Source organism: Medicago truncatula, chromosome 1, assembly GCF_003473485.1.
Source record: "Medicago truncatula cultivar Jemalong A17 chromosome 1, MtrunA17r5.0-ANR, whole genome shotgun sequence".
In the NCBI taxonomy this organism is placed as follows: domain Eukaryota; kingdom Viridiplantae; phylum Streptophyta; class Magnoliopsida; order Fabales; family Fabaceae; genus Medicago; species Medicago truncatula.
This window is the reverse complement of record NC_053042.1, coordinates 35,153,576-35,280,144: the sequence shown is the minus strand read 5'-3', so window position 1 is coordinate 35,280,144 and position 126,569 is coordinate 35,153,576. Positions and strand designations below refer to the sequence as shown.

At 32.5% G+C, this 126,569-nt stretch overlaps 11 protein-coding genes and 3 non-coding genes across 15 annotated transcripts; 4 read left to right on the top strand and 10 right to left on the bottom strand.

Moving 5' to 3' along the window:
* Positions 1-7,398: 7,398 nt before the first annotated feature.
* LOC112418608 (protein FAR-RED IMPAIRED RESPONSE 1-like) lies at positions 7,399-8,930 on the bottom strand. Its single transcript, XM_039830982.1, has 2 exons — positions 7,568-8,930; positions 7,399-7,412 (listed from the first exon to the last, which is right to left on the bottom strand). The coding sequence occupies exons 1-2, from the start codon at positions 8,928-8,930 to the stop codon at positions 7,399-7,401; spliced, it is 1,377 nt and encodes a 458-aa protein (XP_039686916.1).
* Positions 8,931-22,165: 13,235 nt separating this feature from the next.
* LOC25484348 (auxin-induced protein AUX28) lies at positions 22,166-25,993 on the top strand. Its single transcript, XM_013613129.3, has 5 exons — positions 22,166-22,570; positions 23,481-23,719; positions 24,461-24,599; positions 24,826-24,887; positions 25,616-25,993. The coding sequence occupies exons 1-5, from the start codon at positions 22,311-22,313 to the stop codon at positions 25,651-25,653; spliced, it is 738 nt and encodes a 245-aa protein (XP_013468583.1). The 5' UTR covers positions 22,166-22,310; the 3' UTR covers positions 25,654-25,993.
* A 3,473-nt stretch (positions 25,994-29,466) lies between these two features.
* Positions 29,467-34,238, bottom strand: LOC25484347 (F-box/LRR-repeat protein 17). The gene is made up of 11 exons (XM_013613128.3): positions 33,532-34,238; positions 33,053-33,154; positions 32,403-32,547; positions 32,102-32,286; positions 31,445-31,549; positions 31,131-31,228; positions 30,822-31,039; positions 30,663-30,729; positions 30,467-30,552; positions 30,139-30,237; positions 29,467-29,817 (listed from the first exon to the last, which is right to left on the bottom strand). The coding sequence occupies exons 1-11, from the start codon at positions 34,188-34,190 to the stop codon at positions 29,752-29,754; spliced, it is 1,830 nt and encodes a 609-aa protein (XP_013468582.1). The 5' UTR covers positions 34,191-34,238; the 3' UTR covers positions 29,467-29,751.
* A 17,655-nt stretch (positions 34,239-51,893) lies between these two features.
* Positions 51,894-59,124, bottom strand: LOC25484346 (glutathione reductase, chloroplastic/mitochondrial). Its single transcript, XM_013613126.3, has 11 exons — positions 58,683-59,124; positions 56,625-56,850; positions 56,238-56,516; positions 55,974-56,150; positions 55,377-55,430; positions 55,147-55,295; positions 54,234-54,297; positions 53,958-54,128; positions 53,726-53,863; positions 53,158-53,252; positions 51,894-52,133 (listed from the first exon to the last, which is right to left on the bottom strand). The coding sequence occupies exons 1-10, from the start codon at positions 59,042-59,044 to the stop codon at positions 53,211-53,213; spliced, it is 1,662 nt and encodes a 553-aa protein (XP_013468580.1). The 5' UTR covers positions 59,045-59,124; the 3' UTR covers positions 51,894-52,133; positions 53,158-53,210.
* Positions 59,125-60,794: 1,670 nt separating this feature from the next.
* LOC25484344 (photosystem II reaction center W protein, chloroplastic) lies at positions 60,795-62,048 on the bottom strand. Its single transcript, XM_013613124.3, has 2 exons — positions 61,866-62,048; positions 60,795-61,229 (listed from the first exon to the last, which is right to left on the bottom strand). Exons 1-2 carry the CDS (start codon positions 61,960-61,962, stop codon positions 60,913-60,915), a joined length of 414 nt encoding a protein of 137 aa, XP_013468578.1. The 5' UTR covers positions 61,963-62,048; the 3' UTR covers positions 60,795-60,912.
* A 940-nt stretch (positions 62,049-62,988) lies between these two features.
* On the bottom strand, positions 62,989-69,758 carry LOC25484343 (probable galacturonosyltransferase 6). Its single transcript, XM_024779963.2, has 8 exons — positions 69,426-69,758; positions 69,310-69,344; positions 68,218-68,259; positions 67,960-68,095; positions 67,490-67,841; positions 66,645-66,999; positions 64,506-65,021; positions 62,989-64,049 (listed from the first exon to the last, which is right to left on the bottom strand). The coding sequence occupies exons 1-8, from the start codon at positions 69,505-69,507 to the stop codon at positions 63,768-63,770; spliced, it is 1,800 nt and encodes a 599-aa protein (XP_024635731.1). The 5' UTR covers positions 69,508-69,758; the 3' UTR covers positions 62,989-63,767.
* A 9,674-nt stretch (positions 69,759-79,432) lies between these two features.
* Positions 79,433-80,347, bottom strand: LOC25484342 (PRA1 family protein F2). The gene has a single exon (XM_013613122.3). It carries the CDS (start codon positions 80,180-80,182, stop codon positions 79,601-79,603), a length of 582 nt encoding a protein of 193 aa, XP_013468576.1. The 5' UTR covers positions 80,183-80,347; the 3' UTR covers positions 79,433-79,600.
* A 934-nt stretch (positions 80,348-81,281) lies between these two features.
* Positions 81,282-85,593, bottom strand: LOC25484340 (GABA transporter 1). Its single transcript, XM_013613121.3, has 7 exons — positions 85,377-85,593; positions 83,773-83,895; positions 83,410-83,504; positions 83,121-83,307; positions 82,860-82,990; positions 82,078-82,293; positions 81,282-81,772 (listed from the first exon to the last, which is right to left on the bottom strand). Exons 1-7 carry the CDS (start codon positions 85,549-85,551, stop codon positions 81,377-81,379), a joined length of 1,323 nt encoding a protein of 440 aa, XP_013468575.1. The 5' UTR covers positions 85,552-85,593; the 3' UTR covers positions 81,282-81,376.
* Positions 83,658-83,729, top strand: TRNAM-CAU (transfer RNA methionine (anticodon CAU)). Its single transcript has one exon. It is a non-coding gene; the product is annotated as a tRNA-Met (tRNA).
* Positions 85,594-87,761: 2,168 nt separating the features above from the next.
* LOC25484339 (signal recognition particle 9 kDa protein) lies at positions 87,762-93,462 on the top strand. The gene is made up of 4 exons (XM_013613120.3): positions 87,762-87,961; positions 88,170-88,238; positions 92,664-92,757; positions 93,180-93,462. The coding sequence occupies exons 1-4, from the start codon at positions 87,890-87,892 to the stop codon at positions 93,254-93,256; spliced, it is 312 nt and encodes a 103-aa protein (XP_013468574.1). The 5' UTR covers positions 87,762-87,889; the 3' UTR covers positions 93,257-93,462.
* Positions 93,463-108,187: 14,725 nt separating this feature from the next.
* Positions 108,188-110,974, top strand: LOC25484338 (probable WRKY transcription factor 21). 2 transcript variants are annotated; one of them, XM_013613119.3, is made up of 4 exons: positions 108,188-108,434; positions 108,861-109,688; positions 109,790-109,915; positions 110,549-110,974. In XM_013613119.3, the coding sequence occupies exons 2-4, from the start codon at positions 108,877-108,879 to the stop codon at positions 110,691-110,693; spliced, it is 1,083 nt and encodes a 360-aa protein (XP_013468573.1). In that variant the 5' UTR covers positions 108,188-108,434; positions 108,861-108,876; the 3' UTR covers positions 110,694-110,974. The 2 variants fall into 2 exon arrangements, with proteins under 2 accessions (XP_013468573.1, XP_024635718.1); XM_024779950.2 differs by having other exon boundaries at positions 108,189-108,434; positions 108,857-109,688.
* A 3,787-nt stretch (positions 110,975-114,761) lies between these two features.
* On the bottom strand, positions 114,762-116,873 carry LOC25484337 (40S ribosomal protein S15-4). Its single transcript, XM_013613118.3, has 4 exons — positions 116,744-116,873; positions 116,486-116,634; positions 115,979-116,036; positions 114,762-115,224 (listed from the first exon to the last, which is right to left on the bottom strand). The coding sequence occupies exons 1-4, from the start codon at positions 116,744-116,746 to the stop codon at positions 114,976-114,978; spliced, it is 459 nt and encodes a 152-aa protein (XP_013468572.1). The 5' UTR covers positions 116,747-116,873; the 3' UTR covers positions 114,762-114,975.
* LOC112418815 (small nucleolar RNA U30) lies at positions 115,645-115,727 on the bottom strand. Its single transcript, XR_003008895.1, has one exon. It is a non-coding gene; the product is annotated as a small nucleolar RNA U30 (small nucleolar RNA).
* On the bottom strand, positions 116,331-116,413 carry LOC112418817 (small nucleolar RNA U30). Its single transcript, XR_003008897.1, has one exon. It is a non-coding gene; the product is annotated as a small nucleolar RNA U30 (small nucleolar RNA).
* Positions 116,874-126,569: the final 9,696 nt, after the last annotated feature.

Here is a 126,569-nt window from a genome sequence, read left to right as displayed (position 1 = left end):
CGTCAAGCAAACGGAAGCGTTTGTGCTTTTGCAAAGGACAACTATATCCCATGCACCGCGGTTATTTTGATATTATTCCTAGTTGTATTTCTATTATTATTATGATTGAAATACCATGAGTTTGCTTGTGTCCAAAAATCATTATTATACTTCTTTTATTCTAAATACTCTAGTGGCAAAAATCACACACACTTAGTGTATGATTTGCGTGAGAAAAATCAGTTCCGAGTGAATTGATTTTATAAAATTAATTATGATAAAATTGAGATGAAGGTAAAATGATTTATGTTTGGATAATTTCATGTAAAATTGTTGAACATTACATTTTAGTGTAAAAATCAATTCTAAAATCAGAAGCTGCAATTTTTCTAATTTCAAGTATATCAATTATGGATGCCAAATGTTATATACATTAATAAATTACACATGTTAAGCAATTCTAGAAAAATCAAACATGTTAAATCAATTCTACATCTCGCCAAAAGATTCTTGAGGTGTACTTCCTTCTGTCACTGTTATAAAAAATAAATAGATTCATTGAATAATTGATGTATATGGTCCATATTATAGACAAGATACATCAGTTAATCAATAAAGCTAAAACGTTGTTTTTTTGCTTATTATAGTGAACGAAGAGACTATAATTGGTTCTGACATGTTTAGTGTATGCTTGGTTCTACTTCTAGAAGGGTCAAACTTGATTCTAGATGTGTAGAATCGACTCTAACATGTTTGGTTGCTTTCATGTAGAATTGATTTTGCCTCCATAATTGATTCTGAAGTTAGAATTTGTAGCTTTTGATTCTAGAATTGATTTTTATAAATAAATGTATCAAACCAAAAATCATGTTACCTTCAATTCACTTTCAGTCATAATCAATTCATTTAAAATCAATTATTGTCACGGAATAACCAAACATATGCTAAGTACTGATAAGCGAGGAAATTGTTTGCCAAAAAGCTTTAGGCATCAACTCAATTCATATTTTTGGCATCCAAAATCAAATCAAAGAGTTTTTGATATCACATATTACTTTACCTTCAACTCAATTCTTATTTTTGGCATCCACAAATGAACGAGTTTACCCAAAAAATTATCTACTATTTTGTGAGGTTTTTTCGGCCACTACATATATGAGATCCTTTCTGATTTGTTAATTGTGAAGGTTTTTTTGTTGACCACAAACCATTTTGAATTTGACCACAAAATAATGTCATTCTTGTAGTGAAGTTCTTCCATAGCTTGGATTTGATTAATCCAAAAGGAGATTGAGACCAACTTAATTAGGTGGAGATTTGTGGCATATTGGTCCGGTCAACAAAATGTTAACTAACTTCCTATTAATTAGTTAGTTTATTGCTAACAGTTTCTCGTTGGAAGAGTTAGTTATAACGTCAATTACTCACTCTACATTATTCAATTGTTATTCATTTATAATATGTTTAATGAAAAGTGAATTGAAAGCAATAAATTTGATTAGTGTGGATGAAAAACTACCTTGCTCTAAGCTCAAAAACCAAAGTTCCTGGTGTTCTTCTTTGCTCTTATTTCTTGTCAATATATTTTTTGTAAACCGGCAATGTTAATATGTTAGCTGTTAAAATTTTAGTATTTGCTGGTCGTCAAACCCGTGATTATCCTAATCATGGACAAAGTTAAAAGGAAGATCAAACCCGAGATCATCCTAATCTAAGACAGAGTTAAAAGAGAGATCAATAGAAGCTACAATCAATTTTTTATTTTACTTTTTCCTATAGTAGTATGCTATATTTTTTATTTTTTTTAGGGATAGTATGCTATATTTTTTCTAGTCTCTATATTTATTTTTTTATGAAATTTAAAAGATATTGTAGTACTCAACCTTTTTTTCTAAATATATTGAGTGTCTTAAACACTTAATTTTCTCTATCTTTTTTTTTTTTTTTTTTTTTTTGTGTGTGAACAAATTTTCAAAGCAAATTAGAAACCTTTAGAGAAAGAAATACAAGTTTAATTAATCCTCTAAGATGAGCAAAGACAGAAGATTCAAAACTAAATTAAACATTTTTAAAGGAACAAACTGACTAATGTCATACGTAGGGCCAACCACTTGATTAAATTAACGAGAAACATGTTGACAACGAAAACCAGGCGACATAGAACATAACACCTTAATATGAAACAACAAATTATGTAAAACACGTAAACCACCCGCACCATCTTCAATCGATTTTAATGGCAAATAGATAATCCCTTTATACAATGACCTAATGAAATCTATGTTGTTTGCCTATTGAAGACCATGGTAAATGCCTTACAAAACAAGCATAACAAGCATGAATATTAAATTATTAGAAAAATGGTTAACAAAATATAAAACAAGCATCAATATTAATTTACTAAAAGTTCTTTCTATATTTGTTTGACTATATTAATTTCGGATATGTTTTATAATTTATTATTTTTTCTTTTAAGTTGTGTATTTGAAAATTTATTTTTTCTTCGTCTAATTACATTTTTAAGTTTGGTCCTCTTTATTTCCTAACTCCGTCCCTGAACCTAATTACTCCACTCCTTAATTATTCCACCCTTGCCACCAAAACAACCTTATAAGTATAACTGCCTAAATATTTTGTTCAATCATATCAATAATAAAATTGCTTAAATAGTAGTATAATTGATGGTAGAATAGATTTTCCCAACTTCAATAAGAGGTCCCCTTAGATCTCCCTAACGTCCTTTTAAAGCCTTTGATCATGCAAAAGAATATATCAACATGCTTGATCATATGGTTCATGTATCGCCAAATATGTGAGTTATGCATGTGAAATAATGAGCCTAGATAAAATGATGTACAACAGTATTCAATTAAATTTCTTGCAGCAGTGCCTATATTCCGTAATGGTCTAATGGATTGATTTCGCAAATTAAAATCGACCTAGGTGGCTAGTACCAGAACCATTTTTGCATGTGCTACTGACACGAAATTGAATCTGAAATATTGACAAAAATGTATCCATTTGGTGGATGGTATAATGAAAGGAGGGGGAAATTTATTATTGTGTGTACACTTTTGGTATCCAAGGAATTGAATTTGAACTTTGTCATTGAGCTCAAAGCAAGATATTGTAATCATTGACAATCCGATAAAAAATATTTAGTTATAAAATGTTGAGATTAGTAATTTAAACTAAGATTGTTTCGTGTAAGTAGAGTTAACTAGTCAGTTGTGTTTGCAACCAATTTATATGTGTTTTCTATTGTTATTAGGTAGTTACAGAAAGAGATTACTTGTTGCACAAGTAACTTCATTATGTTGGAACAAAATGAGTTTAACAATGCCTCTTTGAATTTTGATGATAACAAGGTATTAAAAAGTTCAATTGAATATGTTAATATTTGTTCACGTGTGCAGGACCATAGACTATAATTTATAAGTCTTAAAACATATTATTGGTTATGGAAGAACGAATGAGAGCAAAAGATTTTTCAAGAGAAACTTAGTTGCAAGTCAGAGTCTGAAGACCATTAGAAGCTGACTGTCAGAGTCTGAAGATCACCCAGAGTCTGAAGTTCATTAGAGTCTGAAGTGAAGAACCTGAAGTTAGTTATTCTTAAAGACACAAATATGCAGAAGGAATAGAAGACTGATGCAACAAATATTTCTGAAGAATTAGAAGGCTTTGGATGCTTATCCATAGAGAAATGACAGTGAAGGACAATAGTACAATTGTACAACTGCTACTCCAACATTTCATGCACATAGTACGAGCTACAACTGTGTCTCTACCGGTTAATTCTTCATACAAGGAATGATTTTCAAATTATTCTCTCCTAAGAGATTAACCATATCAAGCAACAAATCAATGATGATTGATCAAGCTTCTACAATGACTCTTTGATGTGCTGGCACCTCTACAACGTCTCTTTCATACATCTATATAAATGAATGAAGACTTGAAGATTAGTAGAGACTCTACAACATTTTAAACAATGGCAAAACTCTACTGAAATTATTATTAATCAATCACTTAGAATTTCTTAACAACTTTCATATCTTAGAAATTTTAGAGTCTTAGAGTCTCAATTGTTTTGTATTGTGAACACCACTGATTGTATATCAAGTGTTCAACCAAACTTATTTCTTTGTAATTTGTTTGTTTAGAAGTCTCTTGCTTTTGCGCTTGAGCATAGGAAATCTCTTGCTTGTGTGCTTGAGAATTTGAAGTTTTTTGCTTGTGTGCTTGAGCATTTGTAATCAGATTGGATTATAGTGAAAATCTCCTTGGAAGTGCAGGGGGGATTGGACTACTTCTAGATTGTGGAAGGAACCAGGATAATTGCTTTGCGTCTTTATCTCCTCACACTCTCTCTCTCTCTCTCTCTCTCTCTCTCTCTCTCTCATCTTTTATATCCGCTGCATTAGACTCTGAACATTGCTCCAGACTCTGAACTCTATCAGACTCTGGACTCTGAACTTAGTTTAAAAAGAAGAAAAAGTTAACACAATTCAATATCCTCTTTCTTGTGTTTTTCTCTGATTTGGATCCTCAGCTGCAGTATCTTCTGCTGCAATGTCTACGGCTAAATCTGAGCCATTGGATTAAATAAATAATTAATTAAAATAAATAATAATAAAAATATGAAAACTGCCCAATTACATCATGTCGTGCGCGCGTTATTTTGTTTTCGAATGGCAAACAAGAACACACAACTCAGTGAGTGAGAATGACAAAATCTTCAAAAATCAGATACACCGTCTCTTTCAACAATCACCTATTCAAACCCCTAAATTTCTTTTGGGTGCGGTATGTGCCGATTCAAGTTGCGAAACGCGATTTGAAGAACCAGGGATCAAAATTTTCATCGTTGAGTGATCAGTGGTCCTCTATTCAATTCTCATCATCTCACTTCTCATCTTTCTTGCGGTTCAAAATCTGGCATATACATGTTATTGGGTTCTGTGAATTGGGTTAAACCGGGAGATAAGTTTTTCAGGTTTTAACATTGATAAAACTAAAAAGAAATTTTGTTAGAAATCACTGCTTAGTGCTTCCTATAAAATGGATAAGTTATTGAGTGTGGCTCTGTGTGTTTTGCTATGTGCTTTGAGGTGGATGGTGAATTGGTGAGTAATTTTACTAAGGAGTCACAAGTGATTTTAACTAATATTTCTTCTGCAATTTTCTGGTATTGGTGGCTTAGCTTTAAAATTGACTCAGTCTCAAATTCGGACAATTATTAGAATTGTTTTTGGAGGATGATCGCATTTTTCATTGAGTTCGAGTTGGACATCCACATCTCAAGCCATGCTCTTGTCATAGGATTATGTTTGTATTTTGCCATGTGAGTTGTTGGGTTGCAATTAGATTTATTGGCTTTACTGGATTTTGTACTGCATTTAGGAGGTTTTTTTAGTAAAAGTTAGTTCTCCTTAAATAGAAATATGGTCATTGGGTAATGGAGCAAGTTGTGTGGACTTATTATGCATGCCTTGTGGCTTGGTAGAGTTTGGTTTGGTTAGTGCATACTAGTTTGTAGGATTTGAAAGTGCAAAAGAGATTGTACAAAACTGTTATTAAGCCTTTATTTTTTTGAACATGTACTGGTTTGGAGTATTATATCATGTTGCTTGGATTTTAAATTAAAAAACTTATTTTAATGACGGTACAAACTCATTTTAGAGAAGTTAAAACAATATAACTTTTGATTATTTAAAAAAAAAAAACATTATTAAATTCATTTCTTTTTTACTTTTGGAAGTCACGGAATATGCAAATTTGGCAAAATGTGTCGGAAACCTGTCAAGTTATTTTTGAATGTGCGCGTAAGTTGTTACAAGGATGGAAGGAAGCATATATGTGTAAAGCTAGGCTGGGGGAGGGCGAACAACACCGTATCAGCCGACAGGAGCAGCAGTTCAGTGCTGGGAGAGGGCGAACAGCAACCTGCTATGCGTGCTGTCAGCACCATATCAGCTGGCGGCAGCAATTCCACACAGCAGCAGCACATCAGGTGGCAGAAACCAGGCACGGGAAGGCTTAAGTGTAATGTTGACGTGGAATTCACGAGATCCTTGAATGTTATTGGTGTTGATATGTTTATAAGGGACGAAGCTGGACAGTTTGTGGCAGCCAAGACGCTACGGTCTGGTCCTATATGTGAATCGGGTATAGGTGAAGCTTTGGGCCTCTCATACGCTATCCAATGGGTACATGAGCTGAAACTCACTAATGTCGACTTTGAGATGGATGCCAAAAGGGTTGTAGATTATTACAATAAGGTAAGCAATGATATATCTGAATTCAGCGCAACCATTGATGATTGTAGACGTCGATGTTGTTATTGGTTTGAAAACTCTAAGACAAAAAGAGCTGCGTAAGGGCCACCTATATGTTAATTATACAAAAACAGCTGCTCCCGTATAACAAAAGAACGCATACCCCTTCCTCATAATTCACATAGAAAAAACTTAGACAAAAAACTCCAGCAAGGCTGCCACCCCCCAATACCATACCATTACCTACACTACTGTTTGAAAGAAAAACAAACCAAAAGCCATAGCAGCCAACATCCGTGCATGACCAGCCCTTGAAGCATGAACTGGAAAAAAACCACCCCACAAACAAAACCAAAGACAGCTACTGCACCTTCAATTTGTGTGAGTGTGTCCAAATGTTTTACATTTGTGGTTTCCACACAAGTATTCATCCTCATTTTATACTTTGGTTCTAATTATAACAATATAGAATTCATTTACTTTTGTAAACAAGAAAAGCAAATGGATGTTTTACTTGCATTGACATTTGACAGCACCTAATCAAACAACAAAGAAATAGTACAATAATTGTAAAAGGGGCTTATGTAAAGCAACACCTAATTAAAAATTCATGATAACACTTAAATAACTAATCAAAAATAGCAGCTAATAAAAAAAAAAAACTCATGTCAACACTGAATTTGTATCATAAGCTCTTCAACATCTCGATACAACTATGGGCCTCAATTCAAGTCTCTGGTACCATCATCAAGTTGCTCCTATAATTTAAAAAATGCAAATTAATATTATATATATAGATTTGAAAGTGAATCGTATAATTTGAAATTTACCATCAATAAGCTAGTAAAACTAGCAACACCGAATTGACTAGAAGTTCCATCGTCTCCCTACATAAAACCCAAAATAATTTAAACACTAAACATAGTTAAGGTCATTCACAAATTCAAATTGTTATTAGCTAACCATAGATGGTTGATTGTATGCATTATTAAGCCATATAGGTGCACTTGTAATTGACGATGCAAATGGTTGTTGACGTTGTAAATCACTAGTGTTGGACACAACATATTGCTTTTGACTTTGTGGAGCACTTATGTTTGACACTTCATCCCGCCTCTTTATATTTTTGGAACCCTGCTTACCTTTGTTCTTCTACACGAAAAAAAAGGAATATAAAGGTAAGCTTATGTAGTCAACAAAAACAAAAAATAAAACTAAATATATTAATAATACCATAGGTTCTTGAATTTGTGAAGCAATGGACTTCGCACGTTTCTTTCTCTTGGCCAGTTTTGTTTCTACCCAACCTTTCCAACGTTTTGAACCCTTTGGACCTTCGTTGTTCTTAAACCCCTTTACTTGTGTTGCACAATCATTAGTAATTGATATCTCTTTAATATTGTTAGAGGTTCCATTCACTTGTTCACTACTTATTTGCATATTTTGAAACTTTAGCATTTGCTCGTCCAATTCATCAGCAACTTCCTTAAGAAACTCAACAGCTTCTGGACTTCTACATCCTTCTGTGACTATCCTAATAAAGCGGGGACAAATTTCCTTATAACATTGTGCTGGAGATAAATCCAAGTCTTCTACCACATGACTAACACCAATAGTTTGTGAAGCTCTACTTCTTGCTATCTTTGTCCACCTCTTTAAAATATAAGGCTCAGGCACTGATGTAACGTCCATATGAATGAAGACTTTTAAGCAATGACAACAAAGTATGCCAAAGCTTTCAAATTTACGACAAGAGCAACAAATTGTATTCTTTTCCAAATCGAAGGTCACTTGCCATTCTCCCATATTCCTTTTCTTGGCAATAACATAAGTAGATGATGATGTTTGTATGTCCATGCTTTTCACAAAGCATGCTTCAAACAACTCATACTCACGTTGGAATAAGTCGAAAATAGTAGGAGTATAAAGCTTGGACACTTGTTGCAAAATATCAGAATATGAGTTCTTCAGTCTTGGAATTTTTTGGCGTGCTTCAAATTCACACTTCAATTCTTTATACCGCTTTTCTTCTACAACATCTTCAAAACGCTCAAAAAATTTAATTAAATCCAAGTTCTTACTCATAAAATTTTTAATATCTGCATTCACACTTTCACTAAGTTGAGTGCTTCGCATCCCTAATGTCAAAGTCTTCTTCATGTAACAAGATGCCCATTTCTCCTTTATATTGTACATTCTTTGCAACCAATCATTTTTCTGAACACCATACTTTATAAGGAGGGATGTCCAACCATCTTCAAATTGTTCTACATCTTCATAACCATACATGCATTTCTTAAAGTCACTAAGAAAATAAGATTCCCCCTTCATTAAATTTCCTAAGTGTTTAATTCCATTTTGCATCAAGTGCCACGTACATAAACCATGGTAAGCTTCAGGCATAACCTCGGCTAATGCTTTTGCCATTGATTTGGCTTGATCAGTAAAAACTGTTTGAGGCATTTTCTGCTTATGTGCTTCTAGAAATGTCTCAAATAGCCACTCGTATGACTCAGCAGTTTCGTCATATAATAATGCAGCTCCAAAAATTACGGCTCCTCGATGGTGGTTAAATCCCGAGATGATTGCTAGTGGTCTGTGCGAACTATTTGTGCAATATGTTGAATCAAGAGAAACAACATCACCAAAATAACTGTAATCAACCAGCATCCTAGCATCTGCCCAAAACACATTGGTGATTTGATCTTCAATATCTAGCTGATAAGCATGGTAGAAAGTTGGATTTTCTACCGTCTTTCTTTGAAAGTATTGCAATAAATAGCCGGCCTCCCTTGTACCAAACTTCTTTCTCTTTTTTTCCGAAGATAATTCTTTTGATCAAGACGTATAAAACCCAAGTTAGTTCTGCCTCCTACTTCTTTACTCAATAAATCAAACGATTTCTTTTGTTGTACACCGACACTATCAGCTAGTTCAATCAATATGAGTTGTTTCTGGCAAAAGTAACTCGTGGTTGTGGTCCTCCACAAAATCATGCACCATCAATTTTCCATCCACATTCTTAAGTCCTAACCTTGCTTCACAATTTGTTCTGGTCTCTAGTCTTGGATTCTTTGTTTTATAATCTCGCTTGTCTGGCTTTCGCATGCCTTCTTTGCAGCAAACAAACCTACAAGAAGAAACTGAACCATCCTTTTTCCTGTGTGTATAATCTTTCCTCACTCCGAATCCAACCTTACCACCGTAAGTGTTCCAGAACTCCCAAGCATCTTCAAAGCTACAGAAAACCATATCTACTTTTGGCTTCCAATCTTCATTCATCTTGTATCAAAAGTCTTAAAAATTCCTAAAAACAAAAAATGTATATCTTATTTGCGGTAGCCAAATGTATACCTTATTTAATTATAAATGAGTATAAACAATCTAAATTATCATCGTAAAAGAGTATATATAACTCACAAAAGAAACAATTATACATGAATATAAACAATCTAAATTAACGTAAAAGAGTATATATAACTCACAAAAGAAACATATATATAATATTTAATGTATCACATTTTAAAATCAATTCTCAACTCTGTTGGTTAGTTTTTTGTAATCATAAAAGTGAATGAGGACAAACATGTGAAATAATTTGTTTCTTATATAAGTAATGAGGACAAGTAAGTGAAAAATATTACAAGTAAAAGTAATGGATCAGCATATGAAATTAGTTATGACCAATGGAGAAAAAACAATAGACGTACCTGAGATTTGAGACAATCGAAAAAGTAAATAAGGGCAATTGAATATTAGTGTTCTTTGTGTTTTGGCACAAGCTAGTTAGTTTTTGCAGCAACGATGAATAACTTCCCTGGTAGAAACAAAATAACGCGCGCACGACATGATGTAATTGGGCAGTTTTCATATTTTTATTATTATTTATTTTAATTAATTATTTATTTAATCCAATGGCTCAGATTTAGCAGTAGACATTGCAGCAGAAGATACTGCAGCTGAGGATCCAAATCCGTTTTTCTCACCTTCACACTAGGAGTATAAATGCATCATTTTGAAGTAAAATTTAATATAATCTTTCACATTTAATTCTCTTATCTAAATTACAATACTTTCCCTCTCAACCAATCATATTCATCCCTAACATATTGGTATCATAGAGATTACACTATTCGGGCAATTGATGAGCAATTAGCCATGAGTGGTAATAGTAATTTCTGAGCAAATCAACCATGAGTGGTAACAGTAATTTCTGAGCAAATCAACAAGTTCTTTAGAACTGGGATAGATGGATAAAAAAAAAAAGAAGGCGAGATCTTCGGCTTGCAAGAGGTTCTTGAAGTTGTCCACTGTTGAAGCGCTCCCTGTAAAGCTGACAAAAGCTCTAAGAAATTCGCATAAAGATGCAAATAAGAAAGACTTCAAGACCTTATTATATATTCATCAATGTGTAGATAACAAGGTGTTCGAGAAAACTGTTGATGCATATAGCTCAAAGGCTATGTGGGACACACTTATGAATTTTGGTGGTGATGCAAAGGTGAAGAGGGTTCGATTATAGTCATTGAGAATGCAATATGAATTATTCTAAATGCTTCAATGCAACAATTCAAGAAAAAAGATGTAGAATAATTGGTTCACTCTTGTCTTCCAATTTATTTCTCTTAGCATCTGGTATGTTCTCATAGCATAAAGAATCAAATACTCTAAAATATGAGTGACATCATGCTTTCCTTCTAACCACCCTTTCTCATGAACCATTGTCTTCAACTTCTTATTAGGACATTTTTTCAAGATTTAAGTTGCAGTGATCACTGCTTCTCCCTATAATTCACGTGGCAACTTCTTCTGCTTTAACATACTTGTTTCCATGTCTAGCTCACTTCTATTTCTCCTCTAAACAAGACCATGTGTTGAGCGTGTAGTAAGTTTGACTTCACGTATTATTCTCAGTCTTGCACAATATGCTTCAAACTTTTTTGAAGTGCATTAATGAAGATAATAATGAAGACCTCACTAACACTGAAGTTGTGAGTGGATAGTCAAACTCATATGAGGATCACGATGTGAATGTTAGACTACATAGAAACAAACAACTTCCTGAGAGACCAGCAAATTTTGAACTAGTTCATGATTATCAAGTAGACAATTTTGGTGAGTTAATACATTTTGTAATGCTTGTAGATGTTGAGCCATTAGATGGCAAAACATCTTTGAAAAACCAAGCTTCAATAAGGAGGAAACAAACTTGGAAGCTGAATAAGTTACCAAGTAATAAGGAGGAAATTGATGTAAAATAAGTATTTAAGCTAAAAATAAATCTTGAAGTCAATGTAGTAAACCCCAAGTCAAAGCTTGTGGACAAAGGGTTCTTGGAAAAACAAGGCTATGATTACTCTAAAGTATTCTCACCAGTTTGAAGGCATGAAACTATCAGATTAGTCATTGCAGTTGCATGTAGAAAAGCTTGGCCCCTATACCATTTAGATGCCAAATCAACCTTTTTAAATGGTCCCTTAGAGGAAATTGGGTCTGTTACACAACCGTCTGACTTTTTTATAAAACGGAAAGAAGATAGAGAATATAGGTTGCATAAGAAAGTGTATGGCCTAAAACAAGCACCAAGGGTTTGGAACAAAAGAACAAACTTTTTTTGGAACTAAGTTTCAAAAACTGCAATGCAAAACATGGTGTGTACGTGAAAGGGAAAAAAAGCAAGTCTACTGATGATATACTTATATTCATATGCCCTTATGGTGACTGGTTGAATTGCACAAGAATTAGATGACTTCAAAGCAAGAATGAAGTTAGAATTTGAAATGATAGAACTTGTTAAGCTTGCATATTTTCTTGGTATGAAAATTCTTAGCACCACAAAAGTCCTGATACTCCAAGAAATTTTACTGAGATATTATTATTACAAGAAATCCTTGAATTAGTAGCAAGGCTTTACGGTGGCCTGCATTCCGACACAAATTTGCGGTAGATTATAGCATTTGCGGCAGACAAAATACCATAAGTGGTGGAATTTTGTTACTTGTGGCGAGAAAACTGTCACAGACATTTGCGGCAAAAGCGCTGCAAATATTTGCGGCGAAAATAAGGCTCACACAAGGTCTGGCTTGATAAAAATGAAATTTGAGGCGGAACAATTCCGCCACAAAGGCAGAGAAATTTTTTTAAATTTTGAATTTACGTCAAAGTGAAAGTTGACGCAAATTTCAACATGATAAAATAGACTTTGCGGCAGAAAAATCTGTCGCAAATACTGGGTTGATGAATTTTGGAATTGACTTTGCGTCAAGTTGAAGGCCGACGCAAATGTCCAAATTTGCGGCATTTCCACCACAAATTTTGAGCGGGAGAAAATTTTTAATTTTATATTTGTGTCGCCCTTGAAAGACGCAAATGTCCAACTAGCAGTTTTTTTTTTGCTATAAATAGCCTCACTCAACACTCATTTTTAAAAAATCTCTTCTCTCTACTTCATTCTCTATCACCAAAATGTTATAAAGGATTATTTATTAAGAGGATGCAAAGGTTGTACAAATTCATGTGTTTCATTATAACCAAAATGTTAGATACCCACCCAAAGAACCAAAAACTAATACACAAGCATACCATATAAAATTTCTCTTTGCCGTTAAAATAAATAAAAAAAACAAGTGGAAACACAAGAGGAAATATCTTTGGTAAATAGAATGTGAAGAATTATTTTCCTAAGATCTTACGTTCCTTCTACTCAAGTAACAACATTTATCTCACACTAACACTTGAGAAAATTAGGGCTCATTAGTTCATGAGTTCATCCGTGGAGGAAGAAGAATAACTTCTTGTTGCTTTGATTTGTCTACTTTTAGCAAATAAAAATCCTCACTCATCATATTATCTTATATATATTGAACACTATTAAAGATAAGGAAGACATCGTTGAACAGGATGAAAACATCACTATATTGAAGAAAATGTTACCATTGAAGAGCAAAATTTGTTTTCAATTTCTTTCATCCATCAAGCAAATTAGTCTTTATTAATTACGTGGCATTGATTTTGCTTAGTGGCACTCTTGTTACATAAACAATTAAAATTAACATCACGCCCTTAACGACACAAGTTAACAGAAGAACCGTGTGATCGACGTCATTTAAAATTAGAATTTTCTTTATCTATTAGCAAATTCAAAGTGTTAAAATATATATCCATCCTTTACGATTTTACAGGACAAATTGAAAATTTAGTCGAATTATATTACGAAATTTATAAACATATAAATGTTTTATGATTGACTTATGGAATCATTTTAGAAATGTAGACAAAACTTTTAATATTGAAATTCTCTATTTTCTTATTCTCTCTTAAAAAATGGAGAGAATATTTTTTTTCAGCATCACTAAGTTTAATGTAACTAACTAACCACCTTTTGATTTTCGGTTTTTAATTTCTGCTATATTCTAGACCATAATACAAAATCCCACTAAGGTCATAGTATAGTCTAACACTCTGACCTCTATTTTTATATAGATCTCTTGTTGTGTTTTTAAACCACCGACCTGCGAATAAATTGACAATATCCAAGATCAATAATCATTGAACAATTATTTTCAACATCAACAAAATGTAAAATACGTCTGTTTTTTGTCTACATTCTTATGTTATAGCATTTCCCTCTCCAACCACCAAAGTCTTTGTGCTGAAGACTATATATGAAGATGCTTGTGGTCATTAGAGCATCTATGAGAAGTTCCATAATGCATTCTATCGTATCTTTTAAAATTTAATCATTAAAGATGCTCTTCAGTAATGATTTTTTTTATAAAATAAACTAACTCAAAGTAGTTTATGAGTTTTAGTTTATATAAATCATCAATTGAGTTCTCAAAAGAATATTATTTTTCTTTAATTTAGTCTCCAAATTATATAATTATAATTATATGAATTATTATTTTTTCTCTAATTTAGTCCCTAAATTATATAATTATATGAAATCCGTCAATTTAATCTTGAAAGTATATAAATATCTGATTTGATCTCTAACATCTTAATAGCATGGACTAAACAGAAAGATTTAATAGTTTAGAGACAACTTATTATGTTTATATTTTAGAGATAAATTGAAGTGAGAGTTATAATTTAATGACTAAATTGATTGTTTATTTATTTTAATTAAAATGAAAGATCATTGAAAAATATACTATATAGAAGAAGACTTGATATATCATGACAAATTAATAAATTATTGGAGAAACAAAGAAAATGGAGGATGTCAAATGAGAAACTGTGAGTCATTTTCAAAATAATGGAATCATTTTAGATTTATTGAAAAAACCCAAGACCAATTACATGATGTAAAAACACAATGAAATGATCAAAACACAGTGTTGCACGTTAGAGAATTAAGTTCGGACGATGATTCTCTGTTTATGGACGCTAAGGACTGGAGCTAAGCTCTCATACAAGCGCTAGGCAGAGCTGAGCGTCGACGATGAAAGCGCCAGGTGTGTTTCTGTGCAATCTGAAAACATGTGTTTTCTGCGATTTTTCTTGTATTTTGGGTTCCAATGGTTGTAACTGTTCATAAATTTGATTGAAATGTATTGTTTCATTGCTATTACATAAATGTAAGTGAGCTAATACATTTCTTGGTTCTGATTTCAAAGAATTGCAACTCTGGGTGAAAGGTTGCTTTCTCATATGTGAAGTGGTGTATCATGTGTTATAAATACATTATTGGTATCCATCAAAATGCATAAGACGAACTAGCAAGTTTCATAGCCTTATTCTCTTCCATTTTCTTACTCTAAATCATTCTACTCGTCTCTAATGCATGAGTGAAGTGTAGGAAACATTCTTCAGTAAATTATTATCGAAAGATACACTATTTATTCTTGTGCAAATAACATTAAAACATCCAAAGTAACCTGAAAGGGATTCCCTTATCATGCCATTTGCACTCAATATATTTTATTGGTGGAGCGAATCGAACCTAAAAGTTAGTGTGAAAATACAAGCTTTGGTGTTCAACATGCATCCTCATTGTTCTCTTCAATGTTTTAAGTGTTGCAGCATTTTCTACAAAACAGATTTTTAACAAAAACAATTGACGTAAAGAGTCAAAATTAGACTAAGAAAAGAATAAAATAAATGAAATTGTAGAAAGCCTTGTTAAACCATGAAGAGTGAAAGAGAAAAGAAAATAGGATTAATTAGATTAAAAAATTAAATCATGCTAATAAGTGTTCTAAATACATATTTTAAAAAATCCATATGAAAAAAATTATGTTTTGGAAATATAAATCAAACATGTGTAGTCGTAAATGTACTTAGTAAAAGATTTCAGTCTAGTAGAGAAATAGTATAGGATAATGTTTTCAAAAGGTACCATATAATTTTTCTATATTTGTCGAAATTATAGAACCTATCACTCCTTTTAGAATATGAATTATAAACATTTAGAATTTGAATTATAAATAAAAATGATACTTCAAAAATTGTTATATGTTGATTAAATTTGTGAGCATATACAATTTTTTTTTTTTTAAATTAACCTAACCTAATTTGATATTAGAGATAATCTAAGATGAGACTTTGATTTATTTTTTCTACTATTTTGATCCTTAAATTAAAGAAAGAAAAGGAGGGAGTATGATAGTAAGTGGGAGAGGAAAAAGGAGGAGGTCAGTTTAGTGGGGTGTCCTGCAGCGGCGCACATGGGATAGGGTTTGACCCCTTAAGCCTACATAAGTTCAGCACACTCACATGCCTTCTTTTATGGGTCCCACAGCTCTAGTTAGCCAATGAATCCTACCACATGGTGCTGGGTCCCTCTTACTTCAACCCTTCCATGCCAATACCAAATTAGGGGGAAATAAAGGGAGAAAAGTGCAGCAGAGAAATCAATTGTCACACCATTTTTGGTATCCACTTTGCATGCTTAATCCTTATTAGTATACTTCTCTCATTCCCCTCCACATGAAACTTCTTATTTGAGATGACATATTTCTACAATTTATCAAACCAAAACAAGTTCACATTATTTATTAGGTTTGAATATGTTTTTTAACTTTATAAATAATTTTTCGTTTAAATCTCTAAAGTTTTTTTTATCACAACTTGTGGTCATTGTTTTTAAGTAAATTTATGTGTATCATTTGAAATCTGAAATTTTTTCATAGTCATGTTTATAATATTATAAGAATTTAAAAAAAGTATTAATTTTTTTTAACAAAACATGAATTAAAAATGAACTTTTATGTATTTTTTGCTTTAAAATTAATATTTAATTAATGGTTTGTTAAAAAATCCACTTTGCGTAGAGATATTGCCATAATATTATAAACATTAATGCAAATACTTATTAAATTTTTGAAAAGTACACATGACCTAATTTTAATGTTTTGCTTTCACAGTTTAAATTTTCTACATGTCATGTATGAGGCTAGCCAAGTTGTCAATTACTCACGCAAACATGATCTTTATAATTCATATTGCATGTGAATTAAATAGACTCAGCCTTATATTTATGAAGTCTTGACCTTTTATTTATTGTCAGACTTTCGTTAATAAAATTATATTTGACGTGAAATAAATATATTATGGTGTAATTTTATTAAATGAATGTGTAAAATTTTGTACAACATAAATGCATAAAAAAATAATCTAGCTAAAAATAAAGTGTCTCCATTGTGTCTCTAAACAATGAGCTACAAAGTGTAGATTTTTTAACCATAATTATTTTTCTAATAAAAAGTTCAGATGAGTTGGGTTCGGAGAGTTCATCAGTGCTAAAACATGCATCAAGTGTCAAATAGCATTTTATGTTTGGTCATAAGATGTTTTTCATAATCTACCTTAACGAACCAATGAATAATACATAAAAGTTGATTCATTTGTATAAGCTTAAAAATAAGCAAATCCAAACTAACCCTAAATCAATTTTGTTTAGACTTATGACTAAACAAGAGTACTCATCATTGTGCAACTTTGTTTGCGGTTAGCAATAGTGTTTAAGGGGACATAGAGCATTTTGGACTCAACATGTGTTCATGCAATTCAGAAGCAGCAAACATATCATCTACCTATATATATGCAGAGTGTCACAACAAATAGTAAAGCGTGCTCCTTTCAAATAATTGCACGTCTATATTTCCTTTTACTCCCATAATAATATTTTATCATCCCTCACATCCCATCATTAACTTTTTAACTTTCTAAATAAGCATAAAGTACGTACGTAGTTCTAAAATTAGAAGTTTGTAGATTGAATCAAACGCATAATTGATAATGTGGGAAGCATGCAGTAATTAGTAATTACTACAATAGTGTTAAAATCATAATTTGATTTTGTGCCACAGAACATGAATCTACTAACTCCATGGTTCTTAATAGGCGACGTGTCCAATTTCAGAAATAAATAACGCATTAACTTTGACAATTACTCATACCCATGAAAATAAATAAATAAATTTATAGATGATTCTTAAAGACATGTCAAGATACTCATTACTCAATACACACATATAATAGTCGGCAGAACAAAAATTCTCTTGTCATGGAAGATCAACAATAGTCTTTTTCAGTAATTATACCGATTTAATATGATGTTATATTTCTTTCATGGACATTGCTGCTTAATTTTATTTCATCGAAGTTCTACATGAATTTACTACAGAATCACATAGCATAAAACTGATGGCGTGCATTGTTTTCTATATCTTAATTTGTAGTTCATATGTATAATGGGGAAGTGAATGTCTAGTTAATAATCTCACATATATTGATAGATCCTAGGATTTACATGGATCCAAGACGGATCGACAATAGCATGTTGCTCAATCCAAAGCTCAATATAGAATACAGTGGTACCACTACTCCTCAGGATTAGATGGGTGCTAGTTATAAGTTGAAGGATTAAGAGGCACGAGCTTGGTATTGGTACTTAGCAGGGTAGGATGATAATATGGGTTGAGAACTTTCAGTTTGATCTTTTTAGTTTAGTTATGAGTGAGTGAATTGTATCTAATTAAAGACATAGTTTAGATGAGCTGTGATATGGGATGATAATCATTGGTGAAATGTGTGTTTGATAGATAAACATAAGACGTTAATGTGAAGGGGGTTTTATCCAAAGCGGTCACCTTCAGGTAATTTTCGAGGACGAAAATCCTTTAAGTGGAGGAGAGTTGTAACATCCCGAATTTCTATTTGATTAAATTAATAAGGTTAAATAGAAGAAGTTTTATTTATTATCATAGTTGATAGGTGGTGAGGATTAATATGATTAGAAAATAGAAGTGGGAGGTGCAGAGTAGAAGTAATAAAGTAAGTGGGGGATGAAGAAGTAAAATTATAATAGGTGAATAGCCCAATTCTCTATTATAAATAGAGAGATAGAAAATCAGAATAAACACTCTCGTGGAACCGGAGAAAAGGAAAGATGAGAAGAAAGAAGAGAAGGAAACCCTAGCTAAGGAGAAGAGAGTCAAGCTCCGCATTTTCGGAGAATTTGAGGTAAGCGTGAGATTCCTTTCACTTTAGGGTACCTATTCTATGATGGGGGTTGTTTGAACTCTATAGATGTTAATGTTGATATTATGTGAATTTCGATGAGAAAATAACGATGTAGGTACATGATGATGATGTTGAAAGATTAGAATTGAGAAAATCTAGTTTAGGGTTTTGAATTTAGTCTATAGCCTTAAAAATATTAGATAATCGGATAGGTTAATGGAGAATTAGTGTTGGAATGATAGGGTAACCTTAGGGTGATGATTTGGGGCGAGTTTGGCGAGTTTAGGGTCGAAAAACAGAGTTTGGGAAGGTCCCCTAAGACGAAATCATAGAAAACTGCGATTTTTGCATGCCCTAGCTGAAACACACGACCGTGCATTTTAGACGCATGGACCGTGCGTTTTTCTCTGCCAAATTTCCATTTTTGTGTGTTCAAAAACGCACGGTCGTGCACTTTGAGACGCACGACCGTGCACTTTTCCGAACCATAAGAAAATCACTTTTTTGACCACTTTCTGCTCTGAATCAAGCTTAGGTGTCTTCATGAAAGTTATAGATATGGATGTTATCTTACCAATGGCTCTGGTATGGATGTTATCTTACCAATGGCTCTGGGTCAACACAATCGTGCACTCTTCCCAAGCATAGGCAAAACCAACTTTTCCACAACTTTCTGTTCCGAATTGAATTTAGGTGTCTTCATGAAAGTTGTAGATATTGATGTCATCTTTCAAGTGGATTTGGAGGGACTCCTTTTAGACTTCTAAAACTTGAGTTATGATCGAATTAACGCACGTGGGTCATGCTGCTTTATTAATGAAATTTTAGCACAATCCCTCTAGTGGACTCTTCCACATCTATAAAAGCAATAGTGAGTTTAATAAAGCTATTAGTGTGTAAATTAAAAGTAAGGATCCCTAAAATATATATCTAAATGAGGAAGTACGTTTAGGCATAAATAGAAGTGATTACCTCAAGGTAATGGCGAGTCTAAAACATGAACTGGTGATAGTGGCGTAAAACAATAGAAGATAGTAATGATGAAACTATATAAGAAGATAGGATCTTAAGCTTAAAACGAGCCTAATAGAATAGGGGGGAAACATTTTGAGGAGGGAAATAATTAACCTAGAATCACCAATTGAGAAACCTCTGACCACATTTAAAGACTCTACCTGATGAATCAACCCACTCAGACTTTCAACCACAAGGAGAAAAATAGAAGGAGCATTGGGTCTCTCTGTTTAATACCTAATAGATTACTATCAACTAACCTAATGATGGTTTTTTTGAAAAACAGAAACAACACTCAATAGATTACTATCAACTAACCTAATGTTGTAAAGTAAATCCAATAAAATACATTGAAATTCTACCACATAACAACATGCATTTAAGAGTAAGGGAAATAACAAACTAACTTAATTGAATGCCCGACAATGGTGATACTAAGATCATTTCCACATTAAGACAATGGAAAATATTTACTTGCTTGTAAGATTATGAAAATAGACAATGGATGCAAAATTGACACCAACATATCCAAACCCGCGGTTAAACAACTACTAAGAAACACAATCAGATGTGATTTTGTAAGCGATGTCAGTAATTGGATACGATTCTCGAATCAAGGTGATCTAGTATGAAAATCTAAATTGCATAAACAAAAATTAATGATAAATCAGAGGGAAATAACAAAAACGGAAAAGACATATAATAACATGACACCTGAATCAGATATTGAAGATATGAAATTGGAATGAAGGAGATACCTTTTGATTGGCATCGATGGTAATTGCAAGAAGAAAGTGATAATTGATCTAGAGAAATTGGAATAAAAGGGGTGGGGTGTGTTTCAAGTCACGATGATGGAGATGGTAATTGATTTGGATAAAATATGAAGAAACTTTGAATTGAAATTTTAATTGACATAAACCATGGGTAGCACTTTGATGATATAGAGTTGGGTGACATTGTGATTGGCCAATGTCATCGGTGTCACCCAACTCTATGTCACCCAAGTGTTATCCCATAAATCATATAGTGAAATTTACCCTAGAATTAAAATTGATTCATATATTTGACATTTATCTTTTTTTGAAATGATATATTTAACTTTTAATGCTGCCTACATATACCCTTTTGATATATTTGATGAAAATAATAGGAGTAACCTTTTTATGGTTACTCATTTATTGTTATATCACTCCTAAAAATAAATGAGTTGACTGTTGTATTTTCTCCTATAAAATGAACTCATTTTCTTCATAATAATATTATCACATATAACCAATATTATTTTATACATGGCATCAAAGCCCCCAACTTTGGGGGTCTTGCTTCTGCCTAAACCCTAACTGCCGTCATTACGATTTTTTGTCTGTTTTTTTCTTCAGCGAGAGCCGTTCACCTCGTTGGTACTGTTCAAAGGCACGCACTGTTCATCGTGAATTGTACACATATATAAACAAGGGTCAAATGAATAAGATAACAAATATAGATATATTTCCTTAAAAAAAATATACATATTCAAAACATAACAAGTAATTTCTTGATATAAACGCAAGAACATTGAAAGCTAGTCAATCAAATGAATTCAAAAAACAAAAAGAGTGACCTTAATTCATATAGCAAATCAATTAAGATATACAATTTGAACATACTTACTAGAAAAAAGTTTATTCCAACTAAAATTTTAAGAGATATAACTTTGTGTAGACTCATTAAGCTAACATCAATGCAATTTCTTACTTGACATTGGTGTCAGCAGTGGAAATTGATCATCATTCATGATAGCTTATAGACCTTTTTGTCCCTTAACCTCAATTGCGGGGTTATTACTCTGATATACCTAAAAAATATTACATTGTTTGAAAATTGAGACAATGATAGTTATAAACCACATCGATCCATATTGATTTCTAAACCCAATTCAACACATTTTATAAAGACAAAATCGTGAAGATTCATACAAGACACACATCAAACAATGCCTTAAAAAACAGTTATGTGAATTTGACGTTGGAAAATTAAATTAAACAATAAAATAAAATACACATCCATGTACTTTGAAAGTGGAGACAAGAGAATGCATACACACGATTGCTTTCTTTGATAAACTTTGAGGAATAAGAAAATTTACCAAATTGGTGAAACGTGGAAACCCTAGGTAGGTAGGTCGAAATAATAGAAAAGTAGATAATTAGGAGGCAGCAGTGGCAGTGGGTGCCCACTTCCACTTGTTGTATTGAACAATCATAGGAAAGATAACATGACCATGTCGTTACCTATCCCAGCAAGGTTGGAAAAACAAGTCTTGTTCACACATTCCTCCACGTGTCACAATCCTATTTGTCATTAAACCCTTTTTATTTTATTGAATATACTAAAATGACAAAAATGCCCTATCCCATCCTTTTATTAATGGCCACCCCGCCCAAACGTAAAAGACTTCCCCCCACTTCAACGTGCTCTTGCCTTTCTTTCTATATACCCCTTCCTCTATTATTGTCACAAACCAATCAAATCACACTGAATGCTTAGAGAGAGAAAGAAAAATTTAGAGAGAGAAAAAACTTGATAATGGAAGTTGTTGCAGGGATGAAAAAGGAGGAAAAGATGGTGTTTGATGAAACTGAACTGAGGTTAGGACTTGGATTGCCAGGGAAAACAACAGAAGTAGTAAGGAAGAGAGGTTTTTCTGAAACTGAGAGTGAAAGTGAAACAAACACTGTGGATTTGAAGCTTAATCTTTCTACTAAGGAAGGAGCAACAGATCCACAATTTAAGCCAAAGGAGAAGGCTCTTCTGCTCTCTGATTCTGGTGCCAAGCCTCCTGCTAAGTAAGTTGTTATTTAACCTTATAAATATTTAAGCATGCATAAAAATCTTAGAATTAATTCTGGTTAATTCTTCATTTCTTGTTGTGAATTTTCATTCTATGTATGATATCTTTTCCGATCCATAAAATTAATTAGAATTCAACTAACATTTACATTAAAAGAAATTCCTTCAAAAAAAAATTACATTAAAAGAAATATAATTTCCTGTGTTCCATTCCTTTGTAATTAATAATTTATATATTGAATGAAATATATATAAATCCTTCAAAAAAATATGTATATACAAACAAAAATATTTTCATTGTTTGTCATAATGAATTATTTATTGAAAAATTTCCAATTAGTCTTGATGTGTACTCACCTCATAACAATATAGTAAATTTTGAGTCATCTACTTATAACAAATTTATATTTTCTAATTGTCCTTGTCCCTTACTTTTTTCTATAATCCTTACTATTTTTATTTTTTTTGGTCATGTCCTTATTATATATACTCTCTTTTTTAAGAGAGTCCTTATTATACACTATTGTTATCATAAGACAGAGAAAACAAATATAAATTTTTTAATTGTGAATTAAATATGGATATTTTTATAAATAAATTGTTAATCCATATAAATATTAAAAATAGTTTTATATCAAAGGACAAGGAAATCTCAAAAGTTATCAACTTTATAATATGGAACAAATACCTACTATATGTTTTTATTGTGTAATCATCAACTGTTTTTTTCTTTTTTGAAAAGACAAAATTAATTTCATTGCTAAAATAAATGGTACTACAAGCTGTACCAAAGAAATACAATCATGAACTGGTCCTTCAAAAACTTGAGAATTTTCTCTTTAATTTTTAGTAATTTAAAATATTCATATATACTCAAGCACTTCACTAATTGAACTGTACGTATAGGGCACAAGTGGTAGGGTGGCCACCAGTGCGGTCATTCCGTAAGAACATGTTTGCTGCCCAAAAGAGCAATGAAGGATCAGAAGAAAGTGAAAAGAAGAATAGCAATAATAATCCAATAAGCTTTGTGAAAGTTAGCATGGATGGAGCACCTTACCTCCGTAAAGTAGACCTCAAGATGTACAAGAGTTACCCAGAGCTCTCTGATGCCTTGGCCAAAATGTTTAACTCCTTTACCACAGGTAAAAAAAAAAATAACTACAGTAAATTTTAGTATTATTAATATGTTAGATGAGGGATCGAACATTTGAACTCCTTATCATTTCGCTCTTTCACTTCAATTACGAGACAACTAAATACTCCGTCTCTAATTATAAGATTTTTTTGAAAATTTTTGTCCTTTTTTATAGAACTATTATGTTATTTTCAACTTCATTAATTATTTCTTTACCTCAACCTTTATTTATTATAAATTTTTTTCTTTAATCAACAAGAAATAGCATGTTGAAAACAGAAACAAACTCTCTCTTTTAAAGGATGAAATTGTAAAAACAATAATACAATTACAAACAAATTTAATACAAATATTAATTTTTTTTTTAATTCTCGTGATTTTACCAAAAGTTTTTTTTTTGTGGTCAGGGTTTGAACCTCGGACCTTATATAAGGATTGTCCTACGAACTGAATTAAGCTCACGAGAACTACCAAAAGAGTTTTATAAATAGGGATCGAAGTAGTGCTTGTTTAACCACAAATTTTATTGTATGTATGTATATTTATAATTTATAATATGCATGCTATAATTTTGTCCTAATATTGCATGGCTCATTCATCTATCTACCATGAAAGAATAAATTGAATTTCATAGAAATGGGAACTTGAGTTGAGTATATTAATTGGTGCATGTGAATATACACATGGACGATCGATATCAAGTATTAATGGTGTGTTGTTTCTTTTTTTATATTGAAATTGATTGAAGGAAATTGTGAATCCCAAGGCATTAAGGATTTCATGAATGAGAGTAATAAGTTGATGGATCTATTGAACAGCTCCGACTATGTCCCAACTTATGAAGACAAAGATGGCGACTGGATGCTTGTCGGTGATGTACCATGGGAGTAAGTTTTCAATTCATTCTTCCACTCAATTAATTGGTACTGACCCTATTTTATTTATTTTAGTACTAATTTCAATCATAATTATTAAAAAAATATTATATTTTTTGGTACAAAAGAACACATTTATTGTTAATTTATAGAATAATATCGATCCATGATGAGACAGAGAAACCACAACCACAATATATAGCTAACGAAAACATTTTTATTTTCTCTGTGTCGACAGGATGTTTATTGATTCATGCAAGCGTCTACGTATCATGAAAGGAAAGGAAGCCATTGGACTCGGTTAGTATGATCTTTATTTAATTTATTTTATTTGTGGTGGTCGGAGTTTGAATCCCGCACCTTGTATATATTATGCATTATTCATGCCAACTGAGTTAAGCTCACGAGGACATTTTATTTTTTTTATTTTTTTTACTGCAAATAAAGTTTGTATTGAAGTGGAAATAATAAGTGCAATTAATAGTATGCTCATATATTGGTATTGAGTACAAGGGGTACTCTACCATTCAAAAAACACCACTTAATCACCAAAACTAAGAGATCCCAAAAATACTTTTTTTTCAATAAGAGATTCCTAAATTTCTTTTACTTTAGGATACAATAGATGGGGTTAGTAAACCATAGAATATTGTATGATCTTAATTAATCAGTTTTATTATCTTTTTACTTTTCAAAATAGAAACCTATATAACTTCATGCATGGACCCATATACATCCATTTAATTAGTCACCCAAACATAATATCTATATTTATATTTTATTTGGTTCAAACGTTTTAATTAGTCTAGTCGTGAATCTCACACTTGGAATTTGGGGTTCGATCATGAGTCTCACAGAATGTCTTCACATCTTTTAACCATTTGAATCGTACTTACAAGACGTACAGTTCTGGATATTCCCTTTACTTATAAAAATATCTTTTACTTGTTAAAAAATGTCTACCTTTATATTGATGATTTTATTAACATTCTAAGCAAAATAACGGCAATTTTTATCATATATGTCAGCACCAAGAGCCATGGAAAAATGCAAGAACAGGAGCTAGCTAGACTAGTCTTTACAGTCCATAACCTGCTCCATGTGATGCCCAGTTGACTTGGCAACTGAAGCAACGTTAAGCTGCAGCAGAAACATATGGACTCATGAGCTAGCTGTTAAAAATATATAGATATAATTTGTGTATGTGTAACATTATTATATGGTTTGTTATATATTATTTTAAAAAAAATTAATTAAGCATTGAGATGTCCAAGTATAAATTATGACCAGAAACGATAATGACTCTAAATTATGTGTTTCTGTTGCAAAACTCTATTTATATTTACTTGTTGTGTGCTTGCATAAGAATAAGTATAATAATGCGCTTGTATGTTGTTGTAACTTCATTTTTTTTTCGTTTTCTTCTCTTCCAAGTTGTCTTTAAATTTTCCTCTGTTATTATAATTCATTTGCGATTCCTTGTATTAAATTAACGATTTTTTCAATTATTTGTACAATTATAATTGTGATAAAAATATGTATTTAATTTGCATAGAAATTGGTTTTTGATCTTTTATTGTTAGTTAGGTCAAGAACGTAGCTAGTCCCTAAACATGTTGGAGGTGGATTGATTGGGTGGGGGACAATGCCATGTGCATTTTCAAATAGCATTTATGCATACTCATGGGTATTAGTTTGATTTATTATTTTATTTTCTGAAATAAATGAATAAATAAACAAATAAAAAAAATAAATAGAGTTTAATTTAAATTCCTTGTTTGTTTACACTGAATTATGCTTATCTAAGTAATGCTTGTGAAATTATAGTCAAACTTGTTTAGTGATAGTATAAAGACAAGTGGAGAGTTAAATTATACTGATGTTTGTCTTTTGTTACTTTTAATATACTAATAACTTTTTATTATAAAATTTAATATTGTTGGATTAAAGTGATAGTAGTTTATATATTCGTCTCAGTTATATTATGTTATTTCACACATATTAAGAGAAACTATATTTAAAAGAAAAACAAATAATAATAATAATTTTATAATTTAACTTTATAAGTGTAGTCGTCATAATCATAAATATAATATAAAGTGGCGGATAATTGATTAATTGGAATTATGCATGCATGTAGTATTCATTAAAGAAAATACAACGCTAATAAAACAATTAATGTTGCATTAAAAAAGATAAATGATATTTTTTCAAAAATATATAACTCATATAGTAGTTGCAAAGATATTTAATATGATGATGCCTGAAGCAAAATCTACAATTTTTCACTTATCAGCATTTAGTATGTGAGTTTGGCTGCTAGAATCTTTCTGATAAAAAACATGCAGTAAGTCATAGTAACACTTATTTTGGGACTTACATTTATTTATTTTTGAATATAAAACATTTATTATGAGATAGATAGAGAAGATAATATCTATAATTTCTACACAATTCTAAAATAATTTGATATATAACAGATACAACTAATTCATGAGTCAAATAAGTGGAATTATGAATAACACAGTTTCAGATCCTATATTTAACAAGCTCAATTTTTAGCTCAAATTCAACTTACTTGATTCATGAAGCAATTGAATTAGTTTAACCAAGTCAAATGTGAACTTAATAGGAAAAACATGTTCCTGATCAAGTTGGAAGATGCATAAATATGGTATGTTTTAATCTTCAAGTCATTTGCATGGTTCGAGTAGGGGCGAATGTTAGATCATTTTTCAATATTTTTTTATGGTCTGTGCAAATAATAGGTTGAAACTAAATAAAAGATGGTTTTATTGTTCAGTCGTTATTTTTGTCTAATGGTAATTAAAATCAATTAAAGGAAAACATAATTTATATTTAAAATAAAATCCCTTTTGAATGGAGTGCTAAATAAAAAGGTATCTACCAAAAGATGCAATTGTGAAGAAAACATGCGTACACTTCATTTTAAAAGTTTATAGCAAAAATCCCACCATCAAGTATTACAAGGGGAAGGACCCATGAATCCATTTAAAAGTTCTTTGAGACTTTGATCACTTTGTAGAAGTTCATTGCATTTTGAGAATTTTAATATCCTATAATCCTAAAATGGTTAATTATAATTATCTGCATTGTTTTTTTTAGTGACCCATTATCTACATTTTATGGTTACAGAACATGTTTTGGCAACCCATAATCTCAAACTATAGAGTAGGTAGGAAGTGGAGAAAGATGTTGAAGTTCCACGTTCCATCTCCATGACAAAGTGCAACCCTACTTTTGCGCAAGTCATAAGACATTTGGCACATAGAAGCATGCATTGGTAATCTACTTCACTAAATTGCAAACTGATTAGCCTACAATATTCAAGTGAAAAATGTATATAAAAAAACGGTATTTATAAAGTTGATGTGATTTGAAATTTAGGCATCATAAATCAACTTTTTAAATTGCTAGGGGGCATTTGTTTCTTGGATGAGAAATTTATAACCAGGAATAATGTTCCCGGGAATTAAGAAGTGGAATCTTAATCCGGGTATTTAAAAAAAAATATATTGGTTAATTAATACATTCCTATGATTATTTGTAAAGATGGGGAATATGGGTAGTTACTAGGTGGTTACTTAAGTTTTATCCCCACCTTCATGGAATATTTTATTCTCACCCATTTTCTTGAGAATAAAAACATGAAAAAATCTATTCCTGAAAATGCTTTATATCCGGGAATTAATTTCCTAACTTTCTAACAAACATCATATTCCTGAGAATGATTTTTATAACCAAGAAACAAACATCCCAAGTCGTAGTATCTTCTGAGGTCCAATTCAAAGAGCACAGCTCTAATTTTGCAGTCTAGATTGGACCATTGAATGATATTCAAAAATTCCCTAGAAGGCAAAGAAAGCAATCATGCAGGGGTCACTCTTCAAGGGCCCCTAGGGTCCCTTGGGTGTATGCAAGTCCTCAGAAAGGGATTGGGATCTGTTTCAATGTTTTGAGATCCGTGATTAAGTCTCCAACCTCATTTGGAAGAACTTGGCTGTCAGTAGTTGCAAATTGCAATTCAAGTAGACATACAAATCACTATCATTCGTGCAAAGATCAAATTGCTCTTGTTAAAGAATAAGGATTTCAACTTATTTGAGCTCTTACTCGAACGAGAGAGTAAATATTAATTTAACACCTAATGACTATGATGCCTTTTGATCACTCTTGAGATCAAAGTAGGAAGTGCTTCGATCTCCAAATATGATCCAATGTTGTTTCACTGGTACCATAATAAGTCATTCTTGTATAGAATAGCCTTACAATATCTCCACAATTTATGAAATTCTCCAAATTGTGGTTAATCATCCATTTTCCGGTCAATTCCTTTCAACCTAGCTAGCAATATCTTGTGAAAGATAATGCAAAATCCACTTGAGTTGCATTCATCGACTGTATCCTGAAACTCGTTGAATACTTGAGTTCAAGTATGAGCTACATTTCACGACTCGAAAGGAAAGGTACAGGTCCCAAATAGCCATCATCAAAAGGCCTAGCCTACCCTTGATTATGGTTCAAACATTATATCGAGTAAGAGTCTATGGTTCAAATCCATGGAAATTAAACAGATGGATCAACCCCAACATTCTCAAACACAATTCACCCTTGGTTGTTTCCCAACCCTCAATCTGCTCTTTCCTTCGTAAGGATGCATATTGAAATCTCCTAATGTAAACCAGGAAACTCCAAACTTCTCTTAAACACCTCTGTCCAAGTGTCTGGATACTTTGTCTCAACATCAAGATTATGTGTAATGATCGAAGAATGGCACATATATGAAGCATTAACAATTCTATGGGCATTCGCCCTATATCAGTACCCAATTAAATGACTTGGTAGTCTAGTAGGGGAATTTTCATAAAATACTTTATTTCATTAAAAATGAGGCATTCATCCATAGACCATAGTTCATACAAGAGTATTTGTAAACATAAACATTTGTTTAAGATGAGATACAGTTTCATCTAGGGAACCAGTTTGAGAGCCTAAATTGAAAAATTATTACCTGTTTGGTAGCTAAGGGATAATACATTTAATATAACATACAAGATATTGCACATTCTTATGTATAAAATAAAACAAGTTCCAGCCCACCTTCATCACCATACAGAAAAATTAGAATAAGTTTCAAGGGAGATCAGTCCACAAGCACATTACACGGAAGTCTCTCGATCCTCCTTCGCTTTTTTTCAGGTTCAGGGGACTACAAAAGAAAAAATAAGAAATAATATTGTATGTTAGATTTTCACATTCAAAATAAAATTGGATTCATGCAAGACTGTAACTATGTACAGAATGACTTGAAAGAACTACCCTAGAAAATCCAATTTTTCTTCTGTGGAGGCTTGAAACAAAACCAGTTCACACAGTAAAGACACAATTGTTTGATGCCATTGATGCACAAACTTACTTTAGACTAGATTTAGAGATAGCTACGTAGTAAATATTATTTTTAAAGTTTTCAATCCTAGATAAACACAATATGTTTTTAAAACATGCATAATATTATTTCTTTTAGCTTTACCTCGCCACTAAGTAAATAAGGAACCCGAACCCTTTTGGAGCCATCAGGTAGACGTTTAGAAGGCGAATGGTTATCTATAGCAGGAAAAACATTGCGGACCTGCAAACAAATCATTAAGTATATTTTAAATTAGAACCAGGAAAGCCTGGAATAAATATCAAACAAACTAGATCATAATAAATATATTATTCATGCAGAGAAAATTAGTTCAAGTTATCTTGTTCTTCATATCTACAAGCAATCTATAAAGGTCACATCTCAAAGAGAACATTGATTCATTAATTATGGAACACTACTGAAACATGAAAGGACAACCTGACTTTGTTACCTGACTTTGGATAGCCTCGACTAACAAATCCTGACAACCTGATGCATGAACATTTTCCAAAGTGGGGCACTGAAGCAACAGCCGCTCTGAACCAATTAATAAATGAAAATAATCAATCATACAATTTTAAAGGAAGTCCTGGTAAGTTGCAACAAATTATTTGATAGTTACAAAACAGGAACATGAAAGGGCAAACCTGAATGCAAATTTCTACAAGAATTTAGATTCAGATCATTGAGTTCTGGGCAGTTTAAGTATAGGGCCTGCATATAAATTTGAAAAGAACTATACAGATTAGAAGCCTAAAAAAGAATATGCTTTAAAAGGCATCAGTCTAGTGAAAATTGAAACTCACATCCAAGCCGGTGCAACCCCATAAACTGAGTTTCTTTAAACGGCTATGTTTGATGATTAGCTTTTGGTTTATATGCTGTAGATTTGCACTGGATGTTTTCAGCGATTTGCCATTATTTTCGACAGTGGTTGGATCTGGGAAATTAGGATCACATATGGTCATGCCACAGTCCATAAGTTCAAGAAGTGGCAATTGAGCTGTAGCAAATTGAATGCCACCTGAAACATGTGACAGCAGATTAATATAAACAAACATAATCTAATAATGTGTAAGTTTCGTGAAATAATTGAGGATGTAACGAAAGATTACTTGAAGTCACATTAGGGCAAAGAGCAAGGAGAAGTCTTTTAAGTGTTTCAGGGAATACGTTGCAAATCATTCCAATGCCGCTGTCACTTATGCCAGATCTGTTATGACAGCAACCCATCAAACTTGATTTCTTAAACAAAGACATGGTAATTAAAAAAATATGTATTTGAAATATAAGTTCTTATACTAAAACTTCGATTGTAATTTATCTATGGTATTGAGTTCCATCACGCTTCTTTTGTCTCCAAGGTAAATACATTTTCAAAACTTCAACAAAAACTACAAAGTCAATAAGAATCGGTACAGATACATACCCACTGAGGTCAAGCAACTCTAGATTTGGATAGCTTGAGGCAATTGCAGCAACAGATGCATCGGTTAATTCAGATCCAAGAACAAGAGAAAGCATTCGCAACCCCCTGATTAATTGTATATTTTGACAGAATTTCATTAATATCTTCAACTGAGTGGGATGTTAGTAGCATTAACTCATTTCTTAAAAACAGAAGAAAGCACAATTAAGAAAGACATTTTCACTGATTATGCACACCATGAGATCCCCATGATAAATATATAACCTTTAGTCCAACAGTTAAAGCATCGGAATTTCGGATATTCATAACTTTGGGAATAAAATCAAGTTTTTATCAATGCCTAATTTTTATTAGTGTGTATACATGTTGATCATTGTAGTTATAATAATTGGTTTCATATTATTTCAGACACCGCATTTGGCAGGCAGTATAAAATTCGACATGATCCTATGTTTGGTCTTTTACAATGGTTGGTTCATACAAAAGATAGTGCAAATACATAGAAAAAGAAAGTTAAAAACATTATAAATTCATAAAAACAGAAAGTTCAAAACATAATAGATTACAAATTTTTATAACAGATGGAATTTCAACACATGTGGCTAATGCCAATAACAACATGAAAACAGACAATAAATTGCCAAAGAAAAGGCAAACCTCAATTGAGCAGCAGTAAGAGCAAGCACAGCAGCATGAGAAAGCCGCATTGAAGCTATATGGATGTTTTGCAATTTCAAGCAACTTCTTCCCAATCCTTCAATCATAGTTATGAGGTCAGTGCTGGCATTTTCTTGGCAAGAAAATTCAAGTGAAATCTCTCTCAGCTGCGGACAGTTAAATACCTACAATTTAAAAGCATCGGTTAGCAACTAGGATTCAATATGAATGCAATCTCAGGGTATAAATATAATCAATATCAATCACACATTAAAGAACAACAAAGAAAGGTAACAATCACCATCTTAGACAGAGAGTGCAGATCTGATAGCCAAAGTGTAGACAAACTAGATGAAGAGAGGACAAAACCCCCTAGATTAGAACAACCTTCCATCTTGAGGGTTTTGAGGTTTCTTTTGTCAGCAACAAATCGGCCTAGTTCATCCCTGCATTGTCATAGTTGAACAACATATAAAGCTAATCAGCAGAAAGCATTATTCTTTACTTAACCTTGCATATATGCTAATAATGTAAGTTCTAGCTGCACACGAAGGCTTTAGCAGCTAGGCGTCTAAAAAGAATCTGAAATTTAAATCTTCCATGGGACAAAACAAAAGTCGCACCTCTACTGATAAAGGCAGAGTTACAATCTATAATAAGGCAATACACCATGAAGATTCCATCCATTTACATCGTGGCATTTGAACGATAAACAACATTTAACCAAATAACAATGCCAAACACGGATCTAAAAATGTAGGAATCATACAAGAAATAATTAGTCATTTGTGTCTTAACTAAACAACTTTATTGCCTCACTTTCACATTGTATAAAATTAAATTAGATCCAACATTAATTGCATAGTTAGATGTTCAAGAACTGAAAACTCATTACACAAAGCAGCAAAAAAAGGGGTTTAAAAAATTAAAAGAGAGGAGCATGAGTAATACCCATTGATCCGATTGGTTGCGGTGTCAAAGACAGAGATCTCCATAGACTCCAGATTGGGGCATGAAAATGCAATGCAAGCCAGCATAGTCGAATCAAAATCACTGCAAAATGAAACAAATCAGATTTATAACATTATAATATTATACAAATCTTAGAACATATAAATAATACAACACAAATCTTAGAACATAAATAAATACAATTTTTTTTCAAACAAATCTGATACACAATCTCATTTATAAGATCTAATTTTTTTCATCATCCTTTTATAACCAAACCGATTAATTAATAAATTGAGATTCAGATTATAACTATTTTTTTTGTGCATCCATCTTCAGAAATCAACACACATATTTCAATTTACGCATGCATTATATAATTTTACAATACTAAACCATTAATTCTCGATTAAATTAGTCAATATCATATAATTCATCAATTAATCTTATTCTTAACGTGGATCTGGAAAATTTCACACCTTTCCATTCTAAGCGAAAGCCTCAAAATCCCAGGACATTTCTGCAGCATCGATGCAACAAATCCAACATGAACCTTCACCGGAACCCTAAGCTTCAACTCCTCCGTCGCTTTCCACAGCTTCCTCGCCGTCTCCCTCCATCCCTTACACACCTTCGCCGCCGATAACAATCCCGCCGGCGGTAACCTCCTCAAAACATCCCACCTTAAATTCCCAGGCAAACCGCTCGAATCAATCTCCACATCTAGATCTGGTTCTAGATCTAGTTCCAGATCCAACAAATCTCCATCGCCATCACCATCTCCATCACCGTCACCGTCACCATACGCTTTATCGTCAAGCCTCAACAGATCAAGTCCACTGCCTCGATCGTCAAGACCGTCAAACGAAAGCGCTCGCCGGAGATTCGACGGTGGTTGACGAATCACCGAGACCGCAGACGGTACAGAAACGATAGATAAAGATGAATCTACCGGCGTAGTGGTGGTGGTTGTGGTGGAAACTGGCGTTTTGATATTACAGTTATGTCCTTTTTTGGGAAGGCCACAACGTCCACAATTATAACTGCCACGTTTCTTTCCTTTTTTTGTATCGGAGCTTTCGGCGGTGTCGCCGCCGCGTGAAGATTGCGATGCGGCGGCGTTAATTGAGTGTTGCATTGTTAAGAACGAGAGAAAGAAAAATGAGAGTTCAATGTGTTTTAATAAAAATATAAGAACTAATAACGCGGGAGAGTTCGCGCGCTTTTGGTATTGTTTTTGACGCTAAAAATATTTAATTTTTCAGATTTTTTATTTTTGATTTTTTTTAAAATGTGAATTTTGTGTTTCGTTTTTATAGAGGGAGAAACACGTGCCTGATGACGCGGGAGTTGTTCTCATCGGAGAAGAAAATATATTTTTTTATTATTATTCTTTTTATGTTATTTTTTTTTTTTAAGGAAACCATTTTATGTTTTTGAAAATATCTTCTTTTTGTTTTGAACGGTATAATCACAACGTATCATTTATTTGACTAAGATTTTATGGCCTTGAATGGGATTAAAATGGTTTGGTTTTTCAGATTTGGTGATTAATTGTTTTCCATGGAAAAATTAAAACCTTTTCTCTCTTTCCATATTCATTTGGGTGTGATGTACATGTCCATTTTTATTTATAAGATACGTAAAGATGTAATATTTCGTAGTTCGGTATATAAAGATGGTAAACAATGTCTTGGATAGATGACTTAGATGGTAAAATGACGGCGGTTGTCGAGTTTGAGCATGCAACTCCGCATTTTGTTTTACACTTAATATGAATGTGTTTTGTCGCTCTACTCTTTTAAATAAAATAAAATAAATGGTGTATGATAGAAGGTATATTTGTTCGTTCTTAATGATTAATTTTCATACACCGATATTTTAAAATCTTTATACTATCTACAAATCACAATCATTCATATGTGTAACATTATAAGTAGTTATACTTAAAGTTAATGGTGCATATGAGATCATTCTTTTATTGAATGCTAATTCGTGAGTCTCTTAAAACACTTAAGAAATCACCTCCTAGATATACTTAAAGTTCCACATATTAAACCAAATAAAAACTATTAATATGTTTTTAATCAAATTTTAGTTTAAGAGTATAAACTCATCTCATGAAATTTATTTATACAGTCATCCAATCAAATTTTCAATTTTAATTATTATGTTACTTGTTGCACTGCTTTATATAAAATATCTTCATAAATATCGACATATATGGTGATATATAATTGAATAAATACTTCTTCCGTTTCAAAATATAAGCAAAATTCACTTTATAGGTTCATTCATTTAATGATGTATGTGGTCTATATTATGAACCATATACATCATTAAATGAATGAACCTAAAAACTGAATTTTGCTTATATTTTAAAACGGAGGAAGTACATATAAATGTTGTAAATTGTTAGTAAATGGTATTTTTTCATTCTAGTAAATGGTTTTCAAACTTATTAATTATTTGGTCAAAATTACATTTTTCTAAATTTTAATTGATTGATTATTGGGTATGTTTTTCAATGAAATGCTAATTTAATACAAATCATTATTATAAACAAACAGTAAAATATTCAACACTTTAATATTTTAATTTGTGTAATAATATTTAAATCTTATAAACATGTATCTGCCGATGTATGTGCTTGAATTTAAACAGAAAGAAAAAAAAAATGTGTGCTTGAATGGTTTGTGAAACAAAGATTTTATGGCCTTGAACGGGATTAAAATGGTTGGTTTTTAGGATTTGGTGATTAATTGTTTTCCATGGAAAAATTGAAACTTTCTCTCTTTCTATTTTTATTCGAATGTGATGTACATTTTTAGGTGGCGTTTACAATACACAAATAAAACTTTTTGTGTACCATACTTCAAATGCATTACAAGCCATTGATTTATAATTTAAGATTTTAATGGTAATGATTTTAAAAGGGTGATTTGTTGTGAGAAGTAGAAGATTATTTTGCCTAACCAAAAACGTGTGGGACCCACTGGTCTACCCCACCTTCACCATCTCCTCTCCCCTCCTTTCTCATCTTCCTCCTATACACCTATGTTGAATAATTATCCCTTCTTCTAAGTATTTTCTTTCCAAAACATCAATATTCTGCATCTTATGAAGATGGTTGGACTTCTATACAGTGAGTTGCTTCCCACAAAACCAATGACAATAATTATAGAGAAAGAGAACCATGGTCCACGATTGTAAGTTAATATGGAATAGTTGCAGATGCTTTGCTTTGTTCATGTGACAAGATTTTCATTCCATGGATGGATCTTAAGTTGAATGATTTGCCAATAAAATTGGGAAAAAAATGTCTATTATGTTAACCCAAAAATATACTTAATCTATAAACATTTTATGTTAACCAAAAGCTTGATAAATATTTCAAACCCCCAAAAAAAAAGCTAGATGATTATCCTTTGGTAATAACAGGAACCATGAAATATCCTCCCAGAAAAAAAAAGCACCGGAATGAACTGTACACGTGCTATCTCTAAGTTCTTTTGTCAGGAAAACAATCTACTACTTTTTGTTACAAGATATCCTTCTAAAATCATTACCATTGAACATTTAAATTATGAATCAATGGCTAGAATTGTATTTGGGTATGGTACAAAAAAAGATTCATTTGTGTATCCTAAATGCCACCACATTTTTATTCTTTTTTATACGATACATAAAGTTTTTTTTTTTGTTGAGCAATACGATACATAAAGATGTTAAATAACGTTTTGTAGTTCGGTACACAAAGATAATAAATAACGTCTCTTGGAGATGACTTAGATAGTAAAAAGACAGCGGTTATCGAGTTTGAACATGCAACTCCGCATTTTTTTTTTTACTTAACGTGAAGGTGTCTTGTAGCTCGACTTTTTAATATTAAATAAAATTAAAAATGGCATACAATAGAAGGTATATTTGTTCGTTCTTAATGATTAAATTTCATACACTTATAGTTTAACAACTTTTCACTATCTGCAAATCATAATCATTTATACCCTCCGGTTTCTATTATAAATAAAAATTCATATTTTAGATTCATTCAATAAATGTTATATGTTGTCTACAATAAAGAACACATACATTATTAATTGAATAAATCTAAAATATAGATTGGTGTATGTTTGTAACTTTTTTCTTTTCTTTTCAGGTACAAGTGTAACTTTATAAGTAGGTATACATAAAGTTAATGGTGTGCATATTCTTCTTAAAAAAAAAAAATGGTGTGCATATGAGTTCATCCTTTTATATATTGAATGCTAATTCATGAGTCTCTTAAAAAACTCGAGAAATCATCTCTTGACGACTCTGACAAAACTCCACTCACCAAGCCTATCACCAAAAATGAAGTTTATGCTGCCCTTAACTCCATGAAACCTTACAAAGCACCTGACTCAGATGGTTTCCATTGTATCTTCTTCAAACAATATTGGCATAGTTGGAGATGATATTTTTCATATGGTCCACTCAGCTTTTCACACTGGTCACTTTGATCCGGAGATCTCAAAAACTCTTATTGCACTCATTCCAAAAATTGATTCCCCTAACACATACAAAGATTTTAAACCTATCAGTCTTTGTAACATAATCTACAAGATCATTACAAAAGTTCTTGTGCACCGCCTCAGGCCTATTCTCAATAATATTATTGGCCCCTACCGAAGCAGTTTTCTGCCTGGTAGGGGAACTTCTGATAACTCAATTGTTTTGCAGGAAATTGTCCACTTCATGAGAAGATCCAAGAAGAAGAAGGGTTACGTAGCTTTCAAACTTGACCTGGAGAAAGCTTTTGATAATGTCAATTGGGATTTCCTTAATTCTTGCCTCCATGATTTCGGTTTTCCAGACATCACAATCAAGCTCATCATGCGCTGTGTCTCGTCATCCACCTTCTCTATTCTCTATAACAGTAATAAATTGCCTCCCTTTAAGCCCTCCCATGGCCTTAGATAAGGTGATCCGCTATCTCCCTACCTCTTCATCTTATGCATGGAAAAGTTGTCTATTGCTATTAATAATGTTGTGTTCCACGGAAATTGGGAACCTATCCACATCACTAATGGAGGTCCAAAGATATCACACCTTCTCTTTGCAGATGATGTTCTTCTTTTCACTAAGGCTAGAAATTCTCAATTTCGCTTTCATCAATAATTTATTTGATAGATTCAGCAGGGCTTCGGGGTTAAAGATTAAAATTTTCAAGTCTAGAGCATTCTACTCTACATGGACACCTCAAGAAAAAATCAATAAGCTCACCTCCATCTCTGGTATTCGCATCACAACCTCCTTTGGAAAATACATGGGCTTCCCCATGCTTAAAGGTCGCCCCAAGAGAAGCGACTTCAACTTCATCATTGAAAAAATGCAAAATAGGCTGGCTTCTTGGAAGAATAAACTCCTCAATAGAACAGGTAGACTGGCTCTAGCTACATCTATTTTATCCTCCATTCCTACTTACTACATGCAAATCAATTGGCTTCCTCAAAATATTTGCGATAGTATTGATCAAACAACACAAAACTTCATTTGGCGTGGTACTAATAACAAGGGTATTCACCTGGTTAATTGGAAGAAAATTACTACTCATAAGCGTCTTGGTGGCTTAGGATCAGAACGGCTAGGAATGCCAATACTTGTCTCCTTGGAAAGCTAGTTTGGGACATGGTCCAATCCACGAATAAATTACGGGTGAATCTTCTTTCTTCTAAATACACAGAGGGGTCGCGCATCCTTCATGCCAACGCCACCAGCAGCAGCTCCCCTTCTTGGGCATCCATCATTCGTGCCAAAGATGTTCTTAAAAATGGGTACTCTTGGCGCGTCGGGTCGGGCTCCTCCTCATTTTGATTTAGCAATTGGTGTTCTCATGGGTATCTTGGTTCTTTAGTTCCTATTATCTACATCCACGACACTCACCTTATAGTTAAAGATGTGTTAACCTTCACCGGCCAACGCACTGAAGCTCTTTACACTTCTCTTCTGTAGCCAGTCGCGGACACGATTAATAGTTTTCATACAAATTTCAATAGTACGGTTGATGATGCTTTTATTTGGAGTCACAACAAAACTGGCGTTTTCTTCACTAAAAGTGGCTTCTCTCCCTCATGGAACCAATCACTTTTCTTGGTCTTGGATTTGGAAGTTGCAGGTACCAGAGAAATTCAAATTCTTCATTTGGTTAGCTTGTCACGACGCGGTACCGACTTTATCCTTGCTCCAACATAGACATATCACCAATTCAGCAACTTGTGGTAGATGCGGTGAGGCGGAGGAAACCTTCCTGCATTGCGTTCGTGACTGCAGACTCTCTTGTGTCATTTGGCTGAGGAAACCTTTCTTCCCTAGAGGCTGATTTTTCTGTTTCCTTCCTGTCTTTGTTTTCTTTTTCTGTACTGTTATCTTTCTTACCAAAAAAAAAAAAAAAAAAGAAATAAAAACTATGAACATTTTTTAATCAAATTTTAGTTTAAGAATATACATTGTTCTCATGAATATTTTTTATAAAATCATCCAATCAAGTTTTCAAATAATTTAATTATTATGTTACTTTGTTGTACTGCTTTATAAAATATCTCCATGGTGATATATAATTGAATAAATACATATAAATATTGTTAATTGTTAGTAAATGGTACTTTTTCATTCTAGTAAACGGTTTATAATTATTTGGTCAAAATTGCATTTTTCTAAATTTTAATTGATTAATTATTGGGTATGTTTTTCAATGAAATGCTAATTTAATACAAATCATTATTATAAATAAACATTAAAATATATAACACTTTACTATTTTAATATGTATATGCTGATATATGTGCTTGAATCATTTTGAAAAAAAAAAATTGTGTGCTTGAATTGTTTGTATGAAGAAAAAAAACAGTTTGAAGGCAAAACCTTCTTGAAAAATACTTACTTATAGACAAACTAAATGTAAAAAGTTTGAAATAAAAAAACCTTAAAAGCGGACACACCACTATAAGTCACTAATATGATGAATGAAGTGCATCGTATCTACCGAATATTATACTAATCAAAGTAGAAATAGACCAGTTCTTTTATAAGCTTTATATTCAAATAATTGTAAACGGTTTATACTCTTAAGTAGTTATCGAAGATATATTTCAACATATAAGTTGTTTCATTTTGTTACTATGTTATTGGTACAAAGTTTTCACTGTCGTTTACCAGTAACTAATCTTCATTGGAAAATCGGTGAGGTATATAAGGTGGGTTCTCCCCTTTCAATCGAGTTTTCTCCTTACACAGGAGATGATGATTGAACCCTTAACCACTTGCTGAAGGTGTTCAAATCCCTTATCACTTGGATCAATTCATTATTGATAGGTCGGTGGTATAAGTTATAACGCTAAAAAAGTATCAAGAAGAATATTTAATTTAGAGTTTGATGCATGTTGATATTAGTTTCCCCATCCCTTGACTAATTTACCACTAACATTTGCCTATAAAAAATCATAATCAATTAGTGTTTAATGGATCATGGGGCTAGGGGTGCATACGACTAAGATGACTAAATCTTACATAATATACTTGGAGTCTAATTGTGTAGCATAAATTAAAATTTAAAAACCTTGGTTCTTCCATCTTCTTCGTGTCTTTCTTCCTTTATTTTTATCTTAGTCGCACACCTTCACCATTTCTTCTACCCATATCCTCCATTTCTGCTATAAATTCACATATATAGATCATAAAACTGTAAAATTCTCATGATTTCCACAAAAGCATGGTTCTTTTTGGTTCTCATTCGTAACACCAATCCTACAATTGTTGTTATGGCAGAACAATAAGTGGAACAAATTGAGGCAAGGTTGGATAGAGGAGATGCTTGATAGGGAGATAATAAGGAAAAGTGTTATGTTGAAGATGTATTTTTGTGATAATTATGGTGTTCAGAAGTAGGAGAAGGAAGGAGCAAAAACACTTGCTTTTGATTGGTTTTATTTTATCAACCCCTGTACATAGTATATCTTCTTGGACATCGGTTGATGTTGCTAGAAGCTCGTCCTCTTTTTCTCAGCCAGCTTGAATTCATTTATTGCCAGAAATTTTCTTTACTTCATTCATACATTGTTTCAACGAGTAGTTAGTGCAATTCAATTGTATTAATACATCAATATTACTTTTATGTTCTTAATTTTATAGTCAAGATTTCATATATACATTTGAAGTCCATTTCTGCTTCATTATTCATTCTTTATATATTTATTTTCAAGTTATTGTACTATTTGTATTTGAAGGTGAAATGAAATTCTTTACAATTCATTCTCAAGTCCTTGTACTATCTGTAGTTGAAGGTGAAATGACATTCTCTACTATTCATTATTTATGTTAGTTTCAGTTTGTACTGTTTCAGTTAAACATCCAAGCAAAAATAATTAGTGCATCTATAGAACATTTCACCTCGAAATTGATATCAAATCGAGACAAATGGTGGACACAGGTGAATGTTATCTCTATGGTTTTTATTTTATACTACTTAGTGCAAAAGAACCATGCTTTTGTGAAAATCACGAAAATTTTATAGTTTTATGATCTATCTGTGAAATTTTAACAGAAATGGAGGATATGGGTAGACGAAATGGTGAAGGTGTGCGGCTAAGATGAAAATAGAGGAAGAAAGACAGGAAAAAGATGGAAGGACCAAGGTTTTTAAATTTTAATTTTTTAGTCTTCTCGTTTTTTGGTTTTGGTCCCTCTCAGTGTGTGACTCATCATCCAATTTGCCAAATCAGCGGCATCTGTCACACCAGCCACTGCCATGTCATTCTCCATTTTCCACATATGCGTTTTTGTAACATATGAAGTCGGTAGGGACCAAAAGCAAAATGTTTGTATTTTACAGGGTTTGTTTCGCAACAAAAAGATACAGGGACGAAAACCAAAAACACGCGAACTTACAGGGATGATTTAACTATTTAAGCCTAAAAAAACAACTAAAGTTACCATTGCCTAAATAATGAATAAACTTTATATAATTCATTTCGTATTCAAATCATCTCTTAACTATGTATATCTGAAGATGGAGCATCATATGATGTTTTTTGTTATGTTTTTAGTTAGTTTATTTGCATTCGAACAGAAATAAGAGTTAATTTAGAGAATTTGTTCATTGTTTAAAGAATATTTTGTATTATTTTCTTTTGAGTAATTGTAATTCAGTTTTTGGGTGAAGGGTCTAACATAAACCGTCCACCAAGTTTCACTGGTGAGCACTATGATTTTCAGAAAATTTGTATGCAGATATTTCTTGAAGCACAAGGTTCAAAAATCTAGAAAGCAGTCAAAAATGGTCCCCACATTCACGCCACGGTTGTAAATGATGTAAGTTCACTAAAACTAGAAACCTCTTTGGATGAAGATGGTCACCAAAAGGTTCTATACAACAAAAAGGCCATAAACATCCATGTGTCCTCCTTAGAGATGAATGAATTCCTTAGGATTTAAATTGTAAGACCACAAAAGAAATATGGGATACTTTAGAAACCACCCATGAGGGAACCGAATAAGTAAACGATCTAGACTCAACACCCTTTCCCAAGAATATAAAATGTTTAGAATGTTACCGGAGAGAAAATTACAGATATGCAAAAAAGATTCACTCATTTAACCAGTCATTTCACCGCCCTAGAAAAAACTTTTACTAACAACGATTTGAATTTGAAGGTTCATAGATAATTAACAAGAGCATGGAAACCAAAGGCGACAACCATTTCAGAAAATAAAATCCCTAGGAAAAATGTCACTGGCGGCACTATTTGGAAAACTGCAAGAACATGAGTTGAAACTAAAAAAATAAGAAAATTCTTAAAGAAAGACAAGACAATCAAATTTGTTCAAGGAAAGAGACTTGTGAAGAATAAGGAAACATTAACATCAAATCAAAACTTCACTTGTTTTGAGTTTGTAAAACACGGTCATATCAATGTTGATTGTCCATCTCTTCAAAAGAAAAATGGATTTAAAGGAAATAAGATCAAAGAAAGCATATATTGCATGGGAAGACAATGAAATAAATTCATCTTTAGATTCTGAAAACGAAGAACATACACATCTCTCATTAATGACTTCACATCACTCTGATGATAAAAATCAAAAGGTAAGTAATAATAAACCCTCCTATGATGAATTACAAAACACATTTAATGAATTGCATGATAAATGTCTAAAACTTTCTAGATTATGTACCAAGTAAAAGAAAATACCACATCTCTCATTAATTCCTATGATGAATTGCAAAATACATTTAATGAATCCCCTAAAGATACAACTCTATGGGTAATTTGAGTCATTTTATTACTAATTCGGCAAAGCAAAACACCACATGAAGATTGCAAAATCATGTAATTTGGAAAAGCAAGACACCACATAAGGATCAAGAGATATGAATAATGAAGATCAATGGTTCTTAGAAGTTTTTTGAAGACAATGCAAGTCGGGGAAATTTATCCCAAGTTTCAAGGCATTTCAAGATGGAAAAACGCTCGAAAAAGGATGAAAAGTTGTAGAATCCGTACTCTAGCTACTGTCTCATGCGCCATGCGCTTATGTGCAAGAAGAATGCATTTTCAACTTATTTTCCAAGTTGGATCGGAGGAAAAAACCTAGTTCTCATCTCTTAACCTCCAAGTAATGATTGCATATAAACAAAGACCATTGCGTACACTTTTATTCATTTAGACAGTAGGCGATACAAGGCAAGGGCCAATCATCCGGAGCTTTAAGGTAGGGTTTTCTCCTTGTCCTCTTGTTCTCTGGAGTATGTTTTTCTTTTCTTTGATGTCGGTTATTATGAGTAACTAAACCTCTAAGATTAAGGTTTTAAGAATAACCTATTTTATTTTATTTTTAAAAAATATTTCAAAAAAGAAGAACCTCTATTTATTTGTTGGATTAAATTAACGTAATTTCTTTATTCATTATAATTTGAGTTATATTTGTATTTCATATGTTTTGCTATGTAAATCTTTTACATACTAGGTCAGAGTTCACAGACCATGTCCTATGCTTTAACTGATTCATAACATATGACTTTTGCTCCAAAAAAAAATAATTTATTAGGGACCCTTAGGGTATGAGACTTAGACATCTTCATGAATGTAAATCTTTATATGACAATTCAGAAGGCACACGAGCGGTTGAAGTTAAAGAATATGGCCATGACTTTCATAATTTAGTTATCGAGGTTATGGAGCAATCATTTATAGGGATAAAAATATTCATCATATGAGTGAACCATTATTTATATAATCCTTAGGCCTTAATTAATAGATACTTTAAATTAATCTAACAAAGAAAGTAGAGGGGATTTGAAAAATCTTAATCACCATTAAACATCTAAATCAAACAAAAATAATCTCGCATTTTGAAAGACAATTCAAAACTTGCAACACAAAACCCTATTTCTCTTTTAATTGCTTTCTAATCAAATAAATTTCGTTAATTGCTCCGTTGAACGACAAACCATGTGGAGACGATAACTTACTACTTTATTACTTATTATAATTTGGTGTCCTTTTCGATTCATCCATCAAGTTTTTGACACCATTGTCGAAGATTGTTGATATTTCAACATGTCAACTCATTGAATTTATTTTGCATATATTTAGCTTTTCGTGTAGAAAAAAATAGTTTATTGTTTTGTTTCAAATTATGTTTATTTTAATTTTTAGGTTAGATTTGTTTTCTTTTCATTAGATTAGGTTAGTTTTTATTTCTTTCCTTATCTTCAAAAACAAAACAAAAATTTATTCTAAAATTTAGTTTGTATTTTCTAGGAGTATCTTTAGTCTAGGTTTTTTCCGTAGATCTTATTTGCCTATTTAGATATTTCCGAAAATAATAAAAAGAATATATTTTTTAAGGGAAAAATATTTGATTTTTTTACAAAAACAAAATGATATATTCATTCATTTAAATTGAGAGTACATACAATATCAATATCATGTTCAACATCGTTAAAAACGTAAAGGGTGAATTTGCGAACAAACTCACATCACCCAAGTTAATAGGATGCAACGATAAAATGCCTACAAATAATATGATAAATTCTAAATCACCGAAATATCCATGCTTCCGGGTCTGTAACGTTGACGCCCAAATCATTGATTGAAAAGTTGATCTTTCAATAGGAATCAAACGAGAACCGAAACAAGACGTGAAATCAAACATTTCACAAGACGACGAATAACACAACACCGCACTCACACGACGAAATTACAAAAAACACAAAATGAAAAACTTGATATGTGTGAAAACCACTTATTTAAATTGAAAGAATGAGGAAAAAGATGCAGAGGAGGTGATTCTATGTCAACAAATTACCTAAAACCATAACGCCTCGATGAATGAAAGAGAAAGAAAATTTAGAGAGAATGTGGAGTTCTCACTGATTTGATTTTTATTTAGATAGTAGTTTTTCTTCTTCTTAGGAGTATAATTTATGAGAAAATATATTTGTACAATCATTTGTAACAATTTTTGTGATAATACTCACATTATGTTTTTACTTTTCATCTCTATTATTTTAGTTTCCGTGTCAATATCTACATTTCTTTGTAAATCTATGATTGTCCCAAAAATTGTCACACAAATTGTTGTTTAAATAACACACATGGTAATTTATTTAGGTAGTAGATTTACTTTTAGTTTATCAAGTTATATAACTTATATAAAAAATATTGGGAAAAAATAAAAATAATTACTACTCATTCTTCTTGTGTAGTGTTATTGAAAGGTTTCTCGTTTAGTTTTTTTCTATGCAAGGTACAAATCCAGGAACCTTACTTTTTTACTCAAAAATAGAAAGAGCTCTTGGGACAATCTGAAAATATGTCAAACGAGCCAAAGAAGAAGCCACCAGAGCAACAATTATCCCACTCTCAGACGATAGTGGTTTTTCTTCTGACGAATATGAGATGAGAGATATTCAGCACGACAACTTGGACGATGAGGCCTTTGGATTCCAACCGATGAACCCAAAAACATTCAACATTAAAAATCACATCCTCAAATCTCTGAAGGAAAACCAATTATCCGGGAAGAACTCAAAAGATTGCATAGAGCATCTGACATATTTTTTTTTAAACTTGAGGCACTATATGTCCACAAGGAGCATCACAATCCGACATACATCTTTGATTGCTCGTTTACTCATTAAGCGGACAAGCAAAAGATTGGTCGAACGCGCTTTCAAGTGGCACCATTTCTACTCAAGACCAATTGGAGAGACAATTCCTTGATGGTTTCTTTCAACCCACAGAGTATTTGGAGAGGAAACACGAGATTGATAACTTCAAACAGCAAAATGGGGAGACACTTTTTGATGCTTGGGAAAGATTCAACATGCTACTAAAAAGTTGTCTGGATCGCAAACTCCACGAGATGGATATTATGCAAATTTTCACAACATGTCTAATGCAAATAAGATTTTCTTCTTAGACTTGGTTGAATTTTGATGATAACAAATGCTCATCACAAAAGAAGAAAAATATGTAGGCACAAGATGAAGAAACTTGGATTGTATAGTTAAATAATTGTAAGTATGGTCTTTTTCTTTGATTTACCATTTTCAACATCCATATAACTATAATAAAAAAAATCATTGAAATATAATAACAAATCATTTTATGAGTTAAATATAAGAGTCTATGTGAAATAAGCTCTTAAATTGATAAAAAAAAAAAAAAAAAAACTGATTTTCACGTTGATGTAATAAGTTACCATAAATGAACTATTTGATGACCTTAATGTAAAATAGGTCTGAAAGTAGGCTTTCAAGCCAGTCCAGGCTAAGTAAAACGGCCTATGATAGGCCATATGCCAAACTTAGGCTTGTAAACTTTTTTGTAGGTCAGACTCAAGTTTTTCAAACCCTAGCATGACTTAGCCTATTCCCACCCCTATTTCTTATGCGTTATCGTTCTTAGTATTTTCAAACATTTTCATCATATTTACTTATTACTCTATACTATGCACCATGTTACCTGGGATGCCTGTTTGGTTATGTATGTTTCCTTCAGTGATTAAGTATGTTATGTATGTCTTGACCAAACGATTTGTGTTTATGTATGTTTTGAATGAATGTTGTTTTTTGTGGATGCTTGCATAAATACTTGTATATATGTTTTTTCTTTTCTTTTTGATGATGTCAAAAGGGAGAGAATAGGGTGTGTTTGTGTTTTTTTGCTTAAACTTTTCAGGATATAATCTTGAAAAACAAAGGGGGAGATATACAAGATGTGGGGAGTTTTATTATTAAACAAAAATTGTCAAAAGGATATGGTTTTTCTCCATCAAAGGGAAAATTGTGAAGAAGATTTCCTTCTTGGACTTGGTTAGGTTTTGATGATAACAAAGATTCATCATAAAAGAAGAAATATATGTAGACACAAGATGAAGACACTTGAATTGTGTAGTTAAATAATTTGAAGTATGGTCTTTATATTTGATTTATCATTTTCAATATTTTTATAACTCATAATGCTTGGAAATTCATTGGAACATAATCACAAATCATTTTCTTAGTTAAATATAAGATTATATGTGAAGCAAGCTCTTAAATTGATGACAAACTAATTCAATTACCAAAACGATTACATGTTCTATTTTTGAAAACATTTTTGAATGTTACAACATGTAATCAATTACCAAAACGAAGTAACCCAATAAGTGGTACATGCCTCCCAACAAGTTTGGGGTTATCAGACGAACATGTTAGGTACATGCCTCCTAAGGAACTTCTATCCTTAGAAATGGCCTGAGTACTGCCCTACTCAATGGAAAGACTAGTATGAAAACAAAGACATGTCCAATCTTGAATAAATGGTTGTGCAACTATTTAAGTTATATGAAGCTCATGTGGAAGGAATGATACAAAGTATGGAAGCCACCAACGCTCTAACAAAACAAAAAAATTGCAAAGTAAATGAGTACAAGGATGTAGAAGAGAGTATGAACTCTCATAACATCATCGCAGATGCTATGATAAGTAAAGTAGTTCCAACACTAGTGAGTGATTCATAAAAGCACAAAGAAGAATCAACTCTCATAATATTATCACATATGCTATGATAAGTAAAGTAGTTCCAACACTATAGTTAGTTATAAAAGCACAAAGAAGAAGGTGTGTTGATGGACCAAAATTGGCAAGTTCACCAATTCGTACGAAAGTGATAAAGTAGTACGTTACTGTCTCCACATGAATTTTCATTCAACTTAGCAATTAGCAAAATTTATTAGAAATAAATAAAATATAAAATATAAAGTAGTTATGGTGTTTTAATTGTCATGCCTAATGTGAGATTAGGTTGCTTTAATTCAGATGTGTAATTAATGTAGTTAATTACTACTATTAGTTTATGATATGTCTTTTGATTTACGAAAATAGCACATGACCATGTGATAGCGGTGGACATTTTAATTTTATATCAACGTAATTTAACCAATTATAATTGCAGCATTCCTTTAAGACGAGTCAAAACCCTAAATTCAAGCTTAGATTTGATTAAAAGAATTTAATTGATAGACTAGGTCATCTAATACTGTCTTGGTCGGATGGAAGTAAGGTTGTCAATCCTATAATCCACTTAGAGACTAATTTCATCATTGGTTTGAAAAAGCATTAGAAACGAACATATACAAATTAAATCAGACACTTAAATCATACATTGAATAAAAAACTTTATTAATTGAATCCAACAAACAAGAAGAGGCTCATCTTGGAACCCTAATCAAGAGAGGTTTATTTTCACATGAAAACAAACATCATTACAAACAATAGAAAAACAAACCATAGAGAGAACAAGATGGGGATGGAGATCCTCTGCCTTGCAGCTCTGATGGTTGACCCTAACCTTGTACCGCTAGCTTTCTGAATAAATAAAAGAGTGAACAATGATCTCTATTTATAGTGCATCATTGCTTAAGGGTAAGAAGAAAATTAAGCTTTTTCCACCAAATCATATTGGAAAACAAGTGAACAACACTTTCTGCCCGCTGCCATGCGCGAGGCGCATGAGATGACATGCAGGGGCACATGGTTCTTGCGCAGGGTGCATGGGTCAATGACTCCTCTGCAAATTTTGAAGTTTTCATCCCTTTTCAAGTGTTCTTCCGTCTTGAAATGCCTTGGAACTTAGGATTAATTTTTCCTAACTTGTATTGTCTTCAAAAACCTTATAAGAATCATTGATCTTCATTCTTCATATTCTTAATCCTTCACGTGATGTATTGTTTTTCCAATTTACATGATTTCTTACTAAAAAAACTCAAAACACCTATGAAGTTGCATGATTTAGGATAAAAGTGAATTACAACGACTTGAACGAAAACAATACAAAACGTTCCTAAAGACATTGACAACTTCTCTAAATGAACTCTTATTTGCCTTCAAATGCAAAGAAAATAACTAAGAAACATGGCCTAAATTATCATATGATGACCATCGTCACAACCCCAAACTTAAACTGTTGCTTGTCCTCAGGCAACAAAATAGCAAGAAATTAGAATTTACATGAATTTTGGGAATGAGAACATACCTTTTCCAAGATTGTGCTCAAATTGTCACTCTCTTCATTTTCAGACTTGACTACCTTACCATTTCCATACAAGCGGGACAGGCTCGGAGAAGGCATTTTCATACTTGACTAGCTTACCTTGAAAGTAAGAGTATCTTCTCCAAGCTTGTCCTGCTTGTATGAAAATGGTAAGCTAGTCAAGTCTGAAATAGAAAGAGTAACAATTTGAGCACAATCTTGATGTGTGTGTGTGTGGACCTTGATTGTCTATTTAGAATTGCTTTAATCTCATAACCAGGTACAATAACATCACAATTGGAGGCATTTGCCACACTCCAATCGTGATGTTATTGTACCTTGCTATGAGATTAAACCAATTCTAAATAGACAATCAAGGCGCACGCGCGTGCGCGCACACACACATCTTTTCAAGGTTAATTATAATGTGACTCTGATTAAGGCGTGATATATTTGGCAAAGCAGACTAACAAACAATTTGGAATTATTTCGTAAGGATTCCTTAATTGAAATACTTACTTTAATTCACAATGTCACAGCCAATATAATGAGGTACTAGCTTTCGTGCCAAAGAAGAAAAATGGGCACTAGTAGAGCTACTTATTCTATTTTTTTTAACATACCAAACTTTTGTTGGCTCTTTTTTTTTTTTTTGTAGATCACCATTTTGATGTTTTATCTACATTTTTCTTTTTAATTCAGTTTTTTATTTTCATAATTTATATTATCCCACCCCAAACTTAAGATGTTAATTCCAAAGAACAACCCCAAATTTAATTTTAAACTATGACAAGAATTTCATTTATCTATTCAACTCCAAAGAAATCAAAAAAATATATTATTATAGGATTCAAAAGTCGTGACATGATTCTAAGTCACGTAAGTAACAAAGAAAGAAATAATAAATGTAGGTTCAAAGTAGTTTGGCAAAGGATATAACAAAAATATATAAATCAGGGTGACTTAAAAGAAGTTCAAGGTACCAAAATAAGTGTCTCGTGTGTATGAACATGTGCCTTTTTAATTCACCTCCAAGCGCTCAAAACTCCACCGAAACAACTTAGAATATTGCGTCACTACAATTCCAAATTTAACGTCATTTATTTCTTGATTATATAACTCTCACCAAATCATTACTCATTAGTTTATATCAATTCTAAATTTATCACAAATGTTCCTTAATCTAATTTCTCATCTTTCTTCAAACACTTACTAACTCTAAACAAGATCACTATTCCAATATAAGAATCACTTCAAAGACTAGAATGAAAACAACGATAAAATTTCACGAGTTTCTGACGAGTTCAAGCTTACACAAATAGAAGTCTTGAATTTTAACTAAACAATTCTAACAGACACAAAAAATAGCTTCAATCCTCAATGTCATGACTTAAATAATACCAACATAGACGAACCATAATGAACTTAGTTTATCAATTTATCACCGAGGTAGTTAGTAGAGAAAAATAGCACCACTATCGCGACAGAGCAAGGGGTCGCAGTGACAACTCCAGCTGAGATAGCAGGTCGTAATTCGCGACTGTTTTGGTGGTTTTGGAGCAGGGTTTTAATCGACATATTGTTTATGTGTGAAAAACTAAAACTGCTCCTAAATTTTAAATTGTTTCAAGGGGAATTTGTGCTTTTTTTTGCTTAACCTTACCATTTTATCTCTTCTCATTGGCATTGTTTCTTGTTCCATTCCAATCACATTCATTTCCGCCATTCAAAGTTTGCGAGCCCTAACTGCTTCATTGTTAGGATAATTAGAGGTTAATTGCATCAGCTTTAGTAGTTTTAGACTAAGTCTTGTAAGATAACTTGTAATGCAATCTAGTCTTGTGATTCTATTTTGTTGCTTTGCCTATAAATAAGCATCCCTTGTAGTTTAGAAGAATGAATGAAATCAATAATTTTCACCTTACGTTAATCACTTTGTTCCTTTCGACAAAGTCTCCTTTGTAGGGATGATCAGGAATACGTTGAGGATGAAGACTTTGATGGTGGTTTTTTAAATATTACGATTTTGACGATGATGATCTTTGATTTATATGCTATGCTAAAATGTTCGTTTTTTTGCTTTGGATGCAATGTTTTGATTAAGACTTGTGGATTTTTGTTGGAGACTTGAAAACTTTCATATGCTTCTCTATTTCCTTAACCTTTGTTAATATTTGGATCTAATGTTTTGATTAACACCTATTTGTTTAATTTTACATTAAAAATGTTTATATTATCACTCGTGTAATATTCTACTTAAATCTGATTCTACTTAACCATGCTCTGTCTCAACTCCAACTGCTTCAAATTAAATAAGATAGATCATTTTATTTAACATCAAGGTCCCTCTAGAGATTTCCTCTGAATATGTACAGGAGGATGAGGTGAAAGTGAAAAATAAATTACAAATGGCACATAATAGCTCCAAAAATTCCATTCCACCCTTTTCAAATGAGCTCACCGGGCTATTTCATGTATTGTCTTGAAAGCTCAGTTGCCGGAGATCATTCGAAAAAGCAAGCCTGCGTATACATCATTAAAAATGCATCTAGTCTGTCAGAGTTGCTAAAATTGCATTTGTTTATTAGAACAAGACAAACGCATGTGATGCAGAACGGAAACATGTTGCATTGGTAAGTATACAAGAGACTACAGGTCCTAAAAAACATACATTCCTGCCATTTTGGGTTGGGAGTTTCTTCAACACAAGCAAGCACAACAAAGGGTTCAAAGAATAAGTAGTAGTGGTAGTGGATTTTATATAATGATAAATGATTATAACAATAATACCGTGTTATAAAAAATAAAAATAAAACTTTAGATATCTGTATTTAATTTTATATCATTTTTTGGTTTAAAGTATCATATTGCCGCTATAACACAAGGATAAGATAATAAAAGACTTGGCTACATTTTTGGTTCTTATATTATGATTAACAAACATACAAGTTGAAATCAAGTATCTCAGTTACCCATTATCTACCACCCAAATTCCCTTTTTCCTAAAAATCTCCACAAGCTGAACCAACTTAATCATTTTAAACCTTTTTTATTTGTGAATAAATCATTTAAAACTTTATTAATTCCACAAAAAATAATTTAATCAAAATATGATGTTTTATCTAAATAAGAAAACCTGAAATTTCTCCTTTACAGACCCTAAACTTGCTTCCCACAAGATACATCAAATTTTGTAACTATCCACCAAATTCTGAGTTTTGTAATTACATTAATTTCTGACCCACATTCATCATGAACCATCAATGGAGAGAAAAAAAATTGGATTTTGTAGGTAACAAGAAATTGATGAGAATTGAAAAACACTGATTGTAGCAAATGGAAAATTGGGGAACTAAATTCAAGCAAAAAATTTATCGAATGTCCAAAACCACAAGTTGATAATAATAGAGAAGAGCCAAGAGAGAGAACCTAAACCTAGTATCTAGTATACTGTCATAGTATCACACAAAAGTTCTTATTTATCACAACAAAATGCAGCATCTAGGTAAAATATGCATTTCTGAAGAAATAGTATTTCATCCTTACCTTAAGGCATCGACAAGTTTCTCTGGTATAACAACTAAAGCAAAGTAATATTGTTAAGTTCCGGCTACAGCTTTTGCTTCAGAATCTGGCTTTCCCTAGAATATATTAAAACAAAACAACCATTACGAAAACTTTTAGAAAAGAACCATAAAAATGTGGTTGGAAATGAAAAACAAAATACTACTAAGAAAATACGTCTTTCAAGATATCTTTTGTGTACCCAATTTTGTACCATATATCATTTCCATATGAATACTGACATGTGGGTTTATCACCCAAATGAATTAAGTATCATATTGCTAGACTTCTTTGTCAGGGAAGGGGGTGACAGCAGGCTGTTGATTTTGATCAACAGACCCAAGTAATCATGGCCTGCACAGGGAAGTTTTCTTTTGTTTTCTTTTTAAGAATTCTAAAGTCTTTCAATTCTCAAGTACAAGGCAACGGAAGTCGATGTATTCATTAATGGTTAAAAAGTCATCACAATATTTAGTATGTTGAACAGAATGCCGGATAATTTCTGCACAAGATATCAACGGAAGACACTGGCTGAGAATCCTTGATTTACCTGTGAATCAAGGCTCTTTCGAATCTTCCTAGTGGGAGTCCTCATGGTGACAAACTCCTCAGCTGCGGTTGGGTGAATGCCTACAGTAGCATCAAAGTCTGCCTTTGTCAATCCAGCTTTAATAGCAACTGCAAACCCCTGTTTATCATGCAAAATCTTATAAATAAGAGAATTTAAAACTCATGTATCATTATCTGAGTAATATAGAAACAGCTGCAGTAAAGACAAAAACCTGCACAATTTCAGGAGCATCATCCCCACACATGTGCAAACCCAGAACTTCATTTGTTTTTGCAGACACTATTAGTTTCATAAAAACCCGGTCTGGAAGCCCAGAGAGGGTGGCTTTCAGTGGCCTAAAATTTGCTGTGTAGATGTCAACATCGCCATCTTGTTCTACAGCCTGAGCAAATAACCAAAATGTTAGTAAATCATAATTTGTACAATTCATCAAAATATTCAGAAGATCATTGATATCAATGGATTTAGCCTGCCATAGGTTATTCACCTGCTCCTCTGTGAAACCAACTCCTCCAATTGGTGGTTGGGAGAACACAGCCGCAGGAACAGCTCTATAAAAGAAAGAATATAACACAATCTGTTAGGAGGCTATGAAATACTTAAAGCAGACCAGATTATATCCTGCCATTCAATATATCTACAAATGAAAATATGAAACACAAATTTTAATCATAAATATGTGCAAAAAATGAGATGACTAGGAAAATAAACAAAATTTGCATAGTTAGCACTTAGCAGCAACTACAACAACCACTGGAGCAAGCTTGATCACACATAGTTACACATATCAAAAACCAAAATATCAAACTTCGCTAAAAATCCTTTAGTCAGTTTCCTTTTTCCACCTCTTTTAAACCACTAAAGCTCTCGTCATGATGTTACACACATATATTTACAAACTGTAGCATCTTGACCATTTAAGAAACAATGGTGTAATAAACCTCACCATACAAATTCGACCCATTGTCAATTTGCTAATTATCTAAGATTGATAAACATAATACTTTTCAAAGTTCAAACAAATAAAAACCAAATCAATTTTTAATGCTTGTTAAGCAAGATCAGGGAGATAATTATAAGGTGACAACTAGGGTACCCATGGAAGAATGGTGGGTAATTTACCCCAACCAATACACATTAGCCACATAAGCACATTTTTAAGTGGTATCCATGAACTATCTTGACCCCACCAACAAATTGCTCATTTTCATTGGTTGGTGGGTAAATTACCCACCATTCTTCAAAGGTAATCTAGAAAAAACCTAATTTTATAAACGGTTAAGCAGTTGGATTTATGATAATTACTAAGAAGCCAGTTGATGATATACAACCACACACTGGTCACTGAAGTCAATCTATAATCAGGTTTTGTTGTCTCATTCTGAAACAATGTATATTACCTATAATCAGGTTTTGTTGGTTCATTCTGAAACAATGTTTTCGTTAATGCCACTCCCTCCATTAAAGCAACTGGAGTGAGATTTATCCTGTTTGTAGCATCTCCAATTGCCCAAATTGAAGGAACCGATGTTTGAGAGTATTCATCAACCTGGGTGAATAGGAGTAACAATGAGCGATCATATGAATATTTATCATAAAGAACTAATGAGTGATGATAAGCTTACACTACCTCTATTGATCCATCTTTAGCAATTTTCACACCAACAGACTCCAGTCCTAAATTCTGCAGCGAAATTGTAATTCATAAATGAATCATCCATGTTATTAGCTCTTTCTGTAACATGTATAAGATAAACAGACAGTTGAAAAGGAAAAATTTAACTAAACTTCAAGAACATGCAAGCCGTATGAAAATTGAGCCAACTAAGAAGCATGTGGAATTAAAATTAGCCAACCCTTAAGGACACTGGAATTCAATAGTTCCTAATTTTGATAAATATGGAAATTAGCTTTCAGCATCGGCACATAATTATTCATGTAATTTTTAAAAGACATACATTTCAAGTCCTAAAAGTGTATCACAGGAAAATATTGACATTTAAGTGAATAAATAACACTATGCTTAAACTATCTTTATTTGATAAATTATATTCTCTTTGTCATGTCCATTTCAATGACCTTCTGATTGAAGGTAATTATTGGAAGACACAAAATAAAAATCTGCACTCCAAATTATTTCATATGCTAAAATATTATTTGCTGGAACATACTTAGTTTTCAAACAGTCAACTACAAGAAGTAAAACTACATAATCAAAACTTCATACCTTAGTATTAGGTTTGCGTCCTGTAGCAAACATAATATGAGAGAAACCATCCACGGTACCTTTGCTGGTCTTTAAAGAGAGCGAACCATCAGCTGCCTTAGTGATAGCTACAGGAGACTCCTCAGTATGGAATTCAATACCTCTTAGTGCCATATTTTCTGCAACAAAATCTCTAATCTGCAGACATAATTCACAGTTTGAATGTGAAGAAAAAGTTGGCACAAAGTAATTATTCGATATATTGTATTGTCCATGCTTGCTTACCTCTTCATCAAATCCTCGCAAAACCTGCTTTTGTCGTATAAATACATGAACGTCGCTTTTCAAACCATTAAAGATACCAGCAAACTCCAAGGCAATGTAACCCCCACCAACAATGGCAATCTTCTCAGGTTTTGATGGTAAATCAAGGGCAGCGTCTGAATCTATTGCATATTCCTTTCCAGGAATATCAGGAATGAAGGGCCGACCTCCAACTGAAACTAAAATGTGTTTGGCTGTATATAACTTCCCATCAACATCGACTGTGTGAGGATCTACAATCTGTAGATTACAAAAGCAATATCAGCGCAATAAAAATTTGATATTTTTTCTTTTTTAAAATTACAAAGCTATTTAGTACATGGAAATGTATCCAAAGAATCATCCCACCTTTCCACGGCCTTCAATCAACTTGACATTAGAATTTTTCAAAATATTCTTGTAGATGCCAGTAAGCCTCTGCAACTCAGCATTTTTATTAGCAATCAAACTACTCCAATCATGCTTAGGTTCACTGTCATATCTCCATCCAAAACCATTGCTTTCTTCAAATTCATGAGAAAATTTTGAGGCATAGACGAGCAATTTCTTTGGCACACATCCACGTATTACACAGCTGCACAAAGATATGCATGTAGATGGATTTAGAAGAGAATTGATTTTTTATACAACCAAATTTGAACAACTTTCATGACAACTTTTAAGGTGGTCAACACAGTTTATATGAGTGGTTAATTACATTCAATAGAGTTAATGGATAATATCAGATGTCAAAACTCATTAACCACGTATTTGGGCATGGTTAACCATAATTTTCAGGTGTTCAACTACATATATATCTAAAGACATGAAAGTAGTGTTTAATCACGTTCAAGTTAACAGCTACTGAAGTTAGAGGAATGCTAAGGACAACCTCTCTCGCACTCTCTCTTAAACACTCTTTCAACTTGTTGAAATTTGGAGCCTAACTCATCCTTACAAAACCGGCTTGTAAGGTGAGGAGTGCCTCCTCTTTATAAACTCTTCTCAAGAGTGCTATCTATCGGATGTGGGACTAAATCCACCCCCTCAAAGCCAACACAATGAAGGTGTTGGAGGCTGCAATGAAGGCTAACCAAAGGTCGCAATTTAGGCGACTAGGGGTGGACCGCAATTAAGGCGGAATTTCCAACACAACTATTGGTCCAAGTATCATTTTCCAAAAACCAAATACGGGATAACCGGCTTCCCTGGTTTTAGATACACACACTTATATTTTTTACTCCCTCCGTCCCTATATCTAAGCACTCATTTGACTTTATGTTTGTCCCTGAATGTAAACCCCATTTTTTACTACTAATTTATCTTGAAATATGAAAAGTCAAATTTAATACACATACAAACAAAGGACAATTTGGTAATATTAGCATACAAAATAGACACATTAATTACACCAACAACTTTTCTTAATAAATGTGAAAAAAGCAAAAGGGGTTTACATATAGGGACGGAGGGAGTAATTCAAACTTCAAAAAAAAATATTGCTCATCTCTTTCGTTGTGCCTGACTCAGTAAAGCCACTCCTAATAATCAATACAAAAAATCTTCTGTTAAGAAATAACTACCACAATACCACACTTCAACAAGCCAAAGAAATGTTTCTCTTAAAAATAAGTTTTTTCTCTATGAAAAAAATGGGTTTTTGATTTCCAAAAAATGGTTTTTTACTTTCTCTATATAGTGCTCGAATAACCCCAAACCCAACCAGACTAGTGCTCGAATCTTACTTCTTCCTCCTAATATATGTGTTCTTCTAACTCAACAATTTATAATAAATGCTTCTATGATGAAATCATTGGGATAAAATTTTAAAACTCAACAATATAGTATTAACTGACAACAAACTTAATACACAACAATCTGTCTTAATTCTCGTGTTTTTGTCAAATGGGGTCCTATATTTAGAGATGAGGGTAGTAGTATTAGTTAATGAGTTTAGACACGTTATACCGATGAACCATATACCATGATTAACCACATATCTCAACTAAATTAACCACCTAAAAAGTTGGTTATTCAAATAACACATCTGCTTTCAGAAAGACAAGGGTGGAAAAATCAACAATGTTTAACCAAAGAGAAAAGGAGCAAATTAGTAATTCAAGAAGCTAAAAGCACATGTCCATACCTACTATCACTTGTGCTTATGCTTTGCATAAAAAAAAGGCAAAGAACCATAATATCATGTTATTAGCCACTTTCATTTTTACAATGTTACATATGTATATAACAACATTATTCCTTTACTTATTAGTAGTACATTTTTCACACCCACATCATATTAACAACATCTGGAATTGTTCGTAAAACGTAGCTCAATTGGTTATGCCGATATGGCAAGGTTGGACACTTGAAATTAAATAAAAAATAAAAAGAATAAGAAACCTAAGCTGTGGAAGAGGAACTTACGTGCCGCCGACACCTCCAGTGGTATCCGAGGAGATTGTAGAGAACGGAAGCTCACAGATAGCAGCGTTAGCACCAAAATTGGCAGCGAAGCGAGAAGCACGGACACCGCCGCTTCCGGCACCGATGGTAAAAAGGTCGAAGTCATAGTGGCCGGTGGGGTCGACGCCGTTTTGCGACTCAGCGCGGACCGCAAAGGTGCGGCGTGGAGGGGATTGAGAGATTAGGGTTTTGGTGGAGAGAGGAGGTGAGAGACTGAAGGAGCGAGAAAATGAGAAGGTTTTGGTGAAGAAGAGAGTGTTTCGGGTAAGTAAGGGAGAAGAACAAGAGAGGGAAAGTGAAGTAGCCATTGCAGCTTGCTTCATTGGTTTCTCTCTCTCTGCTCCTCCAAGTGCTTAGTTAACACGTTAATAATACGAATATATGTGAGTGCGAAGGATAATACAAGTTGGTCTTTGGCACTTCGCACGCTACATTTGGATTCTTCGTCACAGCTTAAGCTTACGGTTTTCTTAATTTTGTGTAAGCATAAGCTTACAGCACACAAGTGCTTATTATCATAAGCTTTTACGTATAGATTTATTTATATTAGCTATTTTCTATTTTTATATGAAAAGATAAAATAAAGATATTATTAAAAAAATATATGTTATAAGTTGTTTTTTAAGTTAGTTTGGCGAACTTATGAAATTAAGTTGAAATTTTTTTATGAAAAATATCATAAGTTCTTTTAAATAGTCTCACAAAATTTATGTTATAACTTTATAAGTTAGATAGGTCAATCCTCCTAACCGTGTAGTTACATACAATTAATTTTGGACCTTTAAAAGAATTGATTGAATTGTTTTTAGAAATATCAAGTTAACAAATTTAAGTTGTGTTTTTTCTACGTGATATATTATTTTGTGTGAAACTAAAGAGATTTGTATCTCAAGTTAGGTATGATTGTAATTGATGATAAAAAATTTCTTCAAAAGATTTAACACTGCTGTATTTTCATGATTGAATTTGAAATCGTATCTCTAAATAAGGTGGAAGAGATCCCTTATCATTTTATTAAAAGATGTCATTGGATAAATTTAATTTGTGTATGATTCAATATTTTAAAAGTGAGTTTATACTATTAATAGCCAAAGTAATCAATCAAAATACTATAATATCCTTCCTACAAAAGTTTTATTGGTTGGACCTCCTACAATTGGTAAAGCTCATCATCAATTTCTTTTATCAATTGTCAAAATAAAATCTTTTATCTTCTTTAACTCATTTTTTCCGCTGCTATTTTCATTCAAATTCTTATCTAATACTGTATTTTTATCTTCTCATGCTTATAAATTGGCGCCTGCGCGAAGTTTTTCTGGCTTTGTCCGAGTGTAACCAACCCTACACTAGGATAAAACTTGGTTGTTGTTAGTTGAATTTTTAATGAATGTTTTGTGTAATTAGTGAATTAAACAAATAACTGAATTTTCTTCTGGTCACGCTGGCTTCCTTCTTTCAGAACATATACACACATGGAACATGAGACGTCAAGCTTATGAATATTTCGCCACTTTCCTCAAGTTTTTGCGATCTTACTCTACCTTAGACTTGATGACTTCTTCAAAATCATCAGTTTCTAATGATCTCGATGTTCTCAGGATGTATGGCTTCAGAGGCGAATGGTTTGATCACTTAGTTCTTCGTCTCAACCCTCATAGTTCTCTTGATATTTCGGACAGAGATGCAAAACTTAACCCAAGATGAAGATGATTATTATAGACGTATTGTTGCCTTGGATGAGGAGTACGCAGCCTTAACACGCAAGTTATATGCAAATAGAAGTAAGCATTTGGCTGAGAGAGAGGCTGTGGAATACGTTTCTAATAAGAAGAAGAAAATTATGGACGAAAGGGCAAGGTGAAACGTCCCATTTATAATCTAGAGTCGCATGTAACGACATTTCTAATAAGAAGGAAAAATTGTTTGGTAGATGAATTAGATGGATTTTGTACTCGAGGGATTGGATGGATATGGATTTGGTGGATCACATTGCCACCCTTATGTAACGTTACTTTAATTTTATACCTCAGTTGGTTATTTGAAAAGAAAGAAAAAAAAACAAAGTAATGAAGATTGAGAGTTTAAGAAAAGAAAAGGTAATAATCAACAACACAAGTTATTACATAGATACATATCATCACAGAAAATAACTGAAGTACTTTGCTAAATTCCATGATTCATTTCAAGCAATTTAAAGGGATAATCCAGACTCTTCATCCTCTTCAAGACCCGAAGCGTAAATAAAATAGAGAGCCCAGATAAAACCGAACACACCAAAAAGGAGCCATCCAAGAAGATTGTTGCTGAGTCCAAAGGGAAGTCCGGTTCCTTCAGTACTCATTCTTTCATCCACCAATGCCATGGCTGCTGGGCTTGACATGGCTGCAGCACATGCAGCTGCAAACAAAGATGATCCCATTCCAATGTTTGAGTTGCTTTCATTCACTGAAGAAGGTTTTCCCTCCATTGAACACCTCACTCTTCCAACCTTAGCCATTGTTGGCAATCCTGAATAAAATAATTGAATGTTAATTTATCAATCAAAATCATCCATACCTCAATCGTTAAAAAATGGAGTAAACAATCATAATTAGTCTCATGTTTTAAAAACCGAACAAAATATCAAACCGGCAAGACATCTGAATCATGATTCAACTTCCTTAAATTGCTCAAATCGGGACTAATCCGTGATCGAATTGGTAAAATAACCAAACAGTACTATAGAATGGACCGTTCGGTTCAAGTTTTAAAACACTGTTCTAGTCCATAATAAAAAATAGGATGCAGTCTAGTTTAGTCCCCTTGAAAAAAAATCTATAAATAGTTTTTCATCATTACAAAATCGGGAGACGGTAGTCTTGGAAGTTTAGTATTTATTAACTTAGTGCATGTTTGAATTTGCACCGAGTTTGACAAAATCACAGAGCAAAAACCACATGTTGAAGTTTCAACAATCAAATCTACCGTAATATCAAACATGCAATAAAATTGGACCTTACTCTTAAAAGATACGTCTCTTATCACAGAAGTACACACAAAACTCATTATTGGATTGTAAGTAAATAAATCAGACATTGAAAGATGTAGTATCATGCTATTGTATGTATGTTTAGGATGAAAATCAAGGAAGAACAAACAACATACCAAGAACAGGAGAGGATGAAACTGAAAGAGGTCTCTTTTGTGCAAGACATGCACGGGTGATCGATGCAGTTGTAGTGGTAGCTGAGATGGTTGCCATTTTAATTTTTGTTTTAAGTGAAAGAGTATGGCCAAGCTACTTCTCTTCTGTCTTCCAGATACTAGTTTAAGTGAAGTTGTTTAAAATTAATAATATCAGTGCAAAGGTTGTCCATGCACCACAAAACAAGGATAGATTGAAGCTCATGGTTGGATTTTCTTATCTGCATTACTCCAATTATTTTTTTCCACGTGTCGGGTGATCTATTTTATGGTCAATTGTTACCCCCACATTACGTCAAATCTTCTTTCTTCGCAACATCATTAGAACAATGGGCGTATATACTTTGAGCGTAAATTTGGTTTCAAATAATGTTAGTATTTGACAAGAAAAAAAAGGTACAATTTTGTTATTTATTTTATAAATCTGGTACGTATTTGCTAGGTTGTAACTATGTTAACTAATCTCTCAATAAGTTTGGTGTATGTTTAGACCGACAATTAGTTAGGCAAAATCGGATTAGGATCAAGTGACTTTGAAATGGAAAAATCATGATGACTTTAATATAATATCGTGTGTTTTATAAAAAAGAAAAAATAAAAAGATGACAAAGAAAATAATATAAGAGAGGTAGATATAAAGTCATCGTGACTTTTTCCGTCTTAAAGTCGCTAAATCTCAATCCAACAAAACCAAAGTTTCGGATCCCACTTCGATGACTTTAGTGCATGAACATTATTGTGACTTTATGTCTATCTTTACTATCTTATATTACTACACTCTATCATCTTATTTCTCTCTTTCATCCTTCTCTTTCATAAAATATACAAAATTACACTAAAATCATTGTGACTTTCCTGTTTTAAAGTCACCGAAAAAGAATATAATGTCGTCATAATTTTGTTTAAACTATAAAATATAACTTTTGTCAAAATTGCAATGACTCGTCTTAGTCGTCTATCAATATTATCATGAGTCAATCATCAATCCAAATATGCAAATCACATTATTAACAAAGATTTTTTTTAAAAATAATACTGTAGCAACAAAGCTCTTATTCAAGAGTTTTTACCCTTGTATCATTGGTAATAATCAAAATAAAAACAGGATTTTTTTTTTAAATACAAATAGGAAATAAATTGTTTCTCAAACCAACCATTTTCCAACAGCAATTAGCAAAACACACAAACAGCTGATTCCATTCAAAATACAGGGCAAAAAACATCAGATATTTTCCAATAGCACCTACAAAATATTTGAGGGGCCATAGCACAACCACATGATTTTTTTTATCAGAATGATGACAATTTTGAACTAATCTTACAGTATTGAGATATAACAGACTTCTTCAGCCATTCCACACCTTTCTAACCTTTGGTTGCTGTCCAGTTTCGCTTCTGATCTTCGGTCTTCCATAACCGCCAAAAAATGAAACACAACTAGGTCATATTGGTCTTGCCTGTTGGAAAGATTACACAATGGTCTTTCCTTTCCACCATGTAAAGATTAAAGATCAAATCATGCTAAAAAAATCAAAATGCAGCCATCATCTCTATTCTAATTTGTAAATTTGTTCTTCCATGTAAACTATAGTACAGCTCCCCGTTGGCACATGGAACAAAATAACAAAGAATGTTGGCATGAATTAAGAGGCAACTATGTAGAGTGTAGACTCACAAGAAGCAGTAGCATCAGTGTCCACTAAAACACTCATCACTGACACTTATCTTGATTGTAACTGTAAATTGGAGAGAACGAGGATGGAGAACTATACAACAAGAATCGCAGAAAGAATAAAGTGAATCAAGCGATTAATGTGCTACCAGACTTGTCAACAAGAGAAGTAGACAGTTTTAGATTTTGAGCTATGGCTGGAGATTGCACTGTTGTAGAAAAGGGTGGTCAAAATTCAAAAATTTGGTCCAATAACCTTTATATCTTCCCATTGCAATATCTAACCATGGCTTCCTAATCCCGTCATAGTGTACAACAGCAGCCTGCTCAATGTCATTTCGATCAACTCCTGAGTTATGACCAAGGCCAAGAATGTGCCATAGTCTGTCCAACACCTCTGTCTTGTTATAGAAGGTGAGCCAACCTAAAGGCATACGTGCAACGTTCCAATTCCACAATGGCTTCTCAGAACCCTGCAACCATTTGGCCCAACAAATACCTTAGATTTTCAATATAAATTTTATCTGAAAGAAAATATTGCAGGAAATGTTTCTTGTTCCCGTCAAACTTCCAAACAATGATAAATACAGGCCCACACATCTCAAACAGATATTGGAACTATAAGACATATTCCTTAATAATCTGATTAAAACAGCCCCACGCATCTCAATTTTTAAACAGTAATTGGAATGATAAGAAATACAGTATTCCCTAATAATCTGATCAAACCATCAAAATTATAAAAAATAAAAATAAAAAAATAACAAGTTCAAATGCCATGGCGGCAATTCTTTAACTCTCCATAACCTAATCAATGCCAAGAGCCTAACTGAAGAGTTGATGAGATTTAGATGTGAGAAATTTGAGTGGGCAGTAAATAGCAGAGTCATACTAAAGTACTGAAAGTAAAGACATTTTTGTAACCATACCATTTGTGAATATTTGTGATAGACAGCCGTTAAATTATGTCTCCTCCATTGTTGCAAATCAAACAAATTCATTCCAAATGCCCATGTGCAAGAATTGGCATCAAAACTCTCTCCAATTAGTGGATCTGAGAAGTTTATGAACCCATTAATCCTATGAAATGGGGTTTTGCCTTCCTGACAAGTTCCAACAGCTCCATTAACATTTCCATTCATATTGACATTCCATAGTCCACTGAGATCTTGTTGAACCACCACATCATGATCAAAGATCACAATCTTATTTAGGGCAGGGAAAATGTCAGGCAGGTAGAAAAGCAAGTAGATCAATTCAGAAGTGTATCTTGGATCGTTGTTACCATTTTTACCGAAGGTATTGTATTTCGACAACCATTCAATGTTGTCTATGCTCTGTATATGGACTGTGGCATTGCCAGGAGAGTTTATCAAGAACCACATCGAGATCGCTGGCAAGTTGAGAGAATCAGTGACTATATGGAAAACAAGTTTCCCTGGTTCCTGCAGTTAAGAAGGAGGAACTCTTTTATATTCAAGCTGAATAATTAACATCGAGTAAATAATAACAACTGATATAGGTTTATGAATACTGAAAAACAAGAAAGACACCAAACAATGACACCTAGCATACTATTGATGGGAAGGATATACTTTTGTAGTTTTGTTACAAATTATAGTACCTTAATCTAATACTCCTATTTATACTACATAATCAGGTCTGGTATGTAACATGAATAATTAAGTACTAGTTATTAGCTAATTTTACATTAGGTCATTTTACCCTTTTATCCTTGATGGTTATATGAATATCTAAACATGGTCTTGTACCTCATTTGAGAATCAATCAAACATTTCAACAATTATCTTCTCTCTAAAACCCTAAAACTCTTGCTCTCAAATATTCATGACAATTTCTCCTTTATATCGGATTCTATTCTAAATCATTAGAATTCCTACACTTGAGACTTGGATTTTTTTGGTTCATTCCTAGAATCCATTTTTACCGTCTCATAGTATTACTAGTACAAGCCTCGGCCCATAACAAAATATCACAAAATCCTAAGTTCTCTTCCATAATTAGATGATTAACTGACTTCAATGTATGCTCTAAAGATTTCTGAAGATGTCTTAAATATACTTTTTTTTTGTTGAAGAAGTTAAACTAACCCACCCAAATTGACAGTGGGGAGAAATCTTAAATATACTTAAACAAGAACTTTCTTGCAGATTCACAAAATAAATTATCACTGTACTGTAAATAAATTGAAATAAATCCATTGTTTTACAGATCAAGATTAAGAAACAGGATCTGATCCGGAGAGCCAGCACTCACCTAGGAAAAAAGTACTTATTAGGGAAGCTTATACCGTTTTCATCTCCCTCCCTCCCTCCCTCCCTCCCTCCCTCTCTCTCTCTCTCATCTTGTTTACGCTGCAACAGTTATTAAGGTTAAAAGAGTTCCTCCTAACTGGAAAATAACTGCTAAAGCATTAGTTAATGGTGTATGTGATGTGATTAACAAGACCTTTCCTTTTGAGAAAAAGAGAATCCAGTTATAAGAGCAGTAGGAGGTATTAGATTTGAAGTTAAAGGGAGGCATTATGAAGGAGTATCATTATGTGATTATTTACAGTTTATGCAACCTAGTTTTGCAATAAGTGCAGTACAGCACTCAATGTTGCAAGTCAAATTCAAATTGCACTAATATAGCCAAAAATAAAATGCTATGTACTGCTAAGGTTCAAGGAAGGATTATAATGACGGATCATGTTCTTACCACTTGCTCTTTTGTTTACGATTTCAATGTGAAGAAAATAGAGAAGAAAAACAAGCACTGTTGGCCAATATGGAAGAGACTTAACAAGCATTAATAGTCCAAATAACCCCACTAAGGGACTAACTTTGAGATTCTCTACATTGAATTTTTTTATAACTAAACCTATCGGTATTTTCTGGTAATTTTTTCTTTTGCAGCAGTTGAATTAGGAGTAACAACTAATACAGTAGCTGAAAAGTAAAAGTAAAAGTAAAGAATGGCAATGGGAAAAAGAAGCAACCTAGTGCTACAAAGCTCCCACCATAGCCAGTGGAAGTTAAATCCATATGAAATAATAAGGTATTTACCTTGGCAGTAGAGACAGTAGAGTTAACAACAACTGCACATGCCAGAACATTGTCAGAGAAGACAACATAATGATAAAGTTCTGGATGATGAATCTTATTTTCATTTGGAAGCTTTCTTTCCTCAGGTCTTAGGGCAAAATATTCAGCAGTCAGCCGCATAGAAAGGCAGTGAAAATTTTTTTGGGCAGTCCTTACAGCAAGATTAACAAGATATGTTGCTCGACTTCTCTGAAAACGAACTTGCTCTTCAGTTTTGCGCTTCATTGCTTGAAGCTTAGAAGCCACAGAACAGTCTGAGACAGAACGGCTGACAGTAGACAGTGAGGCCTCCATGTGTCTCATTGCCTGCAAAACACTGTGAACTTCGATTGTTTTCAAATTGTAAAATATCGTCAATTTCAGAATTCGCATCACATCAAATTTCTATATGGATACTTTTTCACTGGAAGACCAACGATGTTACTCATTAGTTTCTCGCTTATAATTTAATTTGAACTTCTGAGAAAAATGATGTTTTGGTCCACGAAGAATACAAGGTTTCTTAATGATCTCTCCATTAATAACTCTCGGTTAAATTTAAATCCTGCTTTTATGTTTAATTTGCTTCTACTGATCCCTTTCAACAAACTACATGCTTCAATAAGTAGTGTGCATACGAAGTACCAAAATGAAGCAAAATAAAGAAATACTAGGATTCAATTCAGAAAACTAGAAGTTATGGGACCAAATGAAAAAGGTGCAACATATACATCTTTGTAGGACTAAACCATTAGTTTTCTCTTGACTGTGTTTGTTAATTACACTATTCTGAACTAAACACAAGCACATTACATAAGAAACTTTACCTCCTTGACAAATCTGAATCCCGGGTGGCTCCTTCTACTGCTCGCTCCATCTCTTTCATTTGCAGCTCCAGCTCCTTCAAGTGTGAGTTGGTGCTTGGTGGTGCAAACTTCAAGTATGCTTTAGCCATTAAAATTTTATCCTTAATCTCTTGAACCTTCTGATTTTTCACTTCACGAGAATTAGAGTTTAAAATATGATGATGGTCTGCTATTCGACCTGATGTCCTATTGGTCACTTTAATATTCTCCTTCGATGTTCCATGCACAACATCATTTACATTTGTATCTTCGTCTATGGAGGATACATCTTTTCCCTGAGCATCCTTGTCTTGTCTTTCATCATGGTTGAATCCTGAAAATTGATAAAGATATAAATTTCACGACCCCTTTCAGTTAATTACTTGAGTGTATTATGAAAAAGCTCAAAATTTAACAAATCAAAATAAACCTACATGGCTACATATACCAACCATTTCTTTCAACAGCTGCAATTCTAGGTTCCTCAGCATCATTATTCTTTTCTGAACCATAACTAATTGTTGAAACGTCTTTTTGTTTATAAACAACTTGATTAGGCTCTTCTAATTCTTCAGCATCTTGTTGAATCTAAAAAGAAAAAGGCCCAAATCACAATCATAAATTTAAATTATTTATCTTTCATCACTAGGAAGAGAAAACAAACAACTCAAGGCGACAATGAAATATATTTTTATCAAATCTCCCACTACCTGTTCTGCAGCATTTAACTTCAAACTATCCGTCCTGTATGTCTGCAATCAAAACATAATTCAATAAATTCAATTTCCATTGTCGAGAATAATAACCTATGTATCTGGATTAACTTTAAAAAAAGTCATTATTAAGTCATTATGTATTAGCTATTTCTATAACAAAAGATAAAATATGGTAAAACTATTTCCACATAAACTATAAGTTGTTTTTGTAAACTATCATAGAGAGCTTATGAAAATAAGTTGAAAAGAGCTTATGGATGTGTCATAAGTTGTCCCTAACAATCTGACAAGTGTTCACTTCAGTACATCTCAATGAGTGTAGAGCTTCTGAAAAGTTGAAATGAAAATGCTTTTTAACTAATATGTGTTGGGACTTCCGGGGAACCTAAAACACTGGGTTGGATCATCACATTGGACCAAGAGCAACCACACAAGTGAGTTTGCACACTATATCTTCACCTAAAACCTTGAGGCATTAGGTATATGGGGTCCTAGTGCTCCACGTCAACTATTTTTATCCAATGTGAGACTTTTAACTCGCAATGCACCAACAATGTGAAATATCATTGTTTACATTAAAAGTTTCATATTGAAGATATGGTTAGTTTAAATATCATAGTTTATCCAAAATCCGTCGGGCCACCTGCTATTAGGTTTCTGCTATCGGGCCATTCGAGTCACACTCAATGTCCAATTCTATGCGGGAGTGTGTTAAGAGTCCCGTCCCACATTGGAAGTGATACGGCCTAAACAAGTGATTATAAGTGAGGGCAATCCTCACTTTACAAGTCAGTTTTGTAAAGTTGAGTTAGGCCCAACCAAAAGTTTAATATTCCATAATCATGTAAGATTATTTCAAAACTACAAGTGATTGTTGAGAAGTTTATCCAATATAGCTCAAAGACTCAAAGTTCAATTGCCTACTCAAAATACATTTTCTAGTAATTAACATGAATCAATCGAAAATATTCACATTATCCACAATTAAAATCAAAGAAAGCACAGGAAATTCCATTGACTTATAAACTCGCTGACACTAGAACACTAGAATTAAAAAGCTTCTATCAAGGTGAAGGAGAATCTTACAACACGATACAAATCTTCAAGGAACTCTCTTCTCCCTGAAACACAAGAAATTTCACAATAAGTAATGTAAAAGAAGTAATGGGCCCCGCACGTTCTTACGAGAAGAAGAAGAATACCTAAGAAAATGAGAGGAGCAACGAGGGAAAGAAAGAGAAGAGAGAGAATGAGGATCCTTTGGCGTTGACGAAAAAGCTTCATAATGAAAGTGTGGGAAACAAGTGCATTTGGAAGATTTAGATCGCAAAGTGGGTTAAACACTTTGAACTGAATGATCTGAACATTGTTCTTTCTTGTTTATCCATTTTTGCTATGTGTGTGTCTTCCGCAGCAGAAACAACAATGTATAGATTTGGAGGAGTGAGTAACACTAGGTGAAGACCAGTGTGTTTGTACTTTTGTCTTGTGTCTTATCTTTCTCGTTGCAGGTACAATTGTGACACAACACACGCGCGTCACGCGAATGAATACAAGTAGATGAGAAAAATAGAATATTACACTTTTACACTTTCTTTTCGGTCATCTCTAACATTCACTTTTTTATTAAATAAAATTTATATGAGTTTTTACCTAGGAACGTAAATGAATATCTATGGATGCGGATAATGTGATATTTATATCCGCTCCGTTAGATAAATATGAAATCCGCAGCCTATCCATATCTGTGCGGATATCCATTTAGCGGATAATCCATGGATTTTTAGGTATCCGCGGATTTATACAGATATCCATGGATAACATTTATAAAAATAAAATAAAAAATTTGTTTAATTTTTTTTAACTAAAATTTAAAAACAAAGGTTCTTCACATGCATTTTCTTTTCTTTTTAGCAAAACATAATATTCATACATTATAATAACAACGATCATTGACTCAGCAAAAACATAAATAAAGTCCCTTACATGTAACAAAAATAAAGTTATTTGATTTAACAAAAACATACGTACAACTTTTGCTTTTGCTTTTGCTTCAACATGCATTTTCTTTCAAAGGAGCGTAATAACTAATAACACTCACAATACTTATGGTGTTTTCTTATACACTTTCTTGTTTTGTAGGTACACCGTTCGCGCTGACGAGGAAGAATTAAAAACCACCTTCAGAAACTCCAACACCATAGAACCCGCTTCTCCCGACTCTTTTTATCGTGCATAGATCAATGACAACGTTTATGGAAACTAAGTTCTTGTAACTTTGTTCCCTTGGCCTACCAAAATAATAGTTGGAAAAAGGTGTGAAATCTTCCAAAATAGCTAGATCTATCATAGCAACTCCACATGTTGAACTCGACGATTGGAGTGTCATAATCTAGCAAATTCATGTTGAGCCTAAGTATTCACGACGAGATCCATGGAGATAATTAATTTTCAGAGGGATTTGTGCAACTTAAAATCTCACAAGCCTTTGGGAACTCTGTCACAACCTTAACAATCTATGGAAGACGAACTTGGCCGACGTCTGATGTTATATCCTCAAAAGGAAACTTAATGAGTTAATTAAGATAGAGAATGACCCTCACCCAGCCTATCACACTTAGAAGGGTCCTAGAAGACCTCCCATGACATTCTACGACAAAGAATTACTAGGAGGAATGTTAAACTCCATCTTCTCCCTCCTTATCGAGATCTACGTAGCCAAATTCAAAGTAAAAAGAGCTTAGATCGATCAAGGCATCACATGCGATGTCATGTATGCCAATTCATTCAAAACTTTGTAACTTCCCAAGAAAAGCCTCCTACCTTGCCATGGGATAAATGTGCAAGTCTTCAACGGAACAAACATGCGTCCGTGGGGATATGTCAATTTTATGGTTACCTTGAAATAAAGGGATGATAGAAGAACAATCAAGATTTGCTTTTCATGGTTGACAACAAATCAATGTTAAATTGTATCTTTAAACAAATAACCCCCAAAGTACTATATGCCAAAATGTTGACTATGCATAAAACATCATGCCATTCAGACTCAAGAATGCAGGAGCGACTTAGCAAAGAATGATGAATAAGATTTTCAAGAAACAAATAAGGAACATGCTCAAGATATACATGGATGGCATGATCTCTAAGTCAGAGGATGAGATTCATCACACCCGACACTTGAAGGTCGTGTCGCCAAGCAATGGCGGAGGCAGGAAATTGAAATAGTGGAGGCAATATTTACATGTAATTTTAAATTTTTTTAATGTGTTATGTAAATGTTATAGTTACTACTATAAAAAGAAATGTTATTGTTATTTTTTGGGTACTTTTTAGTGGACGTCCCAAAATTAAGAAAATAAAGCAAGTATTTCAAAAAATACATCACCTAATTTTTTTTTTTAAGGATTACCTATTATTTTTTATTAACTACAAAAATATATAATAAACCAACCAAGCAATTGCGATCAAGGGCTAAAATGATTTTCATCAAAGATGAATTCTTTGGGAGATTTTGAGTTTGATTTTTTGGTGGAACAATTTTTTATCAAACTATCCTTACTTCACAACCGAACTCCCAATTATCAAGGCCTATTTCTATTGAAAAATGAAGGTTAACACAAAAAAAAATGTAATATTTTTATGCCATGTTCTCTCTAAAAGTAAATTAACACAAACAACACGGAGAAATGAATGGCTTTTTTTAGTGAATGAAATCAATGGCTTTAATGGGTAAATACATGTTAGATCTAGATTGGTTTTGGGCTTTTTATGGTTTCTTTCGGTGGATCGGAGGTCGAGAGGTGGTGGAAGTTGCTTGATCTTTCGGATAGGAGCTTTTCGGATGTGGCTCAGCTTTGGTGTTCTAGATGAGCCGTTTATTTTTTAGGGGTGTTTTTCTTTGAGGGTGAGTAGTGACGATGGATGGTTGGCTATCATTTTTACAGTGGTCGTTTTCGCGAAGGAGTCTGATTTAGGTGGTGATGTGTATATGAAGGGAATTGTCCTCAGGGGTGTTTTTATGGTGTTTATTTTCGGGTGTTCCGTCTACATATAGTGCCTCTTGTTTGTATTCTCAGTCTCACCAGTCTCTGTTCGTTTTGAGTAAAGATCTGGTTGTTTAATAGTATTTGATGTTTCAAAAAAAAAAAAGTAAATACATGTTGTTATAGTATCATTATACCTTATAAAGTTATAATACTTTATGCCAGAAAAGAACTAGGAACTGAAGCAATTAGTGAGAAGAAAATTATATTTATGTGTATACATGTGGTATAGAGAAAAGCAAAATGAAAGTGGGGGCACGTGCCTGCAGAGTTGGCAACGTAGCTCCGCCACGGTCGCCAAGGTTTGCAAGCACAACATGCGCCTAAACTTGAAAAAGTGCACCTTTGGGGTTTGAATGGGGGAGTTTCTAGGGTTTTATTTACTCAAGTGCGTGATAGAGGTGAATACAAATAAATGTCGAGCCATCATCACCGTGGACATCTCCTACAAAGAAAAAAATCCAACTCTCAATGGAATGCAAATCACTCATTCTCACTTTATCTAAGTTCTCTCTCATACTCACATTATCTTTTTATTCTCTCTCTTCCTTTTTCTCTCTCCATTGTTTTTAACCAATGAAAAAAGAGAAAAAATAAGTTGTCACAAAAGTTGTGTGAAATGGTTGTTCAAATATCACCACTCATGATAATATCACAATGTTCAAAGATGAAAGTAAATTATGGTGTTGCAACACTAACACCTCATTTGGTTATTGTCGCGGTTTGTTTGTGTTTCTTCTTGTTGCTAGGTGTATGTGGCACTCCATGTTTGGTTTCTTTCCCACTATCTCACATCATTTATATTTTTCACATCCATTGCATAATTGCTTTCATATTGAACTAAAATGGACTAATTTTTTCTCTATCTACCGTAAACCGCGACTTGCTCATGTTCAAAATAGGGAGGGCTATCATGAAGAAAACCTTATTCATCTTCTTTGCAAAAACAACAAATTGGGTCGACCCGAATTATATACATGAAACACCTTCTCAGTCTGTTAATAAAAATCCACAAATTCTAAATCAGACAAGTAACCTAGCAAGATGATGTTGAAGAACCCAGACACGAAATAAAATGAAACCGGAAACGAAAACACGAGTGAGAAAACATAACAATTCACTCAGAAAACCTGAAACACACAATCATAGAAACATGGTTCGATTCACTTGGAAAGCAACAAAGGAGACGAACTGTTGGAACACTAGTTGAATCTAGTGAGAAAATTGGATAAGAAAACACAATGTAAGAACTAGTGTGAGTGTGTGACTTAAAAATGTCCCACATTGGTGAGCCACACCAACTAGAAAGTGTTTATATAAGGGTAGAGTGACCTCCAAGGGTGTGCCCTTAGGGTACCCACTTTTGTAAACGGAAGGACCTAATCATATGAAAATGGACAAAAAAGACCAAATTGAAATGAAAAAAAGATAAAGGACCAAACTGTTACCTGAAATTAAGTTAAGGGACTAAAAGTGTAATTTTGCCAAAATAATCGTATTATGTCAAAAACATAAGAAGTAATACTAATATATATTAAATTAATGCAATATATATGATTAAAAACCAACAACCAAGAGATCAATGCAATACAAGAAGATGATAATGATAATAATAAAAGAATAAATAAGTATCAAAATTTACTTATGTTGTTTTATTTTAGATCGTGTGGATTTGAACACCCCTAGCCAGGTACGTTTATTTTGGGTTTTTGAGCTATAGTAATAAATGCATAAAAAATAAAGATAAAGGCAGAAAGTTAAGTGGATTAGATTGTGAAAAAACAGTTGAAACGATGAGGCAGTTCAGGTTCTATCAACAAATGTTGAAGCGATGAATGAAAAGCAAAGTGAAGACAAACAGAGCAACAAACTTCCTGATATGCGCATAATTGGTCCTTGGAGCGACACTGTGACAGACTTGAATTATATTCAAGATCCCCCGTCTTGGTATGGTTTGAGTTCTTCCAATGTCATGGTTACTAAAGATGTTTTAAATCCTAACATCGCTCATGGCTTGGATTGGAGATTTTGCGACCATATTTGAAAGACAATGATGCTTGTGCAAGTGAGCCTCGAGTTTATACTTATGAGGAAGAAAGAGAGGCAGCTATCAACTACTTGAAGAACCGCTCTGTTTCTAGGGAAGAGTCTTTTATTGAGGTGTCTAAGAGTAAGAAAAAGAAGATGCATAAAGGTTTTCAGGTTCATAACACTCGTTCTAAGAGAATATCTTCGAATTGACTTGAGTTCTATTAGTGATTTCGTTCTTTCCTTCCTATCTCTTGATTTTTTGGTTGCTTTTTATTTCTTTTTTGCTTTGTTTTTCTTCTTTTGCTTTTTCCTTGTTTGAGAAGGTTTTGGTCTATGTCCCCCTTCTCCTTTTGCTTTTGTTTCTTTTTATCTATATACTTTCAGGGTGTTGCAGTTGGTTCACCATTTGCCCCTCTTTTTGCTAAAAAAAATAATTGCAAAAAAAAACTTGTTTGATTGATTGAACATGTCTAAATTACATTAAATGATATGAGTATTTATAGCAAAAACTAAGTATATCAGCCAGTCAATATGGCCTACAGCGACGGGATGTGCTCAACTAATTTCAATCTCCTCGTCTCGTTGCAATCAATTGACAAGATCATTGATGCACAACCCCGTGTACATTGTATCATCCCACTCATTCCTCTAAGTTGTTAGTGGTGTTGTAAACACGGAACATGAGTTTCTCGCGTCATTGCCGAGTTCAACTATGGTTTGACTCAATCCCAAGGCTTTGATGACCCACATACTGAGTTAGTGACATTGAGACAAACTCGACTCCTTCGCTCGACTAATCTAGCATCGCCTAACCTTCCCTCGGCTAGGATGCTTCCTCGCCTAATAATATAATCACTGGTTTTCAAATATCGGCTAACAAGATGTGATGATGTGATTTATTAGAGATGCATGTGAACCTTGTCATCATTTCACCTTAAAGTTGAAAATCGAATCGTCTTACGTGATCCTTCACCGGCCAACCAAGTGTCATTATATTTTCTTCCTTCATGACAATATCTCTTCCAAACAAACACATACTTTCATCGGAAGACTATACACCTACTACTTGCATTTCTTTGCCTATAAATCGGTAGATTTCACTGAGCATATTCAACCATCTCTTTATGATCAATCATGATTCTTGATACACTTTCCTACTTCAGGCTTTATCTCCAATATGACAAACCACCCATGGCTGAAAGTTACCTGCCAGTAGGTTCTCTTTCCCCTATTTTACTTTGCTAGACAATAGAGACAAAACATTGCATCCTTACTCCTATCGAGGTAAGTTGTTACATGTGACTATCTTTCCTAATGATCACTAAGTTTATCAGCTTAATGATCCTTCGTTTTCTTTTATGAAAAATGCTAACAAGTGTTCTTAGGATAATTGGTAAGAAAATCAAAAAAGAAATTTTATCTTGAAAATGGTACATTTAACATCTCTATATTTTAGAAATTGACTTTTTTATCTTAAATTTATCATAAAGGGAAAACTTCTAAATCCAATTTCTCTTGGAGCTCAGTTGTGAAGGTATTAGCCAATTTGCTATGGAATCCATCATTTCCTTCATCTTTTGAACCATTTTATTGTATGTATTTCAGGATGGAGAGCATTTGATCACTCATTCTTTGGAGGATTTTCTAAGTCAAACATTAAAGTGGCTTTCTTCTTCGTCTCAGTCATCTCCCCCCCTTGTTTGTGTCCTTCAAGATATCATCCTTAAGGAGTTTCTAACTCAAACTTCAAAGAGTTGTTTTTGTGATATTGGTTCTTATTCGGCTGGTCCTTTATCTTTTCAAGAGTATTTAGCTCAATTGAATACAACATTGTAGAACCATTTTCCTTCAAAAACCGATGAGATAGTCACTTTTAGAGCATGCATTTATGAGTCTAACACCATGCATGCATACGATCAATATTTATTTATTGATTCAACGTGTTTATGTTGAAAATTCAATGGCCATATCCAACGTAGAACATTGATGAAATTCACCGTCACAATTATTTTTGCTGAACATGAATGTAATATAATAAGCCGTATAAAATCAGTCTAATTTGGTTTTTTCTAGATTACTTTTAAAAAATGGTGGGTAATTTATTGGTGGGGTCAAGATAGTTTATGGATACCACCTAAAAAGGTGAATGTTTATTGGTTGGGGTAAATTATCCACCATTTTTCTATGGGTACCCTAGTTGTCACCGTCTAATTTTGGTTTATCTATCTTACTCTTTTATTTGCAAATGTTTTATATGTAAATCAGTTCAACATTACGACAAATAATTTATAGGCCACACACACAAAACAATCAAAATTGGAAATTAGCACAACCACATTGATACATATATAAATGTTCATATAAATTAAATGTGTATCTTTCACCGTATTAAAAATAAATAAGTGCATGAGTGTTCGTCTCTTTATCAAAGTTGTAGCCATTAAGCAACCACAAATAAACTCATAAATTAAAACCTAACGATTGTTAGATATTGTGTTGGGAAATATGCTGTAAAACTTGAACAAAGAAGAAGATAACGGTGATTGCACATAAATTTCAAAGCGTGTGTAAACACGCTAAATTTTAGGTTTGATTCACCTCCACCAATTTATGTCAAACGGATGCAAAAGAGTACCTTGGGGAGTTCCCTTCAGGATACTTTGGAATCATTGCCGTGACTTGAACATTCATATCAAGCTTATCGATCAATTGATACTTTATAAAATAAAATTCTCTCAATTACTCGCGTTCACCAGAGAAAAGAAGAAATAATTTAGTATTATTTTTTACATAATTTTGCTCACAAGAATGTGACTTTTTGTCTCTTTTCCTACCTCAAGTGTCTATCTATAGAGAAATTTATGTCCTTTGATAAGGGAAACACCTCTTTAGAAGAGTTTATCCATGAATAACAATGGTTACATTGCTTCAATAATCAAACATTACACCATTTTTCTGAAATATCTCTATTTAAAGTTCTCTATTTGCATTGCTTCACCATTTCCCTGAAATATAAAGTTCTCTATTTGCATTGCTTCAAAGATCTCTATATAAACATTGCAAGTTTAGATTATATTAATTTTGGAAATTCATCTCATATATTTTTTTTTCATGAATCTTATCATGGTTAAATGTGTAGGGAAGTCATGGAATGGATCAAGGTCATGTTACCGGTTACTCACTTGAGCGTAAACCTACTTGCCAAATAAGACCAATCATGAGAGATTGTGCCTTTTTGCTATTCCTTTGAGCTGAAAAATTTAAAAATTTGTTTTCGATTTTTTTTTACCCTAGTAATCGCATTCAAAAATGTGATTAAATCAGTTAAGTAGATGATTGAATCAATTCACAGTCATAATTATGGTTAATTCAACTACATAATTAACCACAATTTCATTAATTTCAAAGTGAACCATATACTCAACTGAATTAACCATAATTATGCATGTGATTAACCTGAAGTTTTTTTTGTTGAAGAAAACCTGTCAGGTTTCAGTCTTGGATGTCCTCCTTTTAACAAGGAAAGCTTGGATGTCCTGGTACAATGTCTTCAGAGTTCAGAGATATGCACCTCTCCATCAAATCATCAGATGATCAAGTGAAAAAGAACATAAAATCTAATCTTTTGATAGTTCTTCATCCCTGAATCTAGTAATATATCAGTGATACAGAAAACTTACTACATACATCTCTAAGGAGGTATTTGTAATGATGATAAGATATACAAAACCATTCAAGTGCTTTAACTACAAGCTTGGAATAACTGATTCTTAAAATTGTATTAGAAACTTCATAATCAATTGGACAATAACTCAATCCTTGTTTCACTTTTTCCATAATTATTTTGAAATATACTTTATCTTCTGGTGAGTTTAGCTTTTAATTAGAAGAAAGGTTATATCAGGTATGAGGAAGCATATAGTTTTATATCTCTAAAGTCTCCAACATGATGGATTGTTTTTCAGACTGTACAGGCAGTGTTCAAGTGGAATAATCCAGTTTTCCAAACAGAACCACAGTCTAAAGTGGATACAAGTGTGGAACAAACTACGTCATATGATTTTCCATTAAACATAGAGATACTACTAAATCATTGATATCTAAAAATTGAAGATATATAGGGAGTTGAATATTATGAGGAGGAATTTGCATTCTCTTTTCAGTTTCTTTCAATTTTATGACATTTCCAAGTTTCAATACTTCACTTGCATGGAATCTAAACAGGGCTATGCAATGCACCTCCAAAGCACAGCGCATGTGAGACTAATCCAAAATAATCAAATCTAAAAAATCCAAGCTACCCCTGATAAGCATCATTCTGCTCTAAGACATTGATCCCAACAAACATCACTGAACATTTCTTATTGTGTGCTCTTTTTTTTTTGAAAGGATTGTATGCTCCTAAATTGATATTAAAATCTATCTTAAATTGATCGCTAAAAAGGGTAAAAAACAATGGATGAGGCAATGAGGTTGAAAACTGAAATAAATATGGGTCATGTTTGGATAAACAAGTTAGTTACTTGCTTCGAACATAAGTGTTTGTCAATTAAGTATATATGTATATTTCTATAAAAAAAAAGATAAAATCAAATCAAAACATTCTTCACATAAGTTAAAAGTTGTTTTCATAAGCTACCTTGACAAATTTATAAAAATAAGCCAAAAATAGCATATAAGCATGTCATAAGTTGTTTTCATAAATGTTTCCAAACAGTCTCAAAAGTACTAATACCAATAAAAAAACTCAAATAACACAATCCAAACAAGTCCATACTCATTACAGCCACTAATTTATGAACTAGTCACATCAAATGACGAACCAATACGGCTAACTCCTCCAAGAATCCAATCCAAAATCTATCATTTTTTTAATGACAAATATTAGTAGTTAGTTTGTTAGATTAATATTTACTCAATCGTCAGGTTTGAACCCAAGACCTCCAACTTATATTCTCTTAGCTCAAACTAGACGAGTTATCCAACCTCCCAAACCAAAATCTATCTACATTTTAACTAAATCAAAATCTAACAAACAAATCTTATATATGTTTACCAAACCTATTGTAAAGCAAAAGGAAAAAACACATCAAAAGATATAACAGTGATAAACAGAAAACTGGAACTCAATGTATACAAAATGAATGCTTCTCATTGAATCTAATCAAGAATTTACAAACTAACAGCATAGTAACACTATTATTATTATTATTATATGAAAACTGCAATTGAAAGAGATAAACAAAAACAAAAAGAATGTAACTAACTATATTATCAGTGTCGACGTGTCTGAGTCTGCACTATATTCTAGTGTACCCTGTTCGCTTGGAATTGAAGCTACCACCAACAACTGAAAGCAAATCACCATCAAAGATCTCTTCTTCATCTAAATACAAATCATCAATACTCCGAAACGCCGCATGCAAAACAACCACCGCAGAACCGACGAGCACTGACACAAGGACGTTAAGCCAAACGCCGGTGAAGACAAGAGCGACGATGGTGAGGGTGGAGAGTAGGACGAGGAGGAAGCGGTCATCAATGGTGAAACGGAAGAGGACGACGGGGCGGTCACGGAAGAAGAAAAGCAAGAACCAAACGGCGAAGACGACGAGGAAGACGATGAGGGAGAGAGGGTGGTAGAGGAGGCTGAGGAAGAGGATGAAGAGGATGATGATGGCGTAGTTGATGCGGAAGTGGTTGAGGTTGCGTTTTATACGGAGAGTGGTTTCGAAGAGGGAGTGGGGGAGAGTGAAGGATTGGGGAGAGAAGAAGTTTTGCCATGGGCGGCGCGTGGGGTAGTTGGAAGGTGTGGTGGCGCGTGGAGAAGTTGAGGTTGAAGGGAGAGAGTTGTAAGTTGGAGTAGGATTAATGGAAGACATTGCATCAAAATTCACAATTCAAAAACTATTTCTATTTCTATTTGTAGAGATTGATTTGATTGTTATGAAAAATCTCAAATCTCTATTCTAACCCAAATTTGTGAATATTTGCAGTTGGAAGTTGGTAGGTACGTGATGTCAGTAACTGAGCATGTGACTCATTCTTTGCTGACTTTACCATTGTTTGTTGGCACTTTTTGTTTTCTTTCTTTGTGGAAACAAGTCTTAGATATTTTCATCTTTGACCATTGAGCAACCGACTTGGATTTTATTTTTTATTTTGAATGTATTACTTCCTTCTAAATATAAATAAAATTCGTTAATATGGACTACATACATTATTAAATAAATGAATTTAAAAAATTAATTTTGTTTATATTTAAAAACGAGTTCCTATTGTGGGAACTTTATTGAACAAGTCATATACGATGAGGCTTCCCAATAACTTGACTTTTGTTTGTACTCTTATAACTTAAATGGTTATGAGTTTCACTAAAAGGTAAGTAAAGTTAGATTAAACTAGTGCTTGAGGTGGCATTTTCTTTTTGAAAATCACGTCTAAAAATTTCGTTAAAGTAAAAGCTTGGTTTTCCAACTTCCTACTTTCACGGCAGCTTTAGTTAAAAAATGCACGTTTCAAAGTCTCAGTGTTATACCAAACAGGTGTTAAGTATTGTTTCATTCAAGTTTTAAATTGGATTTTTCTTGATCAATTCGTCTTTATATTTAATATGTGTGTAAAATATTTTAATTGTGTTATTTAAACATCAAAATAAATATATCGAATGTGACGGTATATATGTTTTGTCTTTGTCTGTTGCATTTTATATTTTCTACAACTTACCGATCTTTCAAAACTAGGACATTGTAGTCACATTAAAATGTTAAAATTTTGGTGTAAACAAATCCATTCAACATACTCTAAAAATATATGAGAAGCACAGCATATGATTATTCGTTATTTGCACTTTAAACTTTTTCATTAATTACATCACGGTTGCATTGATATTTACCTTCAATAATACCAGAGGAAGAAAAACAATGTTAGTAGTTGAGAGTTGAGACTATAGTTAAACTTGAGGAAAATAAGAAATAGGAAACACGTGAATTCTATATGTAAAGATAAGAAAAGAAAGAAACAAAAATTGCAAGATATCAACCTGTATCATATTATCATGTTGGTGTACATTTCTTTTACATATCATGGAAGAATTTGTAGTTCTTGATATCTTCCACTATAGACCTTACTGCACCAATGCAACCCAAGATAGCAACAACTGAGAACCAAGTAGCTAATAAAATATTTAATGGCTTCATCAAAAGGCCAAGTTTTGAGTTCTTTGATATGTTTCCAGCTTTAAGGTATGCTAAAGCAGGAAACACAAAGTCCAAAGGAGTAAACCCAATTGCCCCACAAATGGACACAAAATCCCCAAAAAAAGGCATAGCTGCAGCAATAAGAGTAACAAGAATCATGTATATGGAAGTTAAAAAAAGTCTTGTCAGTTGATTTTTTAGGGGAAAATTGCTAGTTGATTTGCTGGATTCTATCCTTCCCTCAAAATAGGCATACGTTGGCCTGCAATAAATCTGATAATGATGCAAGGAGCTCATTAGTAAATGCATTTGAACCATAATAGTTTGGTATAAGAAATAGCCAAGGACTCTGGTCAATGATTATTCTACTCAGATTCTCCCGAACAATTTATCATTAACAATAGTTCATTTTTCACTTGAGCTTAGTAAATATACTACCACTACAAGTGATAATTAAAAATATAGGCTAATGCAATTGAACACTCTCTTACATTCCTTAAAGAGGGTGAACAAAATGGCCACAGGAAGTTCCAAACAGAATCATACTCTATTGTGTTGTAGTGTATAAGAGACTTTACCTGAAAGCATCCACATATTTGAATAGCTGCAAATAAATTTGCCATAACAACAGTCCATTCTGGAATGGAAAGAGAAGCTAAAATGTAAGGTTGGACTTGTGATCCAAAAGCCCAATATCCACAGAAAGCCAACTGCCAGTAACTCAAAACTATCACAGTGTATGCTGCTGATATGCTTTTATACATATTCTTCTTTGCAGGTTCTTTCACTGTATTCTACAAAGGAATATGTTAGAACAACAATTATGGTTCAAAAGAAGACAGATAGGAAAAACCACACAAAGAACACGCGAGATTTGATCTCGGTGTTCGACCAATTATGCCTAGGTCTCCAACTACATAGCAGCTACAATACCTTTCTATTATCCAAGCTTAGGGTTTACAAATTGCAACTTGTGTTTAAATATTACGGTCCATTTTACAAGAATAACCATGAATCGTACCAAAGGATACTTCATCCCCACACCCCCCGGTCATAGTCCAAGTAGCGAATGAGTCATACCAAACCCAACTGAATATGGTGTTATAAATTGTAATTTTATATGCGGCTATGTGTTTTCTGTTCCTTTTATTTGATATTGCAGTTGGGTTATGCTGCAAACCTTGATATTGCGATAAAATGCAGGCACATGCCACAGCAATTGCGATGCCATTGTGGTCACGTGCAGACCTCTAAAATCTTTATATTGTGTTCCCGGTTGGCTATGTGAACCACAATTTAGAAATATACTACTATGCACATACAATTGGGAGATTGTTGTATCAAAAGAATATTTAGATACCTGTATTTCTGGTAGCATAGCATCCCCAAATGAAAAGGCAATAGTTCCAAGGGCATTGAAGGCTTTGAAGGATTTAGATGCAGAACTACCCTGCAAACTATAACTTACCAATGTTCTGTCAATCTTCTTCCCTAAGATAGGTCATAAATTAGAAACTTAATACAATACCAGCATGAAATGAATCAATCAAGTGCCTAGACATTGATCAATTAGGCAAAGACTGAAGAATCAATTAGACGTTAAGATCAATCGCGAGCTTACCGTTGTATATGGTAACACCGATGGTTGTACCAGCAAATCCAATCGTGCTAAAAGTGCACAATGCATTAACCCATCTCAATGAGTGGATATCAGGAAGTTGAGAAAGTAACAGTTCAAAGATTCCAAAGAAAACAATAAAATGTTGCAGGCTCAATTTTCCATCTGCATGATAATGCTTGTAAACTGCCTGTAAAAAAAGTGGAAATAAAACATTTCTATAAGGAAGAAAAATGGAACATGTATAATATTTGTTCTATCATATTCCATAAAATATGGTTTAATGCATAACCTTAAGGCTGCTACCAGCAGCAATTTGGATAGCAATGTTATTTCCTAGAGAAGCTATTTGCTGGAATAAGGCAATAGACCAATACCCCCAGAATCCTTTAAGAATGATTGACAAGAAATTAAAAGAATGTTACAATGATCATGGAATACGAACTGCAGCAAGCACAAAGTTGCAAATATAACAGTTGACCATTGAATGCAATTTGAAGAGAAACTACATATTATATGTAAGTTAAAATTTTAATATAAATCAGAGTGGCGCAGCGGAAGCGTGGTGGGCCCATAACCCACAGGTCCCTGGATCGAAACCAGGCTCTGATAAAAAAATAAATTAATTTTTATTTTTGTAAAAAATGTTACCAACCAAAAATACTGTGTGCAAGATGTCTATAGGTAAGGTGCTTCTCCCCATTCCATTTCCACAGTGAAGCGATCAAAATGCTAGAGTACCAAGTGGCTAGTGTTGCACTCACCAAACTACTCACACCTGAAATCATTAAAAGAAGCATTTCACCTTCACCATGGTTGCTTGATATGGAGATGAATCAATCAATTTTTTTTTACAATTTCTCCAAGAAAAAATTGACAAAAGAATCAAACAATCCTATATTATGCATAAATTGTAAGCACCGACTAAAATGTGAACACCGCTTAGAGCATCTTCAATCGACTTTTATAAAGAACCTAATTTGAGTTTTATACACCGTTAATGAACGATCTCTACAACGTTGCGTCATATTTATATTCATACAAATTTGGCTCCATTGATAAAACAAAATAAGACACTTTTAGAGGAAATAAGGTACCTTATATTAAAGGATACCACATACCAACAACAATGAGTTAATTTTATCGTATTATGAATCAAATGAACATCGCAACAAGACAGGAAATCAAATGAAAATGGATAAAACAACAACACACTCAGACGACACATTTACAAAGAAAATCTATGTAAAAATCACTTAATTAAATTGAAGTAAAAATAAATTGATTCAAAACCACTTTCTTAAGGAAAAAAATGGAATAATCCAGAAGTCCTGGCTCAACTACCAAAATGCTGAAATAGTTAGGTTGGATGTCATGACCGAGGTTCGAACCCGATACCTCCATTTGTGTGTAAGTTTATAATGGTTTTGCTATTTCGTCTATCTACCAAAAAAAATGGAATGAAGAACTAACGAAAACTAAGCTGTCTTATTGGAGAGGGAGAAAGAAAACTATTAAAGTTTTTTTCTTTTGGTCGAAAGAATACTATTAAAGTTAACTTGGTAAAATTTATCTCTAGAAAAATAAGGTAGATAACAAAAGGAAAATAATCAACGAGAAAGCAATGCAATTCTATTTTAGACCACTCAAAGAAAGTAAGTATGTAACATAAATACACCGTATAGTAATACTGATAAAAAATTTCCATTGATCGTTTTACATGCATATATATTGCGTAATCATTGAAGTAACTGTTTTATGTTTCTTCAAAGAAGGATATAAGATCGGCTCAAAAGTAAGGGTATTAAAGTTCTAACTTTAAGTCTTTCCAAAAAAAAAACAATTTTCATTAAATTTTATAAATTAAAAGGTCTTAAATACAGACTAAAAAGACTTCATATATTAAAATTTGTTTTACACCACACCTACGAATAAAATTTATTAGATCGACCCTAAAAAGATAATTCAACAATCATGTAATTCGTGAAAAAATTGTAAACTATATAATATGAATAATACGGTTCTTGTATCTCATCCTCAAAAGCTAATAATATATGATTAAAAGGTTGATTAAATCAGCTATAATTTTAGTAGTTTTGTTAGACCAACTTACGATGGTGTGTATTAAAGGTGTCACGTCAATTGAGAGATGATCTGAATAAATATTTATAAGTAAAGACAATTTTTACTTAACAAATTGGTTTTGTGGGATTGTATTATGTCAAACCCGAAGAGTGAAATGAAAGGAGTAAAACTAACCAAGAGGCCAACCGAGAGAAGCAAGAGCAAAAGGCAAAGGAGCATAAGCTGCAGGGGTAGCAATTGTAGTAGCAACATGGAAAGCAGCGTGCTTCCATGTTCCTTTACCACTCACTCCTCCTTCTTTTTCTTCTATCCCTACCTCAACTGTTGACCTTTGTTCTGGTAAACTCATTTTGTTTCAGCTACAATCACTATGCATCTACTTTTCTAAATATAAATTAGTAGTATCTAATTCCTTTTCTTATTCTTTGTATTTTCTGGTGAGCATCTTCTTTTTCTTATTCTAGTTGGACTTAGCTACATCACTTGTCATAAACTCGTTTAATAAAAATCTAAATACATGCTTAGGTATTCTCCTTGTATGTGGTGTTGACTTCTTTACTAGGAGCCGTAACTTTGGACACAAGGAAAGTGACAACTTGTTGGAAGAAATGTTTAGGGGCAACGTTATTTTTTTTAACGAAGATTTAGGGGCAAACTTGAAAATTAAAATAAAAAATTAAATTTTCAAAGATAAAATATAATTAAGATTAATTTTAATTACACATTAATATAGAAAAGTGAATACTTATAAACATTTAAAAAAGAAAAATGAATCCTTATAAACAAAGTTTTCATAAAAAATTATAAAATACTTCCTCTCTTCCTTTTTATAATCTTCATCGTCAATTTGCACATAGTGTAACTATTTTATTTTATATATTACTATATTTAACATTACCTTGACGAGTCATAGATCTCCTTCACCCAAAATATTTCATTAGATATACAAACGAGTTTTAAAATGAATACATTTTAAAGTAGTAGATACTCCATCCAAAATCTCCCTTCTTTTACCGGAAGATTTAAGCAATAAGTGTTTGACTTTGGTCAATATCGTGTGTGGAAGAAGCTTAAGGGTTGGAAGGAGAAAAAAAGTTTTTGAGCGGGTCAAAAGTACGTACTCCTTAAGTCGTTGGCTCAATTCATTCTCACTTTATATTATGAATTATTTTTTGTTTCCGGCAAGTCTTTACAACCATAGTAGGGCAATGGTAAACACTTTTGGTGGGGCTATAATTGTGGTGAGAAGCAATAAACTAATTGGTTAAACTAGAATAGTTGATGTGTAGCCCAAAATCATTAATACAAAATTATGGTATATTATAGATAAATACATCCAAACATGTATCTTGTATGATCGATGCAATCCTAAGAGAAGCTTTGAAGACGTTGATAACTCTTTTCTTCCTTCCTGATGCCTTTTAAATGAGAGTGTAGGATGAATAATTATCTGAACTAATGGGGACCTCTCAACAGATTTACTATGAGAAACGACTCAACCCATTACGGTCAATTTCTAATTACAACCCATTATAAATGTCGTTTTATTTAGTGCAATATTATAATGACAATTAAGGGTTAAAATATGTTTTTAGTCTCGATAAATATATCAACTTTTCGTTTTAACCTCTTAAAAAAAATCTTCGACTTTTAGTTCCCAAAAATTTTCATTTACTTTTGGTCTCTCCTTTTAAGTAAACTCATATGCATAATTCATATTTTTGAATAAAATTTTGCATAAAAGTTTATAATATTATAAGAATCTCTAAAAAAGTTTAGATTTTTTTAAAAAAATATGAATTAAATATGAATTTTTATATTTTTGACGGATAAAAGTTCATATTTAATCCATGTTATGTTAAAAGATTATAATTTTTTTGGGGAAAGATTTTAACAATATTCTACACTTTTATGCACAATTTTCATTAAAAAATACATGATTTAACTTGAAAATATGGACTAAAAATGGTGATTGAAAACTTTATAGGGATTAAAAGTCGAACGAAAATTTTAGAGGAATTAAAACGAAAACTTAATATATTTATAGGGAACAAAAACATATTTAACCATAGAATTAATATAATTATAATTATAATTAATATCCTCTTATAAGATTGTTTTATCTTCCTGTTATAATTTGGATTGAATATTGTTCTTCTTGTACTGATCTTTTCATTTGAAAGAAACCCGTTTATAGCTTATTCTATTTAAGTCGATCTGGTTTCTTAATGAAGTATCATTTATGTCGCTTGATATTTACTTTCTATATTCCAATCTCCAAAAAAATTCTAATAATCAAGTGAGTTAGAATAGTTAATTAGATTCGCCAAATAATGAATCATTTAGGAGAATTTGGATTTAATTTCGAAGAAAAATTTTAGAAGTACTAAAACGAAAATGTATGTATAAGAACCAAAAATATATTTAACTAAAAAAAAACTCCAAAACAAATTTTTAATTATTATCCTTCAAAAAAAAATTAATTATTAATAATGAAGGATATATTTATTTAGAAAAGTAATCTAAAAAGAGAGTATTTATTTATATTTAGGGTTTTACCCTCGTGTAATTTGAAGCCTAAGGTGGATTCCACCTCGACACTACACTGTACCCTCAACCTCGAAGAAACTTGACCTGAGTCCCCTCTCCGTGAGTGAAACATAATTTGCAATTGCAAGGTAGCAATCATGGTTTACATTACTTCCTGGGACGAGTTTTTGGATCGATCCGTTCAACTATTCCGCGCCGATCCCGATTCTGTAAGCTATTTTCTTCTTCAACTTTCTCCACGATTTTTACTTCTTCTATTTGATCATCGATAATATCGAAAATCAACAAAATCACACACTGTAATTGAGTAATTCTAATTCAATTGCGTTTTTCTTATGTTATATTTTATTCAATTCCCCTAATTGTTTGTTTGTTTTTAACCCCTAAAATAACTTTGGGGTTTGATTTGAAATGTAGACGCGGTATGTCATGAAGTATAGACATTGTGATGGAAAATTGGTGCTAAAGGTCACTGATAATCGACAGGTACTAATTTTATTTCTTATAATTGTATCTATTTACTTTCTGTTTGTTTAAGGAGTGAATGTATCCTCCTTATGTTAGATTGATTATTTAATTATTGTCATTATGAATTATTATTTTAAACTATGGTCGATTATTATTAAACACTAGAGAGAAGACCGGTAGAAAATAGGCTTAGATGGTTTGGACATGTAGATTATTTTTGTCAGGAGAGTAGATCAGATGGAGAGTAATCAAACCACTAGAGGTAGAGATAAGAAAGATCTAGAGATTTATGAGTTAGATTGAAATATGGTTTATGATATAACGTTATGGCGTAATTTGATCTGTGTAGCTGACCCCACTTAGTGGGATAATGCTTGGTTGTTGTTGTTGTTGTTGTTGTTGTTGTAATTAATTGATGAACATGTGTTGGGTTTTGTTGTTAAATGATTAGATACATGCTTGTCGTATAGTATGTGTTCAAATTTTTGGAACTTGGAAGAACACAAACCAAGACAAGTTAATTCTATGATATAGCTTTTTTTGTTGATGAATGTGATGGCTTTTTAGGGTATAAACAGATAAATATTAAACTGGTTTGAATATTCCAAATTGTGGTTGCTCTTTGTGATGTTTAATAGAGCCTTTACTTGAAACTTGGTTGGGGGTAAATGAAGGGGAGGAAAAACACACCCAAGTTGATTTTGGCTTCGCTTGCATATTGGAGAGATTTTTAGGAGAATGAGTTTTGAAAATTTAAATGTATTCACTAAAATATCCTTACAAAAAATGCAATATAGAAAATTATAAGGGTATAATAAGATTGTTATACATTTCCTCTATTGAAATTTCTCCCTTGTAAGCGAAACAAGATGTGATTTCCTTCCCTTTGTTTGAGCCAAACAGAGCCTTAAGGATACCCATCAATATGATTGTTGGCTAGTACTTGTAGTTTCTTCTCCACCCTGCCGCAAAAACAATGAGTTGAAGGTTTGACTTAACAAATAACTTATATATCATTTGTAAACTTTTATGCATGCTGTAATTGTTAATAGTTCTATATATACACTCCTTTTCATTTTCGTAAATGATATCAGATAACTTTCTCTTCGTTATAGTTTCAATTTATGTATGCTGCAGTTGAGGAATTGTGTCATCTGTTTATACAATCCATATTATTCATCTAGCATAGCGATTGCTATAAAGATATTGTTGATTGACGATATTCCCTGTATTCTTGGGTGAATTGTTAAGTGTTTAAATACACAGGATAACATCCAGTTACCGAAAGCCAAAAACAACATTCCTGTACAATGTGGGATGCTTTCATTTGTTTATGGTGAAGTAATCCTTAATGTGGACACATGAAAGTCATAGCATTTGTGGGGTGCCAATTTGGCCACAAGCATGGCTGATTTATTTATTCATTTTTCAAACTTCAGAGTTGTCATGATATCACATCATTGCATGCAAGTTAAAACCACATATTTGTTTAATTTATGTTACATAGGGTCATTAGGCAATTGTTAAACTGGTTAAGTATTTTGCATGGGCTTGGTGATGTATTCTTCAACCCAAACCTAGACACAAACAAGTGATACTTCTGGGCCAACTGGGTCGGTTGCTGTGACTCAGAGGGTTGCTAAGAAGCCCATTGGATGCATGACTATATTTAAAGCCCAAGCGATCTTATTCATAAACTGTGACTAGCACTAGGCAGTTATTTTCCTTTCTTTTGTGGCTCAATATTAGTTTCCTTCCAGTTATGATTGTCAAATTGTTCTTGTTACTGCACGATACAGGTGTCAAGAGATCCTTATTTCTTGGGAGTGCATGAGCACTATTTTTTATTGTAGTAGCTACAAACCTACAGTGAATAAACAAGCAAGAATTAAATCCTTCTTCCCTAACTCTGTTGAGTGATCTATGGCTTGAAATTGGGACATTTATTTACAGTTTTTCTTCATTAGTTTGCCGTTGATAACTTTGAGTTGTATCATTTGGGGCATTAATTTTCCCCACTATGCCTCCCAAACCTAAAATCAAAACTGAAGATATCATCAATGCTTGTATGAGGCAAATGAAAGAACTGCTAACTAGTGACTTATATAAGCACATAAACTTGTTACTGATCAGCCCAGCAGCGGTAAACACTACCATCCCAAAAACCCCAAAAATAAAACCATCACCATTTGATGGTTCCAATCCTCTTGGTTGGATTTTCCTGATTGAGCAATACTCTGAATTATCTCAAACTCTATCCAGTCAATGTCACGTGACTGAAAGGTCACAGGTTCAAGTCCTGGAAACAACCTCTTGTGTAAAAACATGGTAAGGCTGCGTACAGCACATCAAATGGTGGGTTCCGGACCCTGCGTATGCGGGAGCTTTAGTGGACTGGGCTGCCCTTTTTTTCCTTTCCTTTTTTCATGCAAGGCCCTTGCTTGGCACAAATGGATGCACTCTATCACCAGGTCTCCACTTGAGATGTTTTTAGTCATGCATTTGCAAATGAGATTTGCACCCTCAACCTATGAAAATCACCATGCCACTCTTTTCAAGTTGCACTAGACAGGCACAGTCATGGAGTATCAAGCCCAATTTGAAAACATTTTTAACTGCATGCTTGGCCTTCCACCAGAGGCCCTCCTCTACTGTTTCATTTCCAGTTTAAGGAATAATGGCATTCATAATGAACTCATGATGCTCAAACATTATAACCTGGCTAATGCTATTGGGTTGGCTAAGTTAGTTGAAGAAAAATTGGCAGTAGCTATACCACCTTTCAACCGTTTCCCATGGCCACCCCGTTCCCTTGCACCCTCTTCTTTGGTGCTAGGACTGCCACCCACACCCTCTGCACTACCTATACGCAAACTATACATACCCAAAGGAAATGCAAGAGCTTCATGCTTGTGGCCTTTGTTTTAATTGCGATGTTAAGTTTGGGCCTGGTCAGTGGTCACCTCACAACTATAAGGAGAAACAATTTATGATTGTTTTGACTGACGACTATGTCTATGAGGACGTTGTCAACTTGACCCGGACTCTTAACCAGCAGATCCGGTTCCTCCTAACTTACCCTCTTCACAGCAACTGTAGACTCCCTTACAGATGCTGCCCATTTCCATCTTTCGAATGTGGCTTTGAGTGGCTCCCGCTCACCATGCGCCATACGTCTCCAAGTGTTAACTTGTGAACTAACAGTTACCATTCTCATCGACTTTGATAGTTCCCATAAAATTATTCAACCATGTATTGTTGTTTTTCTGGGTTTAGCTGTGGTAGCTATTACTCCATTTTTTGGTATTGGCGGGCTATGGGATTCTATCCATCATGACAGCAGCTGCCCTATTGTTCCCCTAACGCTGGATCATGAGCTTTTTCTCATTCCCTTCTATGTTCTCTGGTTCTCCCATACATGGTGCTGATGTAGTTTTGGGTGGTCAATGGTTACAAACTTTGGGTGGGTTTATGTCCCGATTATACGTCCCATGGATTCAATTCTCCCACAACAGTGAAATTGTAACCCTAACCGAATCCCCTTCCATATCGATTACTTCTGTATCACTGGCCCAATTTTCCTGTTTTTTGTTTACAGATTCTATTGAGTCTATACACTCTGTTTCCTTTTCCCACGACACAACGATCCCTGCCACCATTGACTCCACACCAATCGTTAATACAAGCATTAAAATAATAAAATTATGAGTTATGACTCATGTGTATAAGGATTTCATTTTCTAGGCTCCCCCAGCCCCCGCCTACCCCAATACCTCTATGATAAAGATTGAAAATTAGTTTAAGACAGTAGCAGAAAAATATTTTGATTAGATATTTTGTGCTTCATAAATTGAAGACGGATTAGGCCCTAGGTTACCCAATTACCCCAACAAACTAAATAAATATTCATATGGCATCTTATGCCTGATACGATGACAGCACGATGGTCTCTCTTGGAATCTCCATTGTTGAAGGAATTAATTCAGTGGCCCTGGTTTATTGATGCACTATAAATAGTTATATTCCTTTAGCCTTTGGAAAGTGGTGATGGATGACATGTTGAACATCATTGGTCGTTCTTACATGTTCCTTTTCCTGCTGACGTACTAGATGAAGTTATCTTCACCAAATTGAGAATCCTCATAGGTGGCCATTTAACGTTTCACATTTCAAAGCTTTTTTTTCTTTAGATACTAGAGTGATTAATTTAGAAAGATCCGACTCCTACCATCAATAAATTTTGCTATGACTAGAATTTCTGCTGAGTCATTTGTCTTGTTTGGAATATAATTTTTGTCGCTTGTGTGAATCCCATGGATTCATATTCTGCATAAGCATATCATTTGCACTTTAAAAAAATATTTCATTCCCCTCTCCCTGTTGCTTTCTAAGTCACATCTAACACAAATGTTCCTAAAGTTGATTGTTGTTGTTTTTGACCAGTGTCTAAAGTATAAGACAGACCAAGCACAAGAAGCTAAGAAGATGGAAAAACTTAATAATATATTCTTTACGTTGATGGCTCGGGGACCAGAAGGTATGTCATTGTTTATGCTTTGTTGATTAGCATGCATTTTGGCATTCATTTGCACAGCAATATATTTTGTATGGGAAATGATTTTGAAATTGTTTTCCTATAGCACTACTCGTAAATACTGAAATCACAAGAAAGAACAATGAGTAGAACTTTATTAATCGGTGCATGGTAATGACATTAATCAGCTGAACATGTGCATAATTTTTTTCTTAGGCCACTGTTGCTTAGAGTTAATAGCATGTTAAACATGAAACTTTTTCAACTGTAAACTAGCGCGTCTTGGCACCATGCTTAAAAGTTATAGCAGTTCCATATCAACATTGATGATACTTTTAAGTTCTTTTCCTTTCTTATCTTGCTGAGTTCTCACTCTTATCTTGTTATTAACGATAATGACAAAAATTATTCCTCTAATTCTGCAGTGGATCTTTCTGAAGTCACTGGGAAAGAACAAACGGATGCACAACCGATTAAAAAAGGAAGAGGAAGAAAGCAATAACTGATGTATCTCTGTCAAAATAGACTATGAATCTTAGGAAATCAGTTGTGATTTTGATAGATTTTTTATCCAATGCGTTGATCACATTTACATTATTTCTTTTCTGAACTTACCTTTCTCAAATACAAACTTCAGACCCAGTCACAAAAAGAAAAATTAATCTTGCGTATGGTTTTGTCTTCAACAAAATTATTCTCGTACCATTGCTATTGTGATTGAATTTTAGCTTTTAAGATTGTTTTTGTGTCGCAAATGCAATGATTTGAAATGATTCTACCTTAAACCATGTTCCACCCTCAAACCAGATAGGAGTCACTCGGTTGAGGAAAGCATTGCAATAGCCTCTGTTTTTAGTGTACGTTTCCTGTTAAATGGCTTTGAATTTAGTGGTAAAGTGGATTTCCGCTTTCTACTAATTGCAGCCTCCTATTTTATTTTATTTTTCCTTATCTTGGCCTTTCACACGAGCTTTGTTTCTTTATTAAGCTCATGTTTGCATGTCTTATGGTCTGTTTTGAGCATTTTGAGTTGCTACAAGATCCTGTTTTTCAGAATTGAATCGATTCAATTGGTTGGACCTTACTGGTTTTAATCGTGGTTTTGTATTAGTTTGAACAGTTTCCATAAGTCCGACCAATTTGTTGTATGGTTGATTTTTAAACCATCAATTGATGAGCTCATCTATGTTCTAAATATGGATTTTCTAGAGTATAAAAGTTGCATATGCAACAATGGCACTTTCTTTCGGTATGCTTGTCAATTTAATCTAAAACCTAAACTTATACCAAGAATTTTCCATAGTGGAATATCAACAATTGATCAAAGCTGCAGTTTTAGGTGAATCAAATCGCCCCACTTGCAATCGAATTGATAAATTTGCGGGTCATGTCACAGTTGTATAAGTATATTTACCATAATATCAGGTTCCAATCATGGTCGTACTTGTAAATAGTCGTTAATCTGTTTCACCAGATCCCGATGTTAACTATTTGCTTTTATCTGCTTTGTTGGCCCATTAAAAAGTTAAAGCATTTAATCCATGTGCCATGAAAAAAGCTTGTTAACTTGTATCTTTTTCCCCCTCCCTTGAAAGATTGTAAAGATACAAAGGCAATTTGGAAAATATTCTTCAATCAAATAAAGGAAACATATGGGCAGAATGTTTTTTTGGGTGGGTAATGTGCCAGGACAAAGCGCATTGCTTTGATTTGCTTTATTTTTATTGTGATTTGTTCCAAGATCAGTGGGGGCCTGATCTCCAGGACCGAGGGTACTCAACCAGTACTACTAGTTTAGAATCAAACCTTGTCCCGCGTCGTTGTATGTCGTCACAATCCTACATTGTCACGTATTCAAACAAATCACCACTATTCGTATAAGATTACATGAATCGTATACCAAATTTGACAAGTCAGCATCAATCTAATTCAGATTCCTTGCAGACAAGGGATCTCTTGTCTTTGTTGTCAGGATACTTGTGGCCGCTCGATTAAGATCGGACTGTTTAATTGAAAGACCACGGATGTTCTGACTACATAAATGTCGGGATTACCTTACTGCAGAGGAGCCGAATCCATATCAAACATTACATTACTATCAATGGTCAAGATCTCTCCACAATCACTTTTTACACAAGGAATCCTTTTTCCTTTCCTATTGCATAAGGGGTCTGTTTTGCAAAACTCCAACTTTTATGACATCGTTTCATGGCTTGGATGTGAGTGCACAAGTTAGTTTCTTGATCCTAAGAATGCAATGACAGAAGTGAATTGAGTTTAAGGATCACAATAAGTGTGTGTGAGTAAAGGAAATTTTGATTTAGTTAAAGGAATATAGTTGATGTTGTTCATTGATTTTTTTTAAAAACAATGTTGATTAAGAATATGCTTCTTTTGGCAACAAATAATAAAAAGAAAGAAAAAAAAAATGAGAATATGCTGCTCCAACTATGGATGATGTTGAACACTCAAGTAAGAGAACAACACACAAGCATGCCAAGGTGCTTAATAAAGGTGAAAAATGTTTATGTCAGTTCAACACATGGTGAAGTATAAAAGATTTAAATCTTTCATTTCTGTACCTTTTAGAGTAAAGTTCCCTTTTGGATTTATATCTTCAATTTTATCTTAACGGTTCTATATAGTTCTGTAGCGTCTTTGTCCTTTCTTTTTCTCTTTTTTACTTCCTTAATATCATTTTAATCTTTATGTTGTCAATTTGAGTTTGTTCTATGGATCCACTTCGAATGTACTTGTTAAGATATTTTAAATAAATGGAGAGGGAAAACAAAATAGGAATTGGAATAATTTGATTTTTGTTGTGTTTTCATGGTAGGTGAATAATATGATCAAATTTATCTAGTTTTCAATTATTTTGTAAACAAGTCATGAAGAATAAACATCAATGAAATAGCATGTTTGTTTGAGAAGTGACATTGTTGTGAATGTTTGTTTCTAGCTTTTATTTTTTTGGGTTAATTAAGTTTTTGGTCCCTATAAATATCTGCAGTTTTATTTTTAGTCCCTATAAAAATAAATCATACTTTTTAGTCCTTACAAAATTTTCCGTTAGTGTTTTTAGTCCCGTTAAATTAAAATTTGTTTAATTATGCTTAAAATTTTAAATTTTTTAATGATTTTTTACATACTTGTTTAAAACATTATAAAAGGTTCCGCCACAATAAATTAGCTCAAAATTTTATTTTTAGGTCCAAATTTTTGTTAGTTTTATCTTGAATTTTCGGCGTTTTAAAAAAATTATATTTAATTCATTACATGTTAAAAAAATTTAATTTTTTATAAAAGAGATTATTATAATGTTCTTAACATGTCTATTAAAAATCATTTAAAAATATAAAAGTATAAGTATAATTAAACAAATTTCAATTTAACATGGACCAACACATACTTTTAGTCCTTGTAAAATTAAAATTTTCTTAATTGTGCTTAAACTTTTAAATTTGTAACATATTTTTCACATACTTACTTAGAATATTATACAAAGTTCATCCGCAAAAAAGTAACTTAAAATTTTATTATTAGGTCCAAATTTTCATCAATATAATCTTGAAAATTTGGCTTTTAGAAAAATTTATATTTAACTCATTACATGTTAAAAAACTAAAAAATTTACAAAAGAGTGGCTTACGATGTTATGAACATGTATGTAAAAAATCTTTCAAAAATTTAGAAGTTTAAGCGTAATTAAACAAATTTTAATTTAACAGGGACTAAAAACACTAATAGAAAATTTTATAGGGACTAAAAAGTGTGATTTATTTTTATAGGAACTAAAAACAAAACTGCAGATATTTATCGGGACCAAAAACTTAATTAATCCTTATTTTTTATTGTGATATTTCCCTCTAACGTAAGTATTGCAAATTAGCTGAGTTTTCAAACGTACACTTTGGTTAAAAAGGAGAGAGAAAAAAAATACTTATTTAACATCACATTTTTGGGAATTTTTATATTTTTTGCAGTTAAATATGTTTTGTTAAAAAAATTTAATTTTTGGGAGAAATTTTTACAATATTCTACACATTTTCGCATAATTTTATTTTAAATAAAAAATACAAAAGTTGACTTTAAAATAGGATCCAAAAGTAATGATTGAAAATTTTATAGATATTAAAAGTTGAAGAAAAATTAAAAAATTTAAAACGTTGATATATTCATAGAGACCAAAAACATAATTCACTAAACCCTCATTATACACATAAAGGAGGAGCCGTATGAGATGAAAATCTCACGTACGGTTCTGGAACGGAGATTCTTTGAACCGAATGACGACCGTAACGGATGTCGGCTCAATCTGAAGAAAATTATGCGGAAGCTTTACAGAATTACTATGAGGCTATGCGACTGGAAATTAATCCCTATGATCGAAGTTATATACTTTATAACATAGGCCTTATACACACAAGTAACGGAGAACATACAAAAGCTTTGGAATCTTATTATTCCAGCTTTTGACTTAGTTAAGTAATGCTCATGTGTTTGGTTTGATTTAAATGAGGGACAATGGAATACACTTTAACAATGCGCTGATGGAACAAAACGTGGTGTATGTGTGGAATCGCAGTCTTTTATGCTTCAAATGGAAGGAAAAAATCGGCTTCTAAATGCAACATTCTGTGTCGTGCAGGGTGCAGGGATCTCCAATTTCGCAGCTAGACATGATTATAAAATCTCTCATAGATATGCTCTTTTCCATGTCTACAAATGGAACTAGAAATACATTCCCACTAAACAGTTATTTTGATTTAAAATGCACAAACAAAAAGATCTTCCAATCATGTACAATGATAGAAACTAGCTTGTACGAGATGGAAGATTTGTCTCACTTGTATATCATATCATTAGTTTAAAGGTTTAAGCAGTATTAACATTTTTTTTATCAAAGGTGAGGAATTTTTATACAACGCCGAAAGTTGTTTTCCTATATAAATTTAGATACGAAGTAATAAATACATTTGGCGTTGAAACAAGTGTGTGCACTCAAGTGGTTCATTCATGAACTCTAATTTAAGACAAATTGTGAGTTTAAATCTTAGATGAAATTGTCATGTTTTACTTAACTTCCAATTAGACTACAAATGATCAGTGTTTTTTCTCTTAAAAATCAAAGACTCGGGTTAATACAAAGCAAATTGGATTATTGGAACCCCTATGCCTAAAAATTAAAGGGTGACAAAAAATCTATATGATTAGGAAAATATTTTTGAATTGTGCTAATATCGTTAGAGTTTATTTGACAAAAGTAGAAGATATGTGAAACATGATAAGTCAATTTTTAACCAAAAGCAATAATGTGGTTTGTTTTGGGTTCAAGTGTGTTTGGTTAGTTCCACATGATTATGAATGTGTTAAACATTAAATATTTAGGTGACAAATAAAGTGATACTAGTAATCAATTTGATGTATGATATATTATATATAAAGAAAGACAGGGGAATGTTATTAAAGTGATACTAATAATCAATTTGTTTAATGATTGGGAGGTTGACCATGAAAAAACTCTGCTTAATATGATGTATGATGGAGCGATATCAAATGGATAAAAATGACTTGTACTTAGTTTTTTATTTATTTGAAGAAAGAGCATGATAAAATTCCTTTTGTGAAAAATTCTTAGAAAAGAAAGTGGTTATGATTGTATATATTCTAACTATTAATGATATGTGTAAGGGAGTCTCAACTAGTGTTCGCGCCAAACATGAGAACACGTAAGTTCTTCCCATCAAAGATAATCAACTCTAAAATCTTATTTTATTTTATTTTTAATTAATTAATTTCACTATTTTCTTAAACAAAAAAAATTATTCATCATGTAAATACGATGAACAATTCATTATGTTTCCATTTATGTCAATTTGGTATGTTCTAATACTACTTTTGTTCGGTAATTTAATTAAATTTTTATGGTACATAAAAAAACAAATTGTACCAATAGTGTGCATTCCAAATTTCCAAAATCGATTCTGTTAATAAGGAGATCCTGCCCTGATAAAGTGACAGCATTAGCATGTGCCATTTGTCAACTGATTGAAGAAAAGTGAGGCAATGATTAGTTGGCAAATACCAAAGATATATGTACAAAAATTAGCAGAAGATATATATTTTTTGTATTTTTTTGACAAAAAAATCATCAAAATTAGCAAAATATGGAATCTGAATTGTAGTGAAACTTTTTTTTAATAACAAAAGGAAAGTAAAATTAGTTGAGGTTATCAAAATAACATTGTTGAATTGTAGTGAAAACCCAACACAGGTGATTTCAAAACATACCAAAATAAGTCAAATAACCCATTTAGTGGCGACATATATCTTTGTTCCCTTTTTATATAAAGTTCAACCGATATAAATTGTACAAACATCATTTGTATTTGTAATCAAATAAAATTTGGCTTGAATTTCACATTTAACAGACCATCTATTAATAATAGTAAAAATAAAGTCACGTGGAATTTATTATTTCGTATGATAGAAATTTAATTCATTTAAGCTTGCGTGTATGTACCTCGGATATTAAATGAGACAAATTCTATGACCTCAACAGAAATATGCTTTTTTTAGGTAAAGTGCAGCCATTTATGCTTACATTCAAATAAATTAACCCGAAAATGTTTACTGATCACAATCACTTTTAGACACGTATACACCAAAATAAATATTATTTGATTATTTTAAAATACATATTATTTACTTATTTTCTTTTTCTATCTTATTTAATTATGTGTCCAAATAGGGTGACCAAATATTATGACCATACAATACTTTCATATAAATTAAATAAATACCACCAAACACATAATTTATGCAACCTTACTAGTTAAGTATTTTTCTTTTGACAAACTAGCTATCAACATATAAAATTCCTAGTGTGGTTGTTTCTTCCTGTGCAAGCCAACCATAGCATAATGATTGTATTTCTTTCACTTCAATTAATTAATCAAGTTTGAATTTAAATATATCACAACTAAGAAGAATAAACTGTCATTTTCATCTTTTACGAAGGTATAACCTCAAAACAAAAACAAAAAAACTTTTACTAAAGTATTAAATGTATCAAAATAACAAAAGCTTAACTAATCATATTTTTTGTCTATTTCAAAACAAAACATGAAAAACATATATTTTCTCAATCATTAGTCAACAATTATGTTTTTCACTAATCAATTTTGTTGTCAAATCTATCTTTGAATTTGATTTATAAAACTATTCAAAAAAATATAAATATCATCTCACACAATTAGAGATCAAATTGATTATTTACTCATCTATTCAATTGAAACCATGATTTCTCAATCTTGCTCCTTTATCTTTGACCTTTCCTATCACACTAAAAATAAGGAAAACACTAAACGGTGTCATAAGAACATTGGTTAACATCCAAAACAAAAAAGTGATGTAATTATTATTTGGTCAAAAATAACACTTTATATTTACAAAACAAAATTTCTATTCATGAATTCCTTAACCAATACTCGGATGCACCGGTTAACAAGACCATAAAAATAAGGGTCATGCTAATTTGTGCTTTAACAACACATGTTAAACAACCTAAAAAAAACAATTTTGCATTGGAAAACATAATATGTCAACTTTTAAGAAGTTGAATGCACAATTTTTGATATGTTATATTTCTATAATGAGTTTCTTAATATATGCCCTTGAGGGTACAAGTTAGCATTTGCCTAAAAATAATAAGGATAATATTAACCTGTGCCCTCAGGGCACATGTTAAGAAACCTAAAAAAAGAAATATTTTATCAAATTTTGTACATTCAACTCATTAAAAAGCTAAATATTAAATGTAATGTACACATTACAATGAATTAATTCGATATAATTGTTTCATTAACTTGTGCCTTAAAGGGATAAGTTATAATTTCTCAAATAATAAAATGTGAATCTCTTTACCCTAAATTAGAGCTCGGAAGAGAGAGGATAATAAAAAAAATAATGAGAAGATGAGTGAGCAATCACTAGACTAATGTGAGTTTAGTTATAGATTTGGTTTAGTGCAAGATTGGTCAAATCCAACATAATAGTTGTGGCATTGGAGGATGAAGTGAAAATATTTATGTCACGCTTTGGATAATCAAAGTAATAATCCACTTGATTACACAAACCCACTTTGCAACAAAGGCAAGAGGCTATGTTACCAAAAAAGTCAACGACTGGGCCCTTACTTCACTTCCATGTCAGTGAGTTGCCAATCGAACGGTATTCCCATGGCGCACGCTAGCATCAAGCAAGCGTACGGTAAGAAAGAGTAGTCGAGTCAAGTGAGCACTGCCTTGGGATACGCGTCTCTACTTTTACACTTGTTTCTATTTCGTTGGTTGATTTTGTCAAATCACTTTATTTAAAAAAAATTATAGTACATTTGTGATTTTATTTTTTTTTTGATTTTTTTTTGGTCAAACATTTGTGATTTTTTTACCAAATAAAATTGAGTAAATAAAGTGACCTTGAGTTTAGCTTAATTTTTAAGAACATTGTATAATATATTCAGGCGTTAAATTCAAACTTCGGAGAACCTACTTCTTTACATTTTAAAGTATGTGAATTTAGTTGCTGGATTACTTGACAAAAAAAAAGGTAAATAAACAAAAAAAATCATTAACTTGTTAATCTTCTTTAACATGATGGTCTTAGATACAAAGTCTCCAAATAATGAAATATTTAGTTGCTATTCTTTATAATTATTTGGGAGTATGAAGATATTGGCAATGCAAAAGATTCAAAACTATAGAAATATATTTGCTCTAGAAATTGACAATAATCGTTACAAAATATTTAGAGATCAATTGGAGCAACATATTTTTGAAGTTTAATGATTTAGAGATCAATTTGAAAGTGTAAAATTTAAATGGTATTTTACACATAAGTGTAAAATTTGAATGAGAGGAGTTGTATTTCTCGTGAAGCTTCTAGTACTTGCTTTTCTTTTAAACCGCTTCATTCTAAATGAAAAATAATGAACGAGAGGATTGTATTTACAGGCAAAGTTTTCACCTAGGTTTGGGCCTTAAAATTGGATTTTTTCACCAAAAAGTAGCAAAAAGCAGTTATTTTCCAAAATAACAAACCCGGGCACGCACATGACTCACTGGAGGAGGGCGCAAAAGTGTGTTTTGTGAACCCAAGGGTGCATGGCAAACACTCAGGGGAGCATGAGTGTATTTTTTCACTCCTGAGAGCGCCTGGATCACATTTGGGGGCGCAATAGTGTGTTTTTTCGCACGTAATCATATGTTTCTTCATATTTTGGGTGTTTTCTTCCATATAACTTGTCTTGGAATTTGAAATAGAATTTCTCCTTCTTGTAATGTCTTTAGAGGCCTCTTGAATCTTCATTCGCTATCTTTCCATTTCTTCACGAATCTTCAAGATGCTTTGCTTTGTCGTTTTGCATGATTTCTTCTTAAATTACATCAAAACACCTTAAAATTGATATGTTTTGGGAAAACTATAATTACATGAATCGATATGAAAACATTACAAAATGTTCTGGAAAAAAATAGGCAATTGCTCTAAAACTCCTCTATCTTGGATCAAAATTTAAATAAAAATGTTTGAAAAATATGCTAATAACATAAGACGACTTGTCATCACAATCCCAAAATTAAATTGTTGCTTGTCCTCAAGTAACGAAAAAGAATAAATTTTTAGCTTTGCATATTTTTCAGAAGAAAAAAAAAATATCTTTCTAAAGAGGTTGCTCAGATCATCATCTCGTCCCATTTACAGACTTGACTAACTTACATCTTCCATGCAAGCGGGACAGGCTTAGAGAAGATAGCTCATACTTTTAGCCACACTTTTTCTAGGATACATGTATGTATCACCTCAAACGAGTAGGTTGGTCACGATATTTGTTCACTTCATTGTCACATAAATGTACTTTGTTGTAAATTTGAGACAATTTTAAATAAACATTCAAGATCATACTATACACACACTTTATAAGGTCTTTCAGAGTTATAAAGTGGATTAGGTTAATGTGAGATATACTTAGGAAAGTAGGCCTATAAAACAATATTGAGTTAGATTTTCAACCTACGGATTCCTACTAAACAATGAAGTATTACTAGTTATCCTTCCTTAAACCAAAACAAAATGTGTATTAAGTAGAATTATTTATCTTTCATTTTACGAGATAGATACAATGAAGTATCACCATCCTTTCTTCCTTAAACCAGAACAATATAGGTACTAAGTAGAACTTTTTTTTTTAAAGAAGGTACTAAGTAGAACTATTAACAATGAAGTATTTATCTATCATTTTTCTATGATGAATGGGAGAAGTTAAATTTACTTCTTAAGAGGTGTCCTCGTCATACGTTTGACGAGATGCAAAAGATGAAAATGTTTGTTATTGATTTGAAGGATCGAACATGTATGCTATTGAATGCTTCGGTGGGAGACACTAGTAAGTGTCTTATAATATGTTTGGATCTATCTATGAAGTGCAGTAATAAAAATGCTCAATGTTACGGCTATGTTTGGCAAGGCCAAAACACTAGTTTATAGCTTATAGCAGATAGCTTATAAGCTTATCTAACAAAAAAAGTTATGTTTGGTAACAATTCTATTATAACGAGCTTATAGTTTATTTCAGGAGCTTTTAGCTTATTTTCTAAACGTTATTTCAAATAGCGTTTGAGCTTATAGCTTATCATTTTTTTTCTTCTATTTCTACCCTTGTTATTTTATCTAAAATCCATTTTTACCCATTATCATTTATTAATATAACTGCATCATAAATATTAATGTTATAGTGAGTCTTGTATTTCACTAATCACACGACTCAATATGGTATTATAGTCTTTTTAGTATAGACCAATGGTTTGATCCGATTAGAAGATACCTTGTGGATGTTGCAAAGGTATACCAATCATAATAAAGAGATGAAGTCCAAGAAACTTGGGGAAATTATGTCTCGATCACATGACAAAGGTTATTTTTTCATGAAGAGCGAAGTTGTAAAGTGTAAGGAGTCTCAAACGCATGTGTCCCGCTTGTAAGTCTAGTGAGCAACGTGCAAAATGAAACATAGTTCAAATGTGTTAGCCTCAATCATGTGCACGACATGCGTGCTTTTGTGTGCAACATGCACATTTATCATTTAGCGAGACGCGCAACGCGTGTGATGTTGTACGGGGTGCGCATGTATAATGTAAAATCCGATTTACTTAAGCAAGCACTCGCCTAAATAGAAGGGTTTCAAATTTTGACGATCCATAGACATAAAGTGTGATGTCATTGACCTAAAGTGGAAATTTCCATCCCTTGTCAACAAGATTGAAGACCTTTGCTATTCTATTTGTGTGTGTAGCTCTTTAACCTTTTGATTATGTTGTTTATTAATATGATAAGTAGCTAAACTCATTAGATTTAGATTTAATGATGAACTTGTATGATATTGTTTGAACCATATAATCTATAAGTCCTCTGTTAAGGTAATTTGAACTATGCTTCTTCATTATACCTTGTGGTTATATGCTTTCATTGCATGATAAACTCTAATTGATTTTAGCTTAAAATATGGTTTTAGTCCCTGCAAATATGCCTCGTTTTTGTTTTAGTCCCTGGTAAAAAAAAAATTGTTTTTGGTCCCTGTAAAATTTTTTGTTTTTGAAAATAGTCCCTCCAGGGACTATTTTCAAAAACAAAAAATTTTGCAGGGACCTTTTTTAAAAATAAAATATTTTGCAGGGACCAAAAACTATAAAATTGGTTCAGTTATAATGTGTCACGTATGCAAATCATCACAAAAGTGGGGTCAGGGACTATTTTCAAAAACAAAAAATTTTGCAGGGACCAAAAACAAATTATTTTTTTACCAGGGACTAAAACCAAAACGAGGCATATTTACAGGGACTAAAACCATATTTTAGCCTTAATTTTATGTTGTAATTCATTATTACCACTAGGTCTTGTAACCGGAACTAGGCACAATGTTCTCTAACTAATTTATATAGATATAGGGAATTAATTAGTGCGGCTAATATATTAACGCTTAATCAAACTTTTGATAATATCAATTTCACCTAAGAAATTAGAGTTTTATATTATAGAAACCGTACCTTGAACCAAGAATTTGATCTTGGTCTATTTTTTAAATTGTCATGAGCAAAGGTATCAAATTATTTTTTTGTTTAGGACCTAGCATTACCAAGCAGGAACATAAAGAGGATTCAAACCATCTTAAGCTCCTGTCATCATTCTGAATTAAGTATTTATTTAATTTGATCTGCAAACCAACTATGAATGCAAACACCTCCATTTTAATTTTTAAATAAACATAGTTTAATTGCCTATTAGAAACAACAATTCATGTGGATATGAATCTCTACATATATTATTATTTGACGATGCATTTAGTACATTTGTCAAATAAGTCCATCAATAGGCTAAGTTGACTACATTAGTCTACATCAAGTCTAAGTCAGGCCATACTTCTTTGAAAATAGACAAGATGAAGATTATCTTTTATATCAAACAATAATAACTTAAGAAATCACAACCTTAATTGTAATCCTATACACTTCAAGTCTAAGTCAGGCCATACTTCTTTGAAAATAGACAAGATCAAGATTATTTCTTATATCAAACTCGTCGAACAATCAAACAATGATAACTTAAGAAATTACAACCTTAATTGTAATCCTATACAATCACAACCTATCAACATGTTTATGTATGTGTTGATTTAGTTTCACAAATTTTTTGAATTTACATTCATTATATCGTGATGCATGTAACATACTTTACGCGGCTCTAAAAAAAAATGTAACATACTTTAAGCATGTTGGTTCAATTTCACAAAATTTTGAACCCAGATTCATTACACAATGACATATGTGACAAATTTTCAACGCATGAATGCAATGTCACAAATTTATGAGCTCACGTTCATGGATTTGAGAGAGAGGGGGGGGGGGGGGGGATATCAAGTGAGAGATAGACATAACTTGATGAAGGAGGGAGAAAGAGACAATGAGGGGAAAGGAGAGGATCCAATCTCGATTTGCACATTCATCTCACTGAAAAATATATAACCGTTTTAAAACGTATTCACAAACAAATAATACTTGAAAAAAATTCAATAGTATAGGCTAAGCATGACTATTACTATTTTACCAATTTCTAAAATATTAAAAGTTTAAATAAGAATTCATACTATATTTGGCTATAAATATAAAAAGAAATATCAAATGTATTTTGTTTGAAATTCGGTCTAAATATATTTGACTATTTACAATGACCTATGATTTTAAGTGTGTTGGTTCAATTTCACAAAATTTTGAATCCACATCCATTACACACTGATGTATGTGATAGGTATTGAACACGCCACAAAGTTTTGAACTCACATTCATCTCACTGAAATATATGTAAATGGTTTTAAACACATTCACAAACATATAATACTTGGAAACAAATTTAATAGTTTGGCTAAACATGACTACTAATATTTTACCAATTTCTAAAATACTAAATAGAGAAGTTTAAATAGGAATGCATAATCTCTTTTGTTATAAATATACGGGGGAAAATCAAATGTATTTAGTTTAAATTCGGACTAAATATATTTGACTATTTACGGTGACCTATGTAACAAGTTTTAAGCGCGCTAGCACAATTTCATAAAATTTTGAACCCATATTTTGAACGCGTGTATTCAACATAATAATTTTTTGAACTCACGTACATCTCACTGAAATACATGTAACCGATTTTAAACGTGTTCATAGAAAAAATTATTCACTAGTATATGAAAGGCATGACTACCAATATTTAGCCAATTCTTACAATATTAAAAAGAGAAGTTTAAATAAGAATTTATAATCTCCTTTGTTATAAATATACGGGGAAAAATCAAATGTATTTGGTTCGAAATTTGGACTAAATATATCTGACTATTTACAGTGACATGTGTAACAGGTTTTAGGCGCGTTGGCTCAATTTCATAAAATTTTGAACCCATATTCATTACATTGTGGCGTATATGGAAGATTTTAAATGCGTGTTTTCAACATAATAAATTTTGAACTCGCATTCATCTCACTGAAATACATGTAACCGATTTTAAACGCCTTCACATACACATAATACATGGAGGAAAAAATTCAGTGGTATGCTAGGCATGACTACTAATATTTAGCCAATTCTTACAACATTAAATAGCAAAGTTTAAATAAAAATTCATAATCTCTTTTGTTATAATTATACGGGAAAAAATCAAATGTATTTGGTTCGAAATTTAGGTTAAATATATTTGACTGTCTGCAGTGATCTATGTAACAGGTTTTAAGCGCGTCGGCTCAATTTCATAAAATTTTGAACCCGCATTCATTACTTTGTGGCGTATATGGTAGATTTATAACGCGTGTTTTCAACTCATTGAAATACATATAATACATGGAGGAAAAAAAATTCACTAGTATATGTTAGGCATTACTACCAATATTTAGCCAATTCTTACAATATAAAACAGAGAAGGTTAAATAAGAATTCATAATCTCTTTTGTTATAGATATACGGGAAAAAATCAAATGTCTTTGGTTCAAAATCGGGTTAAATATATTTGACTGTACATAGTGACCTATGTAACAGGTTTTAAGTGCGTCGGCTCAATTTCATAAAATTTTGAACCCGCATTCATTACTTTGTGGCGTATATGACAGATTTTAAACGCGTGTATTTAACCTAATAAATTTTTGAACTCACATTCATCTCACTGAAATACATGCGTGTAACCGATTTTAAACGCGTTTACAGCACATAATACATAGATGAACAAAATCACTATATTTAGCCAATTTCTAAAATACTAATTAGAAAAGTTTAAATAAAAATGCATGCACTCTTTTGTTATAAAAAAAAATACGGTTGGTTCAAAATTCATATTAAATACATTCGACTTTTTACTTTATATTTAAAATTGATTAAAAAAATTAACCTTAGCCCATTCAAAATTTTGTGAAAGAAATTAAACTTAACCAGTTTACTAGTTTACTCCAGTCAAGATAAACTTACTTTTGAACATTGAAAGAACACATCATATAAGGTAAATCCAAAACTATTTTTTTTTTAAGGAAGGTAAATCCAAAATTTCAAACCAATAAAAAAAATCAGAAACACAGTGTAATAAATTGAATCAAGAAGTAAAAGTAGTAAAAGTGAAGCTGAAATGGGTAGGTCTAAAAAAATATTAATTAAAGCTGAAACAAGGGAAGAAAAAGAATAACAAAGGTCTTCATGTCGGTCCCACCTTCAAATCTGTGACAGAGACAGCAGTTTCATTTCTCAAGCTGTTTCTCATGCTCTCTCTCTCTCTCTCTTCTTGTGTGTGTTTTTTTCTTATTTAAACTCTTAACTCATCTTTTTTTCCCCTCTCTCTCTCTCTCACTAGAGTATAGCTACAAATATAAAATTGTTTTATTTTTTGCTTGTTTCTTAGGACTTTTATTTATAAATGTTTTTAGTCTAAAGTTAGAACCTTTGTATTCTTATGTGTGTGTGTGTGTGTGTGTGATGGTTGTGTGAATTCTCAAAGAAACCAAAGTCCTCTCTTCACACCTTCAATCTCAAACCCATGGAAACATCAACAACAACAACAGCAACAAGATTCTAGGGTTTGACAACACAAGTTCATCAAGGTTTGTCTGCACTTTGATATTTTTTTGTTGGTTTTTTTTGTCACATGAAAATTGGGTCTTTTTTTATTTTTTTTTATTTTTTATCTTTGGTCTTTTTAATGTAATGTTGAAAGGCACTATTAGTTGATTCTGATTCATGGGTCTTTTTTGTTTCAAAAAAAAATTCAACCTTTATCTTCTTATGAACTGAAATTTTGTAACTTTAACTAAAAATAAAAATCCTATTTTTGCGGTTCATTGTCTGGTGAAAAATGGGATTTTTTTCATCTGGGTATTTTTATCTTCCACATGAGAATCAATGTCTGATATATTTGTGGATAAATGAGATGCTTTCTTTGTGTTTTGGTGTGTTCTTCTTTTGATTTAGGGACTTAGTTTTTTTTTTTTTTTTAAATATTTTTATTTTCTGAATTTTGTTATAGATAGAAAGAGAGAGGCTAAAATGGAAGAAGTTGAACAAGCAAGCAGAACAGCTGTTGAAAGCTGTCATAGAGTTCTAAGTATGTTGTCTCAACCAAGGGATCAAGTTCATCATAGGAATTTAACTGTTGAAACTGGTGAAGCTGTGAATAGGTTCAAGAAAGTTGTGTCTTTGCTTCATGGTTTGGATCATTCAAGAGTTAGGAAGCTTAAAAATCTTCAAAATGTTCCTTATCCTCAAACTGCTTTCTTAGACAACCCAAATTGCAAAAGAAACATCATCAACCATCACACCAAAAATGTTCACTTTACTCAAACTACCTATCCTCAAAATTCAGTTCAGGAACTTGGTTCAACCCTAAGAAATCCACTTTCTCTTGGAAACCCTTCTTTGGAATTGAGTTCGAACGGGAAAAGTCCGCTTCACCTTGCTCAACAAGCTGCATCAACTCACTATCAATTCTATCAGCCGCAGCAACAGCATCATCACCAGCAGCAGCTGCAGCAACAAAGGTTGTTGATGCAGCAGCAGCAACAGCAGCAACAAATGAAGCATCAAGCTGAAATGATGTTCCGAAGGAACACCAGCGGCATAAGCCTTAATTTTGACAAGGCTACTAGCAGCACACCAACAATGTCGTCTACTAGGTCTTTCATTTCCTCCTTGAGCATAGACGGAAGCGTAGCAAACGTTGATGGAAGTTCCTTCCATTTGATAGGAGCTCCGATCTCTTCAGATCAGAATTCACAGCACAAGAGGAAATGTTCTGCTAGAGGTGATGAGGGAAGCTTGAAATGTAGTAGCAGTTCTAAATGTCATTGCTCAAAGAAAAGGTAATTCTTATGGTTGCTACATTAATGGTTAATTTCTGTTACTTTAAAGGTTTAAGAAACCATTATAATATCATATTAATAACTTTATGTGTTCTTGACAGGAAGCATAGAGTGAAGAGATCAATTAAGGTGCCTGCTATCAGCAACAAGCTTGCGGATATCCCTCCTGATGATTACTCGTGGAGGAAGTACGGGCAGAAGCCTATCAAGGGCTCTCCTCACCCTAGGTATGCCCAACCGTTGTGCCATTTGAGATTTAATTTTATTGATTCAAGGAGCAAATAAATATGAATGTGTTGTGATAAACAATAATTTTATAAAACTTCTGAACTATTTCGTTACGCTGCTTGGTGTACATTTATGATTTTATCTTAAAGTATGTTGACATGATCTGATTGATGTACTAGCCTGTGGGGATTTAAATAATTTTGGTCTATGTGTGGATATGTAATATGTTGATTGGAGTTCTGCTAATATATTCCTTTGTCCATGTTTGTAATTTGTTCTTAGTTGGTATTCTGGTTGATGAGTACGTTGTATAGAATTTAAGTCGTTGAGAAGGTCCTTGAATGTTTTTATGCACTGTCAACTTGTAGCTCTTCATTTTTTCATTACAAATATCATATTGACAGTTCCATTTGTTCAATAGCCCCTTTTTTTTAACTTGAAAACATGTTTGAGAAATCAATTTGGCAATTTTGATATTCTAGGTGTAAACTCAATCTTAACCTTAGTAGCAAAATTTATGCTTCATTATTTGCACATTATTGTCAATTAAATGAAGGTGAAATGTGAACTACAACTCTACAAGTTTTATGTGTGATGAAACTGATTGTAATCTCTTAATTTTGTTTCTTCAGGGGCTATTATAAATGCAGCAGCATGAGAGGCTGCCCTGCTAGGAAGCATGTTGAGAGGTGCTTGGATGAGCCTACTATGCTAATGGTTACCTATGAAGGCGAGCATAATCACGCCAAGGTACCAACACAACCTGCAAATGCATGAACTACATGGAGAGTCACATTCAATTTGTGAAGACCTCTATGTGATTGGCTTGAGATGTTTCTGTACATATTTCAAGTGATGCGAGCAGGACTGCAGATTTTGCCTTTTGGGTAGCTTGGTTGGGGAGTCGTTTATTTAGAGGGAGTGATGAAGATCACTGGTTAAGTGCAGGAGTATGTAAAATTGGATAGTTTCAATTCGTAAGAACAATTTTATTTTTCTTAAGTATGTCATTAAACATTTCAGGGTTCTCTAAATTAATGGAAATTGTCTTTGGAAAATGGCTGAGTTCTTTCAATTTTGTTTTTCGAATCAAGGCTCTAGCAAATTGATTGTCGTAGTGATACATCACAGCAATTGATTCTAGTAACTATAAGTATCACATAATCTAAGTGGCATATACATAGTATGGTTATCTTTGGGTGTTAAAACAGCTTAAGCTAGTTGTTGCGTTTGGAAAACATACTTTCTATAGTGTTATTGCTGCACATTCAATGTGAAGCTTCCTTTTGTAGAGGTGTGACATACAAGGATATATTATTGCTGCTTCACGATGCAGCGGCTGTGAAGGATTAAAATATGTATGTGAATGCGCGTTTCAGGTGACTATAATGGAAACAAACACATCGTTAGTGAACAGACTGCGGTTAGGGGGATTCAAAATCACGAGAATGCACATTGAAAGTCTGACTATGATGGAAACAAATGCATCATTAGTAAACCGATTGTGGACAGGGGTATTCAATTTCACGTGAATGCACGTTGAAAGCGTGACTATGATGGAAACAAACACATCATTAGTAAACTTATTGTGGCCAGGGGTATTCAATTTCACGTGAATGCACGTTTGAATTGTGACTTTTGATGGAAACAAAAGCATCATTAGTAAACCAATTGTGGTTAGCGGTATTCAAATTTGCATGAATGCACATTTGAAGTGTGACTTTGATGGAAACAAAAATGTCATTAGTATACTGACTGCGGTCACGAGGATTCAAATTCACGTGAATGCAAATTCAAAGTGTTACTATGATGGAAACAAAGAAATCATTAGGAAACCGATTGTGGCAACTGGCATGGGGTATTCAAACTCACGTGAATGCACGTTCGAGTTGTGACCTTGATGGAAACAAACACATCATTAGTAAACTAACCGCGGTCAGCGGGATTCAAATTCATGTGAACGCAAGTTCAAAACGTGACTATCATGGAAACAAACACATCATCATGAAATCGTTGCAACTGGCAATGGGTATTCAAGTTCACGTGAATGCACGTTCGACGTGTGACTTTAAAAGAAACAAACACATCAATAGTTAACTGGCAAGGGGTATTCAAGTTCACGGGAATGCACTAAATCTATTTCTTGATGTTCATCTAAAATTCATAATCACCATGCTAATAATAAAGGTTTTCGAAATAAAAATATTTGAAATAGTGACAAGTTATTTTATAAATGTTTTTTTTTTTTTTTTTTTTTTTTTTTTTAAAGTTTTTAGTTGATTCTGTGTAACAAACACTGCATTTATACAATTATTTCTTTTTTGAAAAACTAGCATCTTCTCATTCAAAGACAAAAAGAAATAACTTAAAGTAGGACCATTCTTGATTTGCCTTAGCTACATTGCAAGCTTCCTTCTGTTATTGTAAGCTACTAATAGAAGTGTTCTATTGGTTTTTCAACAGAACATGTGAGTTGCAAGGGGACCAATATGGGCATTCATGCTCGATCATAGTTTCATTGGGTCCAATATCAATATTGTTGGAGAATAAATTCAATCTTTTGACCCCAAATGCTTGCAAATCATTGATGTTTTGTAATCACTTGCTTCATTTAACATTTTCTACGAAAAAAATTGAGGGATGGGAAATATATTTGAACTATTGACTATATTCTGCAATTTATGATAACGATTTTGTTAACATGTGCAATATTATACTACACACAATAAGTCTCATTAACAAATGGAAATTGGATACTTGATTATAAAAAAAAAGCTGATAATTAATGAGGTTCATTGTATATAACATTCCAAATGTTTGAAAAATCATCTAAGATTTTGGTCAAGAATCAAATAGTTAAGTATCAAAATATGATTGCAAGGATTACATTCTACTATAATACCAAAATCATTAAGATATTGATTCTATTTGTACTAGCGTAAATGTTTGTCTGCCCATTTTTTGTATTACGTTAAAAAAAAAAAAAAATATATGTGTGATTGATCATAAAATATATATATTTTTTGTTAAATAACTTTGTGGTTAGAAATTCATTTTTAAGATGAATAATTAGAATGTACGAGGTTCGAACTCCGATCCCCGTATATATTATGCAATGTCACTATCAACCGAGATAAGCTCATGGGTTCATATTATAAGACTGTCCCATAGTTTATCTCAGTTGGTCATAAATATTGCATAATATATACAGGGTTCGAACCCCAGACATCTAATTAGCCTGTTTAGATTAGCTTGTTTATGAAAAATAACTTTTGCAAATAAATAAACTTTTATATTAATTCATAGATTCTCACTAATGAAAATTGTATCTTCATAAACTATCTTATCATAAACTATCTTGATCCTTATGAATAATATATATATTTTTTTGTTTAAATTAGTTTGCACAAGCTGAAAAATAAGACAGATCAAAAGGATGAATTCTAATCACAATGTTTATTGATAAAAAAAAAAATATTATAATTTATAAGGCTCAATCGTCCTTATCCACGTATCTTCAACTAGCACACGCGTTAGTGCAGATTTAGATATGCTGACCTGCCCAATTTTGGATATGCTTTAGTAATAAAAATCAAGGCTACATCCATGATCCATGATAATGCTTTAATTTCTAATAATGATATGATTGAGGGAAGACTTCTTTTTCCCACATATTGATGATGATTTAGGAAAAGTTTATAACCTTTGATGGAACAAATACTACGTATGGATCCACTATCATTATCATCAGTGGTGGTAGACTAAGCAAGAATATTAATTCGGTCAAATCAGGAATCACCACTTAGCACGCATTATTCATTACACAATGATGCAAGATACAACCAATTAATGATAGTTTCTTGGCAACTTGGCTCTCTTAATCTTTTAGCAAAGAGTGAGAGGTTTAGTTTTTTTTACAAATGTGTTCTTTTAAAAAACTGGAGTTAGGGATAGATCAAATTTGAGTTCAAATTTTAACTGAAACAATTTAATCAGACTCACAAACCATTCGGTCGAACTTTTGAATTATTAAAATTATTTTCTCTAATAAAAAGACAATAATATGGTGTTTTCTTTTGCAAGATGGGTTGCAAAAACAATTTCTTTGAAAATCGAAGGGCAAATACATGAAAATTTGTGCTCTTCTATTTTGGGAGTAATGGTGCTTTCTTAAGAATATTTTAAATTCGTTCTTATTGTATAACAATTAAAATTCACCAAAAACAACTACTACAATCACATTGGGTGACTTTTGTTGAGCTCGTTCGCAATGAAGCTTAGCTCTCAAGTATCTCCACAATACGTAGACAAAAAAAAAAAAACAACTCATTTATAACTTTACGCTTGTCCTTTGCTCGGCCAGTGCACTGAAATATTAGACTTGTTTGCAGATTTGAAGGGGAGGGAGGGAGGAGATAAAAGTTTGAGAGCAAGATAACAGTTTGCTAGATGAAAAAATGAATTTTGCTGAAGAGATGAACGATAAAATTAATAGTAGCCTTAAGGTTGGTCAGCAATGGATTTACACCAGTTAAAAATTTTAATGATTCTAATTTTTTGATGAGGTAGAAAAAAGTTTAAAGATACAATTGATTTCACAGCATATCTTTCATTTGGACTAAACATAGTTGGATCCTCTAGTTCATTATTTCTACAACAGATGTTTGGAAAGCAAACTTGTGCGCCGTGGCCAAAAGAACTAGACAATTATACTAACCATATTACTTCACTGCTATCCAGTGGCCATAGCATCAGGATCCAACTTGTCTACCAAATTCAATCATGGTACGATTGGTAAGATTTAAGTCATGTCACCCACTATAAAAAATTTCAGCCTTCATGGTGAACACTAACAATATCCAATGATCTATAAACCATATTAAATCGAGAGGAAACAAAAACTCCAAAAAGCTCATAAATAGACAATTTAAACCCAAAACTTTAGTTCACTGATATCCTATTGTCATAACAATATCAAATAGAAATGGAGCATTTAAATAGTTCCAGTAAAACAAGCAAAAGTTTGCATTAAAAGATAGAGGGGCATCGATGACGATCTTCACTTGAGAGGAATAAACCTGGAGGAGTGAGTGGCACCAATACCAGGCCTACCATGCTTAACAGGCTTGTAAGAGATTGAGAATTCAGCCAAATAGTGACCAATCATTTCAGGCTTAATTTCAACTTGGTTGAAGGTCTTTCCATTGTAGACACCAATGATGCTACCGATCATCTCAGGTACAATGATCATGTTACGGAGGTGAGTCCTCACAGGTTCTGGCTTCTCACCAGGTGGAGCTTCTCTTTTCTGTCACAATATACAGAGTGTGATTAAAATGAACACAGCATTACCTCAAACAACGTGGGTACACAATCATACAGACCATATCTAAAGTTTAAAATGATACCCAATGATACACAAATTGGGTACACAAGCCTACAGACCACAGTTATTGAATTAAACTGACTTGTAATTAAAATCAAACACAACATTGCCCAACACAACTTGTTAGATACACAATGAACATAGGTAAAATTTAAAATGATACACAATGATTATTGAAACAAGTCACGATTAATAAAATAACAGCAGCCGAATGTATCTGTTAATGAGATATTCGTGACCATATATCTTTTAATTTCAAATGTTTACCCCCAGATTTAAGATAGTGTATTGTTGACAAATGATGTAAGAAAAAAAAAAAAATCTAGAGCAAGTAAAGAGGGTGCTCAGAAAGTAATGAATGGATATGAGAGTTATCCTCATAATAAATCAGATTAACGAGATTATTTCATAACATCATCACAGCACCCAGAAAATTCGAAGGCAAATGCAAACAAACTATAATATATTTATCGCAGATCAATGGTGATTATCAAATCAATCCATCCCCTAAACCCTAAACAATTTCCAAATTGCTCACCATTAGAACATTACTCTACTTTTTTTAACAAATCCTACAATTTTCCAAATTCCTTTTACAACTCTAACCACTAAAATGAATTAATTCCCTGAATTAACAAATTGACTGAACAATTACATAAATAAATAGATAACTCACCGCCTTGCGGAGCTTCTTGATGAGTGCCATAGGTTTGCGGGTCAAACCACGTTGAAACCTGAAATGAACATGTTGTTAAATGTAAATGTGAAAATGAGACATGGATTTCAAAAGAAATTAACGAGTCCTTAATATGAATAATATAATAGAAGTAGTAGATACATAAACAACGAACAAAACAAAAATAATACATAAAAATCAAATCTTCAAACTCATTTCATCACATTTCGTCAAAAGTTTACCTAGATCTGATGCTAATATATCTATTAATCCCATAAAATAAAACAAAATGAAATAAGTAACCTAAAATAATTAACATATTGGCAAATAACCCAAAAATGAAGAAAATGGTGCTCAGAAAGTAATGAATGGATATGAAAATTATCTGCATAATAAATCAGATTAACGAGATTATTTCACTTAATCATCACAGCACCATCTTCCTTGATTCATATATTCAAATTAAAATGAAAAACAAACGAATATCAATTAAATTCAAAAGTATACCTTCTACGTGCACGAGAAGAGAAAAGCTTGACAAGTTCATCAGTGGACATATCCAAGAGAGCATCGAGATCAACACCACGGAAACTGAACTTCTTAAATGTTCTCTTCTTTGGCACTCCTTGTGCTGCTACCTCTGGTTCAACATCCGCCTGAAAAATCAATCAAATTCATCATTCAAATTCAACAATGCGAAATTAACAGTAGAAGAAGAAGAGTGAATCGAAGAGAAAGAGAAAGAGATAGGGTTAGGGTTTTCACCATGATTGCAGTGAAACTTGCTCGATCTGGTTCTTGCTCGCGGCTGCTTCTCACCTCTCAAGGATGCTGTTAGGGTTCTTCTACCTCTGTTGTGAACTCTGAAGGAAACGCTTTTATACCAGTTATAATGATAACGGGTTGTTGGGTAATGGGTTTGGACTCATAGCCCAATGGACTATTTAACTTGGACCTACACATTCCCTAATGTGTTGGATTAATACTCGAAAATTGCTATTTTAACTTCAAAAATTACTCTTTAATACCTTGAAAATACCTAAATGTCTCTTATGGAGCGAGCGGCAATTAACTGTTGCTCCCTAAGTGTTTCCAACGGCGTTTAAATTTTGTTGTATTTTGGTTTCTTCCAGAACAGCAACAACAGTTAACTCATTCCTTCAAAATATCAACATTTCTCACTTCATACTCCCGCAAATCAATTTTTTCAACTTCAAGCAAATCAACTTCAACTGTAAGTAAGTGTCCATGATCCCTTTGCATTGTGTTTGTTTGTTTTAATGTAAGATTTATTTTTAAATTGGTAAAATGTTAGTATTTAGGGTTTATGTAAATTTTGATTTTTTTTGTGGTAAATGATCAAATGTTTGCATTCTTAATGTTGTTTAGACTAGATTTAAGTTCAATGTGGTAGTTTAAAACTTGAAATAATACAATGAATCAATGTTGTATATTTGTCACTCAAAGTATTTGGTGAAATGTCTTAACGAGGTTTTCATTGATTTTCTCAACAATAATCACTAACAAATAATATATAAGAATTTGATCCATGACTAAACGATGAACAATTTAATTGTAATACTAATGTGTGATTGATTTAATTGTAATACTAATGTGTGATTGATTAATATCTGTAAACAAAGATTAGTTAATGAAAATTAGTTAATGCAAAAGAAAGCTAATTTTTAGGGAAAAAACATTATCTCAAGAAAAAACATTGTCTGAATTGATTCACACTTGAGTTGAATCGATTGAGATGACTAAAAATAAATATGGGCTTTGAATCGATTCACATGAATATCAAGTTGGTTAAAATGAACCCTATGAATATTGAATCGATTTATAGCGTCAATTATGACATCTTAATCAATTCGATCATTAAAAAAGTTGTTTTTAAATATTTGAAATGCACTTAAAACCCTATATTATACCGAAAAGGATTTCCAACAAAATGTAGCTTTGAAATATGAATGCTATCAAATAGTTTATGCATGCAAAATATGTTTATGCAAGTGAGAATTAATTATAGACTAGAGGGGCACATTACAATCTAAAACTATCCTAGAATTAATTATAGACTAGAGAATTAATTATAGTTTATGCATGCAAAATACTTTATTTACGGTAACCATGTGTACTTCGTACTTGATCCTTCTATCTCTGAAAGTCCTACTTAATCTCACTCAACCACCAAGATTGTCAGTTAAAAAAGGTATTTATTTTTGAGAAATGATATTTGTATAATCATTTTTGTACAATTTTTGTACAACATTCTCTCTCATATTCACATTATCTTCTTATTCTATCTCTTTTTTTCTCTCTCCATTGTTTTTGACCAATGAGAAGAGAGAACAACATGGTTGTCCCAAATGTTGTACCAAAATAGTTGTTCAAATATCATTGCTCTTTCTTTTTCCCTTATTATTTACGTTGTATTTCCCTTAACTTAACAATGTATTAGTTGTTAACGACGACTCCATTGTGCCCCATATAGTAGCCGATCTTAAAGGTGTCCCGTATTTATCGAAATACATATCCCCAAATAATTTAGATGGAATGGAAACTACCAAGGCTACCCTTTACTAGTTTGCACCATTCTTCGTATTGCCTTATTCCCATCAAGAACATTACCAAAAAATGGCTCCTAAAATGTGATTCATCTCCAGATATTTTATGGGTTTGAAGAGGCAATATGATGTCACCTCTGCTAATATGGATCTTGTCTTCTAGCAAAGACAAGAACTTTCACTACGTCACGAGGACATCACTAAGAGAACATCTCGTCTTGATTTCGAAGCGACATGAGATTCAGTGGGAGATGGAGTCCCTATCCAAGAATCCACTATTTTAAATTAATGCACCAACTCAACTAATGTTCACATCAAGATATAGTTTACATAATTTATTGAAGTGGAAGCCACCTTAGGCCGGTTTCTTGTTAGGTGATCACGCAAGGAGAAAAGTTTGGCTAAGTCAAGAGGGAATGGCTTTTCCATCATGCCACATATGGAGCATTTAAGACTTCTTTGGAGCATGTTAAGTTCATGCTTTTTTGCGCTCCTTGGAAGAGTTTGTTCATGGATCGACGCAATGGTTACAATGCTTCAATGTCAAGCATTACACTCTTTTGCGGAAAGGTCTATATTCAACCACTAAACCTTTTCAAATTTATATTTTGAAAATTTCACTCACAATTTATGCTTAGAAAAATAAAATATTATATTTTGTCTGCACTATTAAAAATTTATGGGTTCGTCGTTGGTTAGGAGTTCCTTGGGATTTTTGTTTTCTTCTAGGATTTGCCTTTTGTTCGCCCTTAAGATGGAATCTTCGTCAATCAATGGTTCAGATGCAGGGGTTTCATCCTTACTCGCTTCATCTAGCTTGCTATTTTCATAGTCCGAATCGTTGGCACAAGTGGGTTCCAAATGGTTGCATAAAAAAATAACTTCAATTTTGCATGTGCCACAACACCCTCGATCTACAACTTTAAAGCCTAGAAGTTTACAAGATTTTTTTGTCCAAATATTAAATCTTCCATCAATTGAGAAAAGCAATGAATTTTTTCTCTCTTTTACGAAAGCATTAAAAGATATTTTTTAGAAATGAAACCAATATATAATACTATGAAAAGTGATAATACCATATTCTCTAACACTTATTTTAACTTAAATTTCTTTAATTGAGTGAAACTCATACATGTAAAAGATGGAATGAACGCGACCATCGGAGCTTCTTAATTGGTAGTGAGAGTTCAAGATTAAATCTAATGGATAAGTACACGTTTCCTGAACTCAAACTATCAATTAAGCTGCATGTGATTTTCATTATAAAGTTTTTATCCAATAATAAAAGAAACTCAATTTCTATTGCTTCACAAGTATTATTAGTGAATTAAGTAATATTTCTAAAGCTTTGAGATTGATCTCCAAGTTAAAATATGTTAAAGCATGAATAGCACTACTCTGACCTTTAACATAAATAAAAAGTACATGTATTCAATTTATATTTAGCTCAGATACATGTACTTATTATTTGGACGAAAAAGACGTTTATTTTGTTACATGTAGGCCGGAGAGTGATAACTATTAAAACACAGTGAATATTTAGGTTAAGCAATGATACATAACATACACTTTTTGTACATTACCCTGACATTTAGTTTATCACATTTAAAAATGTGGTTGATTCAATTTAATAAATTGTTAATTTGGTTATGTTAAAAAATTGTAGTTAACCATAATTTTCAACGTGAATCGAATTAATTATCTACCGAGTCGAATTAACCATATTTTTACAAGTGATTAATCGAGTGTGGAAAAAGTGAATGTCCATTAAACATATGAATTTAGAATTACCATATTTTTTGTAGTTTACAATGATATCAAGTATAGGGTTGTAACCATCTGTATAAACAATTCTGCTACTTAGAAAATTCTGCTTAAAAGAAACAACTGCAGAATGGTAATTTAATATTAAAATTCTGCTTAGAAAATCTCCATTGACAACTTTTTGTTAAAAAAACAACTGCATCATTGTAATGTTGCACACATTTTCTTGTTATTCCTCCAGCCACTATTTTCTGAAACAGTACACACCAAACTGATGATACATTGAATACTCATATCCTCCCTGCACCTAGTTGATACATTTCCTTTCATCTGTATATAGAAGGAAAAACAAATTAATAAGTTTTTTTTTTTTAGAGCAAATAAATAAGTTATAAATAATAGTTTTTCTATAGTAATATAATATATAAATAACCGTTAGGATTATATATTTCGTACATTTCATTTTTAATCCCTCTAAAAGTGCCTACAGAGCTGACAACGTAGTTCCGTCAATGTTTATAAGTGATCATTTATAAATATTAAGGATACACGTGAGTTTACCTAAAAACAAAATTAAAAAAGAATGATAACATATAATTTTTAAAACCCCATCAATAAATACAACAGCAATCAAGTCTTGCTTGATATAAACAATTAAATGAAGAATTTCCTTCTAAATTACTTAAAGAGGGTGCTAAATTGAATATGAACAATTCAAAGTACTTAACTAGAAAAGTTGCATCACCGAAAAGAAGAAAAATGTCATACTTATATCTACCATTTCAAATATTGATTGAAATATGTACCTATTGTTTAAAAACAATACTTAATATGCATATAAAATCATCGTTTTAACATAACTCAATTAATATATGAACATTGTGATGTGATATACAAGGGTTAAAAAATAACAGGTTAAAAGCAATACACAAGCAAGAAAGAAAAAAAAAGTTACTTACAAAATATTACATCATATCATTTATTATTATCATAATTTATCATTCTAATACAAAATTAACTACATTTCTTTTGAGAAGAAAATTAAATATATTTCTTAATATGTATGAAAACGTCAAAATCGCCTATGATAAAATACGTAGGGAGTAGAAGTCATTACAACGTGAGCTTGAGATTTGTGTGGATGCTGAAACAAATGTGAACCCATATGTCATTTATCCTTATTTTTTTCATTGCTTATTTATTTTCCTTAATAATATTTTATTCTATCAACAATTCTGGTCACCCTAGCTTTCAACAGGACTATCAAGGTCCTCTCGAAGATTAGAAATAAATTTCTTAACTAGATAAGTTTGATTAAGAACATGCACCTACTTGTAACCCATCTTATTAGAATTATAATAAAGCTACTCAACTCTTCTAAGATTTTGCTTATAAAAGCCTTATATACCCAACAAATAAAACCAATCTCTCAAATACTAAGCCCGCTTGCACCCTTATAATTTTCCTCTCATCACTCATTCATACATCAATTTCATTCAATCAACGATCACCCTTCTTATATACATCTAATTGGTGCTTTTCAATTCAGTGGTATTTCAAGAATTTATAGTTTGGTGTTGTTTTCATCGAACAGATTGATTTCTCGTGTTTGTGTTCCAATTTGCAGAATTATTTCATTCATAATTTCGTAATAGTTATGTTTTTTGAAGAAATCATCACAAACGCAACTCTCTAGATTTACGGCCCATATATGGATTCCCCCTTCAACATAAGTGTGACTCCTACAGAATCAACCAGACCTATCTCATCAAACATTCCTTATTTTAAAGACATCATCTCCATTCGTTTCATTTACACTAAATAATTTTTTCCTTCTACATCCAATGTTCATCCAAACCCTATCATAGATTACTACTTCATGTTTCCATTCGAAATCCTGTGCAATTTTAATGCTCACACAACCATGGATCCCGATTACAACTTGTACAACATTCGAAATCTTGTTTTCAATGTTGAAGGACGTGACATATTGGAGATGAAAGTGTCACTTCATGTTAACTCATACATTGTAGAAGAATGTCCTTTTGAGCAACATCATCACAATTTTAATGATCAGCAAAATGAGGATTTGCTAGAGGAATTGGAAGATGACGAGTTGCTACAGAAATTGGAAGAAGATGATTTGCTATTGGAACTAGAAGAAGATTATTTTGAGCAGTATCCTTATAATTATAATGATAAAAAAGTGTGGATTTGCTAGATCAATTGGAAGATGGTGATTTGCTAGAGGTATTGTAAGATGATGATTTGCTACAGGATTCAAAAGAAGATCAACTTGAGTAGTGTCTTCATAATTATAATGATCAACAGAGTGTGAATTTGTCATATTAATTAGAAAATGATGATTTGTTAGAGGAATTGGAAGATCATTTTGAGCATAATTATAATGATCCACAAAATGTGAATTTGCTAGATCAAATGGAAGATGATTATTTTCTACAAGAACTGGAAGAATATCATTTTAAACAGTATCCTCATAATTATAATTATCAACAAAATATGGATTTGGTAGCAGAATTGGAAGATGATGATTTGCTAAATGAATTGGAAGAAGATCATTTTGAGCAATATCCTCATAGTTATAATAATCAACAAAATAAGTATTTGCTAGATGAATTGAAAGATAATGATTTTTCAAAGGAATTGAAAGATGATTATTCTGAATTATGATCAACAAAATGATGATTAGCTAGAGGAGTTAGAAGATGATTCTATCTCTTCATGTTCTATTTGTTTGAAGCAGTTTTGCAGTGCATCAAAGAAAGAGCTTTTTCATAAAGAGTGTATTAGCAAGTGGATTGATCGATGCATCCATCACTCGTCTTCTTATTCTTGTCCATTGTATCGAAGGGAGATAATATAAATAGAGAATGGAATATATGATTTTTTTTTTATATAATTATAGTATTGGTACATTATTGATTAGTGGTCTTTAGCTAGACATCACATATGAAAATTGTATCGAATCTAAAACAGAAATTATACGTGTAGGTCTATGGATGAAAAAGTTCTTACTATTGTAATTACGAGACATAATATATTCTCATGTTATTAAACTGTTGACTTGTGTTCATTTTTTTTCTTCCCGTAGAGATAACCAATATATAAGAGATTTGTTTAGAAAAACTTTTATATTCAAAACTTTTGAGTTGAAACATGTTATATATGGATTTTCCAGTTTAGAATAAAAAAAGAAGGTTTTAATTATGTATTTATAAAGGTAACTCTTGTGCTAATATCCTAGCTACATAGTGCTTTCTTTATCCACTTTCACTTGGTGGGAACACATTTAAGATGAGATCTAAATAGATTAGGCCTTCCTAACTATAGATTTACTTCCTTTTGAAAATGCTTTGGTCTAACGTTCCCGTCCTTTCTATATTATTTATTACACTAATGTGTATAAATTACAAATAATATTTTTTATGGAATTTTGATTAAAATAATTTTGATTTTGGTTAAAAATATATGTATAGATAATAAATATTTTTTCACTTTCATATTGTAACAAACTATACTTATCTTTTTCAAGGATATCAAGAATATAACAAATATAATATAAATTCTTATCTTTTTAAATGATACCAATAAAATAGCATTCTTACTGTGAAATTTGTTTAAGGGTATAATTGAAAGTGAAAAAGTCAGCCCAAAACCATGTACTACCTCCGTCCCTAATTATAGGGCCCCTTTGAAAAAAATAGCGGGAATTAAGATAGTGAATATTTGTATTAAATATGTTTGTAATTACTATTGTTTTTACAATTTTATCCTTTAAGAGAGAGTTGGTTTATGTTTTCAACATGTTATTTATTACTGATTGAAGAAAAAGATGTATAATAAACAGGGGCATGTATGTAAAGAAATAATTAAAGTAGTTGGAAATAGCAAAGGGGTCTTATAAAAAGGGACAAAAAAAATTCTCAAACGGGTCTTATAATTAGGGACGGAGGTAATATTATCTTCTACTGACAGTATATAAAAATCGTACTCAAACAAATTTTTATAATTGTGCTCTTTTAAACTAATGGTCATTTTGCAAAATATAAAACCAATTGACTAATACCTCAAATTTGTCCTTGAATTTTAAAAAATCGGCCAAATTTGTCCCTGAATTTTGCGAAATATCTATTTAGTCCCTGAATTTTACAGACGTCCATCAAAATGGTCCATCTGTCCAAAAGCTCCGTTAGTGGTGATGACGTGTCCTCTTCCATGCTGTGTTGTCATGTACACGTGTCAACAAGGCAGCCACGTGTACAAGGACTAATTTGATGGAAATGGTAAAAATTCGAGATTTAACTTTTCAGTGTAATTTTTCCTGTGTTCCAATTATACCCCGCTATTACATAAGGATCGATTTGAGACTTACTAGCATAATTTGAGGACTAATTTGATAAATTTTGATATAATTTAAGGACTGATATGATTGATTTTATTTGCAGAGAATGAGTACAAGGAGATATGGCATGAGAGGACCTGTGATTTCAAATGACATGCATAAACAAAAATCACTGAGGGGTCTTGCTCCACAAAATCCAACTGCTTCTAGAGTTATTAGACTTCCAAATCTAAATTACGGGCCATCCGCTTCTACTCAACCCCAATACATGGAGTTTATACCCAACTCCAGGATTTCCAAAGCATTGATGCTTGTTTAAATTATGCTTTTTGGACTTGTTTAGTTTATGCTTTTTTGGATATGTAATCATTTAAGAACATCAAATGATTTGATGACTTGATGGCTATGTAATGTTATTTTTTTGGCTATGTAATGATTTATGAACATCAAATATATGACTTATGATGATATGCAAATGTCTGTCTTTTTATAGTCAAAGTGAATGTCTTTTACTTTTTACTTTGTTCAGCAAATGTATGCACCAAGGATCACAGTGATATCTGTTGTGAAAATTCAAGGACCTATTTGATGGTATTATCACTAATTTGAGGATCGATATAATGGATATGCATATAATTCAAGGACCAATTTGATTGAAATTTTTTGATAGAAGGGTTTGATTCATTCATTGACAACCTCTTTTCATTACATGGACTTGGTACAATACAATATCATTTTAAACAACTCAATCAAACAAAATACTCCTATCAATATCTTAAACAAACCATTTACACATCACATAGCCATTGTTAAACAAACCTTTGGCAGAGGGCAGACATAGAAAGGCCTTCCTGGATTATTGACAGTCTTGACTTTTCTTACAACACAAATTCTAGGACAGCAACATTGAAGCTCTCTCACCTTATCATTGTACATAGAGCTTGAAGATGAAGACCGACTGTTGTAGTTGTTTTTGTCCATACGCCCACTACCCATCATTTTTGAACACCGAATCTTCAACAATGACCATTGGTTTTTGAATTTCGAATTGAATCAAAAAAATTAGGGTTTTAAGTTTTTTGAATTGGGGAAGAACATTGACATCAATTAATGGAAGAAATTTGGGGGATTTTGAACTCTAGGTAACAAATTATAACATTAGGGTTCCAAAATTATATATTTGGGGAAGAAAGAGCCGTTAATGAGGAAGAGGAGAAAGAGCCGTTAATGAGAAACGGGAGAAAGAGCCGTTGGGAATTTTCTGAAAATCCATTAATTTGGTCCTTGACAATTTTATGTAAATCAATCAATTTGGTCTCTGCTTGCGTGGTATCTGACGTGGTAAGCCTTGTAAGCGGTTAACGTTACACGTCACCTCCATTAACAGACCAACTTAACGGAGGGACTGATTTGATTGATATTTTGTAAATTCAGGAACTAAATAGATATTTCGCAAAATTCAGGGACAAATTTGACCGATTTTTTAAAATTCAAGGACGAATTTGAGGTATTAGTCAAAACCAATTTGTTTCCTTTTTCTTTCCTTATCATCCAATTATTATTTTTTTATATAAGAAATTATTAAAATATATTGATTTTTAACTAAAATTACTTCTTGTAAAAAAAAAAAAAACTAAAATTACTTTGCTGCCCACCCTCTTCTCCATCTTAGTACATTTTATTATCACAATTTCAAGTCGATCGAAATGTATAGATAATTATCTTGGATTTTAAGGTTAATTTAATTTTTTTATGGTCAAACTTGTGTTTAATGTTTATTATAACCTAAATTTTGTGTATATATTATACTTTATTTTTGTGGTCCACCCAAACAATTTTTTCTGACTCCGCCACTGGTAATACTTATACTGAATTGATCTATCATGAGAATACTACA

Coding starts and splice junctions, on each gene's coding strand:
- LOC112418608 (XM_039830982.1), bottom strand. CDS start 8,930: ATGCTGGTTGATTACAGTTATTTTGGTGATGTTGTTTCTCTTGATTCA.
- LOC25484348 (XM_013613129.3), top strand. CDS start 22,311: ATGGAAGTTGTTGCAGGGATGAAAAAGGAGGAAAAGATGGTGTTTGAT. Junction 22,571..23,480: donor GGTGCCAAGCCTCCTGCTAA/GTAAGTTGTTAT, acceptor CTGTACGTATAG/GGCACAAGTGGTAGGGTGGC. Junction 24,600..24,825: donor GTCGGTGATGTACCATGGGA/GTAAGTTTTCAA, acceptor CTGTGTCGACAG/GATGTTTATTGATTCATGCA.
- LOC25484347 (XM_013613128.3), bottom strand. CDS start 34,190: ATGCAACACTCAATTAACGCCGCCGCATCGCAATCTTCACGCGGCGGC. Junction 32,287..32,402: donor TGCACTCTCTGTCTAAGATG/GTGATTGTTACC, acceptor TTTAAATTGTAG/GTATTTAACTGTCCGCAGCT. Junction 31,229..31,444: donor GAGTTGCTTGACCTCAGTGG/GTATGTATCTGT, acceptor CTGTCATAACAG/ATCTGGCATAAGTGACAGCG.
- LOC25484346 (XM_013613126.3), bottom strand. CDS start 59,044: ATGAAGCAAGCTGCAATGGCTACTTCACTTTCCCTCTCTTGTTCTTCT. Junction 56,517..56,624: donor TGATTGAAGGCCGTGGAAAG/GTGGGATGATTC, acceptor TGTAATCTACAG/ATTGTAGATCCTCACACAGT. Junction 55,296..55,376: donor CTAAAGATGGATCAATAGAG/GTAGTGTAAGCT, acceptor CTATTCACCCAG/GTTGATGAATACTCTCAAAC.
- LOC25484344 (XM_013613124.3), bottom strand. CDS start 61,962: ATGGCAACCATCTCAGCTACCACTACAACTGCATCGATCACCCGTGCA. Junction 61,230..61,865: donor TTCATCCTCTCCTGTTCTTG/GTATGTTGTTTG, acceptor TATTTTATTCAG/GATTGCCAACAATGGCTAAG.
- LOC25484343 (XM_024779963.2), bottom strand. CDS start 69,507: ATGAAGCTTTTTCGTCAACGCCAAAGGATCCTCATTCTCTCTCTTCTC. Junction 68,096..68,217: donor AGTTAAATGCTGCAGAACAG/GTAGTGGGAGAT, acceptor TTTTCTTTTTAG/ATTCAACAAGATGCTGAAGA. Junction 67,000..67,489: donor GATTCAGATTTGTCAAGGAG/GTAAAGTTTCTT, acceptor CGAAGTTCACAG/TGTTTTGCAGGCAATGAGAC.
- LOC25484342 (XM_013613122.3), bottom strand. CDS start 80,182: ATGTCTTCCATTAATCCTACTCCAACTTACAACTCTCTCCCTTCAACC.
- LOC25484340 (XM_013613121.3), bottom strand. CDS start 85,551: ATGAGTTTACCAGAACAAAGGTCAACAGTTGAGGTAGGGATAGAAGAA. Junction 83,308..83,409: donor CTGCTGGTAGCAGCCTTAAG/GTTATGCATTAA, acceptor CTTTTTTTACAG/GCAGTTTACAAGCATTATCA. Junction 82,294..82,859: donor CTATGCTACCAGAAATACAG/GTATCTAAATAT, acceptor ATTCCTTTGTAG/AATACAGTGAAAGAACCTGC.
- LOC25484339 (XM_013613120.3), top strand. CDS start 87,890: ATGGTTTACATTACTTCCTGGGACGAGTTTTTGGATCGATCCGTTCAA. Junction 88,239..92,663: donor AGGTCACTGATAATCGACAG/GTACTAATTTTA, acceptor GTTTTTGACCAG/TGTCTAAAGTATAAGACAGA. Junction 92,758..93,179: donor GATGGCTCGGGGACCAGAAG/GTATGTCATTGT, acceptor CTAATTCTGCAG/TGGATCTTTCTGAAGTCACT.
- LOC25484338 (XM_013613119.3), top strand. CDS start 108,877: ATGGAAGAAGTTGAACAAGCAAGCAGAACAGCTGTTGAAAGCTGTCAT. Junction 109,689..109,789: donor TGTCATTGCTCAAAGAAAAG/GTAATTCTTATG, acceptor TGTTCTTGACAG/GAAGCATAGAGTGAAGAGAT. Junction 109,916..110,548: donor AAGGGCTCTCCTCACCCTAG/GTATGCCCAACC, acceptor TTGTTTCTTCAG/GGGCTATTATAAATGCAGCA.
- LOC25484337 (XM_013613118.3), bottom strand. Junction 116,037..116,485: donor TCTTCTCGTGCACGTAGAAG/GTATACTTTTGA, acceptor TGTTCATTTCAG/GTTTCAACGTGGTTTGACCC. Junction 115,225..115,978: donor TCAAGAAGCTCCGCAAGGCG/GTGAGTTATCTA, acceptor ATATTGTGACAG/AAAAGAGAAGCTCCACCTGG.